The sequence below is a fragment of the Silene latifolia genome, chromosome 5, assembly GCF_048544455.1.
Source record: "Silene latifolia isolate original U9 population chromosome 5, ASM4854445v1, whole genome shotgun sequence".
In the NCBI taxonomy this organism is placed as follows: Eukaryota; Viridiplantae; Streptophyta; class Magnoliopsida; order Caryophyllales; family Caryophyllaceae; genus Silene; species Silene latifolia.
This window is the reverse complement of record NC_133530.1, coordinates 85925044-86069222: the sequence shown is the minus strand read 5'-3', so window position 1 is coordinate 86069222 and position 144179 is coordinate 85925044. Positions and strand designations below refer to the sequence as shown.

At 40.3% G+C, this 144179-nt stretch overlaps 8 protein-coding genes across 8 annotated transcripts; 3 read left to right on the top strand and 5 right to left on the bottom strand.

Annotated features, from left to right (window-relative positions):
• Positions 1-34733: 34733 nt before the first annotated feature.
• Positions 34734-41798, bottom strand: LOC141657734 (riboflavin biosynthesis protein PYRR, chloroplastic). Its single transcript, XM_074465067.1, has 9 exons — positions 41347-41798; positions 40542-40676; positions 39558-39657; positions 39288-39413; positions 38880-39193; positions 37873-37992; positions 36701-36946; positions 35511-35636; positions 34734-35231 (listed from the first exon to the last, which is right to left on the bottom strand). Exons 1-9 carry the CDS (start codon positions 41701-41703, stop codon positions 34977-34979), a joined length of 1779 nt encoding a protein of 592 aa, XP_074321168.1. The 5' UTR covers positions 41704-41798; the 3' UTR covers positions 34734-34976.
• A 1126-nt stretch (positions 41799-42924) lies between these two features.
• LOC141657733 (uncharacterized) lies at positions 42925-51342 on the bottom strand. The gene is made up of 8 exons (XM_074465066.1): positions 51201-51342; positions 50761-50784; positions 46610-46715; positions 46405-46473; positions 44416-44909; positions 43792-44053; positions 43385-43593; positions 42925-43250 (listed from the first exon to the last, which is right to left on the bottom strand). Exons 1-8 carry the CDS (start codon positions 51203-51205, stop codon positions 43184-43186), a joined length of 1236 nt encoding a protein of 411 aa, XP_074321167.1. The 5' UTR covers positions 51206-51342; the 3' UTR covers positions 42925-43183.
• A 12307-nt stretch (positions 51343-63649) lies between these two features.
• LOC141657727 (isopentenyl-diphosphate Delta-isomerase I-like) lies at positions 63650-68391 on the top strand. The gene is made up of 6 exons (XM_074465061.1): positions 63650-63997; positions 64999-65054; positions 65670-65761; positions 66441-66543; positions 66985-67122; positions 67858-68391. The coding sequence occupies exons 1-6, from the start codon at positions 63756-63758 to the stop codon at positions 68109-68111; spliced, it is 885 nt and encodes a 294-aa protein (XP_074321162.1). The 5' UTR covers positions 63650-63755; the 3' UTR covers positions 68112-68391.
• A 785-nt stretch (positions 68392-69176) lies between these two features.
• Positions 69177-69909, top strand: LOC141657728 (putative 4-hydroxy-4-methyl-2-oxoglutarate aldolase 2). The gene has a single exon (XM_074465062.1). The coding sequence runs from the start codon at positions 69177-69179 to the stop codon at positions 69675-69677; it is 501 nt and encodes a 166-aa protein (XP_074321163.1). The 3' UTR covers positions 69678-69909.
• A 285-nt stretch (positions 69910-70194) lies between these two features.
• Positions 70195-72154, top strand: LOC141657732 (putative 4-hydroxy-4-methyl-2-oxoglutarate aldolase 2). The gene is made up of 2 exons (XM_074465065.1): positions 70195-70279; positions 71377-72154. The coding sequence occupies exon 2, from the start codon at positions 71390-71392 to the stop codon at positions 71888-71890; it is 501 nt and encodes a 166-aa protein (XP_074321166.1). The 5' UTR covers positions 70195-70279; positions 71377-71389; the 3' UTR covers positions 71891-72154.
• Positions 72155-72374: 220 nt separating this feature from the next.
• Positions 72375-82433, bottom strand: LOC141657730 (uncharacterized). Its single transcript, XM_074465064.1, has 15 exons — positions 82068-82433; positions 80939-81169; positions 79974-80288; positions 79346-79453; positions 78733-78922; positions 77959-78221; positions 76585-76717; positions 75741-75805; positions 74763-75011; positions 74595-74671; positions 74095-74186; positions 73492-73574; positions 73323-73394; positions 72661-72786; positions 72375-72570 (listed from the first exon to the last, which is right to left on the bottom strand). The coding sequence occupies exons 1-15, from the start codon at positions 82191-82193 to the stop codon at positions 72529-72531; spliced, it is 2172 nt and encodes a 723-aa protein (XP_074321165.1). The 5' UTR covers positions 82194-82433; the 3' UTR covers positions 72375-72528.
• A 23385-nt stretch (positions 82434-105818) lies between these two features.
• LOC141657729 (protein METHYLENE BLUE SENSITIVITY 2-like) lies at positions 105819-106547 on the bottom strand. The gene has a single exon (XM_074465063.1). The coding sequence runs from the start codon at positions 106394-106396 to the stop codon at positions 106067-106069; it is 330 nt and encodes a 109-aa protein (XP_074321164.1). The 5' UTR covers positions 106397-106547; the 3' UTR covers positions 105819-106066.
• An 11520-nt stretch (positions 106548-118067) lies between these two features.
• On the bottom strand, positions 118068-121025 carry LOC141657726 (inositol diphosphatase DSP3-like). The gene is made up of 5 exons (XM_074465060.1): positions 120253-121025; positions 120026-120119; positions 119114-119162; positions 118754-118797; positions 118068-118659 (listed from the first exon to the last, which is right to left on the bottom strand). The coding sequence occupies exons 1-5, from the start codon at positions 120492-120494 to the stop codon at positions 118402-118404; spliced, it is 687 nt and encodes a 228-aa protein (XP_074321161.1). The 5' UTR covers positions 120495-121025; the 3' UTR covers positions 118068-118401.
• Between the last annotated feature and the right edge of the window lie 23154 nt (positions 121026-144179).

Genomic DNA, 144179 nt, shown 5'->3' with positions numbered 1-144179 from the left:
GGTCTTTCTTCTTCCCAATTTGCAGGTATTGTTTCACACTCTTCTGTTTCTTTAGTACATAATTCTTTTGTTTTGAATGACTGGATAATTGATACTGGAGCTTCAGATCACATGACTTATGACTTGGGCATTTTAACTGATGTGACTACTCTAAAGGCTCCTATAAGAGTAGGTCTGCCAGATGGGCCTGTTAAGTTAGTTCATAAGTTTGGTACAGTTAACTTGACTGATAAAATCAAGTTATTAAATGTATTTTATATCCCAGATTTCAAGCAAAACCTGATGTCTGTCAGTAAGTTAATTGACCACAATGCTTTATCTGTTGTGTTCAACTCTGCTGTTTGTCTTTTTCAGGACCTTTCAAGTAGACATGTGATTGCTACAGTGTAACACCCCCATACTCCAAGTGCCTTACCAGGACCACTCAGGTATGAAGACATTACCATCTCGGTCGCCCGAGGTATGATAATCAAATAGACAAAACAGAAACAACGTTTAATTATAAATGTTTTAGCGAAGAGTTACAATCCTCAAACCAAACTGAAAGTACAATACATTATTCCAAACTATCTGTTCTCAACTGAAATAATAATAAATGTTAAACTACAGCGGAAGACTCTATCATCATGTCGTGGCCATCCCAGCCTATCCCAAGACTCATCTCTATACTGTTCAATATCTCGCTCACCATCCCGAATGGATCACCGCAGTTTACAAAACAACACCGGTCCGTACTAATCACACAATCAATATAGATAACAATAATAAGACAAACAGACAACAACCACATCACACACACACACACCACCAACTCCCATCATCTCAATATCGATCGTCCCTTTGGACCGACCGCCGCCAGATGGGGACCGCAGCCGTTCCCACCTAAGCCCCGCTCATCATACGAGCGACAACCCTGTCCCATTAATGTGCACATCCCCTTCCGTGGCGGGTTCCACGAAGGGCGAACTAGGCGTGAGATCACCCCGCAAGTGACCCCACTCACCGAGAACGCATCTCGAGAACCATCAACAAACACAACCACAGTCACAACACAGGCATTATATCAAACAACCAAATACAACACATCACCAATATCCCATTATGGGACTAATACTGAGTAGGAAATCCTACCGGAAGCACAACAAGCGGACGGTATCTACAACAGTATCAAAACGCCTCTTCTACGAATCCTCCTCCTAACACATAACACATAAAGACTACCAATCACTTACTACTCATAAAACCCCCAATCTTTAAATTAGGGTTTAATAAATCCCAACAAAACATTATAAAAATTATGTTAAAAGCTTACCCTCGACGCAAGGAATCCAACGACCCAAAAAACAACAAAACCGACCAAATCGAACTCCGGAATTGCTAAGAATGCGATTAGGAAGATGAAGTGGCGCTTTCTCTCTTAAACAGGGTTTTAGGTTTTGTAAAAGTGAATTAAAACAATGACGAATATGTTTAAATACCTTAATCGCATAATTAACAAGACCCGAGAAAACTCCCCGTCAAAACCTAGGACACTCGATCGAGTACCCAAGGTACTCGATCGAGTATTTTTACTCGATCGAGTACCCCTGACTACTCGATCGAGTACCCAACAGGTCGAAACTATTTTATTTCGCAACTTGTCCATACTCGAAAGAGTAAGGGCTACTCGATAGAGTACCCCAAGACATATAAATACGGAGTATTACAGTCTTCCCTCCTTAAAAAGGAACTTCGTCCCCGAAGTTCAAACCACTACTAAACAAAGGTACTCCCATAAGCCTCCCGACTCAAAGGTCAAACAAAACACAACGTAAAACATGATACTAACCCAACTTATCCCGACAAACATACCGACACAACATATAAAAGGTGTATAAAACCCTTAAAAACTCTCGCGATCATCTCCTACCCCCTCTAAAAGAAACAAGGTTACGTCCCCGTAACCATACATACCTGATCAAAAAGGAAAGGGTAACGCTCTTTCATGATATCCTCTGCCTCCCATGTAGCTTCCTCAGTCTCGTGGTTAGACCAAAGGATCTTAAGCAAAACTGTCTCACCACTCCTAGTCTTTCTAACCTTTCGGTCTAGGATCTGCTTAGGCACCTCAAGATATGATAAGGACTCATCTAGCTCTAAGCTCTCTGCCTCCAACACATGTGACGGGTCACTCACATACTTCCGCAGCTGCGATACATGAAACACATTATGCACTCTCTCTAACGCAACTGGTAATGCCAGACGATAAACAACTTCCCCAACTCGCTCTAAGATCTCATAAGGCCCTATAAACTTCTGACTTAGCTTGCCTTTCTTCCCAAATATCATAACTCCCCGCATCGGAGACACTTTCAGAAGAACCTTGTCCCCAACTTGAAACTCTATGTCCCGACGATGTAGATCCGCATAACTCTTCTCGTCGATCCTGGTCGCTCTCATCCGTTCCCTGATCATCTTAATATGTTCCACCATCTCATGCGCCATCTCTGGTCCCAAAACCACTGCCTCAGCACTATCGTCCCAACATATTGGACTCCTGCATCTCCTCCCATACAAATCCTCAAACGGTGCCATACCAATACTGGTGTGATAGCTGTTGTTGTAAGAAAACTCTATCAAATCCAGCCTTTGCTCCCAGCTACCACCAAAATCCATCACACACGCTCGCAACATATCCTCAAGAGTCTTGATTGTTCTCTCGATCCGCCTGTCTGTCACGGGATGAAATGTCGTACTCATCTTCAAAGTGTTCCCAACGATTCCGCAACTCCTTCCAAAACCTTGATATAAACCTCGCATCTCCCGGACACTATGTCCTTAGGGACTTCATGTAACTTAAGCACGTTCTTTCGATAGGCCATAGCCAATTGTGCCTTAGTCCATGTATCTTTCATTGGAACAAAGTGAGCTGACTTGGTCAGACGATCCACTATCACCCAAATCATGTTGTTACCTTGTTGACTCTTAGGCAAACCCACAATGAAATCCATGGAAATGGATTCCCACTTCCACTCAGGCACCTCTAAAGACTGAATCTTACCTTGTGGTCGTCACTGTTCCCCTTTAACTCTCTGGCATGTCAAACAACGGGACACAAACTGTTTGTCTCTCTCTTCATCCTGTGCCACCAAAACGTTTTCTTCAAATCCTTGTATAACTTGTCTCCACCTGGATGAACTGAATATGGTGTGCAATGCGCTTCGGTCATGATCGTCTTTTTCAACTCCTCATCATTAGGAACACACCACCTACCATCAAACCTCAAGCTACCATTTGTATGAATGGAAAACCGGGACACTTGTCCCTTTTCTACTCGACTCTCCACTCCACTATCTTAGGATCCAAAGCCTCGCTTATCCCGAATGTCATCATAAAACTCCATATGTCTTGTCATATCACCCATAGCACCTCCTTTCGCATCATATGAATCCCAAAGCTTGCTACCTCATCCCTCAGCCTCATCAAAGATAGAGCTGCATACGAAGAATGTACACTCTTTCTACTCAAAGCATCAAAGAACAACATTGGCCTTCCTTCATGGTAGATGATTTCCATGTCGTAATCGCCAATCAACTCCATCCACCTCCCCTGTCTCATGTTCAACTCCTTCTGCGTGAAGATGTACTTGAGACTCTTGTGATCAGAAAATACCTTAAAGATTGCTCCATAAAGGTAATGTCTCCAAATCTTGAGAGCAAACACCACCGCACCCAACTCCGGATCATGTGTAGGGTAGTTCTCCTCATAAGGCTTCAATCGCCTAGAAGCATAGGCAATCACTTTACCATTTCGTATCAACACACATCCCAACCCATTCTTCGAGGCATCTCAGTATAAACCTCGAAATTCTCGCTCCCTTCAGCAATGCTAGGACAGAGCCGTGGTCAAACGCTCCTTTAATGTTTGGAACGCCGTCTCACAACTCTCATCCCAACGAAACCTGTTCTCTTTCCTCATCAACGCTGTCATCGGTCTAGCTATCTTGGAGAAATCTTTCACGAACCGTCCGTAGTATCCAGCTAAACCCAAGAAACTCCTAACCTCAAGAACATTCTTTGGTGCTTCCCACTTTGTCACCGCCTCAATCTTCGCCGGATCCACAGCCACCCCATCTTTAGAGATTACATGCCCCAGAAAAGCAACTTTCTCTAACCGGAACTCACACTTGGACAAGCTTAGCATACAACTCATGATCCTCAAAGTCGCAACACGATCCTCGATGCTCCTCATGCTCCTCCTTAGTCTTAGAGTAGACTAAGATATCATCGATAAACACCACTACAAATTGGTCCAAGAACTGTCTGAAGATCCTATTCATCAAATCCATAAACACCGCCGGCGCATTAGACAACCCAAACGGCATCACCACATACTCATAATGGCCATACCTTGACGTGAAAGTTGTCTTTGGTATGTCCACCTCTCTAATCTTCACCTGATGGTACCCTGACCTCAAATCAATCTTAGAAAAGACCGTTGCACCGCTCAACTGATCAAACAGGTCATCTATCCTTGGCAAAGGATACTTGTTCTTTATCGTCACACGGTTCAGCCTTAGGTAATCTATGCACTGACCTCAAACTCCCATCTTTCTTCTTCACGAAAAAAGAATGGTGCTCCCAAGGCGATACACTTGGTCTAATGTATCCCTTCTCTATCAAATTATCCAACTGCTTCCTAAGCTCCTCCATCTCCTTAGGACCCATACGGTACGGTGCCTTAGAGATTGGCCCCGTCCCTGGCTTCAACTCAACGGTGAAATCTATCTCCCTCTTCGGTGGCAACCCCGGAATCTCCTCCGGGAAAACATATGCAAACTCTCCCACCACTGGTATCTCATCAACTGCTGGACTTTCTATCCGGTCATCTCTCACATGGCATAAGATCAAAGGACATCCCTTCCTCAGATACGACTTCAAAGTAACAGCTGCAATCAACTTAACTTTGGGTTTGACTAGAAACCCACGATAAGACACACTAACACCCTTAGGACCTCTTAGGGACACTTTCTTTTGATGACAGTCTGTCTTAGCCTTATACTTTCCTAACCAATCCATCCCAACTATCATCTCAAAACCATTAAAAGGAAACTCTAGCAAGTCTACAGGGAAATCGACTTGCCCAACTATCAAAGATACACCTCTAAACAACCTCCCACACGATACAGACTCACCCGAAGGTATGAAAACTTGCTCACTAACAGACTCATATACTCTCAAACCCAACTGTTTTACATGACTCGAAGACACAAACGACTGAGAAGCCCCCGAATCAAACAAAACAAACGTAGGAATACCATTAACAAGGAATGTACCGGTGATAACGTACGCATCTTCCTCAGCTGCCTTCTTCTCCATTATGAATAACTTGCCACTGGTCTTCTGCCCACCTCCCTGGACAGTACTAGCTGAAGCGGTCGGCTTAGCACCCGACCCTTGATTGTTGTTGGTGTTGTTCATCGGTGTCTTCTGATAAGAATTACCGCCGTTGCGGTTGCCTCCCACTGTAACTCGACTTCCCGGTTTGGCCACGACCAGTAGGTCCGTTGCTCGCGAAGCTCACGCAGTCTCGAAAGGATCCGGTGCACTCGTGCACTCATGTCTCTTGTGGCCTACGCCACCACAACCAAAGCAGTCACTCCCCAACTATTACTCACACTCCCACGCCACGCCGAAGGAAGCCCCAAAGACTAAACCTGGACCTTAAGAAAACCCCTTTGATTGATTGTGGTTGCCTTTCTTGTAATTAGATTGGCCACCACCCTCGCTCTCAGACTTCCTCTTCTCACCTCCTGACCTCTCCTGAGCCATCTCCACCAACCTCTCTGCTCTCCCAGCTCTCTCATAAGCTTCCTTAACATCGGTAAGGATCCCCACGGGTAACTTGTCCATAATCGTGGTAGTCAACCCTCTCTCAAACCTCAACGCCAGGTTCTCCTCACTCAAACCCATATCCTCAAGATACCGGACTTCTCATTGAACGTCTCGTAGTACTCGGCTCTGGACATCTCACGGGATCATCTTAAACTTATCAAACTCTTCCCTCAACTTACTCCTCACATGCTCCGGTACGAACTCCTTCCTCACAGCCCTACGAAACTCCTCCCAAGGTATAGCAGGTAAGCCTTGGTTGGTATATATCTCCTTAGCACTCACCTTCACTGAATCCCACCACTTGCCTGCTGCCTCCCTCAGATAGAACGCAGCCTGTTCCACTCTCATCTCATCAGGGCAATGAACCAAGTCTAAGATGTTCTCCATCTCTCTCAGCCAACTATCCACCAGATTAGGCTCCCCAACTCCCTTGTATTCCTTCGGGTTAAACCTCGCAATGTAAAGGCTGATTTTCGAATGATCAACCTCCTTCTCCTTATTCTTATCCTTGTCCTCAATCACTTTTTTCAGGGTCTCAGTAAGAGCATCCTGGTGCTCTAACATCTTAACGATGTCATCCGTGGTCATAAGCTCAGCTCTCGCGTACAAAGCAGTTCTCTTGGGCGGCATCTTGAAGCTATATAAGAAAGGGTAAACATAAACACACGTACTAAACCTTAAAACACGAACACACGATGCCCAGAACCCACTCGATCGAGTTCCCAAACACACTCGATCGAGTAACGGGCTACTCGATCGAGTGCCCCACGTACTCGATCGAGTACCCAAACTCCAGAACCAAACAGACCTTCTGATCTCCTACCTACTCGATCGAGTATCTAGGCTACTCGATCGAGTGATTTCTACTCGATCGAGTACCCTAGTTACTCGATCGAGTGCCCCAAAACTCGATTCTGGACTCAAAATCGCCAAAAACCCACCCGATCGAGTCAGTCCCACTCGATCGAGTACCACTAATACGTAAGAGCTACCCGCATATTACGTCATATACTAACATGCTAACTTTATAAATCACATTATATCATAACAATCATGCTATTAATTGCCACGTTGTAAAACATTCCATCATGCTATCATTTCATCAACAATGTCTATATATATAACATCACTTTTCTTTCATCTCATCAACTTCCAATTCGAACATCCAACAATCAACACATTCCATCACATTTGTACACAAGTTAACCAAACACACATACGACTCGACACACACTTCCCCCATGTGACCGGTTCAAAGTTGTAGGGCGATCCCCGCGACTTTAGGACGTCTCCCAAGCCTTTGCACTAGCTCCTACAACTTTTACCCCGGGTTCATTTTAATTGACTCCCTATGTTCATTAAGTTCATTGGTTACAGGTTTCAGGATCGTCGCTCTGATACCATTTGTAACACCCCCATACTCCAAGTGCCTTACCAGGACCACTCAGGTATGAAGACATTACCATCTCGGTCGCCCGAGGGTATGATAATCAAATAGACAAAACAGAAACAACGTTTAATTATAAATGTTTTAGCGAAGAGTTACAATCCTCAAACCAAACTGAAAGTACAATACATTATTCCAAACTATCTGTTCTCAACTGAAATAATAATAAATGCTAAACTACAGCGGAAGACTCTATCATCATGTCGTGGCCATCCCAGCTATCCCAGTACTCATCTCTATACCTGTTCAATATCTCGCTCACCATCCCCGAATGGATCACCGCAGTTTACAAAACAACACCGGGTCGTGATTAATCACACAATCAATATAGATAACAATAATAAGACAAACAGACAATTTGAAATCACACACACACACACCACCACCAACTCCCATCATCTCAATATCGACCGTCCTTTGGACTACCCCGCCAGTGGGGGACGCAGCCATTCCCACCTAAGCCCCGCTCATCATACGAGCGACAACCCTGTCCCATTAATGTGCACATCCCCTTCCGTGGCGGGTTCCACGAAGGGAGAAACTAGGGCGTGAGATCACTCCCGCAAGTGACCCCACTCAGCCGAGAACGCATCTCGAGAACCATCAACAAACACAACCACAGTCACAACACAGGCATTATATCAAACAACCAAATACAACACATCACCAATATCCCATTATGGGACTAATACTGAGTAGGAAATCCTACCTGGAAGCACAACAAGCAGACGGTATCTGGTGTATCAAAACGCCTCTTCTACGAATCCTCCTCCTAACACATAACACATAAAGACTACCAATCACTTACTACTCATAAAACCCCCAATCTTTAAATTAGGGTTTAATCAATCCCAACAAAACATTATAAAAATTATGTTAAAAGCTTACCCTCGACGCAAGGAATCCAACGACCCGAAAAACAACAAAAACCGACCGTCTGAACTCCGGGAATTGCTAAGAATGCGATTAGGAAGATGAAGTGGCTGCTTTCTCTCTTAAACAGGGTTTTAGGTTTTGTAAAAGTGAATTAAAACAATGACGAATATGTTTAAATACCTTAATCGCATAATTAACAAAACCCGAGAAAACTCCCCAAAACCTAGGACACTCGATCGAGTACCCAAGGTACTCGATCGAGTACTCGATCGAGTACCCCAGCTACTCGATCGAGTACCCAACAGGTCAGAAACTATTTTATTTCGCAACTTGTCCATACTCGACAGAGTAAGGGCTACTCGATAGAGTACCCCAAGACATATAAATACGGAGTATTACATACAGGGCAAAGAGTAGCTGACCTATATAGGTTTTCTAATAAAGATTCAATGCTGCATACGAATATTTCTAATCTTGTTTACAAATTACTAGAGTCTAGGCTACCTTCTGAAAAGAATAAAAAGCTTTGTTTAGCTGCAGTATCTAGGTCTATTTCCCTATTACATAGTAGGTTGGGTCATCTTTATGTAAATAGACTCAAATATATTCCTGGTTTTACAACAACAATAAAACATGATTTTAGTTGTGAGACTTGTATTCTGGCTAAGCATCATAGACTTCCTTTTTCTATTTGCACTAAAAGAGCTGCAGCTTGTTTTGATCTGTTACATATTGATGTGTGGGGAACTTACAAGGTTCCAACTATTTCTGGAGCCAAATACTTCCTTACTATTTTAGATGATTATTCCAGGAATACCGGGACCATATTATTCCAAAATAAAGATCAGGTTCCTGGTCTATTTAAAGATTTCTTAGCCTATATCTTTACTCAATTCAATAAGACTGTCAAGACTGTAAGGTCTGATAATGGCACAGAGTTTTTGCAACAATATTGTTCTGAGTTGTTCAAATCCAAAGGAATTGTTCGTCAAACTAGCATTGTAGGGACACCTCAGCAGAATGGGAGGGTGGAACGAAAGCATAGACACCTTCTTCAAACTGCTAGGGCTCTTAAAATCCAAGGTAATTTACCTATAAAATTTTGGGGGGACTGTCTTTTAACAGCCACATATCTAATTAACCTGATGCCCTCACCAATAATTAATAATGAAACTCCATTTAAGCTTATTTTTGGTACTGATCCTGTATATGACAACCTGAGGGTGTATGGCTGTGTGTGCTATGCAACAATGCCACCAACATTCTCAGATAAATTTGGCAACAGGGCTAAAAAATGTATTTTTATAGGTTACCCTCACAATCAGAAGGGTTATAGACTATATGATGTTCAATTGCATAAAGTTTTTGTTAGTCGAGATGTTCTATTCAAAGAACAGGAGTTTTATTATATAACCAAGCAAAGTGAGGATATGAATATTACTGCAACAAGCTTGGTCAATCCTGCATCCTCCGCAAATATTTTAATCAATCAAATTCCAGAACAGTCTGTTACCCAAGACAATCAAGTATCTACCAGCAGTTCACCTATTACTTCTTTATCAGAGGACACAGCTGTTAATCCTACCTCTATTATTACTCCCACTGAGGAACCAGTCAGAACATCATCAAGGCCAAGACAGCTTAGCTCTTGGTTAAAAGATTATCACTGCAGTCAGAAACTGCAAGCACAAACAAAGGGGTCTGCTAATTCTGTTGCATTCCAGGCAACAATATTTTCCCAATTACAAGAATATGCTTCTGATTATGTGGCTTCTCTTGCCAATGCAATGCAAGAACCTAAGCCTTGTAGATATTCAGAAGCTCAGCAAGATTCTAGATGGGTTAAGGCTATGCAAGATGAGATTCAAGCATTAGAAAAGAATAATACTTGGGATTTGGTTGCTCTCCCACCTGGAAAGAAACTTATTGGATCAAAATGGGTTTATAAAATAAAGTATAAATCAGATGGATCTGTGGAGAGATTCAAGGCACGTCTAGTTGCTAAAGGATTCAATCAGATCAAAGATAGGGATTATAAGCACACATTTTCTCCTGTTGCAAAGCTGACCACAGTCAGGACTCTTCTAGCTGTTGCTGCCCTTAAAAATTGGCCACTTTATTAGTTGGATGTTAACAATGCATTCTTACATGGCTATTTAGATGAAGAGGTCTATATGAAGGTCCCAGAAGGATATGATGTTGCTGCAGGCCTAGTTTGTAAGCTAAAAAGATCACTGTATGGCCTTAAACAGGCTTCAAGACAGTGGAATAAGGAGCTTACAAGGTTTTTGCAGCATTTAGGTTACATCCAGTCTAAGCAAGATTACTCTCTATTTACTAAGTTTGATGCTGTTACTCATGCCTTTACAGTTCTGCTAGTATATGTTGATGATATCTTACTGACTGGTACAAATCTGGAAGAGATTACCAATGTCAAAACTCAACTGAATAAGGCATACTCTATCAAGGATTTGGGGAACATGAGATATTTCCTAGGCTTGGAAATTTCAAGGAATGGCTCTAGGATCATGATAAACCAGAGGAAATATATACTTGATATTCTCAGAGATTTAAAGATGGAAGGCTGCACATCATCAGCATTTCCCTTACAACAAGCACTGAAATTATCTTCAGGGGAGGGAGACTTGTTGATTGATCCTGATCAGTACAGGAGACTTGTTGGTAGGCTCTTGTACTTGAATCTTTCAAGACCAGATCTCTCCTACACTGTTCAACATCTTAGCCAATTTGTAAGTCAACCCAGACAACCTCATATGCAAGCTGCCCTGCATGTGGTAAAATATCTCAAAGGGACTATCAATGTTGGCTTACATTATAAATCCCAGTCTAGCCTTGTTCTCACTGCATATAGTGATGCAGACTGGGGTAAATGTCAAGATACTGCTCGTTCACTCAGTGGCTATTGTATATTTCTTGGAGATTCCTTGGTCTCTTGGAAAACAAAGAAGCAGCCTACAATTAGTAAAAGCTCAGCTGAATCTGAATATCGTAGCCTGTCTTTCACTACTTCAGAGTTGGTTTGGCTAGATAGGCTACTGACTGACTTACAGATTAAAGTTCCTAAACCTATACCTTTGCATTGTGACAACAAGGCTGCTCTTCACATTACTGCCAATCCAGTTTTCCATGAAAGAACTAAGCACCTGAGTATTGATTGTCATTACGTCAGGGAGAGGCAAGATGAAGGTTTTCTATCAACAACATATCTCAGGACTGGTTTACAACTAGCTGACATAATGACTAAAGCTTTAGGGACTGACCAACACCAGTATTTTTCTCGCAAGCTAGGATTATCCTTGTCTACTACCTAGCTTGAAGGGGGTATATTGGGTATAAGATGCATTCTGGTTGTTAGTTAGACAAAGTCAAACTTAGTTACAATAAGTCAGAGTTAGTTAGAGTAAGTCGGTTTAGGAGGTTGAGCTATGACTATAAATAGCAGCTCATATTATATTCCTCATTGTAATTTACAGAATTATAATACAGTTCATATACATTCATTCAATATAATCTTCTTCTCTATGATTCTTCTACTTTTCTATAATTCTACACACTCCAATACTTCAACCAGGTTGAACATCATTACGACAAACTTGGAGGCTCTTCCAACATTACGGGATGGAAATCTTTTTTAGATTGGCGTATAAATATTCCTCTTTCTGAACTTCCATATTCTGGCCCTAAGTTCACTTGGGCTAACAAAAGAGATTCTTCTACTCTGATTTTGGAGCGTCTTGATCGTTGTTATGCTTCTCAGAATTGGCTTCTTTCGTTCCCAGACGCACATATTCAAAATCTCAACATTTTCATTTCTGACCATGCCCCAATTGTTCTTTCTACTTCTGCCAAGAACAAGAAACCAAAGCGACCCTATCGTGTGGATAATTGGTGTTTGGAACATCCGGATATTCAAAGTCTTATTTCATCCATATGGAATTCTACTTCTGTAGGTCATGCCACTGCTTCTGTCTCCAGGAAGCTCACCTGTATCCGTTCTGGAATTTTAAAATGGGTTCTTCAGAATCGTCGTCTTTTTATGCTTGACTGGAGCTCAATTTCCAGAGACTTATCGATGAGTCCGCCGATGCTTTGGATAGCTCATCTGCTTCTAATTATATGAACAATGTCAGATCAATTGAGCATGACGTCTACATCCAAGACTCCTTTTGGAAACAACGTGCAAAATCCGAAGTTTCGCTTCAATGACGGCTTGCCAACTTCATATTTTTTTAGCCGATCAAAATCTCGTCGTAAACGTCTTAGGATTATTGCTTTGAAAAATGATATGGGCATTTGGTTTTCTTCTGATACGGATCTCTCACGGTGATTATTTCGCACTTCACAAGCCTTTTCGGTTCAAGTACTCAGCTACACCATCCATAGCACTCGACGACTTATCTATTCCTCACCTTGATGGTTTTATTGAGAATTTTTGTCTCAACCTTTCACACCCAAAGATGTAGAAAATGCGTTTTTCTCAATGAAACCTAATAAATCACCTGGACCAGACGGTTTTCCACCTCGCTTTTATCATTTGTTTTGGGGACTCATCAAGGAGGACATCACCTTGGCTGTACTATCTTTCCTTAACTCTGGTATACTTCCTCCGTCTTGGAACAACACACATGTTGTTCTTATTCCAAAAGTTGATCTACCAGAGACGATTTCTCAGTTTCGTCCTATCAGCCTTTGTAATGTCATCTACAGAGCTGCTTCTAAATGTATTGCTCTCAGGCTCAAGAAGGTAATTGATCGTATCATTGGTCAAAATCAAAATGCTTTTGTTCCCGGACGCCTAATCAGTGATTGGGGTTTTCTTGGACACGAAATTCTCACCTATATTAATCAACGGAAAAGGGGTACCCGCTGTTTTGGGGCTATTAAGCTTGATATGAATAAAGCTTTTGACAGGGTTTCCTGGCCCTTCCTTTTCAGAGTTATCAAGCTTTTTGGTTTCCCGAAGGTTTTTAGAAAGCTAATCAAAGCTTGTGTGCGAACTGTTTCTTTGCAAATTCTTATTAATGGCACCCCTTCGAGCCGTATCTTTCCTAAGTGTGGATTGCGTCAAGGTGATCCTATTTCGCCTTACCTTTTTATTTTATGCATGGAAATCTTGTCGCTTCTGATCATCAAAGCTGAATCAAATGGTGAAATTGAGGGCATTAAACTTTCGAGACAGAGCCCTGCTATTTCTCATTTATTATATGCAGATGATTCACTATTGTATCTTCGTCTAACATCTTCTGGTTGTGAGTCCTTGCGAAGAATTTTGAATGATTTTAGCTCTATCTCGGGTCAAATGATTAATCATCAGAAATCGTACATCAAATTCAGCCCCAATACTCCAACGGATTTTAAGGAGCATCTTCTGGATATTTTACACGTGGAATCAAAATCTAATTTCGGACATTATCTGGGCATCCCGATTGATCTGGGCAGAAGAAAACTATCTTCTTTCCAGTTTCTCACATGTTCAATATCTGCTCACCATCCCCGAATGGATCACCGCAGGTTTACAAAACAACACCGGGGTCAGTACTAATCACACAATCAATATAGATAACAATAATAAGACAAACAGATAGCTGAACTGTCACACACACACACACACCACCAACTCCCATCATCTCAATATCGACCGTCCCTTTGGACCGCCGCGCCGATGGGGGACCGCAGCCGTTCCCACCTAAGCCCCGCTCATCATACGAGCGACAACCCTGTCCCATTAATGTGCACATCCCCTTCCGTGGCGGGTTCCACGAAGGGCGAAACTAGGGCGTGAGATCACTCCCGCAAGTGACCCCACTCAGCCGAGAACGCATCTCGAGAACCATCAACAAACACAACCACAGTCACAACACAGGCATTATATCAAACAACCAAATACAACACATCACCAATATCCCATTATGGGACTAATACTGAGTAGGAAATCCTACCTGGAAGCACAACAAGCAGACCAGTATCTACAACAGTATCAAAACGCCTCTTCTACGAATCCTCCTCCTAACACATAACACATAAAGACTACCAATCACTTACTACTCATAAAACCCCCAATCTTTAAATTAGGGTTTAATCAATCCCAACAAAACATTATAAAAATTATGTTAAAAGCTTACCCTCGACGCAAGGAATCCAACGACCCGAAAAACAACAAAAACCGACCGTCTGAACTCCGGGAATTGCTAAGAATGCGATTAGGAAGATGAAGTGGCTGCTTTCTCTCTTAAACAGGGTTTTAGATTTTGTAAAAGTGAATTAAAACAATGACGAATATGTTTAAATACCTTAATCGCATAATTAACAAGACCCGAGAAAACTCCTCGTAAAACCGGACACTCGATCGAGTACCCAAGGTACTCGATCGAGTACCCCCTTACTCGATCGAGTACCCCAGCTACTCGATCGAGTACCCAACAGGTCAGAAACTATTTTATTTCGCAACTTGTCCATACTCGACAGAGTAAGGGCTACTCGATAGAGTACCCCAAGACATATAAATACGGAGTATTACAGTCTTCCCTCCTTAAAAAGGAACTTCGTCCCCGAAGTTCAAACCACTACTAAACAAAGGTACTCCCATAAGCCTCCCGACTCGAAGGTCAAACAAAACACAACGTAAAACATGATACTAACCCAACTTATCCCGACAAACATACCGACACAACATATAAAAGGTGTATAAAACCCTTAAAAACTCTCGCGATCATCTCCTACCCCCCCTAAAAGAAACAAGGTTACGTCCCCGTAACCATACATACCTGATCAAAAAGGAAAGGGTAACGCTCTTTCATGATATCCTCTGCCTCCCATGTAGCTTCCTCAGTCTCGTGGTTAGACCAAAGGATCTTAAGCAAAACTGTCTCACCACTCCTAGTCTTTCTAACCTTTCGGTCTAGGATCTGCTTAGGCACCTCAAGATATGATAAGGACTCATCTAGCTCTAAGCTCTCTGCCTCCAACACATGTGACGGGTCACTCACATACTTCCGCAGCTGCGATACATGAAACACATTATGCACTCTCTCTAACGCAACTGGTAATGCCAGACGATAAACAACTTCCCCAACTCGCTCTAAGATCTCATAAGGCCCTATAAACTTCTGACTTAGCTTGCCTTTCTTCCCAAATCTCATAACTCCCCGCATCGGAGACACTTTCAGAAGAACCTTGTCCCCAACCTGAAACTCTATGTCCCGACGATGTAGATCTGCATAACTCTTACGTCGATCCGGGAAATTTGCTCTCATCCGTTCCCGATCATCTTAATATGTTCCACCATCTCATGCACCATCTCTGGTCCCAAAACCACTTTGCCTCAAAGACTATCGTCCCAACATATTGGACTCCGCATCTCCTCCCATACAAATCCTCAAACGGTGCCATACCAATCTTTTGGTGTGATAGTTGTTGTTGTAAGAAAATTCTATCAAATCCAGCCTTTGCTCCCGCCTACCACCAAAATCCATCACACACGCCGCAACATATCCTCAAGAGTCTTGATTGTTCTCTCGTCTGCCCGTCTGTCGCGGGGATGAAATCTTTGTACTCATCTTCAAAGTCGTTCCCAACGATTCCGCAACTCCTTCCAAAACCTTGATATAAACCTCGCATCTCTGTCGGACACTATGTCCTTAGGGACTCCATGTAACTTAAGCACGTTCTTTCGATAGGCCATAGCCAATTGTGCCTTAGTCCATGTATCTTTCATTGGAACAAAGTGAGCTGACTTGGTCAGACGATCCACTATCACCCAAATCATGTTGTTACCTTGTTGACTCTTAGGCAAACCCACAATGAAATCCATGGAAATGGATTCCCACTTCCACTCGGGCACCTCTAAAGACTGAATCTTACCTTGTGGTCGTCGCAGTTCCCCTTTAACTCTCTGGCATGTCAAACAACGGGACACAAACTCATTTGTCTCTCTCTTCATCCCAGGCCACCAAAACGTTTTCTTCAAATCCTTGTATAACTTGTCTCCACTGGATGAATGAATATGGTGTGCAATGCGCTTGTCATGATCGTCTTTTTCAACTCCTCATCATTAGGAACACACCACCTACCATCAAACCTCAAGCTACCATCTGTATGAATGGAAAAGTGGGACACTGTCCCTTTCTCTACTCGACTCTCCACTCCACTATCTTAGGATCCAAAGCCCTTATCCCGAATGTCATCATAAAACTCCATATGTCTTGTCATATCACCCATAGCACCTCCTTTCGCATCATATGAATCCCAAAGCTTGCTACCTCATCCTCACCTCATCAAAGATAGAGCTGCACACGAAGAATGTACACTCTTTCTACTCAAAGCATCAGCAACAACATTGGCCTTCCCTTCATGGTAGATGATTTCCATGTCGTAATCGCCAATCAACTCCATCCACCTCCCCTGTCTCATGTTCAACTCCTTCTGCGTGAAGATGTACTTGAGACTCTTGTGATCAGAAAATACCTTAAAGATTGCTCCATAAAGGTAATGTCTCCAAATCTTGAGAGCAAACACCACTGCACCCAACTCCAGATCATGAGTAGGGTAGTTCTCCTCATAAGGCTTCAACTGCCTAGAAGCATAGGCAATCACTTTACCATTCTGTATCAACACACATCCCAACCCATTCTTCGAGGCATCTGTATAAACCTCGAAATTCTCGCTCCCTTCAGGCAATGCTAGGACAGGAGCTGTGGTCAAACGCTCCTTTAATGTTTGGAACGCCGTCTCACAACTCTCATCCCAACGAAACTTGTTCTCTTTCCTCATCAACGCTGTCATCGGTCTAGCTATCTTGGAGAAATCTTTCACGAACCGTCTGTAGTATCCAGCTAAACCCAAGAAACTCCTAACCTCAGCAACATTCTTTGGTGCTTCCCACTTTGTCACCGCCTCAATCTTCGCCGGATCCACAGCTACCCCATCTTTAGAGATTACATGCCCCTTAAAAGCAACTTTCTCTAACCGAACTCACACTTGGACTGACTTAGCATACAACTCATGATCCCTCAAAGTCGCAACACGATCCTCGGATGCTCCTCATGCTCCTCCTTAGTCTTAGAGTAGACTAAGATATCATCGATAAACACCACTACAAACTGGTCCAAGAAGCGTCTCGAAGATCCTATTCATCAAATCCATAAACACCGTCGGCGCATTAGACAACCCAAACGGCATCACCACATACTCATAATGGCCATACCTTGACGTGAAAGTTGTCTTTGGTATGTCCACCTCTCTAATCTTCACCGATGGTACCCGAACTCAAATCAATCTTAGAAAAGACTGTTGCACCGCTCAATTGATCAAACAGGTCATCTATCCTTGGCAAAGGATACTTGTTCTTTATCGTCACACGGTTCGGCTTAGGTAATCTATGCACGACCTCAAACTCCCATCTTTCTTCTTCACGAAAAGAACTGGTGCTCCCCAAGGCGATACACTTGGTCTAATGTATCCCTTCTCTATCAAATCATCCAATTGCTTCCTAAGCTCCTCCATCTCCTTAGGACCCATACGGTACGGTGCCTTAGAGATTGGCCCCGTCCCCGGCTTCAACTCAACGGTGAAATCTATCTCCCTCTTCGGTGGCAACCCCGGAATCTCCTCCGGAAAACATATGCAAACTCTCCCACCATGGTATCTCATCAATCGCATTGGACTTTCTATCCGGTCATCTCTCACATGGCATAAGATCAAAGGACATCCCTTCCTCGATACGACTTCAAAGTAACTTAATCAACTTAACTTTGGGTTTGACTAGAAACCCACGATAAGACACACTAACACCCTTAGGACCTCTTAGGGACACTTTCTTTTGATGACATGATCTGTCTTAGCCTTATACTTTCCTAACCAATCCATCCCAACTATCATCTCAAAACCATTAAAAGGAAACTCTAGCAAGTCTACAGGGAAATCGACTTGCCCAACTATCAAAGATACACCTCTAAACAACCTCCCACACGATACGGACTCACCCGAAGGTATGAAAACTTGCTCACTAACAGATTCATATACTCTCAAACCTAAACTGTTTTACATGACTCAAGACACAAACGATCGAGAAGCCCCGAATCAAACAAAACAAACGTAGGAATACCATTAACAAGGAATGTACCGGTGATAACGTGCGCATCTTCCTCACCTGCCTTCTTCTCCATCATGAATAACTTCACATCGGTCTTCGCCCACCTCCCCGGACAAGATCTTTGGTGAAGCGGTCGGCTTAGCACCCGACCCTTGATTGTTGTTGGTGTTGTTCATCGGTGTCTTCTGATAAGAATTACCGCCGTTGCGGTTGCCTCCACTGTAACTCGACTTCCCGGTTTGGCCACGACCCACCCGGTCGTTGCTCGCGAAGCTCTGCGCAGGTCTCTGAAAGGATCCCGGTGCACTCGTGCACTCATGTCTCTTGTGGCCTACGCCACCACAACCAAAGCAGGTAACTCCCCAACTATTGCTCACACTCCCACGGCCACGCCCGAAGGAAGCCCCAAAGACTAAACCCGGACCAGTAAGAAAACCCCTTTGATCGATTGTGGTTGCCTTTCTTGTAATTAGATTGGCCACCACCCTCGCTCTCGGACTTCCTCTTCTCACCTCCCGACCTCTCCCGAGCCATCTCCACCAACCTCTCTCGCTCTCCCAGCTCTCTCTCATAAGCTTCCTTAACATCGGTAAGGATCCCCACGGGTAACCTGTCCATAATCGTGGTAGTCAACCCTCTCTCAAACCTCAACGCCAGGTTCTCCTCACTCAAACCCATATCCTTAGCATACCTGGACTTCTCATTGGTATCGTAGTACTCGGCTACAGACATCTCGGCGGTCATCTTAAACTTATCAAACTCTTCCCTCAACTTACTCCTCACATGCTCCGGTACGAACTCCTTCCTCACAGCCCTACGAAACTCCTCCCAAGGTATAGCAGGTAAGCCTTGGTTGGTATATATCTCCTTAGCACTCACCTTCACTGAATCCCACCACTTGCTGCTCCGCCTCCCTCGATAGAACGCAGCCTGTTCCACTCTCATCTCATCAGGGCAATGAACCAAGTCTAAGATGTTCTCCATCTCTCTCAGCCAACTATCCACCAGATTAGGCTCCCCAACTCCCTTGTATTCCTTCGGGTTAAACCTCGCAATGTAAAGGCTGATTTTCGAATGATCAACCTCCTTCTCCTTATTCTTATCCTTGTCCTCAATCACTTTTTTCAGGGTCTCAGTAAGAGCATCCTGGTGCTCTAACATCTTAACGATGTCATCCGTGGTCATAAGCTCAGCTCTCGCGTACAAAGCAGCTCTCTTGGGCGGCATCTTGAAGCTATATAAGAAAGGGTAAACATAAACACACGTACTAAACCTTAAAACACGAACACACGATGCCCAGAACCCACTCGATCGAGTTCCCAAACACACTCGATCGAGTAACGGGCTACTCGACCGAGTGCCCCACGTACTCGATCGAGTACCCAAACTCCAGAACCAAACAGACCTTCTGATCTCTTACCTACTCGATCGAGTATCTAGGCTACTCGATCGAGTGACCCCCTACTCGATCGAGTACCCCTAGTTACTCGATCGAGTGCCCCAAAACTCGATTCTGGACTCAAAATCGCCAAAAACCCACCCGATCGAGTCAGTCCCACTCGATCGAGTACCACTAATACGTAAGAGCTACCCGCATATTACGTCATATACTAACATGCTAACTTTATAAATCACATTATATCATAACAATCATGCTATTAATTGCCACGTTGTAAAACATTCCATCATGCTATCATTTCATCAACAATGTCTATATATATAACATCACTTTTCTTTCATCTCATCAACTTCCAATTCGAACATCCAACAATCAACACATTCCATCACATTTGTACACAAGTTAACCAAACACACATACGACTCGACACACACTTCCCCATGTGACGGTTCAAAGTTGTAGGGCGACCCCCGCGACTTTAGGACGTCTCCCAAGCCTTTGCACTAGCTCCTACAACTTTTACCCCGGGTTCATTTTAATTGACTCCCTATGTTCATTAAGTTCATTGGTTACAGGTTTCAGGATCGTCGCTCTGATACCATTTGTAACACCCCCATACTCCAAGTGCCTTACCAGGACCACTCAGGTATGAAGACATTACCATCTCGGTCGCCCGAGGTATGATAATCAAATAGACAAAATAGAAACAACGTTTAATTATAAATGCTTTAGCGAAGAGTTACAATCCTCAAACCAAATCGAAAGTACAATACATTATTCCAAACTATCTGTTTCTCAATGAAATAATAATAAATGCTAAACTACGCGGAAGACTCTATCATCATGTCGTGGCCATCCCAGCCTATCCCAGTACTCATCTCTATACTGTTCAATATCTCGCTCACCATCCCCGAATGGATCACCGCAGTTTACAAAACAACACCGGTCGATACTAATCACACAATCAATATAGATAACAATAATAAGACAAACAGACAATTTGAACTGTCACACACACACACACCACCACCAACTCCCATCATCTCAATATCGATCATCCCCTTTGGACCAGACCGCCATGGGGGACCGCAGCCGTTCCCACCTAAGCCCCGCTCATCATACGAGCGACAACCCTGTCCCATTAATGTGCACATCCCCTTCCGTGGCGGGTTCCACGAAGGGCGAAACTAGGGCGTGAGATCACTCCCGCAAGTAACCCCACTCAGCCGAGAACGCATCTCGAGAACCATCAACAAACACAACCACAGTCACAACACAGGCATTATATCAAACAACCAAATACAACACATCACCAATATCCCATTATGGGACTAATACTGAGTAGGAAATCCTACCTGGAAGCACAACAAGCAGACGGTATCTACAGCTGTATCAAAACGCCTCTTCTACGAATCCTCCTCCTAACACATAACACATAAAGACTACCAATCACTTACTACTCATAAAACCCCCAATCTTTAAATTAGGGTTTAATCAATCCCAACAAAACATTATAAAAATTATGTTAAAAGCTTACCCTCGACGCAAGGAATCCAACGACCCGAAAAACAACAAAAACCGACCGTCTGAACTCCGGGAATTGCTAAGAATGCGATTAGGAAGATGAAGTGGCTGCTTTCTCTCTTAAACAGGGTTTTAGGTTTTGTAAAAGTGAATTAAAACAATGACGAATATGTTTAAATACCTTAATCGCATAATTAACAAAACCCGAGAAAACTCCCCGTAAAACCGGACACTCGATCGAGTACCCAAGGTACTCGATCGAGTACCCCCTTACTCGATCGAGTACCCCAGCTACTCGATCGAGTACCCAACAGGTCAGAAACTATTTTATTTCGCAACTTGTCCATACTCGACAGAGTAAGGGCTACTCGATAGAGTACCCCAAGACATATAAATACGGAGTATTACATACAGGGCAAAGAGTAGCTGACCTATATAGGTTTTCTAATAAAGATTCAATGCTGCATACGAATATTTCTAATCTTGTTTACAAATTACTAGAGTCTAGGCTACCTTCTGAAAAGAATAAAAAGCTTTGTTTAGCTGCAGTATCTAGGTCTATTTCCCTATTACATAGTAGGTTGGGTCATCTTTATGTAAATAGACTCAAATATATTCCTGGTTTTACAACAACAATAAAACATGATTTTAGTTGTGAGACTTGTATTCTGGCTAAGCATCATAGACTTCCTTTTTCTATTTGCACTAAAAAAGAGCTGCACTTGTTTTGATGTTACATATTGATGTGTGGGGAACTTACAAGGTTCCAACTATTTCTGGAGCCAAATACTTCCTTACTATTTTAGATGATTATTCCAGAATACTAGGGACCATATTATTCCAAAATAAAGATCAGGTTCCTGGTCTATTTAAAGATTTCTTAGCCTATATCTTTACTCAATTCAATAAGACTGTCAAGACTGTAAGGTCTGATAATGGCACAGAGTTTTTGCAACAATATTGTTCTGAGTTGTTCAAATCCAAAGGAATTGTTCGTCAAACTAGCATTGTAGGGACACCTCAGCAGAATGGGAGGGTGGAACGAAAGCATAGACACCTTCTTCAAACTGCTAGGGCTCTTAAAATCCAAGGTAATTTACCTATAAAATTTTGGGGGGACTGTCTTTTAACAGCCACATATCTAATTAACCTGATGCCCTCACCAATAATTAATAATGAAACTCCATTTAAGCTTATTTTTGGTACTGATCCTGTATATGACAACCTGAGGGTGTATGGCTGTGTGTGCTATGCAACAATGCCACCAACATTCTCAGATAAATTTGGCAACAGGGCTAAAAAATGTATTTTTATAGGTTACCCTCACAATCAGAAGGGTTATAGACTATATGATGTTCAATTGCATAAAGTTTTTGTTAGTCGAGATGTTCTATTCAAAGAACAGGAGTTTTATTATATAACCAAGCAAAGTGAGGATATGAATATTACTGCAACAAGCTTGGTCAATCCTGCATCCTCCGCAAATATTTTAATCAATCAAATTCCAGAACAGTCTGTTACCCAAGACAATCAAGTATCTACCAGCAGTTCACCTATTACTTCTTTATCAGAGGACACAGCTGTTAATCCTACCTCTATTATTACTCCCACTGAGGAACCAGTCAGAACATCATCAAGGCCAAGACAGCTTAGCTCTTGGTTAAAAGATTATCACTGCAGTCAGAAACTGCAAGCACAAACAAAGGGGTCTGCTAATTCTGTTGCATTCCAGGCAACAATATTTTCCCAATTACAAGAATATGCTTCTGATTATGTGGCTTCTCTTGCCAATGCAATGCAAGAACCTAAGCCTTGTAGATATTCAGAAGCTCAGCAAGATTCTAGATGGGTTAAGGCTATGCAAGATGAGATTCAAGCATTAGAAAAGAATAATACTTGGGATTTGGTTGCTCTCCCACCTGGAAAGAAACTTATTGGATCAAAATGGGTTTATAAAATAAAGTATAAATCAGATGGATCTGTGGAGAGATTCAAGGCACGTCTAGTTGCTAAAGGATTCAATCAGATCAAAGATAGGGATTATAAGCACACATTTTCTCCTGTTGCAAAGCTGACCACAGTCAGGACTCTTCTAGCTGTTGCTGCCCTTAAAAATTGGCCACTTTACCAGTTGGATGTTAACAATGCATTCTTACATGGCTATTTAGATGAAGAGGTCTATATGAAGGTCCCAGAAGGATATGATGTTGCTGCAGGCCTAGTTTGTAAGCTAAAAAGATCACTGTATGGCCTTAAACAGGCTTCAAGACAGTGGAATAAGGAGCTTACAAGGTTTTTGCAGCATTTAGGTTACATCCAGTCTAAGCAAGATTACTCTCTATTTACTAAGTTTGATGCTGTTACTCATGCCTTTACAGTTCTGCTAGTATATGTTGATGATATCTTACTGACTGGTACAAATCTGGAAGAGATTACCAATGTCAAAACTCAACTGAATAAGGCATACTCTATCAAGGATTTGGGGAACATGAGATATTTCCTAGGCTTGGAAATTTCAAGGAATGGCTCTGGGATCATGATAAACCAGAGGAAATATATACTTGATATTCTCAGAGATTTAAAGATGAAAGGCTGCACATCATCAGCATTTCCCTTACAACAAGCACTGAAATTATCTTCAGGGGAGGGAGACTTGTTGATTGATCCTGATCAGTACAGGAGACTTGTTGGTAGGCTCTTGTACTTGAATCTTTCAAGACCAGATCTCTCCTACACTGTTCAACATCTTAGCCAATTTGTAAGTCAACCCAGACAACCTCATATGCAAGCTGCCCTGCATGTGGTAAAATATCTCAAAGGGACTATCAATGTTGGCTTACATTATAAATCCCAGTCTAGCCTTGTTCTCACTGCATATAGTGATGCAGACTGGGGTAAATGTCAAGATACTGCTCGTTCACTCAGTGGCTATTGTATATTTCTTGGAGATTCCTTGGTCTCTTGGAAAACAAAGAAGCAGCCTACAATTAGTAAAAGCTCAGCTGAATCTGAATATCGTAGCCTGTCTTTCACTACTTCAGAGTTGGTTTGGCTAGATAGGCTACCGATCGACTTACAGATTAAAGTTCCTAAACCTATACCTTTGCATTGTGACAACAAGGTCGCTCTTCACATTACACGCCAATCCAGTTTTCCATGAAAGAACTAAGCACCGAGTATTGATTGTCATTACGTCGGGGGAGAGGCAAGATGAAGGTTTTCTATCAACAACATATCTCAGATCTGGTTTACAACTAGTGACATAATGACTAAAGCTTTAGGGACCGACCAACACCAGTATTTTTCTCGCAAGCTAGGATTATCCTTGTCTACTACCTAGCTTGAAGGGGGTATATTGGGTATAAGATGCATTCAGTTGTTAGTTAGACAAAGTCAAACTTAGTTACAATAAGTCAGAGTTAGTTAGAGTAAGTCGGTTTAGGAGGTTGAGCTATGACTATAAATAGCAGCTCATATTATATTCCTCATTGTAATTTCTGAATTATAATACAGTTCATATACATTCATTCAATATAATCTTCTTCTCTATGATTCTTCTACTTTTCTATAATTCTACACACTCCAATACTTCAACCAGGTTGAACATCATTACGACAAACTTGGAGGCTCTTCCAACATTACGGGATGGAAATCTTTTTTAGATTGGCGTATAAATATTCCTCTTTCTGAACTTCCATATTCTGGCCCTAAGTTCACTTGGGCTAACAAAAGAGATTCTTCTACTCTGATTTTGGAGCGTCTTGATCGTTGTTATGCTTCTCAGAATTGGCTTCTTTCGTTCCCAGACGCACATATTCAAAATCTCAACATTTTCATTTCTGACCATGCCCCAATTGTTCTTTCTACTTCTGCCAAGAACAAGAAACCAAAGCGACCCTATCGTGTGGATAATTGGTGTTTGGAACATCCGGATATTCAAAGTCTTATTTCATCCATATGGAATTCTACTTCTGTAGGTCATGCCACTGCTTCTGTCTCCAGGAAGCTCACCTGTATCCGTTCTGGAATTTTAAAATGGGTTCTTCAGAATCGTCGTCTTTTTATGCTTGACTGGAGCTCAATTTCCAGAGACTTATCAGTAGCTGCTGCTGATGCTTTGGATAGCTCATCTGCTTCTAATTATATGAACAATGTCAGATCAATTAAGCATGACGTCTACATCCAGCACTCCTTTTGGAAACAACGTGCAAAATCCGAGTTTCGCTTCAATGACGGCTTGCCAACTTCATATTTTTTTAGCCGATCAAAATCTCGTCAGAAACGTCTTAGGATTATTGCTTTGAAAAATGATATGGGCATTTGGTTTTCTTCTGATACGGATCTCTCACAGCTGATTATTTCGCACTTCACAAGCCTTTTCAGTTCAAGTACTCCAGCTACACCATCCATAGCACTCGACGACTTATCTATTCCTCAGCTTGATGGTTTTCAGCAGAATTTTTTGTCTCAACCTTTCACACCCAAAGATGTAGAAAATGCGTTTTTCTCAATGAAACCTAATAAATCACCTGGACCAGACGGTTTTCCACCTCGCTTTTATCATTTGTTTTGGGGACTCATCAAGGAGGACATCACCTTGGCTGTACTATCTTTCCTTAACTCTGGTATACTTCCTCCGTCTTGGAACAACACACATGTTGTTCTTATTCCAAAAGTTGATCTACCAGAGACGATTTCTCAGTTTCGTCCTATCAGCCTTTGTAATGTCATCTACAGAGCTGCTTCTAAATGTATTGCTCTCAGGCTCAAGAAGGTAATTGATCGTATCATTGGTCAAAATCAAAATGCTTTTGTTCCCGGACGCCTAATCAGTGATTGGGGTTTTCTTGGACACGAAATTCTCACCTATATTAATCAACGGAAAAGGGGTACCCGCTGTTTTGGGGCTATTAAGCTTGATATGAATAAAGCTTTTGACAGGGTTTCCTGGCCCTTCCTTTTCAGAGTTCTCAAGCTTTTTGGTTTCCCGAAGGTTTTTAGAAAGCTAATCAAAGCTTGTGTGCGAACTGTTTCTTTGCAAATTCTTATTAATGGCACCCCTTCGAGCCGTATCTTTCCTAAGTGTGGATTGCGTCAAGGTGATCCTATTTCGCCTTACCTTTTTATTTTATGCATGGAAATCTTGTCGCTTCTGATCATCAAAGCTGAATCAAATGGTGAAATTGAGGGCATTAAACTTTCGAGACAGAGCCCTGCTATTTCTCATTTATTATATGCAGATGATTCACTATTGTGTCTTCGTCTAACATCTTCTGGTTGTGAGTCCTTGCGAAGAATTTTGAATGATTTTAGCTCTATCTCGGGTCAAATGATTAATCATCAGAAATCGTACATCAAATTCAGCCCCAATACTCCAACGGATTTTAAGGAGCATCTTCTGGATATTTTACACGTGGAATCAAAATCTAATTTCGGACATTATCTGGGCATCCCGATTGATCTGGGCAGAAGAAAACTATCTTCTTTCCAGTTTCTGTTAGACAAGATCTCAGATAAGATCCTTTCATGGGGGCCGGTAAAATTTTCACAAGCAGCTAAGTTGATACTTATTAACTCAATTCTCATGGCATCCATTGCTTATGTCGCATCCGTCATTCCCTTACCTCAGCAGATCACTTCAAAAATCAATTACCTAATTGATCTTTTCTGGTGGAAAAAATCTCAAAACACGCATGCTCAGCACTGGTTACCTTTTGAACAATTACAGCAACCAAAGAAGAACGGCGGACTTGGACTGAAAAATGCCAAGATTGCTAGTCAAGCACTGTTGGCCAAAAATTTCTGGCGTTCTCACCATCAGCCATCTTTGCTTTTTTCCAAAGTAATTCGTTCCAAGTACCGTAAGGACTTTCCTATACCCGGCAGCAAATCCAGATATTCTGCAGCGTCTTATGCCTGGAAAGGCGTTGTCAAGACCACCTTTTTACTTCGTGATGGAATTGCATGGAAATTTGGAAATGGAAGATCAATTGATCTAAAATCTGATGCTTGGGTTCTTGGTAAAAAGCCTATTTTCAAGTCTCAGCAACCTCAGACGGTTACTTTGGATGATCTTCTGTTAAATTCAACTCACTGGAACAAAAAAGTTATTTTTCAGCTTTTTAATAAAACTTCAGCAAAAGGTATTTGTGCCTTAGAACTCCCTCATCAGCCTATGGATGATTATGTATATTGGAAGTTCACAGAAGATGGAAAATACTCATCTCGTTCTGGTTACTCCTTCCTTCTGAAAAAAGTTTCCTTGTCCTCTTCCTATGTTTCGAGACATTGTACCGACTTCCAGTGGGATTTAATTTGGAATCTCCCATGTCAACCTCACATTAAGATTTTCCTTTGGAAAATGGCTCATCAGATTATACCTACTTCGGATGTGTTAATCAGAAGGGGTTTATTAGTTGACCCCGTTTGTTGTTTGTGCCATCTGGCTTCCGAATCTATGGGTCACCTTTTCAGAGACTGTGAAATCATCAAACGAGTTTGGTTTGCTAGTCACCTTGGGGTTCGAACGGAATCGGCCTTCAATGTACCTTTTCTGTCATGGTTCCAAAACTTCTTGAGGTATTTATCACGTACCGATGCAGGTGCTACTTGCGATAAAATGCGCTTTGCACTTCTCTTTTTGGCTATTTGGCATCACAGGAATAATGTAATCTTTCGAGCTTCCCCTGTCAACCCCATTGACATTATACAAGAGGCTGATCAGCTTTGCGCACAACAAGATGCTTTCAGTTCCAGGCTCCCGGAAATTGTACACATACCTTTAAACCAGGCGGAATCCTGCCCCTCTTTCCCTGGTTTACAGCACTTTCACCACTGCTTCAAAATCGTTGTCGCCTTCAACAAAAAGATGTGGACCTGTTCCTTTCAAATCCGCTACAACGATCTTGTTCTTCATGATTATAGTGACCGTTTCTGCAACTCTCTTCTTCAAGCTACCATCACAGCTCTACTGGAGGCTATGACTTATGCCTCCTCTCGTAGACTTCCAACGGTGCTGTTTAAAATCAGCAACGACAAACTTCTCCAGCTGCTTCACAAAAGCAGCATGTCTATAGTCCCGATAGCTGTTTCTAGCAGTTTCAGTCGTGTTAAGTTTTTCCTAGATTGTAATCAAACCTGGTACGTTAGTGGTTTCTTGTAAGTCTTGTTAAATATTTATTAAACTTAGTACACCTTTGTCAAAAAAAAAAAAATACTTCATTTTAGACCAAAAATTTAACATTTTTTTATAAAACAGCTGGATTTGACACTTAGATATATACCCGTGTTCGATCCTTTGAACCGAGTCTGAGTAACATAAAAAAATGACTACTATTATCTCATTATGTCACACCGATCAAATTCAAATAAATAAGCAACATATAAAATGAATACAACTCAGATTATGAAAAGAAAGGAAGATGTTAAAAGATGTAAACCCTTTTTGTGCGGCTACTACTCTGCCGCGACCAAATATTAAACAATAATGGCCGACATATCTACTTAGGTATTCTACTTACCATCCGATCCTTATGTGTGAATTGTTCCATTCCACAAGTTAAGGAGTTGTGTATGATCAAATCGTTTCATGTCAACGTTCCAATGAGTTGTACTATACCAATGAGTTGTATAGGTTACTTTCAACAAGGATCCTCTCCATTTCTTTTCTCTCCATTTCCTCTCACAAACTCATTTAATAATATTATCTCATCTATACTCTATTAACCCTTTATTTTTATGCATAAATTGTGAACCGTTCGATGTTGACGAGATACAATCTTGACCGTTGATAGGTAATGGCCTCTCCATTTTCTAAAAAGAAATGGAGAGAATTTTCGCTCGGTTACTTTATACATGTACATTAATGTACGTTCTTTTTTACTCATATCTTTAGTTACATATTCTTAAAAATTATAAAAAAAATTGATATTAATAACGTATTTGATAAGACGATTTCTAAAAGCTCTCACATGATTATCTTTTATGTTATATATTAAAAGGTATAATGAAGATTCTCCTCATCTATGAACACTGCCCAAAAAACAAACGTATACAATTCATTGGAACAGAGGAAGTATATATAGAGTCTGTGAGTCTGTGACGGACTTTGGAGTGAATGATGATAACGATGATTGAGGTTTGAAATGTTGACTTTGTGAATCAATATAAAATCACCGGGGTTTGCCTCCTCCTGTATAACTAACATTCTCCATTATAAAGGTGCTTAAATACGAGTCTAGTTTTCTGAGTAATTGATTGTAGATGAGTTTTACGTACATATTTGTACATTGGCTTATAAAAAAACGGTAACATGCTTTTATCATGCTTAGAGAATTAATGGTTTTATTCTTTTCTTAATTGACTCTTTAACATGTCCCCATTTGACATATGATAGAAAAACCCTTTTTATATAAGGTGATTTTACACAAACGTTAATGTAAAACCCCAAATTAATTGTATTAAACATATCCTTAAAGTAACTACGTACCTACAATACGTTATTTGTTGGTTTTACATGTAAAACGGTTTTACATGAGACTCTCTCTATGAACACCTCTGTCTAACTGAGTAAGGCGTATATGAAACATTGTTATTTAACCAAATAAGCTATCTAAATGAAATGCTACCTGGCTAGGTTAACATTTGAGAAATAAGGTACATGAAACATTGTTATTGTTTTTACCCATTCAATTTATAACTAGTGTAGATCCCGCACAAAAGCGTGGTTTTCTAGATCGTTTTGAATAGAGAATTTAACAATTAAGTTGACTATAAAAATAAGTTTTAATGTGTAATAATAAGAGATAGAAGAGATAAAATTAGACATTTTTAGCTGAATGAAATTCACACTTGAACTAAAACTTTTTAATAAAATTGTTATTTATTACAAACAAGATTGTCAGTTTAATATAAATAACATACAATTCTTTTATATCCATAGAGTAAAGTGTATAACTATTATTGTAATTTTTGTTAAAACATAGACTAATTTAATAATGTGAGTAAAATTTATGTATATATAGTTTATATATAAGATGGGCTAGTGGAAAAAAGTAGGGATAGTGGAGCACCAATTAGTAGCCCACTATTTAGTTATAGTTTAGGATTTAGGCTCCGTTTCAAGACATTACACTTGGTGCTTATTTTTGACCAAAATTTCAAATTTACCGATTTTTTTTGCAAGTGTTTGGCAAGTAGCTTATTTGGTCAAATAAGGTACCTGAAATGAAATGCTATATCAGGTGGCATTTGAGAAATCAGGTACCTGAAATGACTTATTTTCCATTTTGTACCCCTTTATTCTATAATATTAAATAATTTTCATATCCTTTTATGTCAGTTTACCAAAATCAGCTACATTTTCAGCTAGTTTGCCAAACACATTTTTATATAATCAGTTACCTTATCAGCTCCTAATTTTCAGCTACCTTATCAGTTAACTTTTCAATTTTCAGCTACCTTTTCAGGTTTCAGCTACCTTTTCAGGTAGTTTTGCCAAACAGAGCCTTAGAAAGGACTAAAGGAGCCCAATTATAAGTAAATATTGTTTAGGAAGGAAAAATAAGAGAATATTTTATTCTCTTAGTAATGGGGGATATTTGAAAATTGTTATATCCTTTGACGTTATTTTACCAAAAATCAGTTACCTTTTCAGCTAGTTTGCCAAACATTTTTTATATAATTAGTTACCATATCAGTTTTTAATTTTCAGTTAGCTCATCAGATTTCAGTTAGCTTTTCAGGTTCTCAAACTGCCTATTTAGCTTCTCGAACATTCCAAAGGGTTAATAATAAATTATTTTCAATAATAATTATGTGAAAAAACCTGGATGAGGAGGACATGAGGTGATTGTAGATCAGCCAGCATGTTTGGTGAGTTTTAGAGTACTCAGTTTAGGAATAACGAATCTGATGTATAGTGATTAAGTGAATAGTGTGTCGGCGCTACTGTCATGTTCTTTGCCAACCTGGCCACTGCCGCTATTTCTTTTGTCACCATACGGAGTATATAATTTTAGAATTGGTCTCTCTTGTGACGGGTTATCATTTGTGGCGGATAATTTGTGAGTAAAAATGGTAATAAAATGGGTTAGTGGAGAAAGGGGACCACATGAACAGTGTTGCAGAGAGAGAAAAAGTGGGTACTTTGTGAGGTAAAATGGTATCCGTCACTCCAAAGTGACGGATATTGCATGTCACAAATGAGAATTTGTGATAATTTTATTTCAAAAATATGTTGAATATGTCTTTTACTCAATTATTAAGTAAAAACTACCACATTAGTGTCTTCATTACGGAATGTCTTAAAAAATAGGATAATGTATTATGTTGATTAGTACTAAGTTAAATGAATTAGTCTCGGCTGCGGGTTCCCTCGTTACCAAAAAAAAAAAAAAAAGTTAAATGACTTAGTCTCGGGATATAACTATATAAGACAATTTATGTTTACTTTTATTCTTGTATTATGAAAACTATTCGATCACTAAATGAATCGACAATCGTAGTCAGTGGCCAAACTACCTCAAATTCTTACAAGAAATGAGCTTAATCGGTGTGCTAACAACTACGGAGTAGTAATCAATAGCGCAAGAAACTTATACGGAGTATGATGTAAATGTGTAAATTTTTATTTACTTTGAAATATAAAACCTACTAATCTTTACTTATAATTCTTAAGTTTTACATTACAACCCTACTCCCAAACTTTCTTGGCTACACCATATATAGCCCTAATGTTCCTATCATATCAATGGTGTTGACCAAGAGTATTTCGTATTGACCGTAAGACAATTCCCTTCGGATACTAAAGGCATTTTGATGGGTAAATATCTTTTAAATTTGTTTTTTTTTTTTCATTTGTAAAAGTCAGTAATTATACTCTTAATCATTTATTTAAAAGATAAAAGTCCTTACTATTCGCACTAACCAACTTTTATTTTATACGAGATTACGAGAATGAATCTCTTAAGTAGATAGCCTTCTTATATTTTCCATGAACTATTTATTTAAAAATGGAACTAATCTCATTCCAATCTTGTCATGTGGTTGTAGCATCACTAGCATGTATCATAAGCCGTAAGATCCGCACTTCATTTCATGCATTATCAATCTATATTTCATTGTTTTTCTAAGTCAATTTATCCTTTATTGGTTACAACTTACAATCATTAAATTTGGATAAACATTTATTCTATCATAAATTATGCACCACAAACACAATAGATAGTATCCTTATATCCGTCTTAACATTAAACAAGTCAAGTCAAGTAGAGTATTACCTAACTCGTGTAGATATATCTGTTATTTCTCTTTATGCATTATACGTTTGTCTTATTTATATTACTTGATCCGACTTAAACTCAAAATGGATCCGCCGAAACATAACAATTTGCATGGAATCTTTTACATGTTCATGATCATTTATTTAATCTTAAATATTGGTCCTTGATGTCTGTGTATGATCAATGATTGGCATAGCCAGAGTTTCGTATCAATTTTGTTAACAATTATCGAAAGAATAATTTCATACACGCAGTACAACGTATTACTCAGAGTTTTGTCTTCTGTAGTACCATAACAATGACCTGTCTTTGCTTGTTTATCTCTTCTTCTAATTATTATGCATATGTACGAATTATAATAGATAAGAAATAAGAAATATCATCTGTAAACATCTGATAATTGAATCGGCAACTCTAAAGGACTGTCCTATGGTAGAACATGCACTACCATGCAAATTAATTAAAAGTATTAAAACTCCCAAAAATAATCGACCTATTTATATAGGTTTGTTGTCATTATAAAAAATCGATTTTTCAAATAAAATTAATAATTTCAAATAAATATAAGCATATACTCATGATTATTATAGTATCTTAATAATCACGAGTCAGTAAGTCACATCATCTTTTTATTTTCAACTCTATTTTAATCAGGTGTGAGAGCCGCCTTAAGTTAAGACGGTCTTAAATAAGAAATTATGAAGAGAACAATTTGTCTCCGAAAAATTAGAATTGATTCTACTTCTTTTGAGGAGATTTTATACAGAATAATTAATTCATTACTTATCGAGAATTGGGAGGTCAACAAAATAGTCGGGACTTAATGAATGTTAAAGATCAAAAATTCTAGAATAAGATTGTCTTATCCCGCAAGAGAGTCCGTTTCTTTAAAGACATCATCATTCATTTACTGTTATCAATAAAATAGTGAAAATTGATCGCTTGCAGTTGCGAGACCATCCCACACAATGGTTAAAGATACTCCTAATAACTTTAGGAGTAGTTTTTCACAAATTCTTATGAGAGACGATCTCTCTTGCTGCTAGTTTTTTACTTCTCTCACTCTCACTCTCACTCATCCCCATGAATGGATATGTATCTTATCTAAAGCCTAGAGGATTAACATAATCTCATTTTCTTATGATATAAACCAAGTCACCAAGTTCATTATGATCACTTGAGTTGAGGTTGAGGATGTTATCCATAATAATGGGTAACCCATATTTCCACGGACAAAATAATGTTGAATGGTACTAATAAATGAACAACTAGTCTTCCGTAAGACAAAGTTACCTGTCATATAATAGAACGGGTCAAATATCATCCCACAAATTTTGGGCTTCCTAACTATAGAGTACTCCCATAAAATAACAATTACCTCGAAATAGAGAACTGGATTTATACAAATTTCAAGAACAGCAACAACATCAGAGCCTTAATCCCAAAATGATTTGGGGTCGCTTGACATAAATCATTCTTTAGAACCTTCCATGAGTGAACGCAGACCTCAAAATGCGAATAAAAAAGGGAAAATGAAAAACAAAGGGAGAGCGAAAATGTATTAAAGTTACAGGTTTTAAAATCGAATTCCGAATTTTTTTTATAATAACTTAAAGTTTAAATCGAGAGAAAAGATTAAAACGATTTTGAAAACCGAAATAGAATTAAGGATCTGGAATGCCTTAAAAGTAAACCAAGTAAAATATATAAGAAAGTGGTTGGTAAAAAAAGTGTAATAAAGGAGAGAAGACCAAATAATTTATTTTTTTTAAATTAAATAAAAACACTAAATATGTCAGAAAAACATCACATACTAAAAATCCACATGTATTCTTTCCCTCCATTGTGATTGTGCCCCCTCCGTCACCATACTCTCCTCAAGCCCCAAAAATCTCATATCGTGCTCTATCACTCTCAACCATGTCTGTCTCGGTCTTCCTCTACCTCTAGGGACCTTTTCTGTTCTCCAAGTCTCCAGCCTCCTAACTGGTGCATCCATAGGTCTCCTTCTCACATGGCCAAACCATCTTAGTCGGTTTTCCATCATCTTGTCCTCTATTGGCGCCACTTTTACCTTTTCCCTAATCACCTCATTTCTTAATCGATCTTTCCTTGTATGTCCGTACATCCACCTCAACATACGCAACTCCGCCACACTCATCTTTTGAATGTGACAATATCTCACGGCCCAACACTCGGAACCGTACAAATTTCAAGAACATGGATACAAAATTTATTTGACAAGTCGATTTCCCGCAAAATATAGACGGATTTGTGACAACATTGTTACAAAATACATTGTTACAAAATTTGGCTATAAACCCGCAAATGAATACAAGTCTCTCTTTTGGCAGGTCAATGAATGAACAAATTGAACAAAATCCCGAGTTATATAGAGTATTTTTTTTAAAAAGAGTCGAATCTTGCTTCTACAATCTACAGATATAATGAAGGACTTAACTCTTCAGTAAGGGTTCTCAATCTGTGCAGATGACTCACCAATAAACTCCGATCGCAACTGCATTAGCAACCTCCCTAAATAATTAAGGCCTTCCCCATCCCGACCACCTCCCCAAAAAAGATCGTGGGGCGAGCCTTCCACTAGGACTGAACCGACCGTGGACATAAGCATGGAATTTAGATGTGGGTAGATTGAGAACTTACACTTCAGGGCTCGGTACATAACATCTATTTTGACGGTTTCCCAATCAGGTCTTACCTGAGAAATGAGACAGAAATTAATATCTGCGGCAAGACTAGTGAAAAAGCCAGGATTCGTTTGGCTTGGGGTGGGGGGCTTTAGAGCATGTGCACTGATGTGGCTCCCCAAAGTTTCTCTTTCATTTCATAACCATCAATCTACATTAGTTGGGTTGATCCTAAGAATGAATCTTCTTAAGAGGCCTTATATTCCATTAAAAAATCAATGTTAAAGGCAGCTCTGATTTAGAGGTAGTGACGATAGTTCCACAGGGTTCTAGTAGGACAAAGTTCTTACCAAGTCAGGTTTCCGCCTCTGCATCTTCCTTCCTATCCTGGCGGCTTCTTCTGGACTTTTTGCTGATTTAATGGCTTTGAGACAATCTTGAGCTAAGGGATTTTCCACGCCGTAAAATTTCTGCGCCTGCAAAAGGAAAGGCTTAAAACTACCCAACACGGCATAAAGCTAATAGCAAGAGAAGCATAAACAGCACCAGCAACAAGTCAACAACATTATCCGATTATCCCAAAGATCCTTCGTATGGTGGGTAGATTTAGTCGGATGTATGCAGCGCTACCTCTATTTTAGCCTTACCTCTGTTGAAAGCATAAAGAGGTTGTTCCAAAAGGCCTCGTAATGGAAATTAAGTAGACCGAGAAAAAATAGAGAAGAATTTTCTGTGAACTACCATAAAAATAACTTATGTTCTTTTCTCCTTCACGTAATTAACATTCTAGAATTATAGGTTTCTCTGTCAAAATTTCGTGTTCAATAGTTATCAAGTCATATTTCCTATGTACATTAGAACCCAAACTTGATAAAGGGCGTATTATTAAGCTTGAAGTTTCTAGCCTTGTGTACAGAGACATACCAGCTATTTTCCGTTGAATTTCTACTTATTTTAGAATTTAGCAAGAACCCCTTCAGTTGTTTTCAGGCCTAAGTCTCTTCTTTCTCCTTTCCCCAATTATAAATAAAAGACAAGTGAAACTAAGAATTAACTCTGATCTTCCGTCTCCATAAACAAATTTAAACATGGAACTATAATTTCATCTATTTTTGTTTCATACTTTTGCTAGTGGCATGTACGAAGAAAACTAGGATCAATCGCTCACGCTTATAATTTTAATGAGCTATGCGCCTACGCTTGCGACTGCCGATTGCTTTTTAGAATGGAGTGGGTCTTATAGGACTGCCCTAGGTTCTGCATTTAGGGATCATGAACTTCCTTTTGTGAGAAAGTTTAGGCTAAGGCTATCCCAATTGGCAAATCTTCACGTTAATTAAGCTAATGGCAAAAGGAGGAAAGATTATCAACATCAAACTTAAAACCAACTTCAGCTGCAATAAAATAAATTTAACCTACTAGTATGGACTAGGAAGAAGGAACTTGTAGATTACATAAATAAAGCAGTATAAATGAGAAAAATAAATAAAGGTATTTTAGGTAGACTGCTCTCATTTGGAAACTTTAATGTATGCATTACCTGGTAATAATGTTCGACATTTGGCCAGGTTACATAGTTACCATCCTCATCTGGCATTTGGATAGGATGAGGCGAGAAATTTGAGAACGAGCCATAGGGATCCCAAGTTTTGTAAAAAGTTATGACACCTGATTCATAAGGATTAAGTGTAGGATCAACTTTAGAGGTTTCAGACAAAGACGGAATGGTAGGTGTTAAGTCGGGAATGGGCTGAAGAAATCCACTGATGAGCATGTCAGGTCCAACCTGTCGTCAAATATAGAGAGAGAAGCTCCAATTAAGCAATGCGTGGACATATTCTCAAGCCAAACACACCTTCTATGTACTTAGATTTTGATCCCCTAATCTTTCTTACAAAGTTAGCAGCTGCAATTCCCATAAAACTTGTGATATGAAAAAAACTCCCATATTAGTTTGGGTCAACAAATGTACTATCCTTTATTTTCAGAGTATGATGAAATAAGACTAGAAGAGTATAATGATTCACTCAGTTTTCTGGCCAACGTTTAAGACCGACTTATTTCAGACCGCAATAAGACCTCTCATAAGTGAGAAGCACATGGGTGGTGGACCACCCCCATGTGCTTTCCCACTCACACCCTAAATGGGTTTTTTGTGAGAGAAAATGGTATCCGTCTGACCATTTCAGACCGATTTCAGACGGATATAGCGGTCTGAAATAAGAATTTGTGTTCTTATATTGTCAAAGTAAAGCCCACATTAATGAGTTATGACTAGACATGGCAAAATTGACCCAGCTCGAATGACACGACCCAAATAACCGACACCCGAACTAAGGACCTGAACATGACTGTTACCCGAATTGACCCGAACCAATATGACCAGACCCAATGTTTATGTTGCAACTTGCAAACTGATCGAATCCTTGAGATAATAATAAACCCGAAATGACTTGACCCGACCCAATCTGACCCGAATTATTGCAAACCAGAAAATGTTACGGCCCGGACCGACCCGATACCAACCCTACTGGGTTGACCCGTTTTTAAGGTCTAGATATGACCAACCTTAAACCAAAGTGTTCAGAAATTTAGAAGAGTGGTACAGTAGAAAGCAAAAGTGCAAAAGGAACAAGAATGATAAAATGGAGAAAACAGCTACAGAGTAACTACACTAACGAAAACATATGCATTAGAGTAACATAAACGGACCTGTTCATAACTGACATCATGTAAATTGAGAGCTTGAGTCATCTCAACCATGCCAAGTTCGCCAACAGGAGATGGCGCCCCTTTCCCACCAATGATTTTTGGAGCAACAAAAGCGTGAACCTATAGTTAGACAGGAATGGCAGAAACCTTCACAACCCAATCCTTTCACCAAAACTATATAGTACTCGTGTATATTAACATAATCATTTCGCTAAACAAATTGAACATGCGTATGTGGCAAGACTAAGGAAATTTTCAATGGAGACTAGCAAGAGAGGACAGCTACCAAAACACCAATCAGAAGGTCAGTAACATAAATGAAAGAGGTACGAGGTAGAATTTAAAGAGCAAGGTGATGCAAGAAGATGGATAAACTGGCAGGGGTAGAGAGTGAATTAGCAGCCATCAAAAACACAAGCTGATTATGCAGGGGGAAGAAGAGATACCATGCAGAAATAACATTAGGGGCAGGTATGCAACATAGTCCTCAAGAAGGCAAGAAACAGTTTTATGGATATGCCAGGGTCTCAATTACATGATAGATGGGTCATTTAAAGACATTATCAATGCAACGTAAGCATTTTATAAACCAAGTTTCCACATTTTATTCTCACTAAATAATAATGACTATTTCAAAGATTGAATCAAAATATCTCAAGCTCTATAAACCACAGGGTTCACCAAAATTTTCCTGATTATAGTAAATATCCTGCACAGCACAAAGGGAAAACATGCAAGAATTTTTTATAACCCTACTAGATATCTTGCACCATACCCTCTTGCTAGCACTGGAATATGAGAAGCCAAAATATTCAAGACCTATTTTTATAGAGCAAGTGGCTATCTTAGGTCAATATATGTACAATTTACCATCACTGAGACCGAACATACACGCCTCATACCTTAACGTAATATAAAAAAAAAATACACAAAGCACAAGAAAAGAAAGCATCAACTCCTAACAAAAGAAAAAAAAAACAAGAAGAGAGAAGACAAAGCATGCCTACCTTATGAATAACACCAGAAGAAATAGCTGATGCAGCCAGTGTTCCTCCGCATTCCCAGAGAATAGAAAGATAACCACACTCATAAAAGTATTCCATTACATCTCTAAGATTTATTATCTGAAACTCAATCACTTCAACACCTTTAGAAGCAAGGTACTTCTGAAAGTCCTTTCTGACGCCCCTTTGTGTCACAACTATGGTATGCACTTCAGAAGTATCCCAAAGATGTGCTACTTCTGGAAGATCTAGCGACTGAGATATGACAATTCGTGTGGGTGAGTGGCCTCCACCATGCCTTGCTGTCAACCGAGGATCTAAAAAAAATCAAAACGCAAGAAAACAAATTATTAGATTGTATGCAATCAACACTTTAAGCACCTCAACAAAAATAATAGCTCAGGACCATACTATCCATCCGTACTGTGTTTCCTCCAACAATGACAGCATCACTTCGACCCCTTAGTTCAAAGACACGCCCCCTTGACAGTTTACTGCTTATCCATGTTGCATGACCTTTGTTAGTAGCTATCTTCCCTGAAAAAATGTGAAGACCATATTAAAGTGGATATCTCGGGGCAATTTTCAAAGACTTTTCTCATATAAGAATTTCACAAATTACAAATTAGCTCAAAAAAAAAATCAGAAACTAAACAGCAAAGGTAAATTTTTGACAATTACCATCAAGTGTCATAGCATATTTGAGAGCAGAGTATGGTATTTGAGAAGCAGCCCTGATAATCAGAGGAGCATTCACAAGAAGGCAAGATTTTAGAGCCTCCTGCAGTGGACAAGAATTCATTGGACAATGCACTGTTACATGAAGTAGATGCATAAAGAAAGATAATTAGTTTCAAGCATTTGTAGATGACATTATTATGAATGCCAAAGTTTCCCCATATTATGATCTTATCACACTAGAAAATTGAGAGAAAGTCGAAGAAGTTCAAACAATTGAAAAAAATAGTTTCCCCGGTAAAAGCTGGAACAAAGACAATCACAAACTTAATAATTGTTCTAATTGATGTTAAATATGAACCTTTAACAGGTTGTTTGGATTGGATGAGGGGAAATTAAGACAAGGTAGCAGAAAGGAAGGGGTCCATAGTTCCTAGTTTGGATAGCAATACAGAGGATTGAGGAAGGGGTGTAGGAAATTGGTGGGGTTGATATTCCTTTTCTCTTTCACAAACCAAGTCCTTCAAACATGGGAAGGATTGTGAAGGAACCTCTCATCTCCCATGCCTTTCTCTTTCTTTTCCACCTTCCTCCCTTCCCTTCCAAACGAAAGAGGTTGTAATGCCATTAAAATAACTAGCTCAAGAAACCAAATTTAACATCCATAATAACAACATTACTCCACTGCAATAAATTATCTTGTCAAATGGGCATTACACAAATTCTATCACTTGAGAAGCACATAGTACAATTTAGCGAGTTATTCGATACCCACATAATAATTTTTTTGGGAGACTACTTTTTATCAATATAGAGGTCGTAGACATGAGCACTGCCTAAACTTTAGCCACATTAGCCAAAAAAAATGCCATGAAATTTCACCAGAAACACAAAATAGGCCAGAAAAGATTAAAACTTTTCATAAATAAACCGCAAAACACATCTAGTTAACCCAAGAAAATAACACGAAAAAAATGTAAGAAATACCTCGACAAGATCGCTTTGAATATCCTCACCAAGCACATCAACTTGCACTCCTTCACTCCTCAAAATTTGGATTGCACTTCCTCTTAAATGTTTTGACGGATTTCTAATCCCAATCACCACCCTCTTAATACCTGCCTAATCACAACATCAATACAATTACAAACCATTAATAACATTTCACACACATTAAGCATTCAAACTAGAATCAAACTCAACTTCCTACAATTCTCTTATAACTCCGCTCTAATGGACAAACCATTGACAATTCATACAATTACTAGATTGTTAGAAAACGCAAAACCACCCTAATAGTAACACTTCAACGAAAAAACGATATCTGATGCATCCAGATTCCAGCCATAGTATTTCCCCATCTTGAGTCCTTAAATTTCTGTCATGTCAAAAAAGAACAATTCTAGCTAAACAACCACATTACTCTGGTGCCTCTACATAGAGGCGGGTTTCCAGATGACCTATAATGAAAATTTACATCGCGAATTGAACTTCTCAGTAAATTGTATCTTGAGTCATTAATTTTCAATCATGTCCAGAAAAACAATTCCAGCTAAAGAACAACATTACTCCAGTGCTTAATAAAAACAATTCCAGCTAAAGAACAACATTACTCCAGTGCTCAATAAAAACAATTCCAGCTAAACAACAACATTACTCCAGTGACTCAATTTGCTTCTAGAACCAAAGAATAACGAGTCAACTCAAAAATTCACCACTACTTTAACGAGTCATTTTGCTTATCATAATCCATAACTAAAGAATAACGAGTCTTTGGCACATAAAAGTTCACCTGAATAATAGCGGAAATAGCGGTGCGTTCGCCATGGCAATCACCAGGCTCCATATTAAGGTAAGCGGTGGCGCCGCGACACCACGCGCCAGCGGAATCAATAGCGATTACTTCCGCCGACGTAGTACCTTGCGCGTAAAGATAACCTTCTCCGACGACTCTTCCGGCGTCGATAACGCAGCCGAAATTAGGGTGAGGGGATGAAAATCCGGCGGATTTGTCGGCGAGCTCGGCGGCGCGTTTGATGTAGTATGCGTCGAGCGCGTGGTTGCGGTTGTTGGCGCGGAGGTTAGGGTTAGGGTTTAGGTGACACATGGTTGGAGTGATTGAAGGTCTGGCTATGGAGAACAAGGCCATGTTTTTTTTGCCAAGGACTTCCTAAATGTTTGTGGACTTGTTTGAGTTAGTAGCAATTTGGCAGCATGGTGGTTGTTGGAGTTTGGTAGCTGAAATGCTGCTGGTCAGATTTGAGTCACTTGACTATCTTAAATTAAAACGGTCTTAAATAAAATTTGTATTTTCAAGCAATAATTTTCATTTAGCAATAATTTTCAAGCAATTTGGAAGCATGGTGTGTGATTAGGGTTTTTATTTGAGATTGGTGGTCATGAATTGGTTTTTAGCCCGTGGTAAGTTGGCAGCGTGGTTGGACGGTGGCAAGGGGAGGGATCGCCGATGTTGCGCCCGGCGCGTGGGTGGGAGGTGGGGTCAGGGGTTGTATATGGGGACATATACAACGGGATGAGGACGTCGTCACCGACGATGACGTGAGAGAGGGACGGCCTAATAAAACATCTTGCCTGAGGAGGTTGTCACCGGTAGCCGGGGGAGGTGGTGGTTGGGGCTAGTGAGGTTGCCGTAGGAACTGAAGTGGGTTTAGTTTTCTTTTTTGCCTCTTTTGATGTAGTACAATTCATTATTCTTGGTGAGAGTAAAGGGTCAAAATCATCAAAAATGTATTGAGGTGGATAAAATGTGACATGTGAAAATAAGCACACATAAGATTTAATAATTAGATAAGCGGAAATGCGGGATCGGGATCATGATTCATAAGGCATCGTAACAAGTACAACCATACGAGTAAGGATCTTCTCCATTTTCTCAAAAGAAATGGAGGTCCATTAACGAAGAGAAATAAATGGACAGGATCCAAATTGCAACCGTACAGGTAACAACCAATTACCTTTCAATTTTTAGGCATTAGTGTTTTACAAATAAAATGGAAATGTATAGGAAGATTTAATACGAATAAACACAATTGATATTTGGGTTTGGTTTAATTTGGAGTTTTGGTCTTGAATAGGGTGGCAATCGGCAGAATATGGATGGGGTGAGGTCATATCCATTCATATCCGTTTAATAATTTTCATCCATCCATATAATTAACCATGGGGTGACCGAATCTAAATTACCTATTTTTGCCTTTTTGGTGTATATGGAGTTGCATCCTAATTTTGACGACAATGAGATCCGCACTCAAGTTACGAGTATCAAACCCTTGTCACTCCACTTACTAGATTAGCTCAATCTGCAAATGGACTAGGTATAAATGTAATTAATGGAAGAAGAAGAAGAAGAAACAAGCACAGAACATTGCTAGTCATTACATTGCTAAATCTGTCAGCAACACTGTAGAGTTAAAACAAGGTGCAACATTGAACGGTAACTCCCAGAACGGGTTAGAATTACCGATGGTGGGAACAAATTCAACAAACCCCAGAATTAAAAGATAATAGCGAGATATGGACCGTCATTATCAGCACACACAACAGAAACATGACCCGGTCCAAAGAGAGCTTGCAGTAGTAGAGGAACTCCTGCAGTGAAACTACACAGTTCATTCTTCCTCTTCTGCCTCTTCCAGCCATTTGACAAAGGGCTCGAGCGACTTAACAAATGTTTGCCTGTTAAATTGGGAATAGAAAGATAAAACATTGGCCAAAAAATTTAGGGAAAAATGAAGTAAATAAATAAATATGTAAATTTGACGAAACGCATTCTAGGGAAGCTAATTCACTGGTATGATTTCGAAGCATACCTGCCCTTTGGGTTAGTTCCTTTGCTGAACCAGTGCAGAATGGTATCTTCTGCAAGCACATCCTGGTCGTAAAGAGACCTTATTATTTCTGGAAACAATTTCATCAATTTTGCATCTTCATAGCATTGGATTTGAACTTTGTACATCAATTCCAACTCAAGTTTTCCAGTGGTGCAGAAGGTATTTAAGAGCTCAGCCCAGGTTTTGACCTATATTAAGAAAACCAAATTTTGCATCAGTTAAATTATGAGAACACCATTAGCAATGCAAGATTATAACTATGACCCGTAAGAACACTATGTACTAAATAAATTGCACACAAGGAAGTATATTATAAGTACAGAACATAAACATCATCATACCCTCTAATGCCAAAAGGGTAAGGGTAGTCAGATTTGAAAGCATACCTGTCGCAGAGCAGAATTAGCATTCTGCTGCTGGTTTTTCCCAGACCACTGCACAGCATCCATGATAACATCCCATAAGAGGCGCACAACGTCAATATCAGGAAGCTTGGCCTCCTTTACATGGTGTTTGACTGTTTCGATCACTTCACCCACTTCAGCTTCCTCTGCTATCTGAGTAGTTAAAGTAGTTTTCATTTGAGCCAACTTAACCTCAAACATCTTTTTCTCATTGTACTGGACCAATTGCTGCAGACCTTCATTACTGAGACAACAAAATCACATATCAAAATGTGAGCCACAAGAAATAAAATCAAGTTTAGATCGAAAGATTGGCAATGAGATGCAGGCATGCAGCTAATGATAGTCCAACTAAAACAACTTCAGCACCAAACTTATTCACATGCAGCAGAATAACACTGAACTACTGAAGGTCCACCCAATAAAACAGAGTGCTCAGTTAATCTACTTGGAAGTATGTATAGTAGTATAGGTGGGATTCACATGTTTCACAAACCATTTAGCAGCAATAAGCAAAGGTGAGTCAGAAAACCACTAAGCTAAACAAAAAAAAGAACACAACAAAGTTCAAAAATATGCTGACTACTAATATGAAGTTATTCTTACGTGAAATGTTCAGACAAAGCTTCCGATGTTCTTTTAGATGATGGAAAGAAATCGAGGAGGTTTTCCTCGGCTTTCCCACGCTTCAGGAGAGAAATCAAATCATCCAAGCTGTTGTCAACGAGGTATTCCTTGAAAAAGTCAGTTACAAATGTAAGAACTATTCCCTTTGCCACAAGATTATCCTTGAGCAAGGGCTGGAATACAGTCTCTGGCGGTAAACCTGACAGCTTCTGGGAGAATGCAAGGGCCGTAAAAATGGCCAACTTTTTCCTTTCATTTTCTTCAAACAACTCAAGGGACTGTAAGAATCTTCGCATGACATTTTCAAGATACTTTATTAGGAAAGGCCTTCGGCGCAAAATTTTCTGTATGTAAACCACCGACGGCAAAATGGATTCACGTTTAGGTTCACAATCAATTACAGAGTAATGGTGGCGCTCCCCCTCATCAGATTTGGTTGTTCCAGGTTGAGTACGACCCCCAATGAAGATTACCTGCATGAGTATAACCCATCATTACTTATTCAGAAAATGTCAATAAAGATCTAAATAATGTGGACATAAACAAGAAAGATCAAAAACTAAATCATAGTCCCAGAATAATTAGGATATGCTAACATGAACCATAACAAGTAGTAAAGTAAAATAATTAACAGGTTGAATGAGAAGTAAAGAGGGAAGACAAAAATATAGAGGAACGACAAAGTAAAGAGCTGCAAGGTGAATAGCTCAGGCAATTTAAAAGACAAACAAGCAAAAAAAGTGGGAAGGAGATGAAGAGACAAAAAGTCCCCCTCAAATAGGACCTATTTTTAATCCCAATTCAGTTGACCACCCTTATCCATAATAAATTCACTCTCCACTCAAATATATTACCTTCATTTTGTATTTTGTAACCTTATCTCCTCACCCCTCGCCTAATTTCACTTTGTTATAGTCTCACATGTGCTAAATCACCAAAAATGAGACTCTTGAGATGTAATATGATACATGCAACTAGTAGCTTTCTGCACACTTCCAGATTATCCCATTCTTTTTTCTAATGATATAAACCCTCGATGAACTACTCTATACAGCCACAAACCCAGGGGATTGTATTCAATGTCAGCTCAAGCCAATATGAAGGAGGAGAGGTGTAGTAGGTGTTTGTGCCTACCAAACAAAAAGTCAAAACATTGTCATATTCTATTGATAAGGCCATAGACACCAGGAGACAATTTTTACTAACAAAATTGCAGTTTTTTCCTCAATAAAGTTTGGTGCAACATTTCCAATTTGAAGGGCATAATAAACAAGCTAGAAGAAAAAATATTGAAATTGCATGGTGGTGCACCTTGCTAGCTGCGCCTTGTCCATAAGGCGCACTGTGGGTTTTGGCAAGTGTCTCGGTGGGCCTTCCCAAGGGGCGCTTTTTTTAACTATGAAGTCAACTATCATCAGAGACATAGCAAGCAATTCTGAATGGATATAGGAATTTTAAAATTGTTTCTCGCTCCCATGGTTTTGTTTTCACAAGGTGGGATCCACTGGAAAACTACTTGATTATTCATGTTACCAAGACATTAAGACAATGTCTCACTCTCGAGCAACATCAGGTTTTGTTCTAGAGCAAAAAACATGAAAAGGGGACAGTCCTGGAACAATGAAGCAAGGATACCTTGGCTTACACGGGCAACACAGCAATATATAAGTAGCTAAAGCAAGCTTGACAGAAAATTAGGCCTAGGTTGAGGCAAATGCCCATCGTATTACATCTTGTTACGATCAAGGCCAGGTATCGGCCGTTACAGCCCAATTGTGGTTCAATATCCCTTAAAATGTAGTCGTGGTAATCTTCAGAATCTTCACAAAATCTCCGCGTTTCGGTGTGGTGGCATTGATTTAATACCATGTAGATGCCACTAAGTCACCAATAAAGCTAAAAGCAGGCATCGAAAATTCACCAATCTTGAGACACTCAGCTAACTGAACATCAATAAAAGACACTTGCCTCAAAGAAAGTATCACCGTATCTGGAGAAGTCAAGTTCTGAAGACTCAATACTCTTTGCGATAAGTTCCTGCATGGAGTAAAACATCATGTGATCAACCAGTGTCGAGGGGAGAAATCAAATATAGAGGCCAATTTCACAAGCAATAACTTAATGAATTTTTTTTTTTAAGGGGAGGGGAGAGAAAATAAGAAAAATGCTTTACCAGATCACCAGCGTTATCCAAGTATATCTGGACCACTGCATCTGAAAATGCTGCAGGGTCCAGAGGAGCAGCGATATTCCGTTTGCGGGTCTTAATCCGCGTTCCACTATTCCAAACAAAAAAAAAGTTAACAAAAGTTTCCTCCCTGGAACTCGGCCAATATGATATGAACAGGAGAAATAACATCTTTTAACCAAACTGCACGGCTGCACTAGTGAAGCTAGTTACTTCCAAGATGAAAGTTTGACCCTTGAACTCAAACAAGTTAATTTATTGCAGTTTATCCACACTATCACAAATGATGAGCCCTTGCAAAGTTGCAAGGTTAATGTTACATCATTTGCATGGCTTCATGAGCGGTTTCTATGGTACACTGACTCCTTATTACATGGGGTTTTAGACTACTTTGATATGCCATTTAGACGTTTCGATAGATGCTACTCAAAAGTGTCAAGTTCTAGGCAAGCGACCAGAGTGTGAAGTGTTAATTTTGGAAGCACCCGTTAACACTTCAAGTCTAAGTGAAGAGTGAATCATCCGCATGTGTGCATAGCTGAATGCATGTCTGCAGGCTGGACGGGCGCTCAAAAGGCTAGAGCAGGACTATTAGACAGGATGCATGTGTCCAGGAAGAATGGCACCCAAACGGGAAGTTAAAAGGCAAGAGTAGAATGTCCCAGCCCAAATGCACATGTATGCGAAAACACACTCGAATGGCAAAATTCGCTGGGTATTATTTCGAGAAAACAAAGAAGTCAATGACCCACGATGAACAACTAGGCATTAAGAAAAGGAAAATAGAGACCGTCGCCGTAACACAAACCGAATTGTTCCATTTGTTGACCCTTAGGGTGTGTTTGGATTGAGTGATTTGGAGGGAAAAGAAAGGGAGGGGAGTAGGGGATTTAAAATCCCTTGTTTGGATAGCAAATAAGGGTGGAGGGAAATGGAGGGAGAGAGATTTGGAGGGATCTATTTTCCCTCCTCCAAGGCAAATCAAAATCTCTCCACAATAGATAAGATTTGGAAGGAAATTGTATCCAAACACCCAGTCCCCACTTGCCCTCCCCTTCCCTTACCTCCCTTTCTCTTCCCTCCTTCCCCCTCCCCTCCCTTTCCCTCTACTTTCGCTATCCAAACACACCCTTACTGTGCGGTTTTTAGAGACCTGCCCGTTTAATGCTTATGCAGGAGTTGGAATATTAAACCAACTCCTTGGATCTAGCTCTGAACACAAACTACGTGTTCCATTTGTGGACCCTTATTGCGATCTTTAGCGACTCGCCCATTTAATGTTTATGGAGGAGCATGGATATCAAACCAGCTTAACTATTCACATTCGTGATATGTACCCCAATTATATGTTCCTTGGGTATCCCTTAAGAGAACCTAAGTAATATCGATGATGGTCCTTACTTAAATGATGTACATGCCTACCTACCATACCATGAAAATAATGATGATCCAAATTCATCTACTTAAACTTCATTCCTATGATGTACATGCAGTGGTTTAATTACCTCTGTATCACCGAAATGTAGTGGGTTTTATTCCCACCAATCACATTCTTTTGGTTTACTCCTATGTCTATTGGGCCCACTTGATTGACGTGTATTTGGATTATTAGACAGAATTAATATAACAAACCTCTGCTCCATGGTAAATTAGAAGAGACGCAAAGTTGTAGTTGTATTAAAAGTAGCATAAAATCGGGAGTAAATAATATTTTTTTCTAGATTACCCCATTACTAATCAAATCACTGCTAGATTATAGTCTGTGTGTTAGTCTATACTTGTCTTAAATTAGATGTGTATAAGAATTTGAATTTGTTTTTAAATGAGAAAAACTAAAGTAAAGTCCACCAATACCAAAATAAATAGAAGATACAGCAAGTATTAACTGCTATTGAATATAGCAATAGAATTAGGGCGCCTCGATACAATTTGGATCAAGGCCTCCAAATTTCATTGGACAACCCTGCTAGACATGATCCCAAGCCTCACTTGACGGTGCGTCACACACCATTCTTGTGAGCCACAACCCTCTGTTTCCCATTTCATTTTTTCCTTGATTAAATCGAGTCCGGCTCTGCCAAACGTAAGAGCCGGATGTGATTGATCATGCAGTGATCAATCCCCCTTCCCTCTCATAATGTTATATGTGATATGTTATATGTCTCTTTTCATTATCTTTTATGGAACAAGGACACTGATTTATTTCTTGTGCACTTTACTTTTGCATGTGAGTTTGTTCGACGTTGATTTGCATTTCTCGATTTATTTACTTTTTAAATAAATAAAAAAATTGAAGAGGAAAAAAAGCCGTGTGACCTACCTTTTGAAGCTCGTTGAATACTTGTCATATGCCTAAAGGCAACTCGAAAATGAATGAGTTTGAGCACATGGACTGAGATCCTAAATCATCTCAAGAGTAGGCATTTGGTACTCAAATCGAGAGAAGTTAGAACCACTAAGACCATCGCATTTGCACCTTTATAAAGTCTCGAGATATATAGGTTTGAGGACATGCTCCCTCGGGAATGAGCTCTAACTCTAATGTGGAATATACCCTCTTCTGCCCCTTTATACATTTAACTAGTTTAAAAGAGTCTTTTATGATTACATATAAACTCTATTTGGCCAAAAGACTTGTTTTTGACCCGTTAGATTAAGTACCTCAGCTTGAACCCTAGATTCCAATAGCATGGTGAGTAGATTATATCTAGGGTTTGTACGATTATTAGTCATGAAACACGCATGTGTTGATTGTCAGAGTTAACTACTCAATTGTTATTTGAAATCGATTGCAGTTATCGTGAATTAGGTTATGAAATTGATTTAACAAGATATAGTATCAAGGGAGTCTGGCCGGATTCAGAATAAGTTTTAACTTATAGCTCGAATTTGATTTCCTAATTATTCTTATAGCTGAATTCACATGCAGGAGAAGACATTTGGAAAAAAAATGAGATTCTAATGGAGATCATATGCCTACGCATGGGAATGAAAGCTTATATGATTAGAACTAAATTATCTATGTTAATACTTTTATTTATTTATCGTACATGGGGGAGCAAGAATTAGAAAGAATTTATTTTACTTGAAAGATAGCATTTGTAATGCCTTTTGGGTAGTATCTCATCTGAATAATGATTGGGTGACCGAATAAATCTCTTAGAAGTTGTTTGGTTCAATAAGACGAAATGGAATAGAACATGATACTATGGGGGGTATGGGATCTAAATCCACTCTTCCTTGGAGTTGTTCGGTTTGTTATGAGTTTGTAGAACGGGGAATAGAGTTTGAATCTAGTGGGAGGATGAATATTTGATTCCAAGGGCTTGAAGGGGAGTTAGAATCTAGTAGGTATCTAACTTATTCCAAAAACACTCTCACCAAACAATGGAATGGATAAAATCCATTACAACGAAGCCAACTAAACACCCTCTTAGTTTCTTGTTAAATGTTGATCAAAGTACGAGCTCTAGTTTCTTTGAAATTGATTAAAACATATATTTCGCCTCAATTACAGGGTTTCGAATTTCAAACCCCATTTAGTACTATGATTTTCTTCATGAGAAGAACTCTCAAAGTATCTACAATTGACCTGAACAAATGCAGTAATTTAAAACTAACACACCGCTCCCACATGTCTCGTCACTTGAATATTATCAATCACAAGCATCAGGTCCTTAAAATTGTTTCATTCGATCATATAAATATGACAAACAATCACAACCATATTAATAGATGCATCAACCCCAAAACAAATCACCAGTTGCAAAACAAACTAAGAATCACAACAGAATTGGACATCTCAATGAGGACTTCACCTCTTTTTTCACTTAAACATAAGTGATTATTTTATCTCATTCTCGATGGAAAAAGAAAAAAAAAAACAGCGAACAACCGATCATTGATCCATGATATGTTACTCCGACACTTCACTTAGCTGCCGTGTCGAGTGTCCGACACCTATCGTATCGACACCGACACGACATCTCGACACTTCAATTTATATAGACCAAAAAAATTGAAAATTTCGGACAAAATAGCCGTATCCGACTCTCAACACGTCAAATTATATATCTCAAACATCACAGTAGTCAACAAGAAGCTAAGACGAAATGAACACGGATAACGGAACTCACCCGAGAGTGGGTCTCTCCTTTGAGCTGCACACATGAAAAAAAAAATCAATAATTAACAATAAAAATCAAGAAATTTACGAAAATTAATCAGTTCTTCAGCTAATTGTTATTCATGCAGCCAGATTACAGCTTAATAGATAACCCTAAATTGACTATGCAATCGAAAACCCTAGCTCAAAGAACTAACAGCTTCAAATCAATTGAAATCACAACATATTCGATCAAACAAAGCATATTCGATCCTCGATATCGTAAACGGAATCAATTAAAGTTGTAATTACAACAAGGAAAAAAAAACAGATCTAGATATCAAATAAATGCATGAAAAAGTACAATCAAATGAACAAAAATAATGAAAAAAAATCTAAAAGAAAGTGCAATTAATTGAACAAAATGATGAAAAATATCAAAAGAAAATAAAAGAAGATTAAAAAAAATACCTCATAAACAAGGCGGAGAAGGGTTCGAAAGACGAGAGCGGTGTTGAGTTGGTGAGGAGAAAGGTGTGTAGAGAGAGAAGAGAAACGGAATAACAAATTTATGTAAACGATTGATGCTAATAATGTGGGCTTGATTGTTGATACTGAGGTCGCTTACTCATTTAAGACGGGTAATATCCATTTTAAGTTTAAGATGAGTTAAATATCATATCATTTGTGTATATAAGATAAATATAAATATATAGATTTTTCTTGTGCATTCTTATATATACGAGTGTTATATACTTGACCTGTTTTAATCTTAAGACGGATAGTACTGTCTTAAAGGAGATTTAGTACTTGCTCATTTATTCTACTTTTAGGACACTCCCTCTCCGGTCTCCACTAATAGCAAGTGCAATATCATCTACTCCCTCCAATTCGCTATAATCAATCAATACTATATATTAAATCCAGAAACCAAGGGACTTCAATGTAATGAAAGAAAGTTATACAAATTAATTATAGTATATAGTTTTAAATCAATAGCACCGTGTGATGGACCTGATTAAGGGGTCTCAATGCAAATATTATATAGTTTGGGTTAAAATTAAATTAGATAGAAGCTTGGTAATTTTCCTAAACATGGTCAATTTCCTTAAAATAAAATAATTAATTAAGATGGTCAATTTCCTTAAAATAAAATAATTAATTAAGATGGTCAATTTCAAGAAGACTAAAAGAAAGAATATGTATGGTAATTTTCCTAAATATTTATAGAAGACTAGAATAAAATAATTAATTAGTATAAACATGCACACTTATGATATTAATTAGTATAAACATGCACACTTATGATATAGATATGTTAATTATTTAACATACAAAAATATAATAAGTAGGTTATAAATAATTCAAGTTAGATTCCATAATACTCCCTCTTATTCATTTTAACTCTCCCCTTTCAAAAGGGCACGCAAATTAAGGGAATAATTATTTTATTGTAAAGTATTGTGGTGGTGTAACCGTGTAAGGCAGTTCATAGACTATACATCTGAGGTAGTACCTCTTATTGTTTATTTTCTGAGTTTTATTTTAAAGTTTTTGAGTTCTGCTTTAGTATAAAGTTTTTGAGCACATTTACTAAAATATTACACTAAAAAAATATAATATTGCTCAAAAACTATATTTATAAATGCTAATATGCTCAGAAAAAATGTGCATATGATCAAAAAGTACAAGGTCTGAGGTACTACCTCAGATGCGTAATCCTTTTTCTCTGGTGTAAGGTAATTGGAGAGAGAAAAGGTATTATTGTGGAGTAAGATAATTAAAATAAGTATTGTTGTGGGGTAAGGTGATTAAAATAAGATAAAATATGAGTATTGTGGGGTATTGTTGTGGGGGTAAGGTGATTAAAATAAGTATAAAACTTTACTAAATAAGGAAAGAGAGAGAGTTATATGAATAGATGAAAAAGGAAAGGGGGAGAGTTAAAATGAATAAGAGAGAGTATATAATATTGCATAATTCTTTCGATTTGATTTAATGCATATATGTAATATATTTATATAAATATATAATCCTCTTAAAATTGCATGCCTAAGTAGTAAAAGTAATTTCGTCAGTAAAGAAAAGAATTGTAGTAACATTGGATATAGTTATATGATAATAATCATTCATTTGAATAGTAAAAGTAACAATATTATCAATGAGATTAGTGAGAGTGGTAGAAACAACGTGAGTAGTGAAATAATCAATATTAATGCGGTAATAGTAAAAGTAACAATAATTACGGCGGGAGTAGTGAAATTATCAATATTAATGCTACATGAGTGACAAAGAACAATAATTACGGCGAGAATAGTGAAAGTAATAATGATTACGGGCAAGTAGTGAAATGTTATTACTATTGTTTCATTAATAAGAGTAAAATATTAATAGCGGGAGTAGTGAATTTGTCTCAAAATTTATTTTATCGTAATTTTAGGATATGTTAAAAAAAATATATTAATGATAAATTTATGGGTTATGCAATTTTAAGTAATTTTATTTAATGAAAAAAATTAATGGTAAGTAAAGGTAGCCAAGGAAATAAGGCACCAATACTAGTACTATATATTAAATCCAGAAACCAAAGGACTTCAATGTAATTAAAGAAAGTTATAAAAATTAATTATACTATATAGTTTTAAATCACTAGCGTCGTGTGATGGACCCGATTAAGGTATCTCAATGCAAATATTATATAGTTTGGGTTAAAATTAAATTATATAGAAGCTTGGTAATTTTCCTAAACATGATCAATTTCCTTAAAATAAAATAATTAATTAAGATGGTCAATTTCAAGGAGACTAATAGAAAGAAGATGCTTGGTAATTTTCCTAAATATTTATAGAAGACTAGAAGATGGTCAATTTCCTTAAAATAAAATAATTAATTAGTATAAACATGCACACTTATGGTATTAATTATTATCATCATAAAATTATATATTAAATTTAAAATCTATGCAATTTTATTAAACTTTATAGTTTATTAGATGTATATAGAGATGTTAATTATTTAACATACAAAAATATAATATAGGTAGGTTATAATAATTCAAGTTAGATTCCATAATATATAATATTGCATAATTCTTTCGATTTGATTTAATGCATATATGTAATATATTTATATAAATATATAATCCTCTTAAAATTGCATGTCTAAGTAGTAAAAGTAATTTCGTCAGTAAAGAAAAGAATTGTAATAATATTGGATATAGTTATATGATAGTAATGACTCATTTGAATAGTAAAATTAACAAATATTATCAGCGAGTTTAGTGAAAGTGGTAGAACAACAACGGGAGTATTGAAATAATCAATATTAATGCGGCAATAGTGAAAGTAACAATAATTACGGCGGGAGTAGTGAAATTATCAATATTAATGCGACAGTAGTGATAGTAACAATATTTACGGCGGGAGTAGTAAAAGTAACAATGATTACGGGCAAGTAGTTAAATGTTATTACTATTGTTTCATTAATAAGAGTAAAATATTAATAGCGGGAGTAGTGAATTTGTCTCAAAATTTATTTCATCGTAATTTTAGGATATGTCATAGAACAATATATTAATGATAAATTTATGGGTTATGAAACTTTATGTAATTTTATTTAATGAAAAAAAAATAATGGTAAGCAGAGATAGCCCGGGCGAAGCCGGGCACCAATACTTACTATATATTAATTCCATAAACCAAGGTACTTCAATGTAATTAAATAAATCTATACAAATTAATTATACTACATAGTTTTTAATCATAACACTTTGTGATGGACCCGACCAAGGGACTTCAATGTAAATATTATATAGTTTTGGTTGAAATATAAATTTAGAGAACACTATAATATGATGATTTTTCTTAAAATAACATGCCTCACTTATGGTATTAATTAGTATAAAGATGTTAATTATTTAACACACGCGAATATAATATGACATAAGTATTTTATATTTTGAAAACTATTAAAAGGTAAATAAATCAATCTAGATTTCCAAAAAATATAATATTCTATAACTCATTAGATTTGTAATTTAAATAGTAAATAATAATGATTGTTCTTAAATAATATTCTAATCTAATATTTCAGATTTATTTAAATATATAACTCTGATGAAATTAACAATAATAAATGCGGGCGTAGTGAAAGAAAAATTATGACGGCGGGAGAGGTGAAAATAATAGTACTGTAGTAGTCACAAAACATGTATGAAAGTAACAGTAGGAACAACAGAGAGAGTATGAAAAATTAACTAAGAATTCAATTTTAAAAAAAAATATTAATTTGTTTAAATATATGAGTTTGACAAAAGTAACGGGTTAACCGTAAAAATAGCATGAATAGTTAAACAAACAATATTAATCGAAGAAGTAGTGAACATAATAGTATTAACATGCGATGTAGTGAAAGTAATAATATTAACAGCGGGAGTGGTGAACGTGTCACATAATTTGTTGATTAATTTTACATCTCATCATAATTTCAAGATATAAAATGGTAAATCTATGTGTTAACCAAATTTAGCGAAACATATTTCATAGAAAATAAAATTTAAATGGTAATAAAGGTAGCCCGAGCGTAGCCGGGCACCAAACCTAGTGTTCCCTATTTCTCAAAACGGATTATTCAGGTAATGTTCCCCTTTCCTTTTTTAGTAACATTTTTCACCTACACAATTACCATTCTATCCTTACTTAATTTGTGTTTTTACATTTTGTACCCCTACTTTATTTCCTAACCCAAATACTAATTAACCTAATTAACCCAACCCAAATACTAACCCAATTATTAACCCAGCCCATTTAACCCGTAATCCTAATTAACCAAACCCTAATTAACCCCTCCCGCCATATTTAACCCCTTAATCAGCCAAACCCTATTTGTCACTCTCTCTCTCTTCCGCCATTGTTCCTCACTTTCTCTCTGTAGATCTCTCTTATTTTCCGTCCAAATCTTCCTTTGTTTCACATATAATCCCTTTCCTCATCTCTGATCTTCACTTTCGCACTCTCCTTTCTATCATTCAATCATTATGTCAATGGATTTTTACTTCAATCGCCAGAAATTCGATAAGTTTATCAAAATTTTTCCAGATTTGAGTTATCTTGACTCGGATCTTGAAGATGGCCCTTGTTTGTTTAACAACTCTGTTGTTTTGGTTGGGTTTGATGAAGATTGCGAGGGGGTGAAAAGAAATGATGTAGGTGAGAAAGTTGTTACTGATTCTGGTGATGGTATCCTTGATTTTGGGAAAAATGATGATTATCAGAAGGCTAGGGAAGAGACGACAGAGTTTATTAGGGTTGATGTAGAAAGAAGGATGAAAAAGATGGTTGAGAGACGTGAAAGCCCAAAATACCGTCGTTTGATGCTGACTCAAATGGCGAAAATTGATCCCATGTTTGCCATTGAAGATGAAGATGCCGATGAAGGTCTAATGGGAGATGAAGTTATTGGTGATGTCATGCATGAAGATTTTGAGGATGTTGGTGGTTACAGTCAGCCCATAGTTGACTCCTTTGATGTTGTTCCTGACAGTTATGGGGAACTTGATACAATCGTCCCTGATTCTCAGTATTGCTCTTTGTTTGTTCCTGATTTGGAAGAAAAACACGATGGGAGGTCTAATTCTTCTCCTAATTTATTGTTTTTTTTTAATACGGTTTGAAGGACTGATGAAGTAAAAGTTGTTGTTTATGGGTTTTTATTCTCCTTTTGTTCAGTTTATTTATGCTCAATGATTTCATTTGAGAGCATAGTTACACAATTCATGCATTACGCCACCACTGGTAATCGTGATGCAGGCTATGTATGGATTGTGTTGTTGGTTATCTTAACTTGAAACTCAATTTGGTTGAAGTCTTACTACAATAGCACAATTGCCATTTAACTAGTTCAGTTTACATTAATTGCCCAAAAGACAATATAAACTTGTGCAAAGTTCAAAAGAGTACATAAATTGCATGTGTGCCTTCTATGTTTTTACTGCATTCATTTTGTTGTCTACTCTACATGCTGATTTATCTTCAAAAACTATCACTACTCTATGATGCTTGTACGGTTGCATTGCCTGGTTGTCTTCAAAAACTTGTCTGTTACTGATTTATCTTCACTGACACATTCATGCTTCTACTATATCTGAATGCATACATCTAGTCGTCTTCAAAAACTTGTTTGCTTCTACTACGTCTGAATACATACATATGGTTGTCTTCAAAAACTTGCCTGTTACTGATTTATCTTCCCTGACACATTCATGCTTCTACTATATCGCAACCTTTGAATCGCATTAGTAATCGCATCTTGTCTTGATAATGTTACCAACAGCTTCATGTTCACCTGTTGGATCATTACTGCAACCTGCAACATCTGTTAGTTCTACACTATTTTTTGCACTATTTTCTGCACTACTAAATGACTCTACCAGTTCAGTAATTCTACTTCCATGACCAAGATTTGTTACATATCTAATGCAATCTTTCACCAATTCTGTATTAGCATCTAGATACTCAGGTAATAAACCTTGTGATGCTAATTTTGATTTGTGCATATGAGGTATAGGATAGTCAATCCCACCTTTGAGTTGCATAATCTCTAACATACATGCCTGTAAAGTAATGAACACATAGTTAAGCTTGATCACTTCCAACTCTTCATAAGCTTTCATAACATTGTCAAGAAGTTCTTGTAGTGTGTTTGATTTTTCCTTTTGTTGAAGAGATTGAATGGCTCTAAAAAACCCCAAATCAAGAACATTTAAATCTGGAGAATTTGGAGGTTGATAGCTAAATTGAATGTTCCACTCATCTTCATTAGCATGCTTTTCAAATCGCATCCACATTATTTATATGGGGTCTTGCATTATCCTGTCAGTATCGAATATTCTTCTTTGTAGTTTGCAGGCCATTTAGCCTTAATGGCAGGCAAAACATTAGAAATCAACATTTCTTTGGTGACTTGCTTAGTAATTGACTCTATGTTCTTTGTTTCTAGTGTGCCTGCACTTCTATTTTTTGATTTTCTCTTAGCTGGTACCTCCATTACAAATGGCCATATACCAATTTTCCCATCACAAATTACTTCTTTATTTGGACCATATTTAGGTCTTGATACGGCACACATGAACATAACCTTAGTTATGAATCTTTTAGATTGCACACATCTAAAAGGTCTTCTTTCTTTTTTTCCTACATAAAACCTTTGACTTGGTTTTGTAATAAAAAACCATTTTTCATCTATGTGAATCACATTGCTTTGATCCTTGAAAATAAAACGTTTGGTATTTTTATCATATTGAAGGTGTGAAAGACAATAAATTAATCGTTCAAGTTTGTTCTTATCTCGTCGAAGTGGCTTGATTGCATTTGTATGTGAATCCAACAGATCTGCCTTCACCCATCCGCATCTTGTTGATTGACTAACACCCATCCCTTTACTAACTTCATATTGAGTTGTCCTCTTTGCAAGTTCCAAACTCTCTAGTTTAGAAGTTTCAAACTCCTTTCTTTTTGACATCTTTCTACCTTTGAGTCATTGTTGACATTGATTCCCTGGCCTGCAAAGATGTTGAACTTTAACTTTATTCCAAATTTTGGTTATTGTTTTTTGCATACACCAAATTGTGCTGCAATTTCGCCATTGCTCCATGCTTTACTTTTCCATCAATGGTTTTCTCTAGTAGAAGATCACCGATTCTCCTCTTTCCAAAGTTATCTAGATTTGGTTTCTTCATTTATTGAGAATGTTTATTGTTTGATTTATGTAATGGTAATAAAGATACTTTTTGGCTCTACTCAAATAAATGATCCCAACTGCTAACTGCATCTCTATTTATATACACTTGAACTTTGCACAATGTTTGAGAAGTAATTGGGCGCAAAAACTGAAATGTTTGTGATATTTGGCTCCTAATTTGAATTTGGTGCCAAATTTTCATATTTAAGGCAGCTTGCTTTGTTGGATGTAGACTTTGACAGTTGGTTTTTGGTTGAAGGACAACCAATTTGGCTGACAAGATAGGGGAAACCCTTAATGAAAACTGAAGTCCTCTGATCATTGATCTGCCGTTTTAATTTTTTTTTTTTTAACGAAAAATTGCTGTAATTTGTATACTAATCAGCTACTAATCCTATGTAATTTTATTTAATAAACATTGGATTATTGGTAAATGGAGGCATGTCTCCATATGTAATGGTTGTTAAACAACCAAGTTTTGTAAACTTAACTTTAATTAGGCGGTTAATCAAGTATGCAGATGGGTTAAGGCATATTCATATGGGAACAATTAGTCATGTCTAATTTTGTGTTTAACTTTTGGAGGGAACAATTACCAAAAGCTTCATCATTATTTAACTACTAATTATTCTTCCCTCTCTCCTATCATTATACCCCACATTTGTCCTTTATTATTTTATAATCAACTTTCTTAAGTATTGTGCCATATTGATATGGGAACATTATGGTGAATTGGAGGGAGTAGATTATAGGGCTGAGAGATATGATAATTTAACTTTGTTGGGTCAAAAAATTTTTGACATGTAAAACTTCTTAGCCATAGGATCCAAATTCGACATTCTTTTTTTAAATCCTAGCTCTCAAAAAGATGATCGATTTGGAAAAAAGTTATCACTTTCTGAACTCGTAAATACGAGCTATGGCCTCTTAAAGTTTTCCGGATCAAAAATTTGGGTGTTTCATGCAAAATGTCAAACATTAGGATATCGTGTGAATTTCCCGTTAATTAATTAGTAAGGGTGTGATACGTGCAATTTATATAGACTTTTTAGCCTCTTATTGCACGCATTTTCATGCTATTTTCATTGCTTTGTATTGCAAAATGCCCCGAATTGGCTACTTTGGTTTATTTTGTCTTAAATTGCATAAATGAACCCTTAAAGTAGTGGAACCGTGCTTTTTTCGTCCGTCTTAGCATGCACTTTGAGGGGATGGAGGTTTTAGAGCAGAAGTCGTACCTCGGGAAGCGCGAAGAAGTCCTTGGAAGACTAACCAAAAGAAGTCAAGGCTGTTTCAGTGGATATCTACTCGATCGAGAGCTTGTAGAGGTCGATCGAGTGGTTTGGCAGCTGCAGGTGTTCGATCGAGTGGTTCTTGAACTCGATCGAAGTGGGCTAATTTGGAAGTGTTCGATCGAGAGCTGCTTTTGCTCGATCGAACGGTTCTGCTGAAGATTCACTCGATCGAGTAGTTTGAAAAGGTTCGATTGAGTGACGAGCTATTATATACGGGTTTCTTAATCCGTGCTAGGTTTATTTATGTTAATAAAATGCCTCCCTATATAAGGGAAATCGTCATTAGGTCATAAAGACACCTTTTCATACGCTTAATACTCTCTTTACTTCTCTTAATTACTACTGCTACTTTGTTCTTTACGCCGGATTCGCTCCTTTGTAATCTCTCTTTCTCTTAACCTTAATCTAATCTTTTTCTTATTTTAATTATTGTTCTTCTTTATTTCGTTGTCTCTTGATTTCTATTCTTTTGTTATTATTGTTAGTTTGCAATTCATCTCTTTGCTCTCTTTATCATGTCTCTTATTAGCACATTCATCGTTATTGTTGTTAGATCTGATAGCATGAGTAGTTAATTCTTTTATGTTAGGACTAGGGGAGCCATGGTAGTAATGTGACGATGTTGTGAATAGGCTAGAAGATCAATTGTGAGAACCCGTGACCATAGCAATATAACTGTAACATGTTTAGTTGAGTGTACGCTTCTAAACGACTTTAATCTGGATAAATTCGCTCCTAGATCGGAATATTGGAATGAACAGACCTGCTATGAACAGTAGATTACCCTAATGAGGACGGAAGTTAAGTTAGTTGTAATCTAGGGTGGATAGCGGACCGGAAGGACCTTTCCCTTACCCTTCTCACAGTAGATTGTCTAGACTATTTATGACTGAGTTAGTGAACTGCCATGGTAAACCGAAATCCTGACATATCTCTCCTTATCTGATCGATCTTAGCTTTTTCTCGCCTTTATTGCTCTCCATTTTATTTCTCTTGCTTTATATCTTCAGTAGTTTAGAAAACAAATTAAAAACCCTCCAATTTTGACCCGACAGACATACTTAGCCTCCCTGTGGAGATCGACCCTACTTATCGTTAGCTTCTGTTAGTTGTACTTAGGTATTTATTTTTGGTACCTAACGACGGTATCATGGTGCTGGTGAATTAGGTAGCGAGGGTAGAACCGTTAATTCATAACCTTTTTTTTTTTTATAAATATGGTATTACAATTGAGAAAGAAAAAAACAAGATTTCCAAATAAGTTTTGAAAGAAAATTATATTAGGCATAAGATTTGAAAAAAAAAGTGTTATACTGGGTATAAATTATCAATTTACCCTAATAATTATAACATAAATTAATTATGCAATAATTTTTTTTCCAACAAGGCCGTTTATTTCGTGAATGGGTATGGGTTTTTGAATCAAGAATCATATCTGGGTGGTATGGGGTTGGAACTTGATTCCTCATATCATGCGTTTGTTTCAATTTAGAGTGGTATGAGTTTGGAGATCAATTAAAAGTTTAAATGAGTAAAATAAAATATTTTAAATCGAAAACTTTAGTATTACAAAATCATCAAAATAAAAATTTAATCAAATAAGTATATAGAAGTTTGAGCCATAATTTTTATTTCACATTTTTGCTTATTTTAATTTCATTCCCATGGGTATCAATCTCATACCCACCCCTTCCTTGAGTATGAGAAACCCATACCTTATGGGTTTGAGACGTGGGTATGAAACCCCTACATTTGCCAACCAAATAAATGGTATGGGTTTAGCTCTAAACCCATATCTCATACCTTTTTCAAGTCAACCAAACACCCCCTAAGTAGATTAACCTAAATTAGGGTTGATGAAAAACAAGGTCTATGGGGAAGGGGTGTCTAAGGTGGCGAGGGATTGATGATGGTCGAGTGGGAGATTAGGGGGCGGAGATTAGTCGATAGGCGGTGTGCAAGGATGTGTGTTAGTGGTTGCTTTTGCAGTGGCGGGCTAGTTTGTCGTGAGCTGAAGGTGTGCTGCTGGCAATGGGGCATGCAAATGCGAGGGAAGGGGGTTATGGTAGGGTAGGGGAAGGTGGCGGTGAGTCTAGGCGAGTGGGCAAATGGGAACGAGTCTAAGCAGCAGGTCTAAGAGGGTGGGACAGAGGAATGATTAGACAACTATGGCGACGAGTGCGCATACGGGGGTTGGTGGAATGGTTAGGTGGAGGAGGGGTGGTCTGGGCGGAATGGTGGCAGTATGAGTGGTTGAGGACATGGAGATAAGACATTGAAAGGTAGAATTGGAATGAGAGAAAATTAGGATTTTTTTTAGGTAAGAAATTTAGATTGTTCATATGGGATAGAACCAACCTATCTCATCTTTTCGAATGAGTGATGTAAGTTGAAGCCACCGGTTTTCAAACCACCTCGAAAGAGTTGGACATGAATGTCCAATAGAAGACATAAAATCAGCAACCTTGTTGGCTTCACGAAAGTAATGTTTAATTATCACTTCATCGAAACAATAAAGGTCTAAATTTACACCCTTGATAATACTAGAGATTTCCTAAGGGATTTGCCAAGTACTACAGATTGAGTTAATAACACAGAAATTATCACCCTCCACAATTAGCTTTGAGATTCCTAAGAATTTAATTGCTGAAATGCCTTCTTTTAAAGCGAAAGTTTCCGCAACAAGAGTACTATTGGATCCGCACTTTTTTGCTCCTAACAAAATGACATTACCATTATGATCTCTTATACAATATCATAAAGCAGTTTTATTGCCTTTTATTCTCGACTCGTCAAAATTTAGCTTTAGGAAACCGTTTCTAAATTTCTCCCATCAGATTTCTTCCTTACTAGAATTGATTTTAGTTGATTTGTCTTTTTCGGGATTGTTGAGATCCTTATGTCTACTCTCATTATTTCAGGAAATTATGGTGTTGGAACGAGAAAGATAAAGTGGTTAATGTACATGTTTGAGTGAATTTTTTAGCGTGTTCTAGGAGGTTAGGTCGAGAAAATGAGACTTGGGCCCGATCTGGTTCATGATCGGGTTGGGGGTGAAACATGCCTTGAGTATAACGACATGTGAGACGGGTTGGATTAGATTGACTCGTTTATTTCGCCGGTTTATAATTACCATTTAGGTTATGGTCTTATCCAATTTTGATTTAATCTGGTTCGATCTTGGACTGGTGAACAATTTTACTTGTATGTATGAAGTTTGAAACGAGACGAAATGTGATGCGAGAATGAAATTTCAAAGTTAGAAAGCTAAAAGTAGAATCAATTAAGTATTTAACCTCTCTCTAAGAACCCGACTTAGGCCTTGTGTTTCAAGGCTTAATCGGGGCTCATTTCGGTTAAATTCAGGTTCATTTAATCCAGTTCGATTTTATTCAGTTCAGCTCCATCCTATCCAAATTAACCCTAATTTTAGTTCAGCTTAGTTCATCCCGTTCAGCTCAACTCCATTAATTTCAGTTCAGCTCCATTAAATCTAGTATTATAAATTTTGTTCCATGAATTCCAAAGACCTAAACAAACATGTTGTTTGGTAAAGGGGTAAGTTAGGAGAGAATCATGTCAACTTTGATAGTAACATTAGCTAGTCTTGTTATAGACGGATATATCCGTCTATAACTAAAGACGGGTCAAATAGCTTGAAAGTGGTAACATTTTTTGTCCCCACCACCCCACTTGTTGCTTGTCCTATTAGAAATGTGGTATTGTATTTGACCCGTCTTTAGTTATAGACGGATACGTACCGTCTATAATGAGATTTTGTGTAGTAAGATACTCCGTATTACATTACATTCTTGTCTGTATGCATTTTCATGTACCATCATTTCGTAATTCACATGCCAAACACAATTACGAATTACCCAACCCAATAAATACCGTCATCATTCCATGATTTAGAGCAAATCCATAATTCATAATTCATAATTCATAATTCATAATTCTACTATCTTAAAGTAGGCAGTAATTACAGAAAACAATGGCAATTAGTCTTAAATCTATATCAATCACTGCATACAGTAATTCTAATAAACCTCCATCATTCAATCTCTTTAAAAAACCCTCGAATTCCCTTCATTTCATCCCCAAAACGCGCACTTTTTCTTCCAAATCTTCTTCTGCATTAAATGTTGGATATTTTATCACCTCTGCAATGAGTAACATAGCTGCTGTTGATTCTACAATGGATGCTGTACAGAGAAAACTCATGTTTGATGATGAGTGAGTAAAATTTTGTTCATGAAGTTTTAATTTTTTTATTATTTGGTGATTTGTTTGTTTGTTTTTTGATTATGAGTTTTCTGGGTTTTGGTTACTTTGTGTTGATAAGGTTTAATTCGGATTGATTATTGATTGAAGTTTGTTGTTTTTATAGTGGTTAGTTTGTAATTTCATGGTTGATGTTACTGAATTATTGTTGATCTTTGTATGTTGTTTATTTACGCTAATTCTTATATGAGACAGTCTCACGATATGAGTTAGTTACTTTTTTTCTGTTTCAACTTTTTGTTTTTCTTTTATTACAGTAATTTTTAATGTATTTTATGTGTTGTCTCACCTGTGACAATATCTTATTTAAGACGGTATCTCGAGAGACTTATTCGTTTATTTTGGTTTAGCTATGTTCTAATGTCAAAGTGATGTGATGATCAAGGTTGGTTCACTTAGGTTGCTGGTTGTTGTTATGAGTATTTGATAGAAGAGAAAGATTTATAATAAAAAAAAAGATAGATAATTGCTGTACATTTCTTTGTTGTTACAATTTCACATTGTTGTATAGATAACTTCAGTGTGATGATTTGCTTTTGCTAGTTGTTTGAAAGATCATACGGCTGTTGTGAAGTTTGTTCAGTGAAGCACTCACATTATCAAGAAGTTCATGTACGAGCTTAATGTCATCATAGCCATGAATCTAGTGAGCTATGAGAAGTTCATGGACACCCCTCTTTAAGCTTGGCGACTTTTCGAGATTCATGACAATTTTAGTTTGCTTTAGTTGTGTATAGGATTGTTTGCATTATATATGTCATTGATTGTGTGTATACTTACTAGATGTAACAGATCACTCGTCTTATTTTTCTACTATGTCTTTTCAAGCTGGATTCAAAATCCTTTCAAAGGCTTCCAGCGTTTTGCAATTGGTTTTGACGTGCTATGAAAGGTTCCTCGACGCTTCTGTCCCACAGTATTCTGTTTTTTCACACCTGCCTGATATTTTGCAGGTGTATCTTGGTTGATGAGAGCGATAACGTTGTTGGTCATGATACAAAGTACAACTGTGAGTGTTTCTACTGCTCTGTTTATATTAGTGTCTTGACTATTGATGGAAGTCGTCAATCAGTTTCATAGCGTGTTACAATCGAGTACAAGCTGTAGAAACACTATGCTATATATTCCTTCTGAACCCCTAGTTCTACTGAAAAGTGGCATTTCAAACCCAAAAAGTCAAAAAAAAAAAAAAAAGATTTATGCTTGATGCGTGAAGATTGAAGAATGAAGACTACCAAAGATTTCATGCAAGTTGATGTATATCTCGGAGGGGCTTGTATTCCGGCTTTCTCTCGGTGGAATATAAAATCATGAGGTATCCTGGTGGAAACCCTGGTTTTGACTGATTTTGAGAAGCTGTTGAACTGTCCTAGTTTACCCACATAGATAAAAGCAGTGCCATATGTCAATCAAGTACGTAAATTGGTAAATCTGTAATTAAAAGAAAAGTATGAAAATACCCATCTTCTGTTAGACATAATATGGACATTGAGTTACTCGTGTATGTTTATTGTGGAGATTTAGATTATGCTGGTGATTTCTTTTTGACGATGAAGTCTTGTTATGTTTATGCTTTTATTTAGACTTTCAGCTTATGTATTGAATTTTACATGCATCGTAATAGGTCACTTGATGGAGAACATCGATGCAGGAAAGGCGCTTCACAGAGCTTTCAGTGTATTCCTGTTTAACTCGAAATATGAATTATTGCTTCAGGTATGTTATCTACTTGCTACATTCTGAAATTGAATGGTATTCTAGTACATAGGTTTGATGTTTGTCTAGAGAAAGAAAAGGATCGAAAAGTATTTGTCCACGGCACATCAAATAAATTAGCTGACAATCTGACATTTTTTCTATAGATAATGCCTTTGATAAATTAGTAGCTAAATTTGATCAGTTGATCTCACTTAATCAATTATTTCACTTGATCAAAGTAATGGATGTCAAAGCAACTTTCCTCCTTGTCTCCTTTTCTAATTTTACTTGACTTATTGATTGCTATGGCAATTAAACTTTACTGGAACTCGAGATTTGAGTTCTGAATCATTATCTTTACCTCAGCGCCTATAAAGAGGCCCTCGCTTGAGGCTCCCTCGCTAAGAAAAGCAAGTGGCTCGGATGTCCGCAGCATTTCTCCTACTATAAAAGGGAAGTCGTTTCTATGTGACCCACAACCGTAACCGGGACGACTATCTACTACATAAAAAAAAAAGCACAAAGTGTGTTACGAAATGATTAGAAACTGTAACATTATCCTGAGAAGAGAATCAGGGATAAGTACTGTTATTTAGGGCTTCACCTGTTTTCGAAGTGGATGTCTTGATAGTTCTGATTTCTGTGATGTGGAACATTTTTCTTGAAACTAACAATTTTCTATCCTTTATAAACACAGCAACGTTCGGCAACAAAGGTAACTTTTCCCCTGGTCTGGACCAATACCTGTTGCAGTCACCCCTTGTATCGTGAATGTGAGCTGATCCTAGAGGACGACCTTGGTACTTCGACTTGATCTCAAGTCCTGAATACAATTTAACCTTTGTTTGGATGAAAGTATCTGGAGGAAAAGGGTGCAAAGAAAACTAAAATTCCTCTCTAACTAGAAATTTTTGGAAGGAAAATGATACATGTGCATTCCCCTTCTTGACCTTCCGCTCTCCTTCCCCCTCGGAAGACAAATCAAATCCTTCCAATGTCAAAAAAAATTGGAGGGAAACTCACTCCTGCCACTCTGCCTCCGTGTCCCTTTCCCCCTCCCTTCTCTTTTCCTTCGAAAACATTCCTGTGTGGAGGGATTTTGAATTGCCTTTCTTTTTCCCTCCAAAACTATTTAATAACCACGCAAGGCAATTTCCCTCTCTTTTCCTCCAAATCCCTTCACTCAACAAGGTAAATTAAATATTTCATGAAACTGGATGTGACTCAAACTTCATTATTAGGTGTGAGGAATGCTGCACAAAGGAAGCTTCTAGACGAGCTGGGTATTCAGGCTGAGGATGTACCAGTTGATCAGTTCACTCCGCTTGGTCGTATATTGTACAAAGCGCCATCTGATGGAAAGTGGGGAGAGCATGAACGTATTATTCTTTATTCCCTTTTTATCTATCTGATATTCGTATGCTTCTCATCATGTTGAGTGTATTTTTTTTCCCTGAACTTATCAGGCAAACGAATGTCCTTAGAGATTTTCACAACTCGTTTGCTGGGATTACTTCAGCTGACAGCCTTACAGGCTTCAAATTACTAGCTGCTAGTGTCGATGTTACTCAGGCTGAGTTAGAAGTATCAGACACGTGTGTGGGTCTAATTATCATAATCTGCTATTTTATGAAAATGCCTCAATTTTTTGACTTAAAATTAAGTGTTCAAGTGTCATACCCGCATTCAAATGTCGCGTGCTCGACACGAGTACGCATGGCAATATGAAGAGTCCAACACAGATACTATGTCAATGTATCATGATTCATGAATCAGAGTGTTACCATCATGTTCTTTGGTTCTTACCAAATGTGATCGTGTGTCAGACACTCGTACCTAATATATTACAGGATAGAAAATCTTCCTTAAGGTGAAGCTCATAAAAGATACAGTAGATTCTAAATTGTCAGAAAGTGCTAATTGCGTCGGACTCAAACCCTTGCCCCCCCCCCCTGAAAGGTGCAAACATTTTAGAATAAACTTTTGTATATTTTATACATACTTTCTTCTTCTATAGGCTAACTGTCAATTGTTCATCTTCCGTCTATATTTTTTCTCCAAGTTCTGAACGTGTATATATTCTCATATCAACACCGCTTTGGACTATGTTGCAGTTGACTACCTACTATTCACTGTGAGAGATGTGTCTCTCAACCCTAACCCGGATGAAGTTGTTGATATCAAGTACGTGAACCGAGAAGAACTCAAGGAGATTTGCCGTAAAGCTGATGCTGGTGAGGATGGTGTTAAGCTGTCTCCCTGGTTCCGACTAGTGGTGGATAACTTCATGTACAAATGGTGGGATCATGTCGAAAATGGCACCCTAAAGGAAGCTGTTGATATGAAAATGATCCACAAGCTAAGTTAGGGCGAAGATTGTACGTTACACTGCCCTTGCATTCTTTGCTTGCACATGTCTTGTAGGAAAAGCTGCTTGTTGAATGCAATTTTTCTCAGCTGTGTCCGAAGTTACTGGTGTTATAATTATGGGTGTGAACTCTATTCTCGATCTTACGATCTCAGTAAAAGTCGTTTGTGTTGTTTTGGTAGATAAGATGGGTCACATTCCAACATGTCGACTCCATTTTCAGCGGAATTAATATTTTGTAGCATTCAAATATGAGAAATAAAGCAAAATGGTTCAGAATATTGCATGTACTTTTTTGGAAGTCAGTCGGGTCAATTCTCGGCCACAGCATTTCATATTATTGTAGGAGACCGTCTCATACTAATTTAGTATGATACCTTCTCATTCAATAATATATCATGTTTACATGCTTTCTGAGTCAAAAAAGGCAACTTTATACATGGCTTCCAGGAAACAATCAGTGACAGTTGTTGACTGGTATGCCATCTTGGCAAGGCAGTAGCTGATTCTTTTGTTAGACCAAGGAAACTTCACAGAACCAAAGTAAATAAAGACTTATACTAACACTATAAATAATCATGTTTTCCACTGATTTTGCTGCAACTCATTATCTGATTGCAGGGAGAAGAAGGCTGATAGCACTACACAGGTAATATAATTTGAAGTTTCGCGTTATATGATTCTACGATAATCTTGTATTTTGTCTACTACTCTGCTGTTTGTTGATGTCCGAATCGCTTGGAAATAACATCTATGTATATACTAATTTTTCTGTGATGTTACAAGCCGAAGAACTGCTTGGAAACATCTATCTATACTAAATAGTGATGAGACTTCGTATATTTAACCTCTTTAGAACCAGTGTTAGCGGCCTTAAAGGGCGTATATTTGCCCCCTTTAGCACGATTGTTGTTGTGGTGGTGGTGGCAATAAATCTTGTATTAAATAGTTCCTCAATATCTTTGTACTATGGCGAAGTAAGGGGGTCAGATATAGACAGTCTTACGTGTGTTTTATATACAACTTTCATTATAACTCTTAACTTTTTTACTACAGGCATTCAACATGGCATTAGTAGCAACAACCGAGATCTGTGACTTCAACACTCAACTAATCGAGACAGGCGAATTACGAGCTCTCGAGCCAATCTTTCAAATATATGGCCGACGTCAAGCATTCTGGGGACCAATCATAACCGTAAAGGTATTCGAGGACAATCTACTAATCCGAGAATTCCTAGAGAAAAAGGGCAATGGAAGCGTTCTGGTTGTAGACGGAGGAGGTAGTCGAAGATGCGCGATATTGGGAGGGAACACAGTGCAACAAGCTCAAAACAATGGGTGGGCAGGGATAGTAGTAAATGGTTGTGTAAGAGATGTAGATGAAATCAATGAATGTGATATTGGTGTTAGGGCATTAGGTTCACATCCTATGAAAGCCAAAAGGAAAGGAAATGGGGAAATGCAAGTAGGGATTAATGTTGGTGGAACTAGGATTTGTGATGGTGAATGGTTATATGCTGATAGTGATGGGATTTTGATTTCTAGATTAGAATTATCGGTTTGATTTTAACCCGTAATTTTAAAGAATATATAAACGTGTTTATTACACGCGTTTCTCCTATTATGAACAGTTCTTTGGTGAAGGCATATACTACCATGTATCGAAAGAAAACATCTTAATTAACCGTGTAATTTTTGTGTTCTTGATTGAGATTGTAACTTGTAAGATGCTTAGTATCATGTGATTATCAATTTAAAAGAACGGGATACTCAACATCGATTAAAGTTGGTTGATAGACTTGCAACAGTTACAACTTATAAGTGACACAAACTCTCATTTCTTAAACAAGATTAGTGCGACTCAATTCTTAAATCTTATAGTAATACAGATTTTTAAAAAGTCGGTTAATGTTCGGTGTCGCTGACGTATATTCTAATTAGAAAAAAAATAAAGAAAAATAAAAGTAAAGCCGACATCATATTGTCCAATAAAATGCAAAGGATAAAATAAAAAGAAAAAGAGATTCTCTGTCAGACAGATCAATTGATTGATTAATACCCATTTGCAAGATCATAACTTTCACTCATTTTCTCTCTTTTCTCTTTATTATCTTTGATTTTCTTTTTAAGAAAATTTGAAGCTTTGGGCTTTGATTTGTTGAACAGGTGATCAAACCTGATCCATATTTCATTTCATTTCATTTTTTCTATAATTTTGTATTAATGTATGCCCATTATGGTTAAATCCCTTTTGATTCTTTGGTTTTTTAATCTCAAATTTAATTATAATTGTCATATTTATTGAATTATTATACTGGGTTTTCTGTACATTTTTCAGGTGAATGTTTGTTTACTGTGCATAGTTAAATTTTCTGTGACTGTGATCAACTTGTTATCTGTATCTGGATAGTTTATGTCATCTTGTAGTTTTTTTGTCATACTGTATTATAAGATCGTTATACGTCGTACAAAGACTATGATAGCTTATGCATCTCATTTATTGTTATCGTTTAGGACTGTTGTATGCTGTACTGCCTGTACATACAAACTGTTTATTTGGGATTATTAGAATATTTGATTAAGGAAACTACATCTTGAATAATTGGCAAATTGGGATGTGATTATTTGATGTAATGATTGATAAAGTTTCATTCTTTAGCAAAATTTAGTTGATGGATTACTGTAAATAGGAAAAATTAGTGAAATGTAGCAGCACATTGAAGTTATTTAGGATTGCACTATTTGAATTCTTCAAAATATATCTTTTGGGGTAATTAAGAGTTCCATTTTATTCTCATCATCTGCTTTAACTTGAATCGGATATTGTAGTATAGATTGTGATTGTTTCTGCTGTCGTTTGTTCGTCTGGTAATGTATGATGGATTCCTTTGACATAAGTTTATGTCGATATGAAGGGGATTGATTTATCTAGATACAAGTCATAGCAAAGGATTCATTAGTATTACGAGATGATGCTACTAATTTAGACTTCGATTTGATGGAATAACACATAATATCTCAATAAACTGGTCGCGCCCTTCATAGCAGTTACAGTTCAAGATATGCAATCTTGCATTTTCATAGATTTGATCTTTCATTCATATATTAAGATTAGTCTGATTATTCTGAGACTATCGAATGCAAAGAAGAAAAGTTATACAGAGGCATTGTAATGTGTTAAAAATGTAATGTAGATGTTTTCTAAGGTAATTGGACTCGATGTTTTCTAAGGTAATTGGACTCGGTTCCCTTTCGTCTTGCAGGACCTTCATCAACATGGCTCTGGTGGCAACTGCTGAAGTTTGTGATGCAAATCCACAAATGATCCAAGGTGGCGAATTGCGGGCTCTCCAACCGATCTTTCAGATATATGGCCGACGCCAAGTTTTCTGTGGGCCTGTGGTCACCCTCAAGGTATTTGAAGACAATGTTCTTGTCCGTGAATTCCTAGAGGAGAAAGGCAACGGTAGGGTTTTGGTGGTCGATGGTGGAGGGAGCTTGCGATGTGCCATTCTAGGAGGTAACCCGGTGCAGCAAGCTCAAAATAATGGGTGGTCGGGAATAGTCGTGAATGGGTGTGTTAGGGATGTCGACGAGATTAATAGTTGCGACATTGGAGTACGAGCTTTGGCCCCACATCCTATGAAAGCCAACAAGAAAGGAATCGGGGAGAAACACGTCCCAATCACCATCGGTGGTACCCGAATTAGCGACGGTGAATGGCTTTATGCTGATACTGACGGAATTCTCGTTTCTCGAACTGAACTATCCGTCTGATATTGACGTACCATGTTTCAATCAACCAGTAGCTATTCCATCCTACTGTATCTGAAAAATGATCTATTTCAAGTTGCAAATGTGTTTGTGCAAGCCTCTTCGAATCAACGATTAATCTTATATTAGACGGTCTCACATTTTAGATCAACCTAATCTTAAGTGCTCCATATTTCTTATTCAAGTATATGGTTTACGGGTTTGTAATTTGTACCACACGGATTTGTCTCAAATAAATTTTTGTGTTGGATCGATCAGCATTCATCAGCATGTACTGGTACTTCCCTACTGTCAATTCACAATTTGGCAAGAATCTATATGAAAATCGAATTTGAGTATATTGCAATATAAGTCTATGAAGGGTAGTAGATGTTACAAGCTCGGAACTGATTTTTACACGTCTATTCCTCACTCTCGTTGACAGAGAGCTGTAACATTGAAATACTGAGCATAAGCATCATTTACTGACTCGATAAGCACTGCAAAATTTTCTTAGCAATATCACAGGACATTGCTTCCTCATGGTTTAACTATTAGTTATTTAAGATAAGAGTATCGTGTACTGTATACTGAAACGTTACAAAAATGTCACAAAACTCATTCCAAAATTGACAATAATATTGACAGTTAGGCGGCAGAACTCATTCTTCGTCTGACTCCTCTTCTGATGCATTTTTAAGCCACTGCGATGAAACGAGAAAAAAGCATCAGAAATAATCTTTAAAACTGGATCAGTAATCAATGATAAAGAGAAGTAACGAAAGAATTATTACCTCAATGAATGTTTCTGCCTGTTTCAACAAGACTCTGTCGGCTTCATCTGCCCCCTGTTTCTCCGATTCCCAAGACAGTATTGCTTCTTCTTGGATAATATCCTCCGAATATAAAAGATGGAGAACCTACAAATCGACATAAATTGTTTACCGGGAAAAAAACGCATGAAATAGAAGAGAGAATCTCTCACATTTTTTCTTATCAAACATAGATGTGGATGACGGTAGTGAGTGGTGTTTTGAGGCATTGATTCTGGTGGGAATTGAAGATCACAAAATCTCAATTTAGACGAACACTATCCGTCTAAAGTTGTAGACGGGTCAAATATGTCACCATTTTCATAATAAGACAAACAACAAGTGGGATGGTGGGGGTTGTCTCATTATGAAAGTGGTGACATATTTGACTCGTCTACATCTTTAGACAAATATACCCGTCTACAATGAGACTAATTGATTGAAGATTGGGCAAGTCGAGGGTTAATACAGTAAAGATGTATTCAAAGCCCTATTTTTTTTTTTTGCTTTTCCTAAATCATCATGTCAAGTCTCGAGCAAATGAATAGAATTGGGTGGATCAAAGGAAGTATGACATAGTAGCATTATAGCACACAGTCCAAGCTTTTTCCTAAGAGGAAGACAGAGATCGCAGTCAGACGTACCTGAGAAAACAGAGGAAAGAACGCCTTCACTGACTCGAGGCACATTTCCTCATACTTTAGTATCACTTCAATCTGCAATTTTAAAAAGCAAATAGCAACCAATATCAGATTTGTGAACAGAAGATGGATGCAAATGCATTTATGTTGTGAAATCCAGCGGGATATACACCTGCTCGTCTATGGAAGGCAAGTAGTACTTCAAAAGCTTTTTCCAAGTTCTAATCACTTTCGCCACATTTTTGCTAAGTTCAGCTGAAAAAAATTACTTCCGTCAGTAAGTTGCCCACAAATTAATAGTAGCCTCACGAGTCACGAAGCTGTAATGCTAGGGCCATAGCTGAGCTTCTGAGAACTGATCAAGAAAAGTAAACTTACGAATTCAGTGGAAATCCGAACTGGACATTAACAAGACTCCTACCCCTTATTGGGTTGGAGGGAAATCGAGCGGGTGGAAATAAAAATATCTACTCTCTTACAAGGTAAATTAAAAGGTCCTCTACTGGCAAAAGGGTAGGAAACATACACAGTTCCATTCCCCTCGCTCCTTTCTTTCATAATCCAAACAAAACCCCTAATACAACATTCACATGGTCTAGTAAGATGTACAATATCAAGAACGGGGCATCTTATGGGTAGATATTGTACAGTTACATTACATGCTGATGCTAATCTGAATCTGAATGTTCTATACTTCTATTAAACAAAGCAAGACAAGACTTGATTAAATTCAAACACAAATAAGACGAGTGATTCAAAAGTCCTCGGAACTCACCATTGGAATTATATGGTGTTTCTGCAGCCAACTTCATCATCGAATAGAATATTGCACCAGCGCAGTCTGCAGCAGCCATATTGTAAGACAATCTGCAAAAAGAGAATAAATTAATGTTGATACTTCGCCAAGCAACCCTTCCACGGAACTTCATATTTTGTTGAATGCTCCCAAATCACGGGCAATTTTTTACGTATTCTATTTTAATACATGCCAACCAATAGTTTATGTCTCCTCTTTGAGTGTATTTTGCGTGGTTGGGAAGTTGGGATTGAATGTAGAGTTCTTTAACACGCTTACAAGTAATTACAATTACATTAATAACCTATCCCAAAGCAAAGCTAAGCTATTGGCAGGGATAGGGGGAGTTATTGAATCTGTATCCACGGATCGAGAAGTATCACACAACCCCCTCGGAAGGCATGACTCAGGCCTACCCTTCACATATAGAGGGGGTATCGACAAAAATGATTTGACATTGTGGCGGGAGAAAAATCTACCTCAGTGAGTTCACTTCTAAAATCACATTGTCTTCTTTGATATTTTCAAGCACAGCTCTCTGGAAAGTTGCTTCCACCTTCAACCAAATAGCAAAAAGATCAGCCTAAAGAGGAAAAGGATGATATAGAAACAGGTGCATAAAAATTTACACCTAAAATGTCAATAACCTCTTTCTCAAAGTAGTCATCCATGGGTTCTTCGGAATCGTGGACTTCGGAATCATTACTAGCCGATACCAATTCTCCAGAAGGAGGGAGGAGACCATCATTTAAAAGAGACTTATCCAAGTCATATTCTGCAGCTTGCAAGATTTCAGCAAGCTTGTCATCAGGTATCGGTGCAACTGAATGCCTCCATTCTTCTTCTCGCCCTCCTTCATAGGTGGACCAAATATAACCGACGCCACCAATACCCACCTTGCAGATGAAAGAAAAAGAAACAAGTCAGACACAATCCCATTGAAAATTTTGAAGAAATAATAAGATTTTCAACAATCGCCTTAAATGGGAATCATGTATACAACAACATTACCCCCGTGCCTCAATGGCTCCCGCAAATTGCGAGGTAAGGGGGGGTCGGATGTACGCAGCCTTACCCTTGTGTTAGAAACACAAAGAGGCTGTTTCCGAATGACCCAAGATGAAAATTGCGTCGAGAACTGCATCGAAGGACTGCTACTTCACAAGAGAAAGAAGCGCAGCCACTTTAGTAAGCCATTTTGCTTTACTCCATCATAATCCAGAACCAAAGAGTAATGAGTCTTTGGCTCCATTGGAAATATGGAGCACTAAATGGGAATCATGTATGAATAAATTAAATGTTAAGTTGATTCAAATCTCATTTAGGTGAACTGCCAAATGAGAAATGATCACTAAAGGTGCTCACTCCAGAAAGTCCAGAAATTTGAAGCTAGATTCGAGAAATGAACATATACTTTTAGTCATTACAAAAATTATCTGAATCCCACTCAAACAGACAAGTGCAAATGTTCACGAGAAGATAGGCTTTTAAGGGCACTTCAGCACATTTCTCATGGCAGCTAAACAATGTGCACTAGTCCCAATACACACAAACTTGTAAGGACAGAAATGCAGAATACAGGGCAGTGTAACTCAACTAATGCAATGTTAGCAATAAGCAACTACCTCGGAAGCTTCGCTGGCTTTGGCTATCAGCTCGTCATCTGACAAACCCGTTGCAGCACCAATTGCTGCATAGAAAAATAGCACAGCAATAAATGTGAACGGGCAACTCCACAAGGAAACAAGCAAGAAGCTTATATCCAATTACGTCGAACATCCTTATTAAAAGCTAAAAATCATGAATGATGGATAGATGACAATTTACTTTTGAATGAGCAACTTAGAGAAAAATTGGATCACTAGCGATGAGGGAGGTAAAGGCAACTTTTATATAGATAATTCATGGACGTTGGACACAGGTCATGTCAACCAATTCCAAAAGAAAAACTCAAGTGAAAGAGAGAAAATCAAATTACTGGGTCCATCCACTTGCCTCCCCATCATTAGTTTTACCTTTGATTGTTCTATTTACCCCACTTCAATAACTACTCCTACCCTAAACACGTTCCCTTTTCTTCTTTAGTGCGATTTCTGAGAATGGACATAAAAAGCATGCTCTACTACTACTCAGACTATTTAAGGGTAAGGCAGCATGGCTTAAGAGACTGCACTTCCTCTACAAGTGTCAATAGCAAGAGACATACATGGCTTTTTTAATTGGTGACACGAATGGTAAGAAAATGTGGGTAATGATGCAAGTGTAAGGCATGTACAAGTGCACTACACAATTCAAAAAAGAATTAAAAACCCCCCTTTTTTGTCAATAAGCCCCATTTGCTTTTCATTATGTGAAGAAACTTTTGAACAATAAGCCAATACTAAGAAGTAAAAAAACGGGTTCTAAGACATGAGAAGCACCAAGAAGAAAAAAAATGAAAGCGTGATGAGTTTGAAAAGTAGCACATACAAGATGAATCTGCCATCATTGCACTGCTGCTAATTGCAGACTCTAACTCCTCGTCACTGTCTTCAACAGTTGGCTGTTCATACAATGACACTTTCGAGTAAGCAGGGACCACAAAATGCTCCCCAATAACGACCTGCATATTATAAATGGTTGCATTAATTGCTGAAATCTTTTGAAGTAGCAGGTAATTTGGCACAACTCTGAGTGTTTCACACAGACATAGAATTGACAGACGAATTAACTGATTTAAGGAATAACAGTTAATGTTAAGTCTAGACCTAATGGTAGAACAAAAGAGAGACCGAGACCAACAATGCAATCGTGTTCAATACAACAACAACTACAACAGAGCCTTAATCCCAAAAATGCAATCGTGTTCAATATCTACACAAAACTTATATGAGACTAACCCATTATAGCCATAACTAAAAGCGGGAAAGTATATAACTAAATGGGGAATAAACAAATATTTGGGTTGGTCTCACTTAAACCATCTCCATACAAGATTCAGTGCACCATCTGAAAGGGCCAATTATAATAGTAATATACAAAGAGTAGGCTAGGATTAAAAATTCCCTCCTCCACGGGCTCCACCTCTCAAAAAAAGGGAAATCAGAAAAGTTACGCGCTCGAGCATAACTCATTTGCAACAGATTTAGAGTGCCATTAAAGGAGGTCATGCAAGACTAGATACTCAACCACTTGTTACGTTACCAGTCGATTGCAACTATATCTGACCAAAACGAGTTGACCAGCGGAGGTGACTCAGAATGCAAGGACATAAAAAGCCGGGTTCATTAAATACTGAAAAAACTATTCCCATGAAGACAAGAAAAGAAGAAACAGCACTTATAATATAATTTTATACGTAGTATTTAATTATGTATCAAAATAAAATCTTCATTCTGTTTTTTCTAGACAGTTGTCACATCTAGGCTCTAGTCTGTTAAGTCAGATTTAATTCTATTTCAACACTGCCTCAGATCGGAAGACCCCTTGTGGAAGGTTGTATCAAACGACTGTGTATAGGAGGGTACACAGAAGTGTCAAATTTCATTCTACAACGATATTGGTGTTGTTATCTTGTGATTTTTATTTGATCAAAACTGTTATCTATTTGCTAGATTTGATCTCTATTGTTCATGTTGTATGACTCTTTCATTAATGAAAAAAAAAGTACAACCTAGGGATCGATCAAATTACTCTTCATTCTCCAAAAGAATTGAAAATAATAGGAAAATGATCACCGAATCGTAGTTATTTTTATACCACCAACAAATTCAAAAATTATTGATTCCATATCATAAATTTCGCTTTCATACAGGTACAGATCACTGACAGAGTAAATAAAGTTATAAACAACTAAATTCATACCTTGAACGACAAGATAACACCAGGCTCCAAAACTGCTTCAGCTTTCATCAACACTCCATCGCACACAATTGCATGTTTTAAAGTACATCCATCTTCAATCGTGACATTATCCCAGATATACGAACCCTCGATCGAAACATTGGAACCAATCTTGCACTTTTCACCAATAATCGAATTTGAGATTCTACTATTGCTTCCAATAGTGCTTCCCTTGCCAATAAGGGTAAAAGGACCAATTTCTGCATTGCTCGATTGTCCTATATCTGGATAGACGAACATATAGAACCAAATGAAATAACTTTACATAAAAGGGAAAGAACATGATACTCACAGCATACACCAAAATGTACACTAGCCAAGATCTAGCAGAAAACTGAGATAATTCCGTGAAATTTACTAGCCCAAAAAAACAAAAATTAAAAGCAAACAAGTACTCATCGATCTATCCAAGCTTTCTGTGGAAAGGTTCAAACCAGGAAAGAGTTGACTGCAAACATCATGTGTAGCTTGCAGTAATCCAGAAGAAATCATAAAACAACGAAAACCTTTTAAATATACGAATTTAAAGGCACAAGTATGGATTACAGAAGTAGCCCAAGGACAAAACCAATCAACCATACACGTTACATACATCGCGTATAAGACACAGTAATCTCTGGGGGGAAAAAGCATCTACTGCATTCCACTGGGCATCTTACAGTTAGGGAATGTTAACAAATTAATTTGTATCAAAAAGAGAGAACTGTATAAGAAGTTGTAGTTCTCAAGCCTAACCTGATGCGCGGTATGTGCCTTGTCTTCCAAGTTTTATCACAGAATTTCCAAAGGACTGGACATCAGGCACTAGGGGATAAGTCCATCTTTGCATAATGTCTTTGCTGATAGTATCATAGCTTCTGAAATTCTCTACTTTCGCAGCGTAATTTGAATGAATTTCGTGAGTGTAAATTTTGTATCCCATAATCTGACAGGTAACATGTGAGCACAAATTAATTTGAACGTCTCAATGCTGGATATGATGTAAAATGCGCTATTGTATTAACCAAATCGACAACAACAAACAGTGGAAAAAAGAAGCATATCATTATCGAGGAACATTATACAATAATTATAATTCATTATACTGGACCGGCATTTTTTTTAGAATTAAAAGGCACAAAATTAATCAATTGTTAACTTTTCTTCTTAATAATAGATCATGACAACAACGCTTTGATATCTTAAATAAAAACCCTCCAAATAAAAAAAGATTACAAGACAAAAAAACAAGTGGAACCAACAGAGAGCAAACCAGAATATACAGTAATTATAATATGTGCATAAGATCCAATCCTTGTTAGCTAACTGAAGTAAGGTGCAAATTAGGATAATTGGTACAGAAACATACATCATCGAGAAGTAGCCCCTTTACAAAATGACGACGAAGATGCTGATAATCGAAATTGTCTGTGAAAAGACTAAGGACTTCTGGAGCACATATGTCGACATAGCAATCCTGAGTAAAGAAATTCTTAGGTTAGAGAAACTCCGCTCAAATAACAGATATAGATTCTTAATTTAATTTCTTTGATACCTCCCCTACACACCACAGACAATTTGAACAACGCATTATACATTAAAATAGTGAAGAATGAGGGTAAACATGGCCCAACTATTGGAACTTGGATGATTAACACGAAAAAAAAGTACACAATTAAAAAACTGAATTTGTCAGTTAAAATAAGTCAATGTTTGTATTGTTACATCAGATTCCTCAATATTTATTACAGAGTAAATACAGCAAAAGACTTGAGTAGCGAATCTAACACAGTTGACAAAAATTAGAAGTCAAATTGGCCACGTAATTGAAGGTAACTAAAACACGGAATTTACATGATAGTCCACCAACCCAGTCAGTATGAGTGTGTGCCTGTGTAAGCCAAGTTTAGATAAATGAGACGATCTCAAGTGTGCGATCAACCCATTAACCCTATAATATTTCAGGAAATATCTGAGTCTGTGAAAAGAGAAAGGACCTGCATGTCATTATGCAATGAAACCGAAGAGCTATCAGTCAGCAATGTCTTGTCAAGAGTGATAGTCCCTTTGATAAAATCTCCTTTATCCTCATAATATAATAGCTGTTTTGTATCTGGATCAATTGCCATGAACAGCTCATCAGTGCCTAATCGAGACTGGTGAGTAATAGGTGATAACTTTGACTTCTTAACGACCATTGTCATCACAGCGTTGGTATCTTTCTTCCTTCTATCTTTGTGTTCTTGAAGAGCCTCTGCAAGTGACATGTTGCAAACAGTGTCCCCATTAATGAGGACAAAGTCTCCATGAATCTAAGAAACAAGAACGATGACATTGTTAAAACTCAACCGGACATGTAAATAAATATTGAAATATACTAATATTGCATAAACTACATGCCAAAGATAAATAATATTAATACATCTGAAATCCTACAATTTAATCAAGTATCTCTTCTCCTAAACAGTGGTCAGTGACTAACAATAGAAACATTCAAAAAAAAGTCAAAAGAGACAACAGGTTTCTACATATTAGTGAAGAAGCTAGGCTTTAGCTATTAGGACAGTCTCTTGACAGAGTCGAAAAAGCAGTATTGCCGCATAACAGGCTTCCACTAAAATATAAGATAGATACAGATAGTAGACAATTAAAATGAACAGAAAATTTTCAGATGTCTTCTTCAACTTCACATATTCCTAGGACATAGACAGTGACCATTCTCATGCTAAAGCAGTTCATATGAGAAGCACAGAAAGTGCCAAGTTGAGAGTACTTGAGACTATGGCCTTGAGTGAAAGGCCTTAGCATATTGTCGTGCTGGACATTTCAGAAGGTAAACCAACACCAACAATGACTTTCAGATTATAAGAAGTATACACATAACCAATGTTTCAAGTTATGATTATATTGATTAGGAAAAGCAAAAGACAGAACTGTATAAAAGAGAAAAACTAGTGCATACCACATTGCGTTCATATATCAAGCGCAAGGCATCTCCAGCGCTAACGGAATTATGTGATTCAATAGCAGTGACTGTGATGTTGGGATGCTTATACCATTGAGAACTCTCCAAGTAATGGATCACGTGCTTTGAGTGGGCACAACAAAATACAAAAACTTCTTCGATACCAGCAGATTCAAGCCACGCCAAGGAATATTCAATCATAGGAATGCCAACAAGTGGTAAGAGTACCTTTAACAGCAGCAAAATTCATAAGTGCAAGTCTTAAGACACAAAAAAACAGCTTTACGACAATCCAAACAAAAAATCTATTTTACTTAAAGTATTAAACCCTGGAAGAACAAGTATACTCTCACATGGGAATCATAAGGATGTACGATACCAGCAAAAGTTGTTATACATGCAAAGTTAACAGCATCAGACTAGTTTAATTGTTGCTGTACTTTTTATAAGCCACAGCAAGTCAATTGCCTTTCTTACAAAGAATGGCCTGTTTGTTGTCGTAGAGCTTGTAGGGGTTAAGATCATACAGCTGCATACATCTCCCTCCCACCCTAACCTCTAATCAAACTTTGCTTCCACGGCTCAAGCACACCGCCTTCCACAGTCCACCCATACCCATTGCATGTTTTAACTTCCTAAATGTCACCATCAACATCAATGCCATACTATCGACAGAAGTTCCCCTCTTATATGAGTATTCTCCATCAATCAGCATAAAACAACAAACCTATTCGGGCAAACAACAGAATTGCATGGTACAAAAAAACTCCTTTTAACCCAACAACAATAACATTACCCCAATGGCTCCCTCAAATTGCGATGCAAAGGGGGGTCACCTTACCCTAGTGTTAGCAACACGAAGAGGCCGGCTCGGAATTATTACTGATCAAAATCACCCCAAACAACATCAAAACATGGTATTATGCATCAAAATTTCCCCTTTTTTTTTTACCACAATTAAGCAATGAAACAAAAACAACACATACATAGGTAAAAAAAGTTCCTTTCTTTTCTGGGTAATTTCCATACAACCCAAATCAAACACCAACAAATCACCCATCTAACAAAAACCCATAAATTAAACCAATTACCAAAAATTAATGAACTATATAGAAAAAGAATCAACCTTTGGACGTTCAAGAGTAATGGGTCGAAATTTAATGGCAAAACTGTCAGCCAAAAGAATAGCTTGTAAAGGAACATGTGTAAGTTCTTCATCTTCAGTAGCTTTACTCCCTTTTCTTTGCACCATTTTTCTTTCTCACTGAAACCTCTCTTTTTTTTTGGGGATTTTGTTTGTTTGATTTAAACCCTTTTTTTTGTTTTGTGAAATTTTACTGTGGATCGAGGTTGTTTTTGGTGTGGGAGTTGATTTTGTGCGTTAATGATTTTTTTTCCCCAATTTTTTGCGAATTAGATTCCCTCCCTATTGGTTTCTGAGGTTTATGCCGAGTTCTTGACTTGAAACGTGTGTTTGGACTTTGGAGAGGTCATTTTACTGATTTAATTTTTGGGTAATTTATCGGAATTTTATAGAAACTTACCATTAGAGATGGGAGTGGGTTGTGTTGGGTTATGCTTGGCGGTCCATTGTGCTAAGAGAAGAAAATGGCACGACCACGCTAATGTGAGATTCGTGTTGTGTCATGCCAGTGAAATGTAAATGGCGGTCTCAGGCACGGCCTGCGACCCATGGCATGCCATGTTGTGTCGTGCAGTGCTTGAGAGTGCCTAAGCAATTCCTCCCCATTACCCTTATTTCTTTCTATTTTGACTTTTTAAGTGTGCCCAACTGGATTGTGTCGTGCCTACGCTAGACACGGTCTTTTTTCTCAAACTTCGGCTCAGGCACCGCTCATGGCCCATGAGGTATCGTACCGTGATGAGCCGTGTCAATCCTGTGTCGTACTAAAATGGTCCATGGGTAGTGCTGGAGAGTATCGGGACAACTGCCCGCTTGCCCATTTTCATCTCTACTTGCAATGAACAATGAGGCAGTAGGTAATCAACTTCTTGTAGAAATTAAAAGTTTGTGGCAAGTTTCAATTCCTACATTTTCAAAAATTTATGGCAATCAAACAAACCATGTGTTTTAAATCATGTGATTTTTCAATTCTTGAGTTGAAAGTGTTCCGGGTGTAATTCCAGAGCAAGTATAGTTACCACCCGTGGCTTGTTGAATGATGTCTTGAGTTGGATTCTCCTTTGGTCTTAATCGTTCCTCTCGGCCTCTCCTGCAACAATGAACGAACTGAGGGCTTGGCTTTGTGCCAAGCGTACTCACTCGGACGCTCAAGTCGAGAAACTTAAGGGGTAAGTTGTTACTTGGTGAATGTATATTGTAGAGAGATAAGGAAGATATTACTGGATGAATAGTGTATTTAGGTTTAGTTGTGGATTAGTTGGATCCTTTCCTCAATGAAGGTTGAGGAGTATTTATAGGCTTTCACCTTTTGTCACGTAGTGGCCAAGTGGCCAAGTGGCTAGCAGTGGAAAGATCGATCTACCCCTCGGCCGAGGGACCTATGGCGGCCGGCGGGCCCCGTTGACTCACCACCGAGGGGTCTTGGATATGAGTACGCGGGTATGCGTCCCTACCGGTGTTGCCATGCCGAGACCCAGCCGACAGTAGTGCCGATGGGCCGATCGGCTAGGTTGTCCTAAGTCGTTGACTTTGTGTGGATATCTTTGACCTTGCTCAATATGTTGACTTGGTCAGCGGTGCAGAATATGCCCCATCAATTTGCCCCCAGCGTAGTCTATGCCGTGGGATGGGCTCCGATGTACGTTTGAGCGTATATTCTGCGTAAGTAATTTGCGGAAAATTTTCTACATCGGCTTCTTCTGCGGCGGCCTCTTTTACCTCGGCCTGGTCTTTCTTAGGCCGTACCATATCCCCCCTCCACATGGATGTGTAAAGGGCATCCGATGTGGAAAAGGAAGTGACGCTGGCTGAGACCAGGATTGAGTGTGCCGGTTGTTTTTGATTGCCCTCGGCCGGCGCTACTTAGCTTGGTTGACCATGTGGCCGGCGGAGAACAGATGCTTGGGAATTTGTTGAGGAAGGTGAATAGGCAAAGAGATATGAATAGGCGTGTTGAAGACGCTTGGTCACTGTTGCACTGATTGACGCCTAACTGTTGCAACGATTGACATTCCGTGATTGCATGTCCGACACGTGTCTGCACGCTGATTGGTTGACGCTTCATGGGTCATTCGTTGATTGGTCCTTCTTTATGGGCTTTTCCTATAAATAGGGCAGTTATCCCGTGAAATTGGCCACCAATTTCATTCTCCAAAACTTTTCTTCTCTCTAAACTTTCAAAGGCTTCTTCGTCTTCTGATTTTCAGTTGTTACTCCGGCGAGTGTTTTTCTTCAAGGTAAACAAACAAATTTCTTCACTTTTTATTTTGTTAAATAATTATTGCGATTATGTCTTCGCGACGCCGGACTAGCATTTCGTGCCGGAGGGTTCCCCGTCGCGTCTTGATGGGGAGGGGATACTAGACGCCATCCCGATAAGGTTTGGTGGCCCTAGGTCTCCTTCTCCCGTAGCCGATCCACCAACTTTGGAGGGACGGGAGGATGAGGATGACGATGCTGATGAGGATGAGGGGACTCCTTCGGATGGTGGGAGGTCGTCTATCCCGGATCATGGCGAGCCCCGCACGATCGGTCTCGACCGTGCTTGGTCTCATAAGTTCGCCGGTTGTTCCGGCGAGACACTTTTCGGAGGCCATTTCTCCTTCGGTGAGGGGTACAAGATCGTTATCCCTAAGAAGGGTCAGTCGGTCTGTTGCCCTCCACCGGGTCACACCGGCGTGTACCTCGTGCACTGAGTATGGGCTGCGGTTTCCTCCGAATAAATACGTCATGGCCATCATCAAAGCTATGAACGTCGCTGTGGGCCACCGCATCCGCTGGCCATGAGGACGATAGTTGGCTTTGTGTGGCTTTGTCTTTTAGGGGAGATCCCGACAGTCAACTTGTTCCACCGCCTTCATCATCTACGGCCGTCAATCGCTGGTAAAGTGGGTTGGTATAGCGTGCAGGCGGAGCCCGGCTTCGTCTCCGTGTCCAAACTTACTTCTTGCAAGGACCGGCAACGCGCGATGGGTGTACGTGCAAGTGCCGGAGGACTACCCCCCGCCTCGGTCTTTCGAGCCCCGTTTACTTGCGGTGTGAGAACCGGGAAGAGTATGAGGAGTGTACCTCCCGGGTAAAGTTAAAATGGACGCTTCGATGGTCCCTCTTACCGAGGATGAGAAGCGTGCGATCACTGTTTGATGCCGAGAAGGGATGGCGCCCCGACTCGGATTATTCTTCGGGATGAGCCGCTCGCCACGTCGGCCTCATACCGGCCCTCGGCCCAGGGTGAGTGGGGTCGGTGTGAGGCCCATCTTTGCCCGTTATGCTCCCTGTTTTTAGAGCTATGTTTTATTTCTTTCATGTAATTCTTGTTTGGTTTCTTGCAGACCGGTTTGGCCAGGATCTGTCCGAGAGTACCTTGAAGAGGTTAGGCCTTGATAAGGACGGGAAGGTCGTTGAGCAGCATCCTACGGCTGAAAAAAGTGATCGTAGACCGGCTCCCAACGAGCTTATGGACAAGCAAACAAGTCACCGGATCGACGGCGCCCAAGCGCGGGTTCTAGGTGGCGTGCCGAAGAGAGCAAAGAAGGCGGCGTCCGGCCGGCGAAGCGCGCGGGTCGACTCCTTTTCGACCCCAGTGGTTCGAGAAGGAGCCTGTGGAGGTCATTGATTATCGGGGGTCGGTGACCATTGCTAAGGAGCCACCGCTTGCTTCCACGATTGCCGGGAGAAGAGGAAAGAGCCACCGTCTCGCTTCCACCGTTCGGGGAGAAGAGGAAAGAGCCACCGTCTCGCTTCCACCGTTGCCGGGAGAAATCGACTCAGTAGGCCCTCGAACGAAGAGGGTCCAAATCGGTACGGATCTAACTTGTGGTTCGGATTTAGTGGTTCATTTGGACATCCCGGATGACCGACTTTACGATGTGTCAATGCAAGGTGACATGGATGCTGTGTAAATTTTTTGTAGATCCTCCTCGCAACCGCCGTTCTTACATCGAACGGCAATCGGGGAAGCGCCTGAGAAGGCTATTGAGAAGGCGGGTGACAGAAATGTCATCGTTGACTCCTCAACTCAGAAGATTCCTCCCTCCGAGCTTGTGGCAGAGGGTGTGAAACTATATAAGAGGCTGGCCAGGTGGACCAATCAAGCCGACTCTTACATCTTGGAGCAGGAGAAAACCATGGCCCAGGCTGCGCCACTGATCGCAAAGCTTAAACTTGATCTCTCCGCCGCAAAAGGGGAAGCCGGGAAGGCTAAACTGGATCTCTTTGCTGCCAAGAAGCGCGTGGAGGAGACTGAGAAGCAGCTAGCGGCCGAGAGGGCCAAAGTTGAGGACGCTGATGCCGCCACTGCCAAGATGATGGAGGAGCGGGACAGGTATAAGGGTGCTTATGACGCCGCGGTTGCCAAGGGGGAAAAGTGGAAGGATTTTTTCGACAACCAGGCGGAGGTGCTCAGGGACGCGCAGGCTACCCTTGCTCAAAGGGAGAAGGATATTGAAATGCTTCAAGATGATCTTCTTCCCAAAATGTGCGCCCAATTCCGGGACCAGGCTGAGGAGGCGACCAGGGAGGCAATCAAAAAGCTCGTTCCCGAGGGCTCCTTCCCGTGGGATAAATTTGACCAGCTTCTGGACGAGATGGCTGAGGCTGCGGAGGCAGCGGCTGCAGAGAAGATGGAGGCGGCGAAGGCGGCTCAGATAGCTGAGGCCAAGGCGGCCTATGATGCAGAGGTGAAGGAGGTTGAGGGGCTAAAGGCACTTGAAAACGTCGAGCCCTCTTCTGAGCCGGCCACCGAAGATGTGCTGCTTCCGATGGAGGGCAGAACAGGCATAGGGAGACGGGCGGTCGTCACCAGACTCACCCGGCGTCTCGGATAGCTTTAGCTGTTCGGGGGCCAATTATTGAGCCTTCTCTCCCTACCATCTTTTGGCGCTTCAACTCACAAGTCTGTAACCTTTTGTTTTTTTGTTTCCTTGCTTTTTGTAAAGCTTTGGTAGGTAGAGTTTAGGCTATCCTTATGGGGACGGCCGTCGCCCCAGACTCTCCTTGCAATCATTTTCGATAAAGTTTTATCTTTTTGGTCCTTGGCTTGGTCGGGACTTTGATCACGATCCTTTACTTACCTTTTTGCGTTATTAATTGAGTGCCTTCGTTTTTACCGTCGGCGTGGCCGAGTCAGTTAGAATGCATATCTCAACTGCGTAACATCTAGCATTTCTTCTAGCGTATCGGTCATTGTGTCCCCGTCGCTCTCGGCTAAGGCCGAGGTAATCGGGGTTATGGCTCGATAGCAGTTCTTCTAGCGTATCGGTCATTGTGTCCTCGTCGCTCTCGGCTAAGGCCGAGGTAATCGGGGTTATGGCTCGATAGCAGTTCTTCTAGCGTATCGGTCATTGTGTCCCCGTCGCTCTCGGCTAAGGCCGAGGTAATCGGGGTTATGGCTCGATAGCGTTCTTAGCGATCGGTCATTGTGTCCCCGTCGCTCTCGGCTAAGGCCGAGGTAATCGGGGTTATGGCTCGATAGCAGTTCTTCTAGCTTATCGGTCATTGTGTCCCCGTCGCTCTCGGCTAAGGCCGAGGTAATCGGGGTTATGGCTCGATAGCAGTTCTTCTAGCGTATCGGTCATTGTGTTCCCGTCGCTCTCGGCTAAGGCCGAGGTAATCGGGGTTATGGCTCGATAGCAGTTCTTCTCTTTGAGTGCCCGCCTGGTGGCAATTATGGAGGAGATAAACACTTCGATGGAGAACTTGGGTGATTTATTTGTTTGTTATGATCGTGCGTTGGGGTGTCCACAATGGGTTTGGACACCTCCGCCGCTATACAAAGTATTTTCTTAAGTTATCGGTGTTCCAATGGCTCATCAAAGACACACCTCCCATGTCTGTCAGCCGGTATGTACCCGGCCTCATCTCTTCGGCCACTTTGTAGGGACCCTCCCAGTTGGCCGTCAGTTTACCATGAATATTTCCTTTGTTGGTGGCAGCCGACTTCCTTAGGACTAGGTCTCCCACTTGTAAGTCCCTTTTGTGGACTCTTCGGTTGTAGGCTCTTCTCATCCGGTTTTGATATACGGCCAAGTTGAGGCGTGCTGTATCTCGGCTTTCTTCGACCAGATCTAGGGAAGCTTTCAGGCCTTCCTCGTTTTCAATCGGGTTAAAGGTAGCCGTTCGAATGTTGGCACCGTTGCTTCAATTGGTAGGATCGCCGAACCGTAGACTAGGTGGAAGGGGTGTACCGTTGCTTCTTTCTCCGTGGTCCGAAGGGACCACAGGACGCCGGGTAGTTCATCGACCCACCTTCCCTTAAGGTCTTCAACCGTCTTCTTCAAACCGTTGAGGATTGTTTTGTTGGTCGCTCCGCCCGCCGTTGCTCGTGGGGTGGGCATCGAGGAGTATGCAAACTTGATGCCAAGCTCTTCTAACCAGTTCATTATCAGGTCGCTCCAAAACTCTCGACCGTGGTCAAATACCATAACTTGGGGTAACCCGAAGCGAGTTATAACATTTTCCCATTACCTTTCGACGGCCGCCGTGGTCTTCGCCGGCATCGCTACGGCTTCAACCCATTTGGTGAAGTAATCAACGGCGACGATTAAGAACTTCCTTCCTCCGGAGGCCGTTGGGAACGGTCCTAGCATGTCCATCCCCACCGTGCGAAAGGAAGGGGACTAAGCACCGGTTGTAGGTCCCGGGAGGGAGCGTGTATCACCGGGGCATGCATCCGACGGTTCGTGCACTTCTTGGTCTTTGTTCTGGAATCTTGAAGCATGGTGGGCCAGAAGTAGCCAGCGCGAAGAGCTTTGTGGGCTAGTGTTCTTGCCCCCATGTGGCGTCCACAGATGCCTTCGTGAATCTCTCGTCAAGATCGATTCGCGTTACCGGACCGACACACTTCAAGAGTGGTCTTATTACGGATCTTCTGTACGGTTCCCCTTCGAACACCAAGTACGGCGCGATCCTTTTTATTTTGGCCGAGGGATTGCGGCCTCCGGCAATTCACCCGTAAGTTTGTATTTCATTATCGGAGTCATCCACGTTGTCTCGGTCTCTATGTTGCCCACCATGCCGACGGTCTCGGTGATGCTCTTCGCATTCTCGATATCTACCAAAGCACGGTTCGCCCGACATTCTTGATGGTTGAGTGGCAAGTTTGGAGAGAGCGTCACCCGGTTATTCTCGGATCCGGGAACGCATTGGATTTGGAAAGATTTCAATTTCGCTATGTCGGCTTTTACCCTCTCTAGGTACCTTACCATTCCGTCGTCCCGAGCCTCAAACTCCCCTCTGATTTGGTTAGTAACCAACAAGTGAGGTCGTCTTCAACACAATGTGTTCGCTCCCGGCAGCCCTAGCTAGCTCGACTCCGGTTATCACCGCCTCGTATTCGGATTCGTTGTTCGAGGCCGAGAAGGTGAATTTCAAGGCGTACTCAAACTCGTCTCCGTTTGGGCTGATGATAAGGATGCCGGCTCCTGAGCTGTTCGTCGTGGAGGAGCCGTCGGTGTAAACCTCCCATACACCTGGGTTTGGCTCTTCTTGATATGTGCATTCGGCCAGGAAATCTGCAAGTGCTTGCCCCTTTATCGAAGGCCTTGGTTTGTACTGAATGCCGAAACCGGAGAGTTCCACTGCCCATTTGATGAGCCTGCCGGATTGTTCGAATTTTTCCAAAGCTTTCTCCAATGGCTGATCGGTTAGGACCGTCACGGGGTGTGCGTCGAAGTAGGGTTTTAACTTCCTCGTGGCAACGACGACGGCGAAGGCTGCTTTTTCAATTAGTGGGTAATTTTTCTCGGCGGGCAACAGCGTATGGTCGACAAAGTAGATTGGGTGTTGCTGTTGTTTCTTTCCCGATGATTACAAAGACCGACCGTGGCCGAGTTAACTGCTATATATAGGTATAGCGTCTCCCCCAGCATCGGCCTGGACAGAGTTGGGAGAGTCTGAAGATGAGCTTTCAGTTGCTTGAAAGCCGTGCTCTGTTCCTCCCCCCAGCTGAAGTCTTTATTCCCTTTCAATACTTTGAAGAATGGGGTGCTCTTTGTTACTGACCGAGAGATGAAACGGGCGAGAGCCGCCATTCTCCTGGCCAAAGATCATAACCTCTTTTCGATTCCTTGGTTCCGGCAGTCTCAGGATTGCTTGGATTTTGTCCGGATTTGCATCGATGCCTCCGCACCGACAAGTACACCGAGGAATTTACCCGCCGGACACCGAAGTTGCATTTCATTGGGTTGAGCTTCATCTTGTATTTCCTTAGTGAACAGAATGTTTCGTGTAAATCGGCCAGGTGCTCGCTGTCAGACTTGCTTTTCACAATAGCATCGTCGACGTAAGCCTCAATGTTTCGTCCTTTCTGATTTTGGAACACTTTGTCCACCAGTCTTGTATACGTTGCGCCGGCGTTTTTCAAACCAAACGGCATCATTTTGTACATGTATGTGTCGTTAGCGGTGATGAATGCGCATTTAGGCATGTCTTCCTCAGCCATGAATACCTGGTGGTACCCCGAGAAGGCGTCTAGCAGGCTCAGCATGGTGTAGCCTGCGGTGGCGTCGATTAAGCTATCTATTCGAGGCAAAGGATAACAATCTTTGGGGCATGCTTTATTAAGATTGGTGAAATCTACACACATTCTCCATGCTCCCGATGATTTCCTCACCATCACAACATTGGCTAGCCACTTAGGGTAAGTGCAAGGCATAATAAAACCCGCCGTAAGTAGTTTATCTACCTCGGCTTTGATGGCCTCATCTTTCTCGACTGAGGAGTTCCTCATCCTTTGCTTGACGGGGCGAGCAGTGGGAAGTACGTTTAGCTTGTGAGTAATTACCTCCCGGCTCACGCCCGACATCTCGGCCGCTGAGTAGGCGAAGACGTCCTTATTTTTCCTTAGCAGGTCCAGGAGTTCGGCCCTGAATTTTGGTTCGAGGTTGACACCGACGGTTACGGTGCGACCTGGATCAATCTCCACCTCCTCTGTCTCTGCTCCTTCAACCATGCTGATGGTTCGGTCTTTCTCGGACCTGGGAGTGTGCTGTATCTGGAAGGATTTTAATTTTGAAGCGCCGGCTCTCACCCTCTCTAGATACCTTGTCGTCCTATGGTCCCGAGCCTTGTATTTTCCTTTGATCTGGTTGGTCAATAAGAGCGAATCTGTTTTCACCACGACATGCTCCGCCCCGGCGGTTCTGGCTAGCTTGACTCCGGTTATCACTGCCTCGTACTCGGATTCGTTGTTTGAGGCCAAGGAGGTAGGCTTCAAGGCGTGCTCAAACACGTCTCCGTTCGGGCTAAAAATAACGATGCTGGCTTTCGAGCTATCCGTCGTGGAAGGGCCGTTGGTGTGTATCTCCCATACGCCGTGGTCCTTCTCGTTCTTCGAGACGAGTTTATGTGCTTCCCCCCGGTCCGAGATGTATATCAATTTCAGGGCCCGGATGGATACCACAGCGTCGATTTCGCTCAAAGTGACCCGACCTATGAGAACGTTGTAGGCAGACGTGCCGTCGATGACTACGAAATCGGACATAACATTCTTGGCTGTACCTCCCTCGCCGAACCTCATCGGCTAACTGATCGACCCTGGGATACAGCACCGCTCCGGTAAAAGCCGTACAACGGGTTGGTGCGGGGGCTCAGTCTTCAATCCTCGACCGAGGCCGAGAAAGCATTCTCTCGTACATGACGTTTGTGTAGGCGCCCGTGTCAATCGTGCACCTCTTCACCAAGTGGTTGGCTATGTCCGGGTGGATCGCAAGTGGGTCATTTTGTGAGGAGCGATGACTCCCTCGTAGTCCTCCCCGCCCGATGGTCATATCGGGGGATGTTGGGAGCGGGGGTGGCTGTGTTGGGCACAAAGTTGATGGCCTGATATGGTTCATTCAGTGCCGCGTTTGTGCCCATGAGCGGACCCATCGTTCCGTTGCCCCGATGACAACGTGGATTACTCCTATCCGTTCAAAGACGGGCTTGCTATTTGACCCGCCGGCATCTGGTTTTTGGCCTCCGGCAACATATTTGCCGAGGCTCCCCTTACGGATCAGTTCTTCAATGGCATTCTTCAGATGTCGGCAGTCGTTGGTTAAGTGTCCGGTGTGGCCGTGGTACTCACAGTACTGGCTCGTGTCACCGTCACTCCTCGGCCTAGGGGGTCTTTCCCACTTCTGGCCCTCGTTCTTGCTCAACGCGAAGACCTCGGCGGCCGATACGACTAGGGGGGTGTGATCATCGTACCATTTTTTGTAGTACGTTCCCGAGCTCCCCCGGCATCCGCCGAGTTCTGTTTCCCGGCAGATTTGTCCGACCGTGACCTATTATTGTCACGGCGTTTCTCATCGGACCGTGATCCATTGTTGTCACGGCGTCTTTCATCCGGTTGTCCTCCGCGGTTCTTCTTTTTCTCGAGTGTTCGGCCTCGCCGGGGCCTACCCATGTCTTGTGATAGTCTTCTACCTTGATGGCCTGGTCGGCCATCCTTCCGCGGCATCCAAGCTCGGGCCTCCGCACTTGATGAGCTCATTTTTTAAGTCTCCCCTCGGGAGGCCCTTCATCGCCGCAAGGCCGCGGTTCGGGATTAATTTCCGAATCTGCTGGACCTTTCCATCGAACCTCTTCACATAGCTTCGTAGAGACTCGCCCCCCTCCTGTTTGATAGTTAGGAGGTCCGATGTCTCCACGGCCCTTCTCTTGTTGCAAGAGTACTGGGCTAGAAAGGCGTCTCTTAGGTCGGCGTAATAGTATATCGAGCCGTCGGGAAGCCCTTTGTACCAACTTTGAGCCATCCCATGCAAAGTTGTTGGGAAAACTCGGCACCAGACCTCATCGGGTTGCTCCCATACCGACATGTAAGACTCGAAAGCCTCAGCGTGGTCGGCTGGATCACTATCTCCTTTGTATGATAGGGGTGGCAACTTGAGCTTAGTTTGTGGGTTAATATCCGTATACTACCCTTCGAATTAAGGATTATAACGCAAAATTCATATGTATTTTATGGTCATAAACGAAATTAACAAAATGAAACGATAAAGATTAGAAATAACCTTCGGTCCTAGTGCAAAAGGCAATGAGAGATTAAAGCAAATCTCCTCCTAAACGATGCACCCAAGATAGTCCGAGTTATGCCCTTGTGCTAGATCAATACCTCTAATTGCCTTTGCAATATTGAGAGGATAGTTTTTGTGAGTTGTGTTGGATGTGAGATCCGAGTCCTGAGAGGCACAATTCCCAAAACCCTAATTTTGTTTAGCAAATGAACAATTTGGTTAGACAAGAGGAGATGCTCTCCTTTTGTCTATGAAAGGCTCTCGGCCAAACCGTGTGAGAGGGAGCTCGCGGGCTTTTAATTTTCTCTTCACTTAAACTTGCGGTCCGGTCCATAGCTTACTAAATGTATACGACGCGGTTTAATTATAAATCGTTATCGGTTATCGGAAATTAAGGCATCAACTAATAATACAAAGTTAGTTGAATTATTAATACATGTCCGACAAAACAATATTGTATAATTATATTCAATATACATTTAATTAAATATAAAACGCTTATATTTAATTTTACGAATTAACTGGTTAATTCGCCTTTAGCCCATGATATTTAATCCGTATTAAATATAATATCTCAACATCACATATTTGACTAATTATTAGTCAAATAATTCAGACTAACTGGTTAGTCAAAATTGGCATCTACATGACTGTATTTTCATACCGTCACGTCACTCGAACGTATCCTATAGGTGTGACTTTTAGGGACCAGTTGATCACCGCCATCGGTATGACAATAACGTCAAACTTATCTAGCAAGCCAACCGTTATTGATAAACGTGGATCAATCGATAATGATACAAAGTATACCCTTTGATCCTTTTAGAGGTTTATAAGTCCTTGCACTAACTGTTAAGGACACTAACCCCAACAAGCTCCCACTTGTCCGTACAAGTGTATGTGCAATGACGTTATCCGCACTAACTGGAGGACACAAGCTCCAACAAACTCCCACTTGTCCGTACAAGTGTATGTGCGATAACCGATTCTCATATTCATTTAAAATTTCTCCCACTCAATGTAAAACAATTTGCAGATCTGGATCCACAAAGGTCGTATTTTACAATCGATCCGTATCTAGAGTGGTTTCCCCGACTAGAGAGTAACTTAACCGATAAAACGAATCCGTATCCGAGCATGGCCATGCATTTCGATTCTGACTCCTCGAGTGGCCCCGAGAAATATCGAGTACACGATAAAGGCTGAATATTTCCTTCAACTCGAACTCCTTCCGATCTAAGCACAAAGCATGAAATGACCGGAAAAAATCTACTTGGCCCCCTGTTACGGATGACCGTGAGAAAGAAACCAAAGTCACCCAAAATCTGCCTTAGTCTCAAGAGACAGTCGATAGTCAAAAGAATCGACTCTTAGGATCACCATGGAAGTCCTATCCACGACCGGGCAACGAATGTTATAAAACATTTAGGACTCCACGTCGATGTCACAATTGTGTCCTACGAAATATCCGTATAAAACGCCCGTGATTGGTCGTCAACTTTGTTGACTTATGGCTAGTTGAACCCACCATCAACCAACGTCACAAAATAATTGCCAGAGTTATCAGCTCATGTGGGCAATTAAGGACTGAAAAAGATATAATGTTCGTTCAGTTCACTTTGTGGTGTTCAAAAATTGTCGCACAATTCCACATGAAAAACAAAATATATATATAATATCAAAACGATGATGTCGTATAGAGTACAAACGAGAATGAATCTAATCCATAAAAAGTACTACAACTCAGGAACACGTTTGATTCCCATGGAATTAACGTGCCCTTCATGCTTATCTTGTCGTAATGCTTTAGTGAGAGGATCTGCTATGTTATCATCTGTAGCAATCTTTTCTATCACTACTGTCTTTTGCTCCACGTAATCCCGGATTAGATGAGCTTTCCGTTGTACATGTCTAGACTTGTTGCTAGACTTTGGCTCCTTAGCTTGGAAGATGGCACCACTATTGTCGCAATAGATGGTGATCGGGTCATTCGAACTAGGCACTACAGAGAGCCCATGTAAGAATTGACGCATCCATATCGCTTCCTTTGTTGCTTCAGACGCGGCATAGTACTCGGACTCGTCGTAGAATCTCTGTAACAGTTTGTTTCGAACTCTTCCGGTGATCGCAGCGCCATTAAGAGTAAAAACGAATCCAGATCGAGATTTCGAGTCATCTCGATCCGTTTGGAAGCTAGCATCTGCGAATCGGTTGCGCATAGCTTTTGATCGCCTCCATAAGTCAATGCCCAATCTTTAGTCCTCCGGAGGTACTTAAGAATGTTCTTGATGACCAACCGGTGTGGTTCCCCTGGTTGTTGTTGGAATCGACTTGTCATACTCAATGCATATGCCACGTCCGGACGTGTGCATATCATGGCATACATGATAGATCCTATTGCCGAGGCATAAGGTATCCGTGCCATGCGCTCTTTCTCTTCCGTGTCTCTCGGTGCCTCGAGACTTGCTCAAATGCACCCCCGGAGACATAGGAAGGAACCCTTCTTGGAGTTAGTCATGCTGAATCTCTCTAGGACTTTGTCTATGTAAGACTCCGACTGAGAGATAGCATCCGTCGTGATCTATCTCGATAGATACGGATGCCTAGAATTCTCTGTGCCTCTCCCAGATCTTTCATCTGGAAATGGTTTTTCAACCATACTTTTACCGAAGTTAAGAGAGGTATGTCATTCCCAATCAGGAGTATGTCGTCAACATACAATATTAGGAAGACAATCTTGCTCCCACTCGACTTGATATATAGACATGGTTCCTCGACAGATCGAGTAAATCCATTTTCTTTTATCACTTGGTCGAAGCGATGATTCCAACTCCTTGATGCTTGCTTAAGTCCATAAATGGAACGCTTAAGCTTGCACACTTTCTTAGGATGTAATGGATCGATGAAACCTTCGGGTTGTACCATGTACAACTCTTCCTCCAAAAACCCGTTTAAGAAGGCGGTTTTCACGTCCATTTGCCAAATTTCATAGTCATGAAAAGCGGCAATCGCTAAGATAATCCGAATGGAACGCAGCATGACTACGGGTGCAAAAATCTCATCGTAGTGCAAACCTGGCACTTGGGTGAAACCTTTAGCAACTAGTCGTGCTTTGTAGATATCTTGTTGACCTTCCACAAAATGCTTTATCTTGTAAAGCCATTTGCATTGAAGGGGACGAACCTTAGCAGGTAAGTCAACAAGATCCCATACGTTGTTCTCATACATAGAGTCCATCTCGGATTGCATGGCCTCAAGCCATAGCTTTGAGTCAGAACTAGTCATGGCACCTTTATAGGTTGCGGGTTCACTACTCGTTAAGAGTAGAACGTCATCTATATCATGTTCCTCGACCATACCAATGTATCTGTCTGGAGGAATAGAGACTCTTCCCGACCTCCTAGGTTCCTCAGGAATGTTAACCGCAGCCGGGATTGAAGGAATAGGTTCCTCCAATAGTTGCTCGGTATTTGGTTCTGGAATCTCCGACAGGTCGAAGGTTCTATCACTCTTTGCATTCTCGAGAAATTCCTTCTCTAAGAATGTCGCACTCGCCGCAACAAAAACACGTTGTTCGGTTGGCGAATAGAAGTAATGACCACGTGATCCTTTAGGATAACCTATAAAGTATGTCTTGACCGATCGCGGGCCGAGCTTATCTTCAGGTCTCCACTTGACATAAGCCTCGCAGCCCCAAACCCGTATAAAGGACAAGTTGGGGACCGTTCCCTTCCATAGTTCATATGGTGTCTTGTCAACAGCTTTAGACGGACTTCGGTTAAGTATTAGAGCGGCTGACAAAAGAGCATAACCCCATAATGAATCAGGTAAAACCGTGTGACTCATCATGGATCGAACCATATCAAGTAGTGTTCGATTTCTCCGTTCGGACACACCATTCAATTGAGGTGTTCCAGGTGGAGTTAACTGTAAGGCAATCCCACAGTCTTTGAGGTGATGATCAAACTCGTGAGAAAGATACTCGCCACCACGATCTGAACGTAGTGTTTTAATCTTTCTACCCAATAGATTCTGCACCCTATTCTGGTATTCTTTGAATTTCTCAAAGGATTCACTTTTATGCTTCATTAAATAGACATAGCCATATCTACTTAAATCGTCCGTGAAAGTGATGAAATACCTATAGCCTTCTCGTGCGGTGATTGACATAGGACCACATACATCCGTGTGTATGAGCCCTAATAGGTCAGCAGCGCGCATTCCAACACCTTTGAAGGAAATACGAGTCATCTTACCGATGAGACATGATTCACACGTGCCAAATGATTGAAAATCAAAGGCCGAGATCGCTCCATGTTTGATGAGCTGTTTTACGCGTTTCTCATTAATGTGTCCCATACGGCAGTGCCATAGATATGTTTGATCTTTATCACCTACCTTTGACTTTTTATTCATTACGTGTAATATTTCTGTCGTCGATCTAAAACATAAATTCCGTTCAAGGAGACGCCTTGCCATAAATCATATTGTGTAAATAGAAAATGCAAGCATTATTTTCTATTACAAATGAAAAACCAAGTTTGTCAAGTGCGTAAACCGAAATAATGTTTTTCGAAAGACTAGGAACATAATAGCAATCATATAATGATAACTCAAATCCGCTAGGAAGCTGGATCACATATGTCCCCTTGGAGATGGCAGCCACTCTTGCTCCATTCCCAACACGCAGGTCAACCTCACCCTTTACGAGAGGCTCGAGATTTCGGAGGCCCTGCACATGATTACACAGATGAGAACCACAACCAGTATCTAGTACCCAAGTTCCGTAACTTGCATGGTTAATCTCAATCATATGAATAAAAGTAGAAGGAGAAGACATACCAACAGGTTTAACGCGACCCGCTTTTATGTCCTCATGATAAACGGGACATGTCCGCCTCCAATGCCCGGACTTGTGGCGGTGATGGCATTCCATGTTATCCATTTTGCTCTTTGTCGCGCCCGATGAGGTACTCGACTCACCAGGCCCACTCTTACCTGAACCCGACTTCTTGAACTTCGGTTTGCTCATCGCTAGGTTTGCCGGAGCTTTGCCCTTACCCTTCCCTTTATTTGACACAACGAGAACATCCTGTTTCATGCTCCCACTGAACTTCATGTCCTTCTCGCCTGCATACGAGAAGGGAGTGCGGTTCATGTGGAGTTTTCTTCAAATCATTCATATAGTAATTCGCTCTAAATTGCGAATAACCATCGTGGAGTGAATGAAGAATACGGTCGATAACAATATTCTCGCGATGTTACGTTAAAGGTCTCCAGTTTCTCGACATTCTCAATCATGCCGAGAATGTGTGGGCTAACCGGTTGGCCCTTTCTTCGAGTCTCGCATCAAAGAAGCGAGTGGTATGCTCATAGGTCACGATTCTCGGTGCTTTCGAGAATTCCTTGGTGAGCGTGGTGAAAATCTTGTTTGCACCTTGGGCTATGAAGCGTTTCTGCAAATTGGATTCCATTGCAAAAATGAGCACGTTTTTAATCGCACCCGCTTCCATGACGAAATCGTTATAAGTAGCGATCTCGTTAGCTCCAGCCGTGTGACCTGGGTGTGGCGGCATGGGCTCAAGTAGATATTTGAGCTTTCCGTCAGCAGCGGCAGCATTCCGTAATGCTGCCTCCCAGTCTCCGAAGTTGGATCCATCATTCTTCAGTCGAGTAGACTGATTCATCTGATTCATGAAGATCCGAAGCCAGGACTCACGGTCCAATGTGGCACTTGGCATTGGGTTATCACTTGAACCAGCCATTTGTTGTTATGCAGTTTTAAAATCGTGATCTACACTGAAAAAGAAAGGAAAAACAAAACGAAATAAGCAACTCATCGAGGTGATTTAAGTCTATTTTAAAATTCATTTTAAACATGTAGACTCTTGCACTTGCATAATTGATCTCCCTCAAGAAAGATACAAGTGATCCCAAGACTCAATTTCTGTAAATTGATAAGCCAACTGTTTAGCTAATTCTTCCGGAAGAACTCTTGGTCGATAGATTTCTGTAAATCCTATCTATTAGTCCACCATAGTCACAGGATCGTACGAGTGACCATAGTGTTGAGATAAAATAAGTCAATCGGTTCCAATTTACCCGACGTAGAAGGGGTCATAGTATGCCTACCGACGAAGAAGGGAGTCCTTGGAGTTTGACCTATAAAGACCGTTCTCAATTTTGGTTTATACGAGGAAGATCCCATCAACTTAATCATAATTCATTTTAAGTGAACGAAAAACTAGCGTCTGCGTGAATGAAACAATCTAGGTGATGGCTTAGCATGATCGTGTGACATACGAATGTCAATGAAAACTAACTCGTGACCTCTATATGTGTCAGTTTTCATGCAATAAATAGGTGGTTTGGTTTTTAGGCGGAATATGATGCATACTATCGTTACATAAAAAATAAATAAATGAATGCGATACGTAAATAAAAAATCCTAGTGTGGCCTATCCTAGTAAAAAGAACAAAATACAACTTTGGAATCCACCGTTGGACCCGAAAGCTTGTCTTGGTGTTCCATCTTTGTCCATGTAGCGGGAGTGAGCTCCGGTCTCCATCTTTAGTCTTCTCAAGGATTACAATTTAAAATTTACAAATATAAACCTATTTACATTCTAAATAAAAACTGTAATTAAAAGGAAAAATGGAGATTCGAGATCTCAAAATACAACCAAGACCGTGTTCCATCATTACGGTAACACGTTCTACTAAGGCCACACTAAGTTACAACCTTTTGCAAAATAATTAAATACGTAATTAAAAGGCATTCAAAACATTCAAAATATAAATAAGAACGATAAAACAAAATGCATCAACTAAAAAAAAATTTATTCGTGACATAATTCCGTAATTATGTTAAATTTATCCAAACCACCAAAGATAATTAAAATTATGTGACAAAACCGCTTCATCAACTTAATTTTAATTCGATATAATCCGTTACTTTAAATTTTTAAAGTAACTAACATTTACGTGGGTGAACCGTTTCACTAATCAAGCGAGAGCATAAAAAACCGTTTTATGCATTAAAAAGGCCGAAAGAAAAAACAGAAAATTTTTTTTTTTCTTCTGTACTGTTCACGTGAACAGTACCAGGGCCAAAAAAAAATTTTTTTTTTTTTTAAAACCGGCAGAAATGCCGAGAGGTTCTAAAAGCCAAAAAAAAATTTTACACGGCTAAAACGTGATCAAACAAGTGATCAAACAACAAAACGATTTGTAAAACCTCAATTGCAATTTATTCTAATCCGGATCAAAACAAAAAATACAATTGACATGTTCTTTACATCTTGTTGTAATTATCGATTAAAACAACAATTCGCTAAGAACAACACTAAAACAAGAGATCGAACGATCTAACAAAATTGTGTGGCACGCAAATTAATGTAAAAATCAGAAAACAGGCCGTGAACATCACAAGCCTCACGGTTTTCAAGAACAAAATGCCGAGACAAAAATTTTTTTTTTTTTTTTTGTGCAACACGAAATTTTATGCAATGATTTTAACCGATCTTTAACATATAGCGATGAATATCGATTACATAGACAATATGCAAAGATCAAAAATTAAAACAAGGCAATCAACACCGTGTAAACTAGACACGGTTTCCAACAATCACAAAAAAAAAACGCAGCAAATTTTTTTTCAAAAATGCCGTGACAAAAAACTGGCAGCCGAGACCAATTTTTGAACAAAATCCATCGTTTTCAAAATCGTTTAATGAAAAAAACACATATAAAAATATACGTGGCCTCGCTCTGATACCACTTGTGGGTTAATATCCGTATACTACCCTTCGAATTAAGGATTATAACGCAAAATTCATATGTATTTTATGGTCATAAACGAAATTAACAAAATGAAACGATAAAGATTAGAAATAACCTTCGGTCCTAGTGCAAAAGGCAATGAGAGATTAAAGCAAATCTCCTCCTAAACGATGCACCCAAGATAGTCCGAGTTATGCCCTTGTGCTAGATCAATACCTCTAATTGCCTTTGCAATATTGAGAGGATAGTTTTTGTGAGTTGTGTTGGATGTGAGATCCGAGTCCTGAGAGGCACAATTCCCAAAACCCTAATTTTGTTTAGCAAATGAACAATTTGGTTAGACAAGAGGAGATGCTCTCCTTTTGTCTATGAAAGGCTCTCGGCCAAACCGTGTGAGAGGGAGCTCGCGGGCTTTTAATTTTCTCTTCACTTAAACTTGCGGTCCGGTCCATAGCTTACTAAATGTATACGACGCGGTTTAATTATAAACTGTTATCGGTTATCGGAAATTAAGGCATCAACTAATAATACAGGTTAGTTGAATTATTAATACATGTCCGACAAAACAATATTGTATAATTATATTCAATATACATTTAATTAAATATAAAACGCTTATATTTAATTTTACGAATTAACTGGTTAATTCGCCTTTAGCCCATGATATTTAATCCGTATTAAATATAATATCTCAACATCACATATTTGACTAATTATTAGTCAAATAATTCGCATTTAACCTGGTTAGTCAAAATTGGCATCTACATGACTGTATTTTCATACCGTCACGTCACTCGAACGTATCCTATAGGTGTGACTTTTAGGGACCAGTTGATCACCGCCATCTGTATGACAATAACGTCAAACTTATCTAGCAAGCCAACCGTTATTGATAAACGTGGATCAACTGATAATGATACAAAGTATACCCTTTGATCCTTTTAGAGGTTTATAAGTCCTTGCACTAACTGTTAAGGACACTAACCCCAACATAGTTGGCACCTGGACTTCTAGGACGTAGGCGTTGAGGGGCTGTCTGACCACGTGTCGAACGACACGCGGCGATCGGCTCCTCGCATTCCTAATCCGGCTCCTCTCCTCGTAGCGGGGAGGACTCCTTCTTCGACTCGGGCTTCTTCTCCAACTCCGCTGAGTCGGACTCCTCTGGTTCCTTTGGGGTAAGCCTCGTTCGTGTTGCGGGGACGCTGTCCTCCCATGAGTGCGGGAAGGACTTAGGTCTACCACGCCCACTTTGGGCTCCCCCGGCGACTTGGCTGGGTCAGCTTCTCCCAGTGCTCCGTTCAAATTTCTTGGAGTCACGTTTTGGGCCCCTGGTCTCTGGACGGTTTCCGCCGCTCTTGTCGGCGTGATAAAGTGCGAGCGGGCGTATTACTAATTAAGTCCGGGACCATTTTCGGTTTTGCTACGTCAACTACATGTCCCATGATGGTGACTGGTTGGCGGTTAGCGGCGTGTCTGGTATTATTGGCATCCCGAACTCCGGTTGGATTACTCCGCCGGTGGAGGGCCGCACGACTCTGCAATTGTTGAAAGTATCATCTTGGTAGAATGCGGTTTCGTCGGTCACGATTGCGTCTTGTTGTTTCGACATCTTCTTAGCTTTTTGGGTGGGTTTTTGTTGTTTTTTTTTGTTTGGGAATGAATGTGACTAGCTTCTAGTATCTTTCCCCACAGACGGCGCCAATTGTTCCGGGTGTAATTCCGAAGCAAGTATAGTTACCACTCGTGGCTTGTTGAATGATGTCTTGAGTTGGATTCTCCTTTGGTCTTAATCGTTCCTCTCGGCCTCTCCTGCAACAATGAACGAGGCGAGGGCTTGGCTTTGTGCCAAGCGTACTCACTCGGACGCTCAAGTCGATAAACTTAAGGGGTAAGTTGTTACTTGGTGAATGTATATTGTAGAGAGATAAGGAAGATATTACGGATGAATAGTGTATTTAGGTTTAGTTGTGGATTAGTTGGATCCTTTCCTCAATGAAGGTTGAGGAGTATTTATAGGCTTTCACCTTTTGTCACGTAGTGGCCAAGTGGCCAAGTGGCTAGCAGGTGGAAAGACTGATCTACCCCTCGGCCGAGGGACCTATGGCAGGCCGGCGGGCCCTGTTGACTCACCACCGAGGGGTCTTGGATATGAGTACGCGGGTATGCGTCCCTATTTGGCAGGTTGCCATGCCGAGACCAGTCGACAGGCCGATGGGTCAGACGGCTAAGTGTCTAAGTCGTTGACTTGCTGTGGATATCTTTGACCTTGCTCAATATGTTGACTTGGTCAGCGGTGCAGAATATGCCCCATCAGAAAGTAACAACCCCTTTAAGAAAAAAAAAATAATGTCTTCAGCCATAAATTATCCGAATTAAACTTTAAACTTATTTCTCAAAATGGTCACGTACTATAAAGATAATCGGGCCTAATATAGGTGAAGACATGTTGTTATAAATTTATAAGATAATAAAATACTCCGTAGATGAATAATGTGTCTATTATAAATCCACCGAGCAAAAAAAAAACATCCCATTGCACCCAACTATTGGGATGATCATCCTTTACGGCAAAAAAAAAACGCCATTTTCATTTTTACAAATACTTTCATATGAACAAAATAACGGTTTTTTAGCTTTTTTTTAAACATTATCTCAAAAAAGAAGTTGGAAAATTGAGGTAGTAGATTTCTATTTTCCTTAAGATTAAGGGTGAAATTGTTCAAATCTTAGGGGGATGTTTTGTTCACTTGAAGAAGGTACGAGGTATGAGGCTTAGCTCATACCATACCATGTGTTGGTTGGCAAATGAAAGGGTTTCATATATATACAATATACCTCAAATCCATGAGGTATGGGTTTCTCATATTTAAGGAGGGAGGGGGTGAGTATGAGATTGATACCCATGAGAATAGAATTAAAATAACCAAAAATGTGATACAAAAATTATTTCATAATGTAAATTAAATTTTCTATATACTTATTTGATTAAATTTTTATTTTCATGATTTTATAATATTAAAATTTTTGATTTAAAATATTTTATTTTACCGGTTGTACCTTTTAATTGAATTCCATACTCATACCACTCAGAATTGAAACAATCGTATGAGGAATCAAGTTCCAACCCCATATCACTCGGGTATGATTTCCGATTCCAAACTCATGCCATGTACGAAACAAATGCCCCCTTAGGCCTTGTTCTTTTGCACTGAAATTGTCTGAACCTTAAACTGAACTTAATGGAGCTAAACTAACTAAACTTAATGGAGCTAAACTGAATTGAACGTAATGAAACTAAAACTGAACTGAAATAAGAGTTAATTTGTGAAGAAAAAGCTGAACTGAACTAGAGTTGAACTAAATTAAAATGAGTTGAACTTAAGTACAAAAGATCACGGACTACGTGAATTTAAGTAGTTAGTTTGTTAGGTGATTTTATCAAAATAAAAGAGTTAAATTTAAAAGTTTTTTACTCATTAATATTAGGTAAATATATTTCCAACTTTCCGAATTTTTAAAGTCAATCTTAAAATAGATAAATCATTCCAACAACTTTAATCAAAAGTCATTGGACAAGTCGATAAATGTTGTACCCTTTTAAACCCAAGCTTACTTTCACCCTTTTCAAATATTGCGTGAACATATTTGACCTCAATCCTACTTTTGATCATTATAATTAGTTGTACAATTTCTGGGTATGGAGGTAAACATGGACTTAAGCTGGTTCAAATTGCATCTTGACCTAACAATTGACAGAGCTATTGCAAAATGCGAGTGTTCCGACAGTTTTCTTTCCCTGACTGTTGTAAATTGTAATTGAATTTGGCAAAAAATGAGTTTGTTTGTAACATCTTCTGCCTCTTTACCTGTTAAGAAGTAAACTAACTCGAGGCGGTCCGTGAGGATCAAAAAGAGAGAGCTCTGATTGATCCACGCCCATTAGACTACCAATCCAGCCATCTGCAGAGTGCAACCCCCCCTTCTTTTGTTAGGAGGACCACGCACCCCATCTACTTTGATTCGATGAACCCGGAAGCTAATTTCAAAGGCAAATCTGATGTTCAGTTTGACCTGATTTTTCAGCTAGCGACGACATTAGCCTCACAGCAAAGATGCTACAATATAAAATCACTTATGACTTGCGAAAATATTTATGTGAAATTATCTACCATAAGGACATATTGTTATTAATAGAACAATATGATTAGTTAATGAATAATACTCCGTAATAAAGAGAATTACGGGTTCAATACTTCAGTGCCCACTTCGATGGACAGACGATTGAAAAACCAGACCAAAGAACTTGGCATCTAGTTTAGCAGAAAGACGAATACTGCTTGCTTATTATCAGACTATCATGGTTCAGAGAGAGAATTGATTCGACCACAGCTCGTAAATGAGGGTTATCCAGTAACAGCCTTTGACAACACCTCAAAACCCGAACAATATCATGTTTTATGAGCAGGAACAATGGGCTTAATTGCAACTCAATGACCACACCAACGACGAGCCAACACAAATTTTATAGACAGTATCATCTCTGTGCCAAGCCTTACGACTAGAGCGAAAAGCATCATTGCATGGTTAAATATCATCTGCGCTAACAACTAGAAAGCGCAACGCGTCAATGAATGGTTAAATGACAGTTAATTAGCATCTCACATAAAAAATACCATATGATTTAACCGATAAACCAACCCTAATCCAGATCCTAATCTGGAACAACAGCACAATCGTCAACAAAATCAACAAACAGCAACCCAGAAGACATGATGAGCCAACACAAACATTATCAACAGTATCATCTTTCTTTTAGCAACTACAATGCCCAAAACATCCTTACATGATTAAACAGCACTCGGGTAACGACGACGAAACCATCATATTTTTCCAGCAACACACAATCATCAACAAAATCCAACAAATTCAAGCAATCATCAATCAAAGAACAATAAAAAAGGGGAAGTCAGAAGTTTATTATACTAATATAAAGCACCATCATTCCTATAATACAAACAACATCATCAATTTAGGAACAAAAGATCAAAACCCTAAAATTTCAATCCAAAACCCCCAAATCAATCACAAAACAAAAACAGACCCACATAACAAAAAAACGACAAACACAAAATCCAACAACGACCCACTTAATAAAATCCCAAATAACTCCAAACCCAGATCCCCAAATTTCTTCTTCTTCAACTATTTCTTCAAACTTCCACGAATCCCAGGTTTAGGTTTTCCAGAACTACTAGTTTCAGCAACAGCAGGAATTGAAGCATGAAGATTACTAATCTTTGTATCATCAAAAGGGATTTTAGGATGACGAGCATCATGATGAATTTGCATCGTTTTAACATCTGGTGCTGTTACTTTGCAATGAGGACACTCATATTTCGCATGTCCACCTTTTTCGATTCCTGTTCGATCTGCGAGGCCGGCTTTTCCGCCGCCGCGATTGGTTAACGCGGCATCAGCTTTGGCTTGGAGCTCCTTCGCTGTGTGCTTCTTTGGCTTTGCTTTTCCTGTCATGGTGAATTTGGGGATTCAATTGGATTGATTTTGATTTTGATTTTGTTTTCTCTCTCCTAGGGTTTGTGGTAATTTGGGAGAAAAAAGAGGGGAGGGAATCCGGACTTTGATGGTGGGTTGTCTCAATGGTTGATAGTGGGAGAATTAGACCATCCCCAAGCAAGGGTCACCTTAACTAGGTCACCATCCCATTTTACTCTTAATCACACCTTATTAATCTCGACCCACTTTTACCCTCCCAAGTTATAAAATCACGACCTGCGCCACCAATCCAACTATTTCTCACTTTTTCCATTTTTTCAATCATTTTTTACATTTTCTATCCCATCAAACTTTTTCTCCTATTTATTAGTTTTAAGTTTTAATTTATTAAATATATTGATAAATTTTGTAATTTTAACTTGAATAAGAAATAAATGTTTGTTAATAAAAATTACTTCCTTATTTACGTGGATCCCTAAATCTACATTAATATTTCACCCCCATCTTTTATCTTTTTTTTTTTTTTTTTTTTTTTGATTAGGTAAGAAAACAGGTTGATCCTCAGGGTAGTAGACCAACCTATCTCATCCTTTCGAATGAGAGGTAAGTTGAAGCCCACCTGGCATTATCAAACCCCATCTTTTATCCGCATCACCCTATTTCATCACCATCTTTTAATTATTCATCTTATATTTTTACATCAAAATCATCATCTTTTCTTTACCCAAATCAAAGCCTCCCAAATCGTCATTTTTACATCAAAATCATCATCTTTTATTGACCAGCATTGATATTTCCCAACTCATCATCATTCTCCGTATATTTCCCAAATCACCCAAATCGAAAACAACATTAATCAGACGATTTTGCTGCATGGCGATCATCATCATCGAATACCGTCATCAGCAGCACCATCGCGCAACCTTTATTTTTCCAGGTATAATCTGATTTATTTTAATGTTGTGAGACGATTTTGATTTTCATGCATGTTAAAATGATATTGCTGCTTGATTTTACCGATTGTTAGATCTCTTAATTGATTAATCCAATGGAGTATATATAAGAATATAGAAAAAAATAAAAGTGGGTAAAAAATATCAAAATTGAGTTCATTGGATAGATAATCAATAGATATACTCGTTTTTTTTAAGCTCATAATTTATTTTATTTTGATTTAGTCTACAATTCTCATCTAATTTCTTTATCAAATTATATCTCACCTTTGCAGGTATTGAGTAAAGCAAACAGAAACGCAGCAGGCTGCACTGACCTATTTACTGTGGAGTTTTATGTGGAACCAATGAGAGCATAACACCTATGAGGTCATGAACGGGGTCAATTTTATCAACTGTGGGTCACCAGTTGCCCTCCAACTGACCTCTTTCACAACTGGGTCATGCTAATTTACCTCCTAATCTCAGATTAAGATGACCCAACAAGGTCATGACCTCCCTCATGACCTTGCTTGGGGATGGTCTTAGGCAACGATATTTTTCTTATTTGGGGAATCGGACTAGATGATAACCCTTGCGAACCTAGGGGCTACGTGTTGGGAAATTAGCGCCAATCTTCCACGCGCAACGGAAGCAACCAATTGTCAATTGGTTGCTTCCGTTGCGCGTGGGAGATTGGCGCTAATTTCCCAACAAGGTATCGAAAGCCACTAGGCTCGGTGCGTGGTCGGTTTAATTGGCAAGGATGTCAAATATGGGCTCTCAATTTGCAGTACCAAAATTTGATGGTAAAAGTAGTTTCACCCTTTGGCAAAGAAGGATGAAGGATCTCCTGGTTCATCTTGGCTTGGCTAGAGCCTTGAAAGGAGTTGGTGTAAGCGGAGAAGATGAGTGATGCCGATCGGGAAGAGGTTTGCACTAAGTGTGCAAGTACTATTAGGTTGTGCATTTCGGATCTCGTCATCAATTGTGTTCTTGATGACGACTCTCCATCGATGATATGGGAAAAGTTGGAGAAGCTCTACATGGCAAAGAGTTTGACCAACAAGTTGCTTTTGAAGCGTCGGTTATATCGGTTAAGGATGGATGAGGATGATAATTTAATTGGACATGTGAATTTGTTCAATGGACTGTTAGACGAATTAAAGAAGATCGAAGTAAAGCTTGAGGAGGAAGATAAGGCGTTATTACACCTCAATTCTCTCCCGGACACATATGAGACTTATGTGGATACTATTTTGTGCGGTAAAGACACCATCACGGTGGAGCAAGCACAAACAGCTTTATTGTCCTTTGATGCGAGGAAGAAGGACAAGGTCAAGTACGGAGTGACAAGACGGGTACGGATTGCGGTTGCTCGAGATGGGAGAGGTCGATCGTTTAACAGGGAGGATGGATCGAAGCATGGCAGGTCTCGATCCAGGAACGCTTCTAGGAATAATGATGTGAAGTGTTTCAAGTGTGGTGAACTTGGGCATATTAGGCGGTTCTGTCCTAAGAAATGCGGGAATGAAGAAAACAAGGGCGACACCAACTTGGTTGCCGGTGAAGGAAGTAGTGGTTGTTTCCTTACCGATGATAGTGACATATTTGCGGTCACGGATGTGAACGACGTGTCTTCCAAGGAAGAATGGATATTAGATTCTGGTTGTGTCAACCATGTTTGCACCCGGAAAGATAATTTTGATGAGCTTCAAGAAGGCGTGGCTAGGAAGTTGAGTTTGGCTGATAACTCAACAGTTAATGTCATGGGTGTTGGGGTGGTAAAAATCAAATTGTCAAATGGGGTGGTGCACACTTTGGACAAGGTTGCCTATGTTCCAAAGTTGCGGCAGAATTTAATTTCACTTAGTCAACTAGACTCCGAGGGTTATGGGTGTAAAGCTCATGGGGGAGTAATAAAAGTTACTAAGGGTTCTATGGTCCTCATGAAGGGGGAGCTTCGTCGTGGTTTATACCGTCTGGGTGGACATGCAATGAAAACCTCACAGGATGGCTGGAAACGGAAAAATCGTGCACGTGTTTCGTTTGCGGAAGAGGCAACGAAGGTAAATTGTTTTCAGGTTACAGACGGGCGCAAAGGTAAAATTCCTGCTGGTGAGAAGGTGGAGAGTAAGAGGTTTCTCTCTGGAGTCAAATAACGTCATTGACTGGGTTTAGGCTGTACACGGTGCATTGGCCGTGATAGTGAGTTAGGGTGAGGACTGGATACTAACTCGGGTGTGCAGCCGGTGATTTAAAAAGGCTAATGGTTGATTCCTCGGTGGTGGTCTCTTGTGTTGGAGGGGGAGATTTGTTGGGTGAAAACATATCCAACACAAGAATTAATAAGCTAATAGTTACATGTACATAAAATTGATGGTGTGCATGTAACATTAGGCATGATAAATGAATGTTAATTCATTTGCGTAAAGATATGCAAAAAACATATGAATTGTTATTAATTCATTTGTTTGTAACGTGAAGTAATTTATGTTATTAAAATATAACGTCAATTCACGTGGCTATATAAAGGATGTAAATCCTTTGGAAAAGATATCTCACAAAAAAATATCAAACAAGGTGACTTAGCTTGGTAAATAGCAAGTCGGGTTTGAGGGTGAGAGGCAGTATAACGGGTGTTTTTATACAATAATTTAGGAGGTTACTCTAGGGGTAATATTAGTGGCATTGACTAATATTACTGGAGGGCTAGAGATTGTTATCTTATATTATTGTGGGTTTCGGATTGGTATTAATTCGGGACGGTTACGTTGTACTGATACTATATTATTATAGTGGATTCTAGTCGTTTTGGCTAGTGGGTTTTACTTCCGGTTTGGAAGGTTTTGCCCTGGGTTTTACCCTAAATATTGTCTCATCTTATTATTGCTTACATTTATTTACTTTTACGGTTTAAAAGTAAATAAATATCAAACAAGGTGACTTAGCCTGGTAAATAGCAAGTCGGGTTTGAGGGTGAGAGGCAGTATAACGGGTGTTTTTATACAATAATTTAGGAGGTTACTCTAGGGGTAATATTAGTGGCATTGACTAATATTATTGGAGGGCTAGAAGTTGTTATCTTATATTATTGTGGGTTTCGAATTGGTATTTAATTCGGGACGGTTACGTTGTACTGGTACTATATTATTATAGTGGATTCTAGTCTATTTGGCTAGTGGGTTTTACTTCCGGTTTGGAAGGTTTTGCCCTGGGTTTGACCCTAAAATACCGTCTCATCTTATTATTGCTTACATTTATTTACTTTTACGGTTTAATTGTCAATTGGTTGCTTCCGTTGCGCGTGGGAGATTGGCGCTAATTTCCCAACAGTGGTATCAGAGCCCGAGTTAGTATCCGGTCAGATTTATCGGATCGTGTCAAATTTGTGTTGGATCGAGTCGATTCAAGTCGTGTTCAAGTGGAACAAATAAGCCTACTATTGATTATCAGTTTAATCCCGAAGGCGATTAGAGTCAAAGTCGATTTATAATCACTTACTTTTCGTCTTTTATTAAATCGAGTTTAAGACGATTCAGGTCAGATTTATCGGATCGTGTCAAATTTTGCATGCCGTAGTGTTGGATATGTTTTCACCCAACAAATCTCCCCCTCCAACACAGACCGAGCCTAGTGGCTCTGATACCACTGTTGGGAAATAAAACCCACTAACCAAATTGACTACAAAGTGACTAACCTGAGTGACTTGATTGATAGCTCTACTTCGACTTGTCAATCGTGTCGAGTTTGAGTTAGGTAAGTACCGCTTCGGGTCGAATTAGCTCAAATCCGATCATTTAGAGTTGGAGCAATTTTGAATGTGTTGTTATCAAGTTTATTAAGGGCTAATAGTCAGTACACAATAATACATATTTTTTCTTTTTTGGGGGTTAAATTAGTAATGATTCTTTAACCGGAGATGTTGGTACCACATTATCATGTCACTTTTTGATTCAAAAAAAGGGATGATGGTAAAGTAGGATTCGGATCAAGTGGTGCTTTGAGCACTTTGAAAACTTTTTCTAGCTCGATCATCATTTACAACACTTACCAAATGCAAATAATCCACCCTTACACATTGATGAAATAGGGTGATTTGCAAAGTAAACGGCTAATTAATTTACTTTGTATATTCCAAAGTTAAAGAAAAATGATGAAATATCAATTGGCATACAAAAATACAGGGTAAAAAGTATGTATTATTTGACTAAAGGAAAAGTGAGTAAATTGATTTCACAATTTCAGAAGGAGTATAAAAATAGAGCATTTTTTTTCAAGTTTATATTTTTGTAAGTAACAATACTGGGTGACAAATAGATGGATATTCATCTGATTGATCATCAGTTCATCACTTTTTTTTTACTTGTTTAAGTCGATATTGTATCTATCATTATTTACTTATTGATGTGTGAGTCGCGTTGTTCACTCAATCAAACACATTTATAAACACTACAAACTTAGTATAGTAAGTAAGTGGAGGTCGATCCACGGGACGATGTGCTTTGGGTTCTAAGTCTATCTATCTTACTCTATGCAAGGGTGTCACAGCTAATTGGTTTGGATTTTAGATTAATCTAACAAATTAAAACAATAAAGACAAGGATGTAAACAATCAAAAGAAAGCAACTAGGATGAGTGAGTTCCTATATATGGGTGGCTAAGGTAACGAGTAAGTTGAGTCTCTTGTTGAAGGGTAGTCTCACTTAGGCACGGTCGGTTGAGTCTCTCGGTCTAACAAACTCTCCATAGATTAACACGAGTTAGCTTTTGGCATACACAAGGTCGATCTACTAACAATATGCAAGTTCTAATACAATCCAAGGCTTTCGATCTTATGGGTGCGTGTAAACAAGTAGAGAATCATGCAGCAAGTTTGTCAAACAAGCATTTCATCAAACAAGTGGTGTACATATGCTAGAATTAAGTAAGACAAATATTCAACAAATTAACCCAACAAACAAGATTATCCCTTAATCTTACCCATAATCCCCTACCAATACTAGCAAGGTCACTACTCATTACTCATTATGAAGATCAAACTAACAACTATAACAAACATGTAATCTAAATAATTAAAGCATAATGAAATAAAGCAAGTAGTAACAAGGATCAGAGGGAATTAAGAAATGTACCAATTGATGAACATAAATAAATGAGGATCCTAACATAAAGGTGAAAACTTGTCACTTATTCTACAAATACAAACCTGAAATCAAAGATGTAAACTATTGAAGATTAATTTAAAAGAACAATAATTAAAAGATTAATTTAAATTATGGAACGATTAAAGAGTAATACAAGGATTAAATCTAAACTAAGGAGAGATTATCTAAAACTATAGGTTAATTGAGTATAGAAGAGTATTGGTCCCGAGGATCCCCTCCTCTAATTATAAAGTAGGGTATTTATATGGTGGCTACAAGGTTAGGGTAAAAGTGGGGCGTTGAGTGAAGATGCAGAGGAAAATCATAAACGTAGCCTCGTCCGAGTGGCAGGTGGGCTCGAGCGAGTTCCTCATTGTTGGTCAAATCCTGCCTACGAACTCGGGCGAGCTGTTGGCGGGCTCGCTCAAGTTACCCTTTGCCTCACTCGAGTTGCTGGTGGACTCGAGCGAGTTCTTCCCTTAATTCTTTTTCTTTGTCTTGACCACCCCTAAACTCGTGGGAGATGGCCTAGGGTCGTGGGGGCTAGCTTCTTATCACCCATAATCTTATTTTATTGCCTTAGAGGTCCTTGATCTTGGCCTCCTGATAGGCTTGTCGCGCACCTAATCAAAGATAAATACCCTATACACAAATGAATGTAGTAATAGGGATCGAACACAAGGAGACGGGAGTTGTTAATTAGTTGTTATAGGGTGAATTCTATCAATGTCGGTAAATGTATGATTTCTTGGTTGGTAAACTTGTGATGAAACAATAATAAAGAAATAGTCTGGGAGGTCGGGTCACACATGCAAATTATGTAAATGCTCAAGTTAGACATCGGAGTTGATAATATCGTTAATTGTTTAGGCTTAAAGACAACCACCTCTCGGCCTTATTGTCAACCATAGATCGGGTCCTAGAGAACTCTCGTTATGTCTAGGTCGTTCTACTAACACATGTTTAGTCTAATTCATTTTCGTGCCTCTTGACTTATAAAAGTGAATTAACAAATTTAATCTAAGATAATGATCAATTACCAAAGATTAGCAAATACAATGCAAACATGTGATAGAAACTATGAAACGATATTATAACATCTTAATTCAACAATTGCAAAAATTATTTATGCATGACTCCCTTATTCCCTAGACTAGTGAATTACTCATGCATAATGTAAATTAGACTAATGACAAATGATAAAGTAAACATGATAATTTGTAAATGAAAATGACAAAGGAATAACAAAGTAATAATAGAAATGAGATTACCTTTATAATGGAAATATAACTTGAATATGGAAGAACAAATGCTTGAATGAAAATTGTAAATAACATAAAGAAATCTAACCTACATTTTATTCTAATCTAACGACTTAAATAAGAGTAAGGAAATGGTGTAGAAGGTGTGTAAGAAATGTCCAAAAAGTTGTGTCGATCAACACCCTTCATATAGGAATAAGGGAGTAAAATTTTCAAACAAATCCAATGCTATGTCTTAATACTCCTTATTTCCTCCGGTTGAATGCTCATATGGAATCCAAAATGACATCCTAAGCATACTCTTAATTTTCCTTCAATTCTTGATTAATTAGCACAAGGAATCCAATGTTTTGCTCTTAATGTCTCTTAATGCCTCTTCCAATATGAAATCCTAAGCTTGCTCTTTAATCTTCATTTTGAGCTTCATTTTATTTGTTTTGTCCACAAAATAATATGGTCCGTCATCTTTAGCTCACATACTTGTAATTAGCTCCGCTTTACTCGGGATTTGCCAAAGCGTAAGAAAATGACGGAAAACCGCTGAAATTCCTACATAAGACAATAAAATACAAGAATACTATCAAAGGCGATATTAGCTCAATAAATCGCTCCTAAGAGCGCAAATTAAATATAAAACCGAGCTAAATATGTGGAGAAAAGTATATATAAAATGGACTTATCATCTCCGCTTCCTTGCCAATCATCAAGTGAGTCGATTTGCCTTCATTATAGCCCAAAATCATGCTAAAATCGCTCCAATTAGCTCTTTTTCTACAAGACGACCAAAAGGGTAGGAAAAAGTAAGTAGGAAGCAAATGAATATGAAAGTGACGATAATTAGGTCGATTGGCATGAAAAATGAGGTTGGTTAAGGGGTTAATATATAGTACGTAAATTAGAGCCGCATCAAATACCCCAAACCGAACATTTACTCGTCCCGAGTAAAGAGGTGACTAAGACCTATATTTAAACTAATCCTAATAGCATATCTGATATGAGATAATTAGCGGGTTTCGGTTCGCCCCTTCAACTCACAACAAGGCATTAATAAAGTAGAATGTCTTCTTGTAAGATAAGTGGAGTCTTGTCAAAATGGCGATACATCCAAGCATTAAGCACATAACAATTAATAGGATGCATCTATAAAAGAATAGTCACTCTTTTCATCTAAGTGGCGGAATCAATTAAGAGGAAAAAAATATAAGGGCATATATTTTATTATAGACACTAGTTCTACAAACTACTAAGTCCAAAAGGATATAAGCTAATCACCTCCAAATGGTGTCAAACTATAGGCTACTTTCATCCTCAATTACTAAATGCTTTGTCAAGAGCGGATCCCTATGATGTTAGTCTAATACCTCGTAGTTTCTAAGGCATTCACTCGACCGAGTAGACTGAGTGGGCCGAGTATAACCAATACTAGACTCAGTGGAGTTGTTATAATGTCCGTCTATAGAAGGGTCGTCTTAAAACTGTCATAACTTAAGATCTAGACATGATATTGATGTGATTCCAATTGGAGGTGATAGCTTGTTCTTTTAAGATTTCAACGGTAGGTCACACGCCCAAAATGACCAAGAAACGAGTGAGATATGGCTGTTTTACGAAAACTGATCATTGCTGAGAAATGCGTCGCACTCGACCGAGTGGACTCGGCACTCGATCGAGTGAGTGACACTTGACCTAGTGAGTGACACTCGACCGAGTGAACTCGCCACTCGACTGAGTGGCACTGAACAGTGCCCGTAAAACGCAATTTTAGACCTTATCTTAATTCATTTCTATCTTATTCTTTCTCACTCCAAATCCTCTCCCTTCTCTCTAAAACCTCCATAAATACCTTCTCCATGAGGATTCAAGCTTTCTTTAGGAGATCTCCCACCATTGCTCTTCCACCATTCCACTTTGTAAGTAACACCCATCTTTTCTTACTAGTATGAACCCTAATTTTTGGGGGATTCTATTTGGGTTAATTAATTAGTAATTAGTATGTATAATAAGGGTAATTAGTGGGTAATAATAAGGGGTTTTGTGTTATGTTATAGTGTAGGATGATTTGTGATAGTTATTATGTGGTATTGTAGGATGAGACGGTCTTATAAAACGGATCTTGCTTATTAATTGGATTGCTTGTGAAGAATGCTAAAAGGTAGGTTTATCCTACTCGGTTTCAATATTTTGGGTGCATATTTATGTGTCTTGCGTCATCATTTTATGTATGAGTAAATTTGGATAACATGTTGGTATTTGAGGAAGTTTTATCCATGGTATGTTGGGGTTGAGTTCATGATGAGTCATATAATTGGTGTTGTGTTGCATTTCCCATGTATGGTCATTGTTGTATTGTGTTGGAGATCATTGGTGGTGTTACTTGGTTGTTGAGGAGACGGAAGGCGATTGGGAGACCGTCTTCCGCTTGGGTCGCCTCTTGGAGTTTTTCACTCCAAGAGGGATGTGCACATTACTGACTTGAGTTTGGAGGGACTCGTGTGGTTGAGACACGACTTCTGGCAGGGGATCCGGTTGGCTTCCGGACCCGGTACGTCTGGGCGTGTCCCGGTACCAGTGTGGTTGTCGGTATGTCTGGGCGTGTCCCGATACCGTGGTGGTGGTTGTTGATAGTGGTTTATTCATATTAGCAGTCATGTTGCATATTCACACACTTGAGTCGTGTCGCACTTTATTTGTTTATTGAAACTGACGTTTGTTGTGTCTGTGTATTTGTCACCTGTCTCTTTTGGGGTGGCCTGTGTCGATCCATATGATATCCTTTGGTGATATGGGGAGCAGGTTAGGTACAGATGGTTTGGATAGTATGCGGGAGACGGGACGAGCTTGACGAGTCACAAGACGAGTATATTTAGTTAGATGGGTATAGTAACCATAAGTTGTATTTTATTCATTAGTTAATGGTTTGTAATCACTAAACCTGTCATTTATAATAAATGTTTCTTTATTGTATCTCCGATTCACTGCTCGGGAAACCGAGAAGGTAACATCTCCCAATTACCTTGGCCGGGTAAGAAGGGGGTATTACAGTTAGAAGACAGTAGAGGATCGCGAAATTCCCCCTCTTGCCTAGACAAGTGGAAGGGTCGTCCCCTCTCAACCATGCAACAAAGATAAGGACCATCAATATATTAGGGAATAAAGATGTTTGAGTTTCACATTAGTAGTTTGCTTGGGTTACCCAGCACATTTTCTTGCCCATTTTTGATAACATTTGATTTGGCGTTTTGACACTTGGCAATTATGCCCCACCGATTCAACAAATCCTCGGCCCGATAGCCCGCTTCCATCGCCCACCTAACCCGCTCCTTTACCCGGGCTCCCTCCTCCCCATCCCATGCTGCCAAGCTCGCCTCCCTTTTTGCCCAACTTGGTCGGTACATGGGTCATCACTCCCCCTGACCGGCCCACCCCTCTAGTCGCAACCCACAAAATGTATTGGTAATAGTCTGATAGAATTCGAGCCTAAATCATGAATAATACATCATACACTAATATCCCATAATTTTACTAACTAAACTAGGTAACAATCACAATCTTCACATTATTTTTTAATAGGATCCTATAGGGAGAGACAAATGTGGAGATATAGCTCTTTTATGCATTGCACGAATTGGTCTTCTTGTAGTTGGAGCTTTCCCTACCCAAGCTGTCCACTACTACAACCCTTGGGCTAAGAAAGGGCCACTAAATGAAAGTAACACTTTCGTGGGCCAAGAAAGTAAGGGTCAAGCTTAAAAGCCTCAGAAAGTCACTAATTTAAAGGCCCTCTTTATTTGTATGTCCTTTCTTCTTCTTTATCTTTTTGTGTCCTTTCGTACTTTTCCACGAATAATAATCCGATTCTAAAGTTTTAACACAAAAGCTTTGAAAATGAAAAGAAAGATTTCTAGCCTTGAATTTCCTTTAGTACTTATATGCTATGCTTTATTGCTTATGTTGTCCCCTGACCCCTAGCAAGCGTGTCCGGTTTGTTGTCCCATTTTTGTGTTCCATCTTGCGCCTGAGCAAATAAGCAGACTAAGGATTAAACCATGGCTAACAAATGCGTGTTATAACAAATGTGATCGAATTGACATCGTACTATGTCTTTCAGATCGCAGGGCTCCGAGGAAATGATCTCTAAACTAAACGAAAATACCCATGTATTCAAATATGTGTTTTATAAATGTAATCCTTTGAATGTTCTTTATAAACGTGTTACCGCGTAGTTTTTACAGATTTAGACCGTACGAACATGTATAGGAACATAAAAGCAAAACCCAATTTTTCAATTTTTTATTTTTATTAATCGTTATATACGGAGTAGTTCGTAAACATTGTGTACACATAAAGGGAAGAGAACCAAGAGAACAGTGTGACATAAATCGATGGGAGATTTCCTTTCTAATGAAAAGGGATTACAGACAGACAATTTAACACCACAGAGACGGGTAAATTTACGTAAAAAATCGATTCTATCTTTCCCACAGAAAGGCGTATAAGGCTTCGACACCAAAATGATTTAAAGGAAAAGAGAAAAAAGAAAGATACGATATATCCACGCTTTGTCCCGAGTGACTCGAAAAACAATGTTGATTTCGACACAACCAAAACTTCCTCGTTTTATATTAAAAAAGTAGGTCAGAGGTCTTGGCGAGCAAAAGGCGTGGCCAAAACCCGGTTGTTGGTTAGCTTGATAGGATGCGGGGTTTAGGTGCGGTTTCTTCTCGGTCAAGCAAGCGTCTTTTGTTAGAACCGTAACCATGATATTGGTAGATGAGGCTGTAGAGTGATTGTCTCATGCGCAAAACATCGTAGCCTTCCATAAAGTTCATGTCACTAATCCTAGCTTTGGTGCCTGCAAAGCGCTGGTATTCCTCAAACACTGAAGTCAAGCACCAATTTTGTAATTTCCTCAGGCAACCCACAACGCAACCTGTTCGATGCTGTAAGAAAGCAGGAATTTTGAGTTAGCTACCGCATAAATAAAAAACGAGTACAAAGTTGGAGCATAAAAATTATTCAAACCAAAGAGCTTACCTTTCCTCGTTTACAATGAATAAGAACCGGATAACTTCTCACATCTGCATGAAAAATGAAGTTCAGTTAATAAGTGCAGGAGTACAAATCATAAAATAGAAATACGGAAAGACCGAGACCTCAGAATTCGAATAACACAAGATGTTCTCCCATAAAAACTTTATTATGACACGATTTTACCAGTGAAGTAGCGAGATCAACCCAAATCCTTATTTGAGACTGTCATATAAGTTGTGTCGTAATTAAATGAGGAATAAATAAGGATTGGGGTTGATCTGACAAGAGAAACCGTTTTGTACAAGAATTATTGATATACAAATACAATACGAGTACAAAGAAACATATGGATTATGGACATACCCATTAAAATTCTAAGAGCCTTGGAGATAAGGTACTCAGGGACAGAGTCCTGCAAGCAAACAAACATCAACAGCATAAGTAACAAGATGGTTGGAAAAAAAAAAAAAACTGAAAATACAATTCCGTCTTGCAGTATCGCACTATTGCCTACTGATAACACAGGACTGCCGGAAACGGCCAATGCACGACTTAAACTAACGAGTAGCTTCAACTGATCCATCTACTCATACAAAACCCGTTTCAGCTACTTCTAAGCTGATTATAGGTAAGAGGTTACTTGTCAACATAAAATTTGATCACTTCATTATGTTTAAACTTATAAGTCAGTAAGTTACAATGTAACATCCAACAACTCGATTCTCGAACCTAATCAACTATTAACCTAAAAAAATCGCAATAAATACTAAAATCGAAATCCCTAGCTGTAGCAACTCTAGCAAGCTAATCTATTACTGAATCACAATTAACCTGAAAAATCACTAAAAAACGAATTTATCATCAAATAACGTTTTAAATTTAGCATTACTCTTTATTAACCTAACCAAATAGACAAATTCACTTGTGCAACCGTTTTTTCAACGCTTATTTAGCAAAATGTGACCACTTTTTGGTAAATAGTGACCACCATGAAAAAAATAAGATTTTTTAGTCATAAAAAGTGATCACTATTTATCTAAAACTGGTCACATTTTTTTGGTCGCATGTGAGACGGTTGTATAATAAAATTTGTGAACCAAATAATTCGAAGGACCAACTTTGGAACAAAATAACAAGCTAAGACGAAAAACTCAAATAAGACCGTGGTAGGACATTATCGACCTCATTGAATGATAACAATGATAATTATATCGCACCATAAAACCGTCTTACACGAGACTAACTAATTCAATCTCCAAGAGAGGAAATTTATACCTTTGTGCCCTCAATTCCAAATTGAAACAACTTAATATTATGTGATTCAAGGAACTTGAGATGTTCTTCTGGGTATGATTCAGTGCACAAATAACTGCAAATCAAAAATTAAACAAATATGTCAACTACCCATCAATAATCATGTAATTACACAACTGCCCAATTCATTAATTGAACCAAAAAAAATTGAACAAAAATAGTAATTGCAAAAAGGAATAAAAACTAACATGATTGATTTGAGATTTAGGGTTTCAAGAAAGGGAAAATTGGAAGATTCAGGAAACCCGGATCTGTATAGCCCTTCTTCAACCATTGAAAAATTGGTTGGTGGGATTAAAACGTCGTCGTTTTGCATCACAATTTCAACTTTTTCTAAGTTTTCAACATTGATTTTGCAATCTTTCTTATTATAATTCTTCTTCTTTTTTTCCACCTTTTTGTGGTGCTTTTCCCATGATATCTCACACATTGTTTAATTTAACTAATAAATTTGATTGATTGAAAAAATTTCAACAAAAAATAATAAAGATTCAACCTTTATTACAAAGAAATTAGTTATTGAAACTTCAATTTCACCATTATTTAATCAATCAATTTTCCCACAAAAATAATTATGATTTAATACTTAAAAAAACAAAAAGGATTTTGGGGTTTTTGGTATTGTAGTTGGAGTAGTATTTGTTGTGTTAAAATTATGACTTTTTTATAAGGGTTTTAAATTATTTAATTTAATTTTTAAAAGGGATTTTTGATGGGTTTAAAGAAATAATTTAGGGTGCTAAAATATAGGGAAAATTTGTGTTTTAATTAGGAAAAATAATAATTATCCAAATAATAATAGAAGAGGATAAGATTATTATTGGGGGATTAAATAAAAAGTATTGTTGGAGGGAGGGACAACTAAGTTTTGGAAGGGTTTTATGTGTGAGTTAACTAACAATGAGGTAAGAAGGAGTAAGGAAGAAATAGAGAGGTTGGGGTGATAAGGAGGGATGGGGGTTTTTATTGAGTTTTTCGAGTTGGGATTATGTCATCCATTATCAATTATCATGATAGAGTGTGGAAAAACCTCAAAGGTTTTGAACTTATGCCCAATTTGACCCGGCAAAATTAATACAAAATCTCATTTGACGGATACCATTTTCCCTCACAAATGACCCAAATAGAGGAGAGAGAGAAGCACATGGGGTGCCCCCACCTTGTCCACCCTATCCGTTTTGTGAGTGGCATTATCCGTCACTTGCTCCGACTCGTTTTCAATAAGACTAATTGCAAAATTAATGCCACTTAGGAGATGAGCCAAATGATCGACTTGTATTCGAATGGACTCGTATCTGAATAGTGATTCAGAGTTGGATTGTAATTTGAATTGATCTCATTCTAGCTGATTCGATTCGAATAGTTGATAACAATACCTGAAAAATGATTTAATCTGAAATAACCTGACACACTTTTAAATTGTATCCGACTCGTAATTGAATAGATATTCAAAGTTGGCCTGCGATTTGAATTGACTTGATTCTATCCAATTCGACCTAAATTGTTGATGACAACACCTGAAATAACTCAAATCAGAAATAACCCGACGCACTTGACTTGATCGCTAGTTCTATGCTCACAAAGCAAATACGTGACCTTTTTTCACTTAAATACTTCATTCATTCTAATTATATTGTTTACTTTTTTTTATTAAAATACATCTTATAAAAAATAAAAATATTAAACAAAAGATTGAAACTGAAGTGGTAATATACACTTTCAAGTTCATGTATGTTTCTAAAGGATGAACGTTATCATAGTTAATTGAGATGATCCACGAGAAAGTTGGCATTTGTACGACGGGAAGGTTGGAAAAAAATCGAGGCTTTTCCTCTTATATTAAGGGAAATATAAAAGCACTTTAGGAATATCAAAACTTATTTTCTTTTACCTCAATAAAGTATATGTTCTTATTCCAAAGAGAAGAAATGTTTTTATTTTGGTATTTTTAACATGCTTTCTATTTCCCATTTGGAAACTCTTACAATTTAAAGGGTGTAAATCATTTATTTTATACTCGTATTACACAATTAATCAAGTACGAAGTGCTTTGTAAAAGCAACGTCGTAGTTATCAAGATGTACAATTGTAAAACTATATTACAAAACGGACCAAGGACAGCTAGCCGCCCTAGTGGTGATATGACGAACTTAGTCTCTTTACTTAACTTCTTTCTTCTTGATCTATGCCTTTATATATGCTCTCATCGAAATCTGATTCAACCGTTCGAACCTCCGATCGGCTTTTGCCCACTCCAATAACTTAGGAGCCGTAATGGTTGAGGGGATACTTAGGTATCAACTCCAGCTGCTACGCACGAGACAAGAGAAGAAGGAATCGGCGATCGAAAGTAGCGAGCAGGAGTGTTAACGATCTCCCTGCTTTATTTTATGAGGCGGGTGTACTTCTCCAACGATTTCTGCGTCAAAACGGCAATCGTTCCCAGAGGAGCGAGTGAAAGGCCCCCAGATCGAGGGAAGGTACCGGACAATCGAGTCTTTAAGTCAAGCCCTACTCTTTCACTCACTTATTCAATTACTTATGCAAGTTTTTCTCTTCCGTGTAAGAACCCTTGCCTTGTTTTGTTATGCCCCGATTAGATAACCGTGGAACACAAGCGGTATTGCTTGCTCGAAATTGCATTGTCGAGGCGTCCTTCAGGACCGGTAAGGACTTCTATGACGACAACAGTTCTTGCTTTCTTACCTTGGATATGGTTTAAAGATCGGGGATCCATGGATCAAAAATGGCTCTCTTATACTCAATGGACGAGGTAGTAGTAGATCCAGCCATTACTATCAAAGCTATTGGACATCAATATACCTTTTATTAGCTTTCTTAACTAAAATTTCAGCTATATTTCAATCCATTCCAAGGGACTCATCGAAACACCCCATAAGTGAGTTTAGAAGAACTAATGCTAAAAGATAACTTAATCTTTCTTTTTGTCTTGTAATTTTAAAACATTAATAGATATTTAGGGGGAAAATAAACAAAGTATGGTCAGGTTAGCCTTAGACAAACCGAGTATGTTATGGTTAGGTTAGCCATAAGACAAACTTAGTATGTTAGGAAAATAAACAAATTATTGACTAAAATATACGATAATCTTGTACATACCTTAGTAATTTTGAGAACGAAACATATTATTCAGTCGACATTCTTTTCCCGAAAATGGTGACAATTAGACTGAAAAATTTGATCAATAATTGATTAGAATCATTAATTAGATCAGTCTAAATACTATTACAAATTGGCCGTACTTATAGTTTTCTTGATAATACTTTGCGTGGACACAATGACTATATTCAACATACATTGTTAACGTTGCAAAGCATGTGATGAACGATTGAACGGAGTGATTGGAGGTGTTTAGGGGACAGACATTGCTTGTTTCGTTAAACATAGACAAACGAGATAAATGCATGCACATACTCAATTGTACCATTTTTAATCTCATTATTATCTTCTTATCCAAAAACAAACAAAGAGTGTCTCAAAAGTCGAGTAGTAATTATACAATAATAAAAAGAGGTTATTTTTCAATGTAAAATGATCACTTTTTATTGTAAAATGAACACTTTTTACCTGATCGTATCGTATAAGTTTATAACGGTTTTACATTATAATTATTTGCGTAAAACAAAACAAAGTGTTTCAAAACAGTCGAAAGATTTTTGTATATTAATGAAATATAAGCCTTATAATATAGAGATAATTCGTGCATAAAATAAATTGTATAACGGGATATTTCATAAGGTAGTCATATATTATAGACAGTACACACGGTTGTATCTTTGCTTAGAATGATAATCAAGATTTGTAGTTAGTGAACGGAAAAAATTCGAATTTGGATTAATTAGTGATGCAATAAATCAAGTTAAATTTCTCGAAAGATGTTAGTTAGAAATTTCAGATCGTTCTTGTTACGAAGGACAACCCTCTCTACTAACCTCCTAATTTCATCAGAGTTTGTCTAGAGAATATACTCTATTTGATTTAAAAAATATGTGTAATAATGAAATGACTAAACAATTTCATTATTTTGGTTCGAGACAAACAAGTCCATGTGTGTGAGCTTGATTTTAAATTATGAATGTCGGCTAATTATAGTACGAGTATAACAGTATTTAATTCAAATTGATAGTGCGATCCCATTGATTGCATGTGTGCAAAACACTTTGATGCAATTTGATTAACTTTGTCGGATCCAATTTACAGTTTAAGTCGCTAATTCTGCACTAATTCACTAGTTAATTATTCGGTCCTTTGATTGTTTGTTTGGTCAGGATATTCACTTACGACTTTTCGCATCTTTGTTTTTTGATTAGCTAGACCATTGAGTATAGTACGATAAAAAATCCCCAAAATCTCAGCCGCCTTCTCGCTGGCGACCTCACCACGCCTTCATAGTTCGCCGGCGAGAGGCTTTTCTCCCCTTCTTCGCTTTTTTATCGCTCTTATCCTCTATCAGATCATCGACTCCAATTGATCGTCCGTTTGAATTTAAAGTTCGTCTGCTCTTTGGAACCGATTGATCTGTTGTTAGCTTTGGTTTGGGTTCTTTTTTTGGGATTTCCTTGCTTTGGTTTGTTTCGATCATGGCTTCCGAATCTGGTTCGGAATTTCTTCGTTGCTTTGTTTTTGTCCATGGTTGTACTCCGTTGGTGGATGATGATGCTGCTTTTCATAAAGCTCTTTCTCAGGTGGATTCTTCTCCTCTTTCTAAGATTAATGCCCTTAAAGACTTTGGTAATAACCTTTTTTAAAGATCGTTTGATTTTGCGGTGATTGCTATGATAAAGCTTGTCGTCTTTTGTGTTTCGCTCTATCTCGATAAAATTGATCGTGATTTGCAATCTTTTTATCGGTTGTTTCCTTATCTCTTAATTTACTTGCTTGCGCTAATAAGCTTCACGCTTTTGATGGGGCTCTGATAATTTGTTCAATGGTTTTAAATTTCTTCCCTCGCAATGCTAAGGCTCTTTTTCGTACAGCTGTAGCTCTTAGAGGTTTGAATAGATTAGCAGAGGCTAAGCGTGCTTTGGAAAAGGCTATTTTGATTGAACCGCATAATAGAGATGTTGTTGAACAGTTGGAGGAAGTTAGGAATTCTCCCTTTTATAATCAATCTGATCAGCACAAGAAAAATTTAGGTTCTTCTCTCTGTTTACAAGATGTTGATGTAGTGGTAAGTTCGGCTGCCGACATTACAAGTGGTTCATCGTTAATGTCGGATTCTAGTAATGATGTTGTATCGTCTTTAGATGCTATGGAGTTAGGTAGTACCATTAGTGACAGCAATGAAGTTAGTTGTACCTCTGCCTTATATGTCGACTTGGATCCGTGCTCTAATCAGGAGGAGTTGGGTAATCTTGTTGTGATAGCAATGGCGTTGGTTGTCACGTCGGTCTTAAATGTCGACATGGAACCTTGTTCCAATCAGGAGCAAGGGGATCGTTTTTTCACTTTCAAGAAAAGTGGTGGCAGTAATTCCAACCTTAAGATTGACACCAACTCTTACAAAAACCTTCTTGAGGGTAAGACCATTTATGTTCACCAGCAAAAGCTTTTAACTACAATGACTGTACGGGCTCACAACCTTCCTAAAAAGAAAACTTTGACGGGAACTCCCCATGAAGATTTTTCAAGGGAAGCAGTAGTTCCCTCTTCCGGTCCTTCGACTGAGAAGCTCAGTTCAATTTCAAATCTTGCGATTTCAGAGAATGTCAAGATGGTGAAAGATGAGGCTATTTTCATATCAATAAGAAGAAACGTCGACGTCCGATGCATCGCTATTAGTAAGGTCTCCACGACGCAGTTTGAATTTACGGCAATTAAAGATCAGTTAAGCAAGAAAGGTAGTTGCAAGGTGGAGCGGACCAGCTGTCACGGTCAAATGTCACGAGCTACTGGTAATTTGAAGAAACGTTATTTGGTATCTGTCGAGCTTTTATCTTCTTTTTGCAGGTACACTAAGACGGTTGCAGAAGACAAGGGGAATAAGAGAAAGGACGCTCACTTAATTCAGTTCGATCACCATTACCATCCACCAGTCAAGAAACGCCGTTTATTGTCTTCTTTTGTTTCTAGTTTTACCACGGTATCATGGGTTTCATGTAACTTAGGCCCCTCTACTGGGCCTGTGTTTGTTCTTTAGTTGGTTTGCGTATCTGAACCTATGTAGTTTCCGTTTCTGCTTTTATAATAGTACATCTTTGTCTAAAAAAAAAAAAAAAGTATAGTACGATAGGTCTATAATTGCATAGAGCGCAAATTCTTACGTAAGATGGATATATTTATCTTAGTTTTAAAACGAGTTAAATAACAAACATAGTATTAAAACAGAATATATTGATATTAGCAAAAGATTGGTCTCATATATGCAAATTGAGTGTTATTTGACGCATTATATTCTTAAGACAGATATATTCGTCCTTAAGGAAAACCTAGTGACCATAAAATACAAGAAAATATGATACTCTTACGAATCCAACCGTTTCACAAATACCTTTCATTCGGCATTTTAGTAAAATTTAGAAGTCATATTAAAAATATTAGAAATTTTCTATGGTACCCCTTAATTTTGTCAAATTTTTCATGGTACCCCAACTTTTAAGAATCTGTCTATGGTATCCTTGAGTTTCCATTTTTGTGCCCATAATACCCCTTAATATAACGGTCGTTGAATGAAGATTATGTGTTCCGGGTGTAGTTTCGGAGCAGTGTTTTGTGACCACGTAAGCTTGTTGAATGACGTCTTTGACTTGTCTCTTCCTTTCGCTCTTTCCTGTTTGAGATGAACAAACTGAGGGCTCGGCTTGGTACCGATCGTACTCACTCCGACGCTCAAGTCAGTAAACTTAAAGAGGTTAAGTTGTGTGTTACTTGACAAAGTATATTGTAGAGAGATAAGGGAGTTTATACCAGATTAGTAGTGAGTTTATGGATGAATTGTGGATTCTTCGATCGTTTTCTCAATGAGGATTGAGGAGTATTTATAGACTTTCACCTTTTGTCACTTAGTGGCCAAGTGGCCAAGTGGCGTAGCAGGTGGAAAGACTGTCTTACCCTCGGCCGAGGGACCCATGGCAGGCCGGCTGGCCTGGTTGACTCCATGCCGAGGGGACTTGGATGTGAGTATGCGGATATGTCTCCCGGCTGGCTAGTTGCCTAGCCGAGACCCAAGTGACAGGCCGACAGGCTGCGTCGGTTAGGCCGTCTAATACGTTGACTTCCTGTCTTTTGGCTTTGACCTTGCTCAGTATGTTGACTCGGTCAGCGGGTGCAGAATATGCCCCATCAATTTGCCCCCAGCATAGTCTATGCCGTGGTATGGACCTTCGATGAGTGTTGAGCGTATTCTGCGCAAGTTGAATTTCTTCCCCGGCTTCTTCTTCCTCGGCTTGGTTCTGTTCAGGCCGTACCATATCCCCCCTCCACATGGATGTGTAATGGACATCCTATGTGGAAAATAAAATGGCGCTGGCCGAGACCAAGGTTGAGAGTGTCGTTTGTACTTTTGATTGCCCCCCGGCCGGTGCTGCTAAGCTTTGTTGATCAGCTGGCCGGCGCCAATTGTTCCGGTTTTGAACTTTTTGAACACCATTACTCCTTCGGCAGGGGGTATAGAATTGTTATCCCTGAGGAGGGTCAGGCCGTCTGTTGCCCTCCCGAGGGTTGTATCGGCGTATACATCAGACACCTGGAGTATGGGCTCCGGTTTCTCTGAATGAATACGTTTCGCCATTATTAAAGCCATGAATGTCGCCGTGGCCCAACCGCATCCGTTGGCCATCGGGACGATTGTTGGTTTTGTATGGTTGTGTCTTTTCAAAGGGGAGGCCCCAACGGTGAACCTCTTTCGCCGGCTTCACCACCTTCGACGATGTCCTAGGTGGCCGGGGTGGTATAGCATCTGACTGAGTCGGGTTATATCACCGTCTCCAAGCTTACTTCTTGCAAGGACTGGAAGGGGCGGTGGGTATACGTTGAGGTTCCGGAGGATTACTCGCTGCCCCGGTCCTTTCAGAGCCGCGTCAATTTGCGGTGTGAGAACCAAGGGGAGCATGACAAATATGTCTCCGGGAGTAAGCTTAAGATGGACGCTAGCATGGTCTATCTTAATGAGGATGAAACGCGAGCAATGAGGCTGTTTGAGGCTGAGAAGGATGGCATGCCGAAGGGATGGATGCCCCCGACGCAGATCGTTCTTCAGGATGAGCTGCTCTGCCACGTCGGCCTCATACCGGCCCTCGAACAGGGTGAGTGGGGTCGGTGTGAGGCCCATCTTTGCTTTTTATGTTTCTGTATTTGAATTTTGGTTTATTTCTTTTACTTAACTCCTGCTTCGTTTCTTCTGCAGACCGATTTGGCCCGGAACTGCCTGTCTCCGTCCTCAAAAGGTTGGGACTTAACGAGAACGGGAGAGTTGCTGAGTTGCATCCAAATGCCGGACCACGTGATCGCAGACCGGCTCCTCACGAACTTATGGAGCAGCAGTTGAAGGCATTGGATGTGACGGCGGCTCAGGTGCAGATTGTCGGTAACGTGACGCGCCAGAAACCAAAGACAACGTCTACGGCGGCAACGGCATCAACCCCGGCTCAATCTGCAATCCCCGTTGTCCAAAAGGAGCAGGTGGTCGTTGACGTTGAAGAGGAGGTCACCGTTGTGGAGGGTCCTCTTCCTTCAAATAAGAGAAAAGAGGCAATGCCTGCCGCCGCTGCTGTTACCGAGGCCCGGAAAGAGAAGAGGCCAGTCGGCCCTCTGTCTAAGAAGGCCAAGACCGGTACGGATCTAACCCAGGGCTCGGATTTAGCGGGCTCTTTAGGCATTACTGATGACAGGCTCTCCGATATGTTAATGAATGTTGACATGGATGCTTTGTCTGAATTTTTTGTAGATCAACCGCCGCCGGCTGCCGGTCCTACTGAACGACAATTGGAGAAGCGACCTGTGCAGACGGGCAATCAAAATGTCATCGTCGACTCCTCATCCCTGAAGGTTTCCCCCGCTCAGATTGCGGCGGAGGGTGCAAGGTTGTCCAAGAGGCTGGCAAAGTGGACTGAAATAGCCGGCGCTCACATTATGGAGCAAGAAAAGCTCATGGCTGAGGCAGCTCCTGCGCTCGAACGGCTTAGGCTTGAGCTTGCTGCTTCTAAGGAAGAGGCCGAGAAGGCGAAGAAGGACTTCGTCGCCACCATGGAGAACCTCCTCACTCAGCGAAAGCTTAAGGAGGAAGCGGAGAAGCGGGTCCTAGCCGAGAGAGCCAAGGTTGAGGCTGCGTTGGCTGACGCCGCTAAGCTGCGGGAGGAGAGAGAGAAGCTTCAGGGCGGTTACGATGCTATGGTTGAGCAGAGGGAAAAATGGAAGTCCCTGCATCTGACCGAGGCGAAGGAGCACAGGAACACAAAGGTCGTCCTTGCTCAGAAGGAGAAGGACATTGAGACGCTCCAAACTGTCATTATCCCTAACATGTGTGCCCAGTACTGGGACCAGGCCGAAGATGCTACCAGGGATGTGATCAAAAAGCTCTTTCCGGAAGGCGACTTCCCGTAGCAAGAGTTTGACCGGCTTTTGGATGAGAAGGCCGCTGCTGCGGAGGCAGAGGCTGCGGAGAAGGCAAAGGGGGCAAAGGCCGCTGAGGAGGCTGAGGCCAAGGCGGCCCATGCTGAAAAGGTGAAGGCGGCCAGGGATGAAGCTGAGAGGGAAAAGGCAGGTGAAGCTGCCAAGTCGGCTCTCGGGTCACCCATCGATGGTGATCTTTATTCTGCTGCCGGTGGCGAGCAGAAACAAGCATAGGGAGACGGGCGGTCGTCACCAGATTCACTCGGCTCTTCACACAGCTTCAGCTGTTCGGGGGCCAACTATTGAGCCTTTCCTCCCTGCCATCCTTTTGACGCTTCAAGTCTTATGTCTGTAACCTTTTGTTGTACTTTTTGTTTTTGTTAAACTTTTGGTAGGTTGTGTTTAGGCTATCCCTATGGGGACGGCCGTCGACTTTGTTTTGCCTCATCCTGTAAACATTTTTCAATAAAGTTTGTTTATTTTGCCTTCATTAAGTTGTCTTCTTATGTTTCAACATATTGAGTGCTTTTTCGTTTTTACTTCCGGCTTGGCCGAGGCAGTTAGAAGGCGCATCTCAATTGTACTTAAACGTTTAAACATGTTGGCATGTCGGTCGCTTCCTCCATCACCCCCGGTCTTATCCGGGGCGGTCAGATTTGCGCTTCCCAACCACCGTTGTTAACATGTTAGCGTATCGGTCGTTGTGTCCTCGTCGCCCCCGGTTTTGGCCGAGGTAAAACGAGGTTACAGCTCGACAGCGTTCGTATCTGTAGACATATTGATCGCTTCCTCTGTCGGGCCTTCGGTTGGCCGAGGCGGCTAGATTTGCGTCTCAACTGTACTTATACGTTCCTATTAGCGTATCGGTCGTTGTGTCCCCGCTACTCCCGGTTTTGGCCGAGGCAATCGAGGTTACGGCTCGACAGCGTTCGTATCTGTAGACATATTGATCGCTTCCTCTGCCGGGCCTTCGGTTGGCCGAGGCGGCTAGAATTGCGTCTCAACTGTACTTATACGTTCCTAAGCATGTTGGTCGCTTTCGCGAGTATCAACCGCATTTGGCGTGATTGCCGGCTTTGGCCGTGGCGTCTATTACAGCATGACTATGGAGGGGACAAGTATTTTGATGGAGAACTTGGATTATTCTTCATAAGGTGTAATCATGCGTTGGGGTGTCCACAACGGTCTCGGACACCTCCGCTGTTATACAAAATATTTCCTTAAGTTGTCCGTGTTCCAGTGGCTCATCAAAGGAACACCCTCCATGTCCGTCAGCCGGTTTGTCTCCGGCCTCATTTCTTCAACCACCTTGTAGGGTCCTTCCCAGTTGGCCGTCATTTTTCCATGGACGTTTCCTTTGTTTGTGGCGGCCGACTTTCTTAGGACTAGATCTCCTACTCTTAAGTCCCTTTTGTGGACCCTACGGTTGTATGCTCTTCTCATCCGGTTTTGATACACTGCCAAGTTGAGCCGTGCCGTGTCTCGACTTTCTTCGACCAGGTCTAGGGAGGCTCTCAGACCTTCCTCATTTTCGACTGGGTCAAAAGTTTGCGTTCTGAATGTCGGCAACGCTGCTTCAATTGGCAGGACGACCTCAGACCCATAGACAAGGTGGAATGGACTGTACCCCGTTGCTTCTTTCTCCGTGGTTCTAAGGGACCACCGGACGCCGGGTAGTTCATCGGCCCACCTTCCCTTTAGATCTTCAACCTTCTTTTTCAGCCCGTTTAGGATTGTTTTATTAGTCGCTTCCGCTTTGCCCGTTGCTCACGAGGGTGGCGGACGGAGGAATATGCAAATTTGATACCGAGCTCCTCCAACCAGTTCATTACCATGTCGCTCCAAAACTCTCGGCCGTGGTCAAATACCATGACTTGGGGCAACCCAAATCGAGTTATGACGTTCTCCCAAATCACCTTTCTTACGGCCGCCGTGGTCTTGGCAGGTACCGCGACAACCTCGACCCATTTGGTGAAGTAATCAACGGCGACAATTAGGTACTTTCTTCCTCCGGAGGCCGTCGGAAATGGCCCTAGTAAATCCATCCCCCACTGTGCAAATGGAAGGAGACTAAGCACCGGTTGCAGGTCTCGGGAAGGAGCATGTATCACCGGAGCATGCATCTGACAATTCTTGCACTTTTTGATCTTTGCTCTGGAATCCTCAAGCATGGTGGGCCAGAAGTAGCCGGCTCGGAGAGCCTTGTGGGCTAGCGTTCTTGCCCCCATGTGATGTCCACAGATGCCTTCGTGAATTTACAAGTATTAGCTCGCGTCGGTAAAGGCCGGGCCGACACATTTCAAGAGTGGCCTTATTACAGACCTTCTGTATAACTCTCCTTCGAACACTGAGTACCTTGCGGCGATCCTTCTTATCTTCTGCGAGAGACTGCAGTCCTCCGGCAACTCATTTGTCAGTTTGTATTTCATTATCGGAGTCATCCACGTCGTCTCGGCTTCGATGTCGCCCACCATGCCGACGGTCTCAGTGATGCTTTTAGCATTCCTGATATCCACCAGCACGGTTCGACTGACATTCTTGATGCTTGAACTGACAAGTTTTGAGAGAGCATCGGCTCGGTTGTTCTCAGACCTGGGGATGCACTGTATTTGGAAAGATCTCAATTTTGCAGTGTCGGCTTTTACCCTTTCCAGGTATCTCACCATCCCGTCGTCTCGAGTCTCATACTCTCCTCTGATTTGATTGGTCACTAGGAGTGAATCTGTCTTCAACACAATATGCTCCGCCCCGGCAGCTCTAGCTAACTCGACTCCAGTTATCACCGCCTCATATTCGGATTCGTTGTTGGAGGTCGAGAAGGTAAACTTCAAGGCGTACTCAAACTCGTCCCTGTTAGGGCTGGTGATAAGGATGCCGGCTCCTGAGCTGTTTGTCGTGGAGGATCCGTCGGTGTATACTTCCCACACACCGGGATGTGATTCTTCCTGATATGTGCACTCGGCTAGGAAGTCTGCAAGCGCTTGCCCTTTTATCGAGGGTCTCGGTTTATATTGAATGCCGAAGCCGGATAGCTCCACTGCCCATTTGATAAGTCTGCCTGATTTTTCGAATTTTTCTAAGGCTTTCTCCAATGGCTGGTCGGTTAAGACCGTCACGGGATGTGCGTCGAAGTAGGGTTTTAACTTCCTTGCGGCAACGACGACGGCGAAGGCCGCTTTTTCAATCGGTGGGTAATTCCTTTCGGCGGGCGGCGGTGTATGGGCGATAAAGTAGATTGGATGTTCTTGCTTGTTTTCTTCTCGACGATTACGCACCGACCGTGGCCGAGGTAATCGCTAAGTATAGGTATAGCGTCTCCCCAGCGTCGGCACGGACGGGGTCGGGAGAGTTAGTAGGTGGGCTTTCGTTGTTTGAAAGCCGCACTGTTCCTCTCCCCAGCAAAAGTCTTTATTCCCCTTCAACACTTTAAAGAATGGGGTGCTCTTGTCGGCCGACCGAGAGATGAAGCGGGCGAGAGCCGCCATCCTCCCGGTCAGCATCATAACCTCTTTTCGATTCCTCGGCTCCGGTAGGTCTAATATTGCTTTGATCTTCTCTGGATTGGCATCAATTCCCCTGGCGCTGACAAGCACGCCGAGAAACTTGCCGGCCCGGACACTGAAGTTGCATTTCATTAGGTTGAGCTTCATCTTATATTTCCTTAGTGAACAAAATGTTTCGCTCAAGTCGGCCAAGTGCTCGCTGTCAGACTTACTTTTTACAATAGCATCGTCGACGTAAGCCTCGATGTTTCGCCCTTTTTGATCTTGAAACACTTTGTCCACCAGCCTAGTGTAAGTTGCGCCAGCGTTTTTCAAACCGAACGACATCATTTTATACATGTATGTGTCTTGTATGGTGATGAATGCGCACTTAGGCATGTCTTCCTCGACCATGAATACCTGATGGTATCCTGAGAAGGCGTCTAGCAGGCTCAGCATAGTGTAGCCTGCCGTTGCGTCAATTAAACTATCTATTCGAGGCAAGGGATAGCAATCTTTGGGGCATGCTTTATTAAGATTTGTAAAATCAACACACGTCCTCCACCCCGTGATGACTTCTTTACCATTACAACATTTGCTAGCCACTCAGGGTAAGTACAAGGCATGATAAAGCCCGTCTCTAATAGTTTGTCTACCTCGGCCTTGATGGCCTCGTCCTTTTCGGCCGAGGAGTTCCTCATCTTACGCTGACGGGCGAGCGGTGGAGAGTACGTTCGGCTTGTGAACGATCACCTCCCGCTCACGCTGGCATCTCGGCGGCGAGTACGCGAAGATGTCTTTGTTCTTCCTCACAGTCTAGGAGATCGGCTTTGAATTTTGGCTCCAGCCGACACCGACGATTACGGTGCGCCCGGGTCAATTTCCACTTCCTCGTGCAGGCTCCTTCGACCATGCCGACGTTGTTGGTGCTCATCGGATCACCCTCATGTTGTAAGGATGGGCTATTCCCTCTCTCTGACTTCTTCGCCACTTTGAGGGATTGCATGTTGCACCCTCTGGCAGATATTTGGACATTGACAATTTCGTCTCTTTCTTCCTTTGAGACGAGTTTTTGCGCTTCCCCCCGGTCCGAGACATACATCAATGTCAGGCCCGGATGGACATCACTGCATCGGCCTCGCTCAAAGTGACTCGGACTATGAGAACATTGTAGGCAGACGAACCATCAATGACCACGAACTCGGATAAAACATTCTTGGTCGCATCGGCTTGGCCAAACATCAACGGCGATCGATTGACCCAGGGGTACCAGCCGGCCCCGGAGAAGTCGTATAGCGGGTTGGTGCGGGGCTCGGGTCTTCAATCTTGAGGGCACCGAGATTGAGAAAGCACTCCCCGAACATGATGTTTGTGTAGGCGCCTGTGTCAATCAGGAACCTTTTGACCAAGTGGTTGGCTATGTCTAAGTGGACTACGAGCAGGTCGCTGTGCGGAGCGATGACTCCTTCGTAGTCCTTCTTTCCGATGGTTATATCGGGGACGGTGGAAGCGGGGATCGCTGTTTTGGGCACAAAGTTGATGGCTTGGTATAGCTCGTTCAGGTGCCGTTTGTGCCCATTAGCTGACCCACCGTTCTCGTTTCCTCCGGTTACAACCTGGATCACTCCCATCCTCTGGAATACTGATTTTCTATTCGCCCCGTCGGAGCTTGTTTATGGGCCTCCAGCTACGTACTTGCTGAGGACCCCCTTTCGGATCAGCTCCTCGATGGCGTTCCTCAGATGCCGACAGTTGTCGGTCTTATGGCCGGGTTGGCCGTGGTAGTCGCAGAGGGCGGCTAAGGTCGCCGTCTCCCTCGCCTTGGGGGCCTTGCCCATTTTCGCCATTCGTTCTTGCTTAGGGCGAAGACTTCGCCGGTGATTTAACCAGGGGGTGAGACCGTGCACCGCTTCGGGGTGTATGGTCTGAACTCCCCGGCGCCCGCCGAGTTCATTTCCTATTAAATCTCTCAGGCCGTGACCTATTCATGTCACGGCGTCCTTCGTCTACGTTGTCCCGGCGGCCCCTCCTTTCTAGGTGCCCAGCTTCACTGTGGCCTACCCAGGTCTTGTGATAGTCCTCCACCTTTATGGCTCGGTCGACCATCTTTCTGGCGGAGTCTAGGTTGAGGTCCTCGCACTTGATGAGCTCATTTTTGAACTCGCCTTTCGGGCAGCCTTTCATCGGTGCGAAGGCCGCCGTTCGGTGTTCGGCTCACGAATATGCGAACCTTAGCGTCGAATCTCTTGACGTAGCTCCGTAGGGACTCGTCCTCCCCCTGTCGGATAGTCAGGAGATCTTATGTCTCCACGGCCCTTCGCTTGTTGCAAGCGTATTGGGCTATGAAATTGCCCCTTAGGTCGGCATAACAGTACACCGAGCCATTAGGTAGCCCCTTGTACCAACTCGAGACATGCCATGGAGGGTCGTTGGGAAGACTCGGCACCACACCTCATCGGGCTGCTCCCATACCGACATGTACGACTCGAAAGCCTCGGCGTGGTCGGTTGGGTCGCTATCCCCTTTGTATGATAGGGGCGGCAGCTTCGGTTTGGTCGGCACCGGGACTTCGAGGACAAAGGCATTGAGGGGGCCGTCGACCACGTCCGAATGACACGCGGCGATCGGCTCCTCGCAATCCTAGTCCGACTTCTCTCCCCGTGGCGGGAAGGGCTTCTTGTTGTCCGACTTTGGAGAGTCGGACTTCTTTCTTCATTTCTTCGGGGTGGCCTCGTTGTTGCCGTGGCGACATTTGTCCTTCGCGAGTGGGGGAAGGACTTTGTCCGCCATCGGCACCACGGCACCGCCGGCGGCGTCCCGCATGCCCAGCTCCTTGTAATACTCCGGTCAAGTTGTTCGGAGTCACTTTTTGGGCCCTGGTCACCGGTGGAGAGTCTTTGCCGCCCCTGTCGCCGTGACAGAGTAACCGCGTACCACCCATCGAGGTCCGGGAATAGCTTCGATTTGCCGCATCGACCACATGTCCCATGTGGTGACTTGGCGGTCGGCGGCGGTGTTCTGGCTCTCTTGGCATCCCGTACTTCACCGGCTCAATCACTCGGCCGGTGGGGGGCCCGATCTCGTAATTAGGGAATGTCTCATCCTGGTAGAATTCAGTTTCTACACTCACAAGTTCTGGCTATTTTGACATCTTCTTAGCTCTTTGAATGGTTTTTGGTTGTTTTTCTTTTCTTAAAGGTAGGTGACCAGCTTTTAGTATGTTTCCCCACAGACGGCGCCAATTGTTCCGGGTGTAGTTTCGGAGCAGTGTTTTGTGACCACGTAAGCTTGTTTAATGACGTCTTTGACTTGTCTCTTCCTTTCGCTCTTTCCTGTTTAAGATGAACGAACTGAGGGCTCGGCTTGGTACCGAGCGTACTCACTCCGACGCTCAAGTCAGTAAACTTAAAGAGGTTAAGTTGTGTGTTACTTGGCAAAGTATATTGTAGAGAGATAAGGGAGTTTATACCAGATTAGTAGTGAGTTTATGGATGAATTGTGGATTCTTCGATCGTTTTCTCAATGAGGATTGAAGATTATTTATAGACTTTCACCTTTTGTCACGTAGTGGCCAAGTGGCGTAGCAGGTGGAAAGACTGTCTTACCCTCGGCCGAGGGACCCATGGCAGGCCGGCTGGCCTGGTTAACTCCATGCCGAGGGGACTTGGATGTGAGTACGCGGATATGTCTCCCGGCTGGCTAGTTGCCTAGCCGAGACCCAGTGACAAAGCCGACAGTGCGTTGCTAGGGTCGTCTAATACGTTGACTTCCTGTCTTTTGGCTTTGACCTTGCTCAGTATGTTGACTCGGTCAGCGGGTGCCGAATATGTCCCATCATTATGTTTTGACAATGTGACAATAAATTAGTAATTAAAAATTACGAAAATTTCTCAAGGTACCCCTTAATTTTGTCAGGTTTCTCACGGTACCCCTGCTTTTCATTTTTTTTCCATATTTAATTAATATTTTTTAATTACTAATTCATTGACACATCATCAAAACTTATCGTCCATTTAAAGGTCGTTACATTAGAGGGTACCATGGGTACAAAAATGGAACCTCAAGGGTATCATAGACAGATTTTTAAAAGTAGAAATACCATGAAAAATCTGACAAAATTAAGGAAAACCATGAAAAATTTCCGTAAAAATATTAATACTTATATATTTATTCATTTTTGTTTTTTCCCAAGTCTTATAGACTTCTCACTCGCAAAAAATTGAAAAATTTACAAAAATATTGTTATTGGTATTTCAATTTTTCTATTAAGTTCCATACGAAAAATAAAGTTATTTGTGAAACAAAAGAACTACTTAACTCTTATCTAAATGGGTCTTATAAAGTTAGGCCATGTTCTTTTCGGCTTAATTTTAGTTTAATTCAGTTCAATTTATATCAACTCGGCTCAATTCAGCTTACTTTATTTTAACTCGGTTTATTTCAGCATTATTCATCTTATCAAATATCAATATAGTTTAGCATGCACTGCAGCTTAATTCGATTCAGTTCAGTTACGTTTCATTCAACCCAAAAGAACAAGACCTTACAGTCTAACTGCAGTATCAAACCCCAGGTCTGACACAATGACTTAGACTTTAGTTGGTCTGGCTATTCTGGTGTTTCTCAGGATGCAATAAACTTTCAGAAATGGATTAAAAATATCAAATGAGCTGCTAAATTTATGAAACTTGGTGAAGATTCATTTAACTAAGTAATTTGACTCTGAACAAAATTTCAGGATTTTAGAGATAACTCAGGTATTTTTAAGGACTTAAAACAGACTGACAGAAGGAATCTGACAGCTTGACACAGGAATGCTGTTTGAGACTGAACAAGGAACAAATGATATAATTATCAACCCAAATCCCACAGAATACTCACAGGGAAGTAAGCTAACAATTTAGACAACTTAAACTAGAATTTATCACAACCAGGCACAGATAAATACCAACTCAAGCCAACAACAAAGCCAAACAACCTACAGTCTGAGCACAAGATTGAATGAACCTTACTAACAGACTTTGTTCAACACCTACAGACTAAGCACAAGATGTTAACAGGCCTGACTCTTAACTACAGACTAAGCACAAGTTATAGAGATTTGAAATTGAGAAAAACTCAGGTTTAATATTCATCAAAAGTTGCCTCAATGCAGTTTGGGAGAGGTCCTTATATAGGCCTCTCTCTTGGAAATCTGTTACAATTTTAACCTTGGGATCATCCAAGGGCCAGGATTAGTTCTTAGGACATAAACAAGGTGATGGAAATAATTTACAATGATGACAAAATCATTTAAAGGAAACTGCAATAAAACAACAGAAAATCTGCATTGATAGTGACATGCTGCTTCCTGGGCTGCTGTGTTGCTTTGGCTGGGAGAGTATAAGGACGAATGGGTGCGGCAGACACTTTGGTTCTTAGGTGATATCTGAATTATGGAGAGACAATCAAAAGCACCTCAGCATCAGCTCCTTCTTTGTTTAGCCAGAAATGGCTATCTGCTTTATGCTTTTTGTCCCTTTCAACAGTTTGATTTTCAGCTTGATTTTCTCTTGGATGCAGTGTGAATTAAGCTTGGCTCCTTAGGACTTTTTTGAGCTTAGTTGATCAAGGTTTCGCTGGCCAAGGTGGCCGCTGGTGGTCGAGCTTGTACTGATACTTATAACCTCCCAAAGTAAGCCTGGCAGTGGCTGTTATCAGGGTAGTGTGTCTGGGACTGTTGGCTGCTTCCTGATCAGTATTGGCCTGATTTCTGGCTTCTGGTGCACTAACCCACCAACCTCAGTAGAATACCTTAAAAGTACATGAAATATGAGTTAAAAAATTACAGTACTAATTTTGATATATTATCCTATAGAAATATTGTTTTTTGATGTGTTCACTATTGGTCCATCACGACAACAACTTCCACTCTCACAACTTTCACATTCTTCAATTTCATCCACACATTTTTATAATATAACACTCGTATTAATTACATTTTGTCAAAAATAAATTAAAAATAGGGAGAGAAATTGTTTGACAAGGAAGAGAAATAATAATGTGAGGAAAAGAGTGTCGTCTGCCGTATCAATATGGATTTTGACTTCAACGTTCAAGGTTCAAAACCAGCCTCTTCTAGATGATTATCTTCTTATTTACGTACTCTTCTTTCAATGGTCAATTGGTCAAGCCTTCCATTATTATGTTATCTTATGAGTGTCCTTTGATTCAACTTTGCATGGCTAATGCCTTAAGAACATGGACATGCTATTTTTTATCTAAGGTAAATGCTAATTTTTGTTTTCCAATTTGCAATTTAAAATTAACTCTAATTTTAAACTTGTGCAACAAAATTGAATAAAAAATATACTTTTAGCGTAGAGAAATTAGTATAATCAAATATCAAATATTATTAAACCATTGGATTTATGATTTAAGTGACTCAATCAAGTGTTGCTCTTTAATATGAAGTAAATTTAAAAAAAAAAAAAAATGTTTTCTAAAATATGGGCCTACATCAAAAGGTTTTTTTCCCCTTAAATTAGGGAACTACTGAGAGGGAATAAAAGCAATTAAGATCCTCTCCATTTTTTTCTCTCCATTTCCTCCCACAAACCCATTAAATAATATTTACCCCTTTAAACACTATTAATCATTTATTTTTCTGCATAAATGTACAACCGTCCGATATTACCAAGATGCAATCTGGGCCGTTAATAGGAAATGATCTCTCCATTTCTTTCTAGAAAATGGAGAGGATCTTTACTCGAATAAAACATGGTAGAGGTTGTTGTTTATGAGAGTTATTGGTGTATTTTAGGAAGTGGCAGAACACAATGGAGGGTGGAAGTGTGGAACATGGGTAGATGGGCGGGAAAATAACACGGTAGAGGCGATTGCTTTATATATTAGTATATAAATAATAGATATATAAATAGATAGATAAATTTAATTAAATTCGCCAAAATACATAAAGTATAATATTCTTATAACAAACATATCTACAATAAGTGATAGAACAAGAAGGTTCATCCCAAAGACTTGAAAAATACTTTTTTTAAGGGTGGTGTTCATAAATTGGGTGAAATGACTTGGCAAAGTAAATCCAGACCCGAAAACCCGATCGAAATATCTGAATAAATAATCATTCGAACACCTGATATGAGTAATCTGAAGAACACCCGAATGAAACCCGACTCAACTTGAGTTGAATCAAAACTGAATCGAATTCAATAATAAACAAATATATCTGAACCTAAATATATATGAACTGATGAGAACTAAACTCATTGACCTGAATGTAAAATCAAAATATTTATTTTCACATAAATACACTCATATTTAAGGTGTTTTTTTCATGCATTCTTCGGTTATTAATGGCATTATGAATGTGATGGGGCATATTCTGCACCGCTGACCAAGTCAACATATTGAGCAAGATCAAAGATATCCACAACAAGTCAACGACTCAGACAGCCTAGCCGATGCAACCCATCGGCCTGTCACCTGGGTCTCGGCCTGGTAACTAGCCAGCCGGGGCACATATCCGCGTACTCATATCCAAGAGTCCAAGACCCTCGGCCGGCCTGCCATTGGTCCAGCGGCCGAGGGTAGAACGGTCTTTCCACCTGCTAGCCACTTGGCCACTTGGCCACTACGCGACAAAAGGTGAAAGTCTATAAATACTCCTCAACCCTCATTGAGGAAAGGATAAAAAAATAAAACAATTAACCTAAGAATCATTATTCATCTGGTAATATCTTCCTTATCTCTCTACAATATATCCTTAGCCAAGTACTAACAACTTATCACATTAAGTTCACTGACTTGAGCGTCGGAGTGAGTACGCTTGGCACAAAGCGAAGCCCTCAGTTCGTTCATTGTTGCAGGAGAGGCCGAGAGGAACGATAGAGACGTGAGGAATCCAATCCGAGACATCATTCTACAAGCCACGGGTGGTAACAATACTTGCTCTGGAATTACACCCGGAACAATTGGCGCCGTCTGTGAGGATTGACACTAGAAGCTAGTCGCATTCATTCCCAAACAAAATACACACAAAAACCCACCCCGAAAGCCAAGAAGATGTCGAAAGAACAAGAGGCATTCGTGACCGACGAAACCGAATTCTACCAAGATGATACCGTCCACAAATCTGGGGTTGTGCAACCCTCCGCCGGTCAGGTGATTCAACCGGAGTACGGGATGCCAATAATAACAGACACTCCGCCGCCTGCCGACCAGGTCACCATCATGGGACATGTGGTTGACGTAGCAAAACTGAAGATGCTCCTGGACCTAATTGGGAGTACGCCGGCTCACACTGTCACGCCGGCAAGAGCGACGGAAACCGTCCAGGAGACCAGGGCCCAAAATGTGACCCCCAGAAACTTAAACGGAGCATTAGGAGAAGCAGACCCTGTCAAGACACCGGGGGAGCCCAAAGTGGTCGTGGTGAACCTAAGTCCTTCTCGCATTCGTGAGAAGACTGCGTCGCCGCGGCACGAACGAGGCACACCCCGGAGGAGCGAGAGAAGCCCAACTCGTCAGAGTTGGAGAAGAAGCCCGACTCGCCAGAGTCGGAGGAGAAGTCCTTCTCGCTACGAGGAGAGAAGCCGGACTAGGAATGCGAGGAGCCGATCGCCGCGTGTCGTCCGACATGTGGTCAGGCAACCCCTCAGCGCCTACGTCCGCGATACTCCGGTGCCGACTAAGCTGAAGCTACCACCTATAACATACAAAGGGGAAGGTGACCCGACTGACCACGTCGAGGCTTACGAGTCTCACATGTCAGTATGGGAGCAACCTGATGAGGTTTGGTGCCGAATCTTCCCAACGACACTGCATGGGATGGCACAGAGTTGGTACAAGGGGCCCGACGGGTCGGTATCTTTATTACGCCGACCTAAAGGACGCATTCCTAGCCCAGTATTCCTGCAACAAGAGAAGGGCTGTGGAGACATCGGACCTCCTGACTATCAGACAAGAGGGAGGCGAGTCTCTCCGGAGTTATGTGAAGAGGTTCGACGCCAAGGTTCAGCAAGTTCGTGAGCTGAACAGCGAACTGGCAGCCTTCGCGCTGATGAAAGGCCTCCCAAGGGGGGACCTGAAAAACGAGCTCATCAAATGTGGCGGCCTGACCTTTGACGCCGCCAGACAATTGGCTGATCAAGCCATTAAAGTGGAAGACTACCACAAAACCTGGGTAGGCCCTAGCGAGCCCAAGCCCTCAGAAAAGAAGAGCCGCCGGGAGGACAACCCGGACGAAGGACGCCGCGACAATGATCGGTCACGGTCTGGTGAAGGACGCCGTGACAATAACAGGTCACGGTCTGATAAATCTGCCAGGAAACAGGACTCGACGGGCGCCGGGTGGAGTTCGGGATCGTACCGCCAGAGGCGGTATAATGATAAAACCCACCTCGTCGTATCGGCCGCCGAGGTCTTCGCCCTGAGCAAGCACGAGGGCCGAAGTGGGAGAGGCCCCCAAGCCGAAGGGAGACGGTGACACGAGCGATCGTGAGTACCACGGCCACACCGGTCACCTTATCGACAAGCTAGGCATCTCGAAGAATGCCATTCAAGAACGATCCGAAAGGGGAGCCTCGGCAAGTACGTTGCCAAAGGCCATAAGACTGACGCCAGCAGTTCAGATAAGAAATCCGTCTTCGAACGGATAGGAGTGATCCATGTTGTCATCGGGGGCAACGAGAACGGAGGGTCCGCTCATGGGCACAAACGGCACCTGAACGAGCTATATCAGGCCATCAATTTTGTGCCCAACACAGCAATCCCCGCTTCCAACATCCCCGATATGACTATTGGAAGGAAGGACTACGAAGGAGTCATCGCTCCTCACAGCGACCCGCTTGTAGTCAATTTGGACATATCCAACCACCTGGTCAAGAGGTGCCTGATTGACACAGGCGCCTACACGAACATCATGTTCAGGGAGTGCTTCCTCAGCCTCGGTCTAAAAGTCAAGGACCTAAGCCCCTGCACCAATCCTTTGTCATGCTTCTGGGGCCGGCCTGGTACCACTGGGGTCAATCAGACTGCCTATGATGATCGGCGAAGGGAATGCGGCTAAGAATGTCCTAGCCGAGTTCGTGGTCATTGACGGCTCGTCCGCCTACAACGTTCTCATAGGCCGAGTCACTCTGAGCGAGGCCGACGCAGTGATGTCCATCCAGGGCCCTAACGCGATGTACGTCTCGGACCGGGGGGAAGCGCATAAGCTCGTCTCCAAAGACGAGAAGGACGAGGTGGTCAACGTCCAGATAGCTGCCAGAGGATGCAACATGCAGTCCCTTAAAGTGGCAAGGCAGTCAGAGAAAGGAAAAAGTCCATCCTTGCAACACGAGAGCGACCTCATGGATGCAACTAGCGGCTGACTGGGAAGGTGTGCCTTTGATGAGCCATTAGGACGTTGGTAATCTCGGGAAAACTCTGTATAGGGGCGGAGGTGTCCAAGATAGCTGTGGGCACCCCACCGCATGTTTACACCTAATGAGAAATCGTCCCAAGTCTTCCATCTAAGTGTCCATTTTTTCCCATCAGTCGTTATCAAGAAATAGATGCCAGCTCATACTGTCACACCGACAAGAGCGATCTCCGCATAAAGGAGCGGTGTGCCGTCGATCACCCCAAGTAGTAGACGCCGCGGCAGTCACCCCAAGAGGTGGACGCCGTCGCAGTCACTCCAAGTGGTAGACGCCACGGCCGTCATCAAGAAATAAGACGCCAGCTCATACTGTCACACCGACAAGAGCGACAGTCTCCATCAAGAAATATAGCGCCGTCGCAGTCACCCCAAGTAGTAGACGCTTGGCAAACTACCCAAGTGGTAGACGCCACGTAACACGTTATCAAGAATGACGCCGGCTCACGCCGTCATACCGACAAGAGCGGCAGTCCCCATCAAGAAATATAGCGCCGTCGCAGTCACCCCAAGTAGTAGACGCTTCGGCAGTCACTCCAAGTGGTAGACGCCACGTAACACGTTATCAAGAAACAGACGCCGGCTCACGCTGTCATACCGGCAAGAGCAGCAGTCCCCATGAAGAAATATAGCGCCGTCG

Bases quoted from the DNA above. Each gene is read 5' to 3' on its own strand.
- LOC141657726 (XM_074465060.1), bottom strand. From the start codon at position 120,494: ATGTGTGAGATATCATGGGAAAAGCACCACAAAAAGGTGGAAAAAAAG. The intron at 120,120-120,252 runs GTTAGTTTTTAT...TTTGATTTGCAG, and splicing joins CTAAATCTCAAATCAATCAT to TTATTTGTGCACTGAATCAT. The intron at 118,798-119,113 runs GTATGTCCATAA...TTTTTCATGCAG, and splicing joins GGCTCTTAGAATTTTAATGG to ATGTGAGAAGTTATCCGGTT.
- LOC141657730 (XM_074465064.1), bottom strand. From the start codon at position 82,193: ATGGTGCAAAGAAAAGGGAGTAAAGCTACTGAAGATGAAGAACTTACA. The intron at 78,222-78,732 runs GTTAGGCTTGAG...TCGTCTATCCAG, and splicing joins AGGCACATACCGCGCATCAG to ATATAGGACAATCGAGCAAT. The intron at 72,571-72,660 runs GTAATAATTCTT...GTTTCATCGCAG, and splicing joins AGGCAGAAACATTCATTGAG to TGGCTTAAAAATGCATCAGA.
- LOC141657733 (XM_074465066.1), bottom strand. The intron at 44,910-46,404 runs GCAAGTGTCTTT...ATACTCATGCAG, and splicing joins ACGGTGATACTTTCTTTGAG to GTAATCTTCATTGGGGGTCG. The intron at 44,054-44,415 runs GTAAGAATAACT...TTGTTGTCTCAG, and splicing joins GCTTTGTCTGAACATTTCAC to TAATGAAGGTCTGCAGCAAT.
- LOC141657729 (XM_074465063.1), bottom strand. From the start codon at position 106,396: ATGACAGGAAAAGCAAAGCCAAAGAAGCACACAGCGAAGGAGCTCCAA.
- LOC141657734 (XM_074465067.1), bottom strand. From the start codon at position 41,703: ATGGCCTTGTTCTCCATAGCCAGACCTTCAATCACTCCAACCATGTGT. The intron at 39,414-39,557 runs GTAATTGTCAAA...ACATTTTTTCAG, and splicing joins ATATGCTATGACACTTGATG to GGAAGATAGCTACTAACAAA. The intron at 37,993-38,879 runs GTAGGCATGCTT...GTCTAACTATAG, and splicing joins CTTCTGGTGTTATTCATAAG to GTTCACGCTTTTGTTGCTCC.
- LOC141657727 (XM_074465061.1), top strand. From the start codon at position 63,756: ATGGCAATTAGTCTTAAATCTATATCAATCACTGCATACAGTAATTCT. The intron at 63,998-64,998 runs GTGAGTAAAATT...GATATTTTGCAG, and splicing joins AAACTCATGTTTGATGATGA to GTGTATCTTGGTTGATGAGA. The intron at 66,544-66,984 runs GTACTTCGACTT...CTTCATTATTAG, and splicing joins GATCCTAGAGGACGACCTTG to GTGTGAGGAATGCTGCACAA.
- LOC141657728 (XM_074465062.1), top strand. From the start codon at position 69,177: ATGGCATTAGTAGCAACAACCGAGATCTGTGACTTCAACACTCAACTA.
- LOC141657732 (XM_074465065.1), top strand. From the start codon at position 71,390: ATGGCTCTGGTGGCAACTGCTGAAGTTTGTGATGCAAATCCACAAATG.